This window comes from Triturus cristatus, chromosome 4_2, assembly GCF_964204655.1.
Source record: "Triturus cristatus chromosome 4_2, aTriCri1.1, whole genome shotgun sequence".
Lineage (NCBI taxonomy): Eukaryota > Metazoa > Chordata > Amphibia > Caudata > Salamandridae > Triturus > Triturus cristatus.
Genome location: NC_140586.1, coordinates 966821837 through 966966015, shown reverse-complemented (window position 1 = coordinate 966966015; position 144179 = coordinate 966821837). Strand labels below are relative to the sequence as shown.

Here is a 144179-nt window from a genome sequence, read left to right as displayed (position 1 = left end):
AGAGAAGTGCGAGGTTTCATTGGAATTACGTCATACTGTCGACATTGGATCCCTAATTATTCTTTGGTTGTGAAACCCCTCCTTTCTTTAACTGCGAAAGATATTTGTGAACCCTTGCCGTGGACGTTTGAGTGTCAGCATTCCTCCAAACAGTTGAAGCATGCACTTTGTTCTGCTCCTGTCCTTGGTACTCCTGACTATAGGAAACCCTTTGTATTGTATGTCCATGAAGTGGATGGTTGCGCGTTGAGTGTTTTGACACAGGCTTTCGGTGGTAAGTACCGACCCTGTGCTTATTTATGCCATCCTTGACAATGTGGCTAGAGCGCCGCCGAGCTGTCTGAGAGCTGCTGCTGTGGTGGCAATTTCAATCCGACAATCGGCAGGGCTCGTTCTTGACACTGACCTAACGGTCATGGTACCCCATTCTGTTGACACTCTATTGAATAGAACGCAGACGCAGCACCTTACCAGTGCACGTCTGACTGGATATGAGCTATTTTGTTTGCCCCGCATGTCACCATTAAACGATGTGTCACTCTGAATCTAGCCACATTACTACCCCTCCCTTCGACAAGTCATGATGTAGATGCACATGACTGTACGTACAGAACAGAGGAAGAAACGAAGGAAGGGTAGACCTGACTAATGTTCCCTTACCTGAACCACAAGGGGAACTATATGTCGATGGCTCCTGCCATAAGCTACCAGATGGCACTACTTCTGACGCATATGCGATCACCACATTGCGCACAGTCGTAGAGACTTCCCGCGTCCCATATCAATCTGCCCAGGCTGCTGAGTTAGTAGCCCTGTTGAGAGCTTGTGAGTTAAGTGAGGGAATGGCTGTTCATATTTACACCGACAGTCAATACATATTCGGAGTCGCTCATAATTTTGGGCGTCTCTGGGCGGAGAGGGGGTTCCTGACATTCCAGGGGTTGAAGATACAGCATGGCCTGTTGGTGCATAGATTGCTGTCAGCTTTGATGTTACCCGAAATGCTGGCAATAATAAAATGCAGTGCCCACAAGGTAGTTACAGATGACGTAGGTAGGGGCAATGCATTTGCGGACCAAACAGCTAGAGAAACTGCTAGATCGGAGAGGATTAAGATCTTTGTGGCAAGACCTGCTAGGTGGGTACCGGATAATGTGATGTATGAGAACACTGTAGATAGTGTTAAGGACATACAGAATGAGGCCACAACAGATGAAGTGGCTGTATGGCAGGAAAGGACAGGTACTCTAGATGAAGATGGGTGCTGGACTGATTTGTCTGCCAGCCGAAGATGGCTGCTGCCCAATGCATATGTGTTCCCAGTTGACACTATGGCTCATGGTCCCGCTCATATTAGTGCAAAAGGGATTTGTAAATTGTTAGACCCAGTGTGGCGAAATAATCTAATTCCTAAGGTAGCTGCTCATTTGGTGAAGAAGTGTATGATTTGCTTAAAGCATAATCCTGGGAAAGGTAATCCTGTGCCTTCTAGGAATTTTGCACCACCCTCATTTCCCTTTGAGGTTCTCCAAATGGACTTCATTGAGCTAGAGGGAGTGAATAATTTGAAGTACGTCCTAGTGGTGGTGTGTACTTTCAGCAAGTGGGTGGAGGCGTACCCTGTGAAGGAAAATACTGCTAGTGCAACAGCGAAAGCGAAAGTACTTTCCTCGATACGGATTGCCTCGGGGGATCTGGAGTGACAACGGCAGCCATTTTAATGCCCAATTTATGCAATTGGTGTGTGCAGAGTTGCATATAAACCAGAAATGTCATGTATCAAATCACCCCCAATCTGCAGGTCTTGTGGAGAAATATAATTAGCTAAAATTCAGGAGAGCACATGCCTGAAGTGGTCGGATGCGTTACCATCAGCCCTTTTGTCCACAAGAATGACCACACATACGAGGACAGGCCTATCTCCCTACGAGGTAGTTTTAGGGTGCCCTGCCAACATATGGGGTGTCACGAGGCCGAAAACATTTAGTGAGATCGAGTATCCGATGATGATAGATTACCTGTATGAGTTAACTAAAAATCTTTGTTCTATTCATCAGCAGATCCAGGAGTCTCTACAACCACTTACAGACAGTCCAGGGCACAAGCTGCAGCCCGGAGACTGGTCCCTGATCCGAAACTTTGTGAGGACAAAGGCTTTGGAGCCCCGCTGGCTTGAGCCGAAGCAAGTCCTGCTAGCCATGAGGACGGCGGTGAAGGTGGATGGGAGAAAGCGTTGGATCCACGCCCATCACGAAAGAGAATACCACTGTCACTCCCTTATGAACGATGGGTCCAAGAAGGAATCGGAGATCATGAATGTGAGCACGTACCAAGGTTCATCCCATTCTCGGATGCTTGGCTGACTTGGATGGACAAAGAAAAGGAGAATGAAGACGTGCTACTGGAAGATGTCCCTCCTGAAATAAGAACAGCTCGAGTGTCCTCTGAAACTTAACAATGAGTGTTGGAGTCCGAGAGCGATGTTGAGCCTGAAACTCTGTTGCTCTTTCTGATCAAACAGTGCCTGGGTCCATACGATATGATCTACGCCCACGACCAACGAAGAGCACCAGAGGGAAATAGAGAGTCATGGAGTTTATGGTAAGAGCACGATATCTGTAGTGCCCGCCACAAAAGAGAGACACTGGCGCACTGCTTTGAAACATTTAGACTTTCGAGTGAGCTGTGAGTGTTTGCCAGGAGGGCACTCAGACAGGTACTAAGAATGACTGGTTTATGGAAAGGCCTAGACTGTGAGGCCCCACGCTGAGGAAGTAATCTGTTACAGTGTGATGGACAATAGAAGCCTACCAAAGAGGCTTAGAACAGACTTTGGCGTAGTTGCCTATTGATTGAAGAAGTTTGCAAGTGAATCCATTGGTATTGTAGAGAGTAGGTATTAGAGATGTTTCCGTTTTGGCAAATTGTTGCGCAAGAGGAACAGCCTCTGGCGGCTCCGCCCCTAGGTCAAAATGATCCAGGATGGCCTAGTTGGACCACTAAAACCAAAGTTGTGGTTGTATTTTGTATTTTTGTTATAATGATTATATTGTTTGGTGTGATATTTTATTTAGAAAGTAAGCACCCAATGCATGTTCTGATAGGGACTACTCCTGATCCGCCTGAGCATTCGTTTGTTTCCCTAGCTCCGCATAAAGAAAGACATAGGCAGACATATTTTGGAAATGCTTTTCTTCAGATGCTCCATGAAGTACACCAAACGACTAATGCGACAAAGTGTTGGATCTGTGATTTACTCCCTTCTATGACCCATAAGAATGATCTTCTTATATCCTTGCCTCTGTCATATCTAGGGAGTTGTGAAGCGTGGCTCCAGCTCCTTACTGTAGTGTATGCCCACTCACAAGCAGATACTGCCCAACTGACTAAGGAAGATTATGAAGCAGTCTTGGAATACACAGTGATGCACCAGGGATACACTCCAGGAAAAGGAGGGAAGGCGGGTATTTTGCATCCAGATGCCTGTATGAACGTTTATGAGCAAAGTGCAAACATCTCCTGGGAAAAAGATGAGATGATGGGGTTCCAAGGGTTTAATATCACAGAGTATTTTAGATCCTTCCATGAGAGAAATATCCCAGATAGTGAGGCCATACCCATACCGGTAATTGATACACCCATTTTGTGTAGAAGTGTTTGGGAGTGTTCATGTGGGTCAGAGTCATTCTAATTATATGTTCACATTGACCACGATAAGTAGTCCTCCCTTGCTTACATCCCCAAATGTATATTGTGTCTGTGGGACACTTGCTTATGTATGGCTCCCGAGGGGGTGGACAGGACGCTGCTGTGTTTCTTTCCTTCTACCCCCAGTTTACTTAGCGCCATTCAATTATCATAAGGATCATAAGTTGCAGAAAAAGGGTGACTCATTGTCGAGAGTAAAGAGAAACATCAACACTGGAGATGTTGATCAGACAGATACTGCATTGCAGCAATTTGTTGATGCCATGGAGGGATTGTTGCCTCTATGGTGACCTTTGTATAATAGTTGGCAAATTCGCCATCTTCCTAGACTAGTGGAAGCTGTCATTAACACTACTGCTGGTATACTCACGAATATTACAGCTGAGCTTCAGGCGACCAGGCTTATTGCTGTTCAAAATCGGATGGTTCTTGACGCCATCCTAGCAGACAGGGGTATTAGCCACAACCCCACCCGAATGGCACAAATTAGCCTTTCTACCCCCACCACCTCACTCCCCGCAGGGGCAAACAGGTGTGCCCCCAATTTGCCTCTCTAAAAGCCCACTGTGTGGCAGGAATATATATTTTTTAATAAAATAAGGGAGTGGGTCTGGCCCAACTTCGAGCCCACCCTCATTCCTAAAGGCTCAACCATCTTTCGGCTCCACTGCGGACTAAATAACCCCATCTCAAAGGCAAGCGAGGGGATATTTGATTCTTTTGGGTGTCGTTTTTACATATGGCCAGGAGAGTGAGGCTAACTTCCAATTTCGTACCACTTGCAATGGTAACTGGCTGCACCTTTTGGGCTTGGATAAGCTGCCACCTGGGAAAACCTACCAGACCCGACAGTTCTGAAATCTAGACCTCCGGGGGAGTGCACGGTGGTGTGCTTCACATGGTTCCCACAACACTGTCTTACCCATAACGCCCTGCAAACCTCAAACTATGACTAAAAATACACATTTTCCTCACATTACTGTGAGGAAAACTACTGGAATCTGTGGGGAGCCACAAATGTCTGACCACCCTGAGTTCCCACATGTCCTACGATAAGAACAGTACCACACTTGTTTGGGTGGGTCAAGAGACCACGACACAAAATGCCCTAAAGCGCTACGTTGATAGATAAGCAATAGGGCTAGGTGCAGTATTTGAGGCCAAGCTGTGGTGCCATCCATAAAACCAATGAACCACAGACATTTTGGCAAACAATACAACCAGGAAATTGTAGGGTTGTGTGCCTTGCATGGATCACATGAAGTTTTCTTACCCACAATGCTCTGCAACCCTCAAACTTTGCCTGAAATAAAATTTTCCTTACATTTCAGGGATGGAAACTTTTGAATCTGCAGGAATCCACAAAAGTCCTAGCACCTAGTGTTACCACACTTGTGCTGATAAAAATGGTGCGTCTCCTGCATGGCTGTGCCTTGCGCCCGTGACAGGAACGGATCAAACCGAGGCCAATGTGAGCCCTTGTGAGGGGACTCCCATTGACCAAGTCACCTTACTGTGGATACCCCTGTGTGTCTAGTTTTCAACAATGAGCTAGTTTGCTAGGTTTCCCTAGGTACCGGCTGAGCTAGGGTCCAGGAGCCGCAGCTACCCACTTTACAAAACAAGGGTAATTTCTGAGTGAAAAAATGTGATGTATCCATGTTGTGTTTTGGGCTGTTTCCTGTCGCAGGCACTAGGCCTAGCCACACAAGTGAGGTACCATTTTAATCGGGAGCTTTGGGGGAATAGTGGGTGGAAGGAAGTTTGTGGTTCACCTCAGATTGCAGAACTTTTAATCACAAAAATGTGAGGATAATGTGTTTTCTTAGTTAAAGGTTGAGGTTTGAAAGGGATTCTGGGTAAAACAACCTGGTGAGAGCCACGCAGGTCACCCCATCCTGGTTTTGCCTATGTGTATGGTTTTTAAAAATGTGTACGTTTGCAAGGCTTCCCTAGGGGCCAGCTGAGCTAGGGCCCAAAATCCACAACTAACCACTTTGCAAAAACAGGGATTGTTTTGAGTGGAAAATTGTGATGTGTCCATGTTGCGTTTTTGGCCTGTTCCTGTTGCAGGCACTAGGCCAACCCACACAAGTGAGGTACCATTTTCATCGAAAGACATGTCGGAGAATAGAAAAGTAGAACATTTGTTATTACCAATTGGATTTCCCTACATTTGTACTTTCTAAAACTAAGCCAGTGTGTAAAAAGAAGACATTTTGAAAAATACCCTCTTATTCATATGCTAGTACAGGTACCCACAAATTCAGAGATGTACAAATAACCACGGCTTTTAAACCTCATATCTTGTGCCTATATCAGAAATATATGTCTCCTTGACACATGTTTTTCACTCTACATATAATGAATTATATGAATAGTCTATACTTGGTACACAAAGAAAAGCCATTTTACAGTGCAGCTCGGTTGTAGACTCTGAGTACCTTGGGTTATTGGAGACCCTACAAACATATATCCCCACATCCTTTTTTAATGTATTTATTCTCACATGTTTATATTTCTGTTTATATACCTGTGCTGTGTACTTTTTAGGATCCTGGTGATCGTAATAATGTTCTCGATGCTGATGATAGCCCCACAACCAGAAGGGTCTCGAGGACATAGTGGTACACTGCTTTTGTAAATCGCCATCGTGACAAAATGTTACAGCAGAAAATGTGTCACAAACAGCTATTTTGTCCTACTCATTTTCAATATTTCTTTCTTTCAACAGTCAGCATCTTTGGGAAATCCTTGAGGGATCTATACTTATGACTGCTTGCTGAATTCGGAGTTTTATCTAATTTTCAGAAATCTACAGCTTTCCTGGATCCCCCAAGGGTTTCACAATGGTTTCCACTACAAAATGTAAGTAAGTTGAGAGCACAAAAATAGGAAAAATGGGCTACCTCTTTGAAAAATGCCAAAACTGTAGTAAAATGTATTTTTTATTCACACCCTAAAATCTGGGAAGATGGTGAGCTTAGCACAGCAAACGTTTGATGATGCAATTATTGGGAAAAAAAATAGACACTTTTATCCAGAGCACTTTTTTCCCATTTAAAAAAAATAAAATAAAACTCAAATTGTGGCTATATTTTGCCTATTTTCTTGGTCCGTCCCAGGGGAAATCCACGAACCCTGGGTACCTTTACAACACCCAGGATGTTAGAACAAGCATTTGCAATGCAATAGGTCTCGCATGTGCGAGAGTTTGAGCTAGTGGCATTGTAAATGACAATGCCTTTTATTTATCTGTTTTGATAATTAACACGTAAATAAAAGGTATTGTCATTTACAATGCCAATACCTCAAACTCTTGTAAATGCGAGACCTATTGCATCTCAAACAAGCAGCTGCAATTGTCCCGGGCTGCTTGGAAAGTGAAAGCGTGCATGGCCCACTGAATGTTGCAGGAATGCATGTCGTGCCTGCAGTAGGAGAAATTCATTAAAGAAAATAGTGCTTACAGACTAAATACGATGTACCGTGTAACAACAGAAGAAAAAGGACCAGTCCTCATGGGAGGTTACAAATGGAATCAATGTGGTACTAAGGAGGGACTAACAAGCCTAGTAACGTATTGGAAGTTAGCATTTATGATGGACATTGGCACAAGCCAATGACAAATATGTGTGGTGAGTGCGTGGGGCTTCAAGTCTATACTCTAATACAGCATGCCTCGCAGCAGTGCATGCGCTTTCCAGGCTCGACCTACAAAAGAGGGCACAAATTTGTCGGGGGTACCTTATGTGGAAACAGAGGAGCCCTAAGCACGAACCACCGCAAATGCACAAAAGAGGGCTCAGCGCGTGGGGTGGGGGGAAGCCAGTCAACAAACATTTCACGTAATTTCTTTTACTCCAGTGGACCAGAAGGGGAATTTTTGAGAGGAAAACCAGTAATCCAAACAAATCTGTGGTTCTGCATTTTTATCTCAAATTAGTCGAAATGGTTCATTACGCACGACACACCCTCATCGGCGGTGCTACCTGATGTACTAAGGCAAGAACAAATGAGTACAAGGCTGCACCAGCCCTAGATCTAGGAATTAAATGAAGTATGAACCATACTACCCATGGCACGCTGTCATTGGCGGTACTACCCGATGTACTAAGGCAAGAACAAATGAGTACAAGGCTGCACCAGCCCTAGATCTAGGAATTAAATGAAGTATCAACCATACTACCCATGGCACGCTGTCATTGGCGATACTGTGAGAAGCTGGCCTGATATATGCTGTCCACTAGTTCTATTGGGCACCTTGTATCAGTCCAAACAACCCCTTATGGTGATAGGTTAAAGACAACCTTTATTGAAAGCTATCCTAGTGGTAGCTATGGAGAGCAGCCTTCAGGCTAAGTCTTGAAGGAATGTAAAGCAGCTTGTTTTAACAGTTTATAATCTCTTGAATGATCAAATGAAAGGACAACCACACCAGGTATATATTTAAAATATATGTATTTAAGATAAAACACACCCCTCTAGTCTCTTTATGAGACTGGAGTTCGAAGTACTTAATTTACAAGTGAGCAATCAACAGTAATAGCACAAATACATGTTTGGGCCCTTGGGGCGTACCGAACCATATACCAAAAAAGTGGTATAAGAACCACGACTGAACTAGACACAAGGCCTAGAGCCTGTCGAATTGCTGGGACCCCAAGGAACCACCCAAGATAGTGACACAGGGGACCCAAGGGGTCCGTGTGCAGTGTGTAAACACAACCGCGGGTTCCTGTTAGCTTCTATGGACAATGTCGTGTTTGGAAATGTAAAGATTAGGGACACTTAGAATCGAGTTAGGACCAAACACTTTTGGACTTAGGAAGTTCTAGGGCTAGTACCCACGGGAGCACCGAAGTACTCGTGTTACCTCATCCAGGGAAGCCGGGTGCATTGGTGGCTTTTGGTGTCGGGTCGCGTCGTCGATTTTAATGGAAGCTGGCGAAGAAGTGCTGCTGTCGTGAAGAAGAGAAGTGTCCGAAGAGATTCAAGTCTGGATCTAGGATGGAAGGAACCTGAAAGCAGAGGGTACAGAGTCTGGGTCACTTGCCAGTGACCGACGGCAGGATGGACCAATGCCCACAGATGTCGGGTGCTTCAGGTGAGTTGGCAGGTGTCTTGACTCTTCAGCCTCGAGGTCCAGGAGGCACTGATGATGCCCACGAGCCGGATTCGAGCTGTCCCACGAAGTCTGTCGAGTGCTGCGGTGTCGGCGACCAGATTGGACCCAACAAGCCTTGGCAACGGCAAGTCTCAGGAAATCAGAGAAAGGACTGCAGTGCAGACCAGCAAGGTCTGATGGACTCACCCAGCAAGGGTAAGTAAGAGCAAGTCTGGAGCAACCAGAAAAGCACAAGTAGAAGTGGAGTTGCCTTTGTGGGGACCTCCTAGCCAATGGGCTAGTGATTGTGAAGGAGCCTCGAGTGGTCGCACTTGGAGCTGGCCCACGGGTCACTCGTAGAGTGGAGGCCAACAATCTTTGGTGCAGGAGGTGCACAAGGCTGGGGCTACTCAAAGCCCAAAGCAAAACTTCGAGGATGACCAGGAAGGTGTTGTTGTTGCAAAAGTTCACGGTGTCCAGGGGTCACGGTTCCATGTTACCCACGGTAGCCACGGGCCTCAGCTTTGCTGTGGACTCAGGGAAGGCTCGGCAAAGTCTCTGCATCCACCTCTGGTGATGCAGTGACTTCGGCGTCCGGCGGGAGCTTCAGCAATGCAGACCGGTCAGTTGCTTCTTTGGTGCCTGCCAAGCAGGGGAGTCACTCCTTGACCCCAAGGGAGACTTCTTCCATCTTCTAGTCGTGATAGAAAGTCGAAGGTCCAGGATATATGTTTCAGAGGTTCGTCCAGGGTAATCTAAAGTCCTAGGGACTGGATTCCTATACTTATACTAAGTTTAGGGGATGGACTAACTCTAAGGCCCCACCTATGGGTGGACCTTGGGAGGGGGGTGATTACACCCCTTCTCCTTTGTCCAGTTTCGCACCAGAGCAGGGGCTGAGTGCCCCTGCAACCGGTTTGAACTGAGCTATGCACGGGGAGACCTTGTGTGCCCCAGGCAGTGTCTCAAAGCATTCACTGAATGCACCCACCCTGCCCCAATACACATCTGCCTGTCTGGGGAGGTGGTTACACCTCCCTGTGACAGGAAACCTATTTTCCAGTCCTCCCCTGATGGAGTTTCGGTCAGCAGCAGGACGCCAGACCCGTGTCTGTGGCAGTGGCATCCATTTTGTGATGCCAGGGCTTTGAAAGGATTTAACCGGGTTTAGCCAGTGTGAACATGTCTCTCCCTCTAGAAGGGTGGAATGCTACCCCCGCCGCCAGAACTGGCGGGGGGTAGTATTCCAAAGCGTTTGACACCAAACACGACATGTTTTGATGCAGCCATCCCAAAGTTAGCATTTACCGCGAGGTTATAATGCACTTAAGAGTATATGGTATGGCTGTATCATAGAACAGGCATAAGGAAGTATTTCCGAATGCTGCAGAGGGGCTCAGCTCATACTTGGGCACCCTCTCACGTAAAACCAAGCACTCTGCCTTCGGGATTGTCAAGGCCTGTCATAGGAGTGGCTTATAGATTTATATGTGTCTGTATAAGGTAGTGATATAGGTAGCCTATACCGCAGTAAGGGATGTAAGCACACCCTTACCCAGGCTGCAGTAGCAGACCTGTGGTGTCATTTTGGAGTGCTTCTCTGGGGTGGCATAACATATGCTGCAGCCCCTGGTAGGCCTCTGAGGTACTTATGCCCTAGGTACATAGTATACCATATACTAGGGGCTTATAAGGCACTCCAGAATCCAATTAGAAATGTACCTAATGTACATGGAAACCATTTTACAGAAAAACCAGATAGACTGGGGCCCTGAATAGCAGGATCCCAGTCCAACTAAGTCATAAACCAGCAAAACATCAGGAAAAAAATGGGGGCAACCATATAAGTCAGATTCCACAAGGCTGGGGCTACTCGGAGCCCAAAGCACAGCTTCGAGGAAGACCAGGAAGATGCTGTTGCTGCAAAAGTTCACGGTGTCCAGGGGTCACGGTTCCACGTCACCCACGATAGCCACGGGCCTCAGCTTTGCTGTGGACTCAGGGTAGCCTCGGGGAAGTCTGGAAATCCACCTCTGGTGATGCAAAGACTTCGGTGTCCGGCGGGAGCTTCAGCGATGCAGACCGGTCAGTTGCTTCTTTGGTACCTGCCAAGCAGGGGAGTCACTCCTTGACCCCAAGGGAGATTTCTTCAGTCTTCTAGTCAAAGTAGAACATCGAAGGTCCAGGATAAATGTTGTAGAGTTTCGTCCAGGGTAATCTAAAGTCACTAGGACTTGGTTCCCATACTTATACTAAGTTTGGGGGTTGGAGATACTCTAGGGACCCACCTATGGGAGGGTTTCGAAAGAGGGGTGGTTACACCCATTTCCTTTGTCCAGTTTTGCGCCAGAGCAGGGGCAGGTAGCCCCTGCAACCGGTTTGAACTGGACTATGCACAGGGACACCAAATGTGCTCCCAGTGCAGGACTTCAAAGCACCAGAGAGTGCTCCCGCCCAGCCCCAATACACATCTGCCTGTCTGGGGAGGTGGTTACACCTCCCTGGGACAGGAAACCTATTGTCCAGGCCTCTCCTGCCCGAGTTTCAGTCAGCAGCAGGAGGCCGGACCCGTGTCTGTGGCAGCGGCATCCATTTTGTGATGCCAGGGTTTTAGAAAGTCCTACCGGGTTAGACCAGTGTGAACGTCTCTCCCTTTAGAAGGGTGGAATGCTACTCCCACCGCCAGAACTGGCGGGGCGGGGGGGTAGTATTCCAAAGCGTTTGATACCAAACACAACATGTTTCCGTGCAGCCATCCCAAAGTTAGCATTTACCGCAAGGTTATAATGCACTTAAGCGTATATGGTCAGGCTGCATCACAAACAGCATCAGAGGAGGTACTCTGAATGCTGCAGAGGGGCTCTGCTCATGCAGGGGCACCCTCTCATATAAAAACCAAGCACTCTGCATTCAGGATAGTTAAGGCCTGCCATAGGAGTGACTTATAGGTTTTATATGTGTGTGCAATGATAGTCATATAGGTAGCCTATATCACTGTAAGGGGTGCAAGCACACCCTTACCCAGGCTGCAGTAGCAGGACTGTGGTGTCATTTTGGAGTGCTTCCCAGGGGTGGGATAATACATGCTTCAGCCCCTGGTAGGCCTCTGAGGTACCTATGCCCTAGGTACATAGTATACCATATACTAGGGGCTTATAAGGCACTCCAGAATACAATTAGAAATGTACCTAATGTACATGGAAACCATTTTAGAGAGGAAGCAGCTAGGCTGGGGTCCTGATTAGCAGGGCCACAGCCAGACTAAGGTTGAAAAACAGTGAAACACCAGCAAAAAGTGGGGGTACCCATGTGAAGCAGATCCTACTCTCCTACATGCAATAAATGTAAGACCGGGCACGGCACTTGTAGCTTATGCTTTCAGCACTAGGATGCCCTCTCTGGTGTACCTTAATTATGGTACAGCACTTACCACAATCACTGCATGGGTTACACGATGGATCTTGCTCCCCCTATCCCTGGCAGGGAGAACATTGTTGATTAAAATGATAATACTCCCAAAATTATTGTACCAATTTATAAATATCCCCTATTGCCCTGGTAAACATTTTTTCGCCGCATTAACAACAGAGATGATACGTCTAACCTGGGGAGGCAAGCAACCGACAATTAAATGGGACACACTTACTAAGACATATACACAGGGTGGCTTCGAAGTCCCAAATCTAGAGCTTTATTATTTCTGTACTCAGGCAAATTACGCGACATATTGGTTCTTCCTTCTGCCATACATGCCACCTATTGCGGTGGAACAAGCTTACATGGAACCGATCCCACTTACAGGTGCCATCAGTATGAATCCCAGTGTCAGGGAGAAAGACCCCACTATGGTGGCTTGCACTGTGAATGCATGGCAGGGCATCACCGAGAGGCTTGAGGTTCCCATGCCCTATTTTCCCTTACTGCCACTGAACTATCACCCACAGATTCAGTTATTACAAGAAATTGGCTTCAGAGAAATGATACTTAAGCTTAATATAAACCTGGGGGGACCTATATACTGATGGAAGTTTCCGCAGTAGAGAACAATTTTTGGGAGAAGTAGAACCTACACCAATGGAAGTGTTTTATTATGTAAGACTGAGACAAGGCATTATAAAGCGAACACAACATCCTTTTCTCTGGAACCCCTCACACTGACCCCACTGCATAAGCTTTTGCAGTTAGAAACACCTCGACATTTGGTCTCTGTTCTGTATCATAGCATTCTTAATGCTTCTGAGGGAGATATCTGTGTCGCTCGTAAACACTGTGAACAAGAGCTCGGAATTGAACTGACAGATGAACAATAGGAATACTGCTGTACACAAACTGGGCAGATAACTGCCAGCAGCCATCTCTGGATTATTCATTTTAAGTTTAAAAATCGTATATATTATACGCCGATTAAAATGCACAAATTTCACATTAGAAAATATAGTTGTGTGATAGATGTGGCATGGAATGAGCGGACTTTCTACACCTGGCCTGGGAGTGTAGTTCAGTTAATCCGCATTGGCAGCAGGTCTCTGAAGCATTGACACAGATGACAGCAATCGAATAAGCGCCTCCCCCATGTTGGCTCTCTTGAGATATATGGCACAGATACCTGTAGGTTGCAAGAAATTTACAGCACTTGGGCTATTATTAGCCAAAATAAAAGTAGCTTGCAGATGGGGACGAGGTAGAGCTCCCAAATTCAAAGATTGTATTCGGGTTTCTGGCAAGAACAAACATTGATATATGCAGAATTACTACCACCGTCATCTCGCCCACGAGACGTATGGGAGCCCTTAAAGTCATATTTGCTATCGCACCTGTTGGAAGTGAGCCATTAAAGTCATATTTGCTATTACACCCATTGGAAGTGAGCCATTAAAGTCATATTTGCTATCGCACCCGTGGGAAGTGAGCCATTAAAGTCATATTTGCTATCGCACCCGTTGGAAGTGAGCCATTAAAGTCATATTTGCAATCGCACCCGTTGGAAGTGAGCCATTAAAGTCATATTTGCTATCGCGCCCGTTGGAAGTGAGCCATTAAAGTCATATCTGCTATCGCGCCCGTTGGAAGTGAGGCATTAAAGTCATATTTGCTATCGCGCCTTTTGGAAGTGAGGCATTAAAGTCATATTTGCTATTGCACCCGTTGGAAGTGAGCCATTAAAGTCATATTTGCTATCGCACCCGTTGGAAGTGAGCCATTAAAGTCATATTTGCTATCGCACCCGTTGAAAGTGAGCCATTAAAGTCATATTTGCTATCGCGCCCGTTGGAAGTGAGCCATTAAAGTCATATTTGCTATCGCGCCCGTTGGAAGTGAGCCATTAAAGTCATATTTGCTATCGCGCCCGTTGGAAATGAGCCATTAAAATCATATTTGCTATCGCGCCCGTTGGAAGTGAGCCATTAAAGTCATATTTGCTATCGCTCCCGTTGGAAGTGAGGCATTAAAGTCATATTTGCTATCGCGCCTTTTGGAAGTGAGCCATTAAAGTCATATTTGCTATTGCACCCGTTGAAAGTGAGCCATTAAAGTCATATTTGATATCGCGCCCGTTGGAAGTGAGCCATTAATGTCATATTTGCTATCGCGCCCGTTGGAAGTGAGCCATTAAAGTCATATTTGCTATTGCACCCGGTGGAAATGAGCCATTAAAGTCATATTTGCAATCGCACCCGTTGGAAGTGAGCCATTAAAGTCCTATTTGCTATCGCACCCGTTGGAAGTGAGCCCTTAAAGTCATATTTGCTATCGCGCCCGTTGGAAGTGAGCCATTAAAGTCATATTTGCTATCGCGCCCGTTGGAAGTCGGTAAACACTAGTGCGGGGGAGGGGAGGAGGGAAGGACATAAAACTGATTGAATGGATGAGACAAGTGAGCGATAAGATAGTGACTAATTCAAAATGTGCGCTGTGAATTGCTTATGTCATTTGTTATGATTGTTGGGGTTTAATGGGTCTGAAGAACATAGAATAGTGTAATGATGAAGAAATGCTGATGTATAAAGCTAAACGTGGAATTTGCATATGTACATGTGATATAGCCCCACGGGTCCCGAGACCCTTACTCACCCCGCCAGGATTATCACCCCTCCAATGTTCTCCCTTCCAGGGCGCGCAATCCGAAGCAACCACAAATGCGTCCGCCCCTCTCTCTGTTGCAGGATCCAATCCGGAGAGACGACGGACCGGAAAGACTACCCCTTGACCCCGGAATTCCCCCCTCCATGCTGATGGCCAGACACAGAAAAGACGGAAGACGAGAGGCAGAAGAGGTCGGAGTATCGTGGCAGGAGATTTCGACTGGAGCTGCGGTGGAAGGAGAGGACGGGAGTGGAGAAACCGAGGAGTGGTCCGAAGACTGGTGGAATCCCCCGGAGGTGGCTGAAGAGCGGCCGTAACTCGGAGGAGAGTTACGGCGGAGCGCGTGAGTACCAGCTACCTTCTTAAAAGCACGCTAGGTGCTCTGTGTAAACAGTACGGCCCCTGTATAATTACTCCCTATATCTTAGACACACCACTTATAACGGTTAGACACCGTGTATATAGTATACAGCACCGGAAAGACTACCCCTTGACCCCGGAATTCCCCCCTCCATGCTGATGGCCAGACACAGAAAAGACGGAAGACGAGAGGCAGAAGAGGTCGGAGTATCGTGGCAGGAGATTTCGACTGGAGCTGCGGTGGAAGGAGAGGACGGGAGTGGAGAAACCGAGGAGTGGTCCGAAGACTGGTGGAATCCCCCGGAGGTGGCTGAAGAGCGGCCGTAACTCGGAGGAGAGTTACGGCGGAGCGCGTGAGTACCAGCTACCTTCTTAAAAGCACGCTAGGTGCTCTGTGTAAACAGTACGGCCCCTGTATAATTACTCCCTATATCTTAGACACACCACTTATAACGGTTAGACACCGTGTATATAGTATAGAGCACCTTGCACTGTGTAAATACTGCCCCCACACGAACTTTTTCGAGCACCCCTCTTTCTTTGCCATTCCTTGTCCTTCCCCCCCCCTTTTCCTCACGATCTTTTCTACCTTCTCACCCCTGGTTACGGTTACGGTACCTGGCCTCTAGCCCCAGTAGGACTAACGGCTCCTTCTCTTTCTCTTACTGCCCTCCAAGGAGCCTTCCCGACCTCCTACAGACATCTGCAACCAAGACCGGGAAGCCCACTGGAACCCCAACCCATACGGCAGAGGCGGAAGAATACTGCACAACCCTTTTTTGAGTCATATCTTGGTTTCCTCTCTTGTTGTAAGAACTGCCTTGTGTGCAATAAAAGGACAATATTGCCCACTATATCCGGCCTCCTTGCCTGCTTTTCCAGCCCGCCGACCGCCCACGATCACAGCTGGTGTCAGAAGTGGGATTGCCTGGAGGCATGGAGGCCGTGATGAAGAAGATGGCCGACTCCCAAGAACAATTGGGAGGATTAATGGAGCGGTTCCTGAAGACCGCCGAAGACGACCGAGGTCAGCTCCACGATGTACTGAAGGGACAGGGGGACACCCACGAGCAAGCCATGGGGAAACTGACCGACGTTCTGGGACATCAGAGACCAATGGCCTCCCTGCCTTCCGTGGTTCTCCAAAAGTACGTGCCGGGGGAGGACCCGGATTTTTTCTTTACCAATTTCGAAAAAGGCTAGCACAGGCCGCCTCGTGGCCTATCGACTGTTGGGGCCACTACCTGGGACCCTTGTTGACTGGCGACTTGCAAGCCGCGTATCAACAGGCAAACATACAGGGCAACAATCCTTATGCGGACATCAAGAAGTGTATCCTCGAACGGCTGGGCATCGATGATGAAACGTACCGTGTAAAGTTACGCCAGGCCAAGGAGGGGCCACAAGAAACCCCCAGAGCCCTTTCGTTCAGGATCAAAGACTTGACCAATCGGTGGCTGAGACCAGATGCCTCCACCAAGAAGGAAATCCTCGAGAAAATATACCTGGAACAATTTCTGATGTCTTTGCATCCAGGCACTCAAAGGTGGGTGCGACAGCATGCCCGTCTTTCACTGGAAGCCGCAGTGGTAATAGCAAGCGCCTACAGTCGTGCGCAGGAGGCGCAGCAAGGCAAGGAGGAGCACCCACATAAACCACATCCCTCCAAAGGCATCCGACCTCACCGTCCTCCTCTACCAAGAAAACCGGAGCCTATCCCTCTGTTTCCCACCCCTATATTGCAGCGACCTACCAACCCCGGGCCCCAATGCTACAGTTGTGGGGGTTTTGGTCACATCGCTCGGGTGTGCCCCCACAAGGAAGAGCCGATGGAGGTTGGCCTTGCCCGGAACTATGTATGCTCGGTTCCAGGTGCTGCACCACCCCCGTTCCGTTGTCCGGTGAACATTGACGGACAAACACTCATGGCTCTGGCAGACACCGGGTGTCGACAGAGCGTTCTCAGGCCTCAGGACTTGCATACCCCTGTTAGCCCCCCGTCTGGTATGGTCGCCATTCAATGCGTTCACGGCGACACGAAAAGATACCCAGCCACCCAAGTGCATGTCCAACACCCCAAGGATCCAGGAACCACCCTCACCGTAGGTCTTGTACCAGCTCTTCCGGAACAGGCCATATTGGGGAGCGATTATTCCGGCCTACCAGGACTTCTACAGCACACAACCGATTCCCTGACCCGATGGTGGGAAGAAGCCCCTTTCCCTCAGGGGCCATCCTCCCCTGCGATTGAACCCAAAACCCCTAAAACCAAAACACAAAAGAAGAAGGAAAAGAGAGAGCACGCCTGTGTTTTCCCAGTGATCCCGGATGAACACCCCTGGCAGACCGACAGGGAATTCAGGGCAGCACAGCAAGAAGATCCTATTCTGCAGGAAGCATGGGCAAAGGCGTTAGACCACGAGGATCCCCTTACCGTAGGTCCTTACTTCTACAAGAAACATGGGTTGTTATACCGCAAGGAAGGGACCCAGCAAAAGCCCCAACTTCTGATCCCTGGCCCCTTCCGAGATAAGGTCCTGTTCCTGGCCCACAGCCACCTCCTGGGGGGTCATTTTGGTGACGAAAAAACCAGCCAAGCGATCTTAGACAAATTCTACTGGCCCGGGGTACACCAACACATCAAGATGTATTGCAGAGAGTGCCCTGTGTGTCAAAAACATAGCAGGTATCGACCCCCTAGGGTACCCCTACTGACCCTTCCTGTTATTGACGTCCCGTTCAGCAGAGTAGGGATGGACATTATAGGGCCCCTGTTACCCTCTCGAAGCGGCTGTCGATACGCCCTAGTTATCGTGGACTAAGCCTCGCGCTTCCCTGAAGCCCTGCCTCTACGTCAACCCACTACCCAGAACATCGCCAAAGCCCTCATCTTTGTGTTCTCTAGGGTGGGGTTTCCCCGGGAGATCCTGACCGATCAGGGCACTCCTTTTGTCTCGGCTCTGATGAGACAAGTCTGCTCCCAACTTGGGATCAAACAGATCCGAACCTCGGCGTACCATCCACAAACAGATGGGTTAGTGGAGAGATATAACGCCACGCTGAAACAGACACTAAAAAAATAGCTGGGATTAGAAGCAAAAAGGTGGGAGGAAATGCTACCCCTTGCCTTGTTCGCCATTCGTTGTAAGACACAGAGCAGCACCGGTTATTCACCCTATGAACTACTGTATGGCCGACCCCCTCGTACCCTATTGGACATGGCCCAAGAAGCCTGGGAAGCAGAACCAGACCGTACTCGTCCCCTCCCTGAATATATGGACAACCTAAAGACACACTTATCTGTGATAAGGGACATTGTACGCCAAAATCTAGAGAACACACAAAATAAACAGAAAGGGCAATATGACAAGGGTACAAAAACACGGGTCTTCTCCGTGGGAGATCTGGTTCTGTTAATGATGCCGTCCTCAGATCAGAAACTCCTAGGGCAGTGGCAGGGCCCTTATGCCATCCTTCGACAGGTGACCCCTGTCACATACGAGTTAGACCTGGATCCCACACGTGGTACCACACAAATATATCATATGAATCATCTAAAGAAATGGGAAGGCCCTCGTCCCGTCCTATCCGGCTCTGTTGCTCATGCTCCCCTCTCCTTTTCCCCCTGCATAGACACAGGACTAACCACACAGCAGTGTCTTGAACTTAAGAATGTTCTATATCCATTACGCCAGGTGTTTTCGTCTTCACCCTGTCGTACCACCATCACAGAACACGCCATACAAACGGTACCTGGGAAGGTGGTCCGACAAAGACCGTATAGGGTCCCCGAAGCCCGCAGGGCAGTTATACAGAGGGAAACAGAACAAATGTTAAAGATGGGTATAATAGAACCCTCGGTGAGCGACTGGAACTCTCCGATTGTCCTCGTACCCAAACCTGACGGGTCTGTCAGGTACTGTATCGACTTCTGTGAAGTCAACAAGATTTCCTCCTTTGACACCTATCCGTTGCCTCGCGTCGACGAGATGGTCGAACGCATAGGGAAGGCCCAGTATATCTCCACATTAGACCTCTGTAAGGGGTATTGGCAGATACCCCTCAGAGAAGAGGACAGAAAGAAGACAGTGTTTTCCACCCCTGAGGGGTTGTACCAATTCCTAGTCCTCCCTTTCGGCCTTCATGGCGCACCCGCTACATTCCAACGAGCAATGAACCACATATTAAGGCCCCACACCCTGTATGCGGGCGCATATCTGGACGATATTGTCATTTATAGTGATACCTGGACACAACACCTGGAACACCTTCACAAGGTCATCACTTCCCTGGGGTCTTATGGTTTCCCAATAAACCCTGCCAAAACCACCCTAGCAGCCCAAACGGTTAAATATCTGGGATACCTCCTGGGTGAGGGCCTAATACGACCCCAGAAAAGCAAAACCGAAGCCATCCATTCCCTCCCGTTTCCCCAGACTAGAAAAGACCTTTGTGCGTTCCTGGGCCTCCTAGGCTATTACCGGAGGTTTGTACCTAACTTCTCACAAAGGGCAGCCCCGCTCACTGACCTGTTAAAAAAATCCACAAAAACCGAAACAATCCTTCAAAATCCAACGCCATCGTTGTGGCATGCTTTTTCCGATCTGAAAAACGCACTGACATCCAGGCCCGTGTTAGTGAGTCCTGATTACTCACAACTGTTCCTGCTCCAGACAGACGCTTCGGAACAGGGACTAGGGGCGGTGCTGTCCCAAAAAGACCCCTTTGGGAACGAGAAACCCATCCTCTACCTCAGCAGGAAACTATTCCCACGAGAAAAAAACCATGCCGTGATGGAAAAAGAAGCCCTGGCGATCAAATGGGCTGTGGAAAGCCTCCAATGCTACTTGGAAGGGCGGGACTTTACCATATTCACAGATCACGGCCCCCTAGAGTGGATGGCTCGGAACAAAGGACACAATGACCGGGTCCTCCGCTGGTTTCTGTCGCTCCAACCCTACCATTTCAAAACGGTACATCGGAAAGATGTGGACCAGGGTAATGCGGACTACCTCTCCTGCTACCCCGTGTCCCCACCCTGTACAAGAAGGACAGCTAGGGGAAGGGGATGTGATATAGCCCCACGGGTCCCAAGACCCTTACTCACCCCGCCAGGATTATCACCCCTCCGATGTTCTCCCTTCCAGGGCGCGCAATCCGAAGCAACCACAAAAGCGTCCGTGACAACGGGAACCCCGCCCCTCTCTCTGTTGCAGGATCCAATCCGGAGAGACGACGGACCGGAAAGACTACCCCTTGACCCCGGAAGTCCCCCCTCCATGTTGACGGCCAGACAAAGAAAAGACGGAAGACGAGAGGCAGAAGAGGTCAGAGTATCGTGGCAGGAGATTTCGACTGGAGCTGCGGTGGAAGGAGAGGACGGGAGTGGAGAAACCGAGGAGTGGTCCGAAGACTGGTGGAATTCCCCAGAGGGGGCTGAAGAGCGGCCGTAACTCGGAGGAGAGTTACGGCGGAGCGCGTGAGTACCAGCTACCTTCTTAAAAGCACGCTAGGTGCTCTGTGTAAACAGTACGGCCCCTGTGTAATTACTCCCTCTATCTTAGACACGCCACTTATAACGGTTAGACACCGTGTATATAGTATACAGCACCTTGCACTGTGTAAATACTGCCCCCACACAAACCTTTTCGAGCACCCCTCTTTCTTTGCCATTCCTTGTCCTCCCCCCCCCCTTTTCCTCACAATCTTTTCTACCTTCTCACCCCTGGTTACGGTTACGGTACCTGGCCTCTAGCCCCAGTAAGACTAACGTCTCCTTCTCTTTCTCTTACTGCCCTCCGAGGAGCCTTCCCGACCTCCTACAGACATCTCCAACCAAGACCGGGAAGTCCACTGGAACCTCAACCCATACGGCAGAGGCGGAAGAAGACTGCACAACCCTTTTTTGAGCCGTATCTTGGTTTCCTCTCTTGTTGTAAGAACTGCCTTGTGTGCAATAAAAGGACAATATTGCCCACTATATCCGGCCTCCTTGCCTGCTTTTCCAGCCCGACGACCGCCCACGATCACAGTACAATACAGTTCGGTTCAAGCATTTACTGTAAATGGAACCGATGATGCATATATGAAACATTTGTTATGGGAAATGCACTAATGTTTGTATTTTGTTTCATAAATACCAATAAAAAGATTTTTTTTTAAAAGAACTCTAGGGAAGGAACTCTCTTGGAAGGAAGATTAGCAGTATCAGAGAGAAAAAATCGTTGCAATTTATGTTAAATAGCTGGAAGAAGGAATTCTGGTTCCCATACCTGGATATATTGCCAAATCGTTGGCTCCGATGTGAAGTATTAAGATAAAGAATTGGTATTAAACCCTGGGTAATATTAGAGAATATAATAACAGAAATGATGCAACCCGATGGTAAATGTATGTGTACGTTGGGCACAAAATGTGATATTCTGCACATATTAGTGGACTGCTCAAAAGTACTAGCTAGGCTGAAACTCTTTTTACATCCTATCTTATTCAAATATGGTATTGTATGCAGTGCAAAAACAACAGTTGATGGACAGAATGCAGAACAATGTCATACATTTACACCAGTACAGAGATCTGGGCCTAAATCCATTGTTTTTTTGCTCACCATGCCATTCCAGTTTGAACCCAGCACTATGCAAATCAGTCTTGACCATGTGCCTCATGGGAACAGTTCAGCCCGAACTGCCAAGCCAGGTCCTCCATGGACTGGAAACAAAGCATCCCAGGACCTGTATCGGGGTTTCACCCCTCTTCAGCCAGGATAGCTTGATTCCAGTGGCATGGAGAGCACGGGACTCACGTCTGAGCATACCCGTCCCACTCGGGGGGACAAATGCAGAAACAACAGTTGATGGACAGAATGCAGAACAATGTCATACGTTCACCCCAGTACAGAGACCTGGGCCTAAATCAATAGTTTTTGCTCACCATGCCGTTCCAGTTTGAACCCAGCCATATGCAAATCAGTCTTGACCCTGTGCCTCATGGGAACAGTCCAGCCTGAACTGCCAAGCCAGGTCCTCCCTGGACTGAAAACAAGCATCCTAGGACCGGTTTCTGGGTTTCACCCCTCTTCAGTCAGGATAGCTTGATTCCAGTGGCATGGAGAGCACGGGGCCCACCTATGCAGTGCACAAGTTGTAGAACTTCTTGCTGACATGCTGAACCTTGATATTGTAATAGCAATTGGGAGATATATGGATGCCATAAAAAGTTTTTATATGGAGAAACGAACGAGCTGAAGAATGAAAGCCACAACAGAGTTGGGATTTTTAGCTTTATTTGATATAAGGATTTTAAGAAGGATCGCTTTTAATAGGATTTTAAAAAAATGTTTATCTATCTTATTCAATGGGTGTTGTGAGGTGGCGTGGCTATGATCTATATATTGTGTAATGAAGTGTACGAAAAGCGATTCTTCTGTTTTTCCTTTTTTATAGGAGATCTATAACTGTTGATGAAATTATTTATGATATCAGAAGGTACATAAAATGTCATGTTTTATGTTGTTTAAAGACCTATCGTCTAAATAAACTGTACTTTGACTGACTGGTGAAAACAAGGCGAGCTCCCACTTCTTGTGCTCGCTGCTCCGAATCTCTATAAATTAAAAGTGAAAGCGCTTGCAAAAGGGAAACATGTCATACTCTCACACTCTAGAAGCTTTAATTGATCATGAATATACACATTTCAAAAGTCGTTCGTAAGAAATTAAAAAATGGGCAATGAATAAACATTATTTTTTATGTTTTTGCTGCACTGTTTCCAGCGTTTCAGTACTGGGGTTTCCAATGAGGCAAACCGAGCCATGCTAAATATACCAGGCTATCTTGTTAAGAAGGAGGGAGGAGGAGGCAGCTGCAGCCCGACGGGGAGTGAAGAGCAGCTGTTTAGAATAAAAACAATCTGTGAGGGGCCAGGAGAGAGCAGAAAGACAAAGTAGTGCCCTGAAGCAAAACATATGACCCATAGTGAAAGGATCCATGTAGCAGGAGCAGTCTCCAGGGCGGAACCAAACAACCCATAGGCGGTACAAATGTATGCTACTGATCAATGAAACCAAAGCAATTTGTAAAGACAGACGAAAGAACCAATGGTTAGCGATGGACGTATTTAAAGCCCATAGACTGACTACCACATGCCTCGAAGAGACAGCCCATGCGCTGCCTAGGTGAGACCTACAAAATGGGGGTGGCCAGGGCACAGGATGACTTTGCAACAGTGGTAAAACCCAAAGAGTTGGTGTTGGATGCAGAGAAGATGTCTCTCACAGATTTGGAGGCGTCCCAGACATTAGAAAAAGGGGCATTAATTCATGTCCCAGAACAGAAAGCATCAGGGTGCTTTGTGAGCACAGTTTTTCTTGTGAAAAAGAAGGACAAAGGTTGGCGTCCTGTTCTAAATTTAAGACAGTTGAACAGATTTCTAAACTACAGACATTTCAAGATGGAAGGTATCCATCTTTTGCAGGACATCTTGCAGGCGAAGGATTGGTTGGTAAGATTAGACCTCAAAGATGCTTACTTCACGATACCCATGGACAAGGACAACCAGAAGTATCTGCGTTCCTCACGGAGCGGGTGAGTAGCGCGCTATACAAATTCCTGATTGATTGATTTCTTTATCAGGTCTTCTACCTTCCACAGTGTTTTACCAAGGTGTTTCATACTGTGGTAAGCTTCTCAGAAAGAGAAGAGTTTGCCTTATTATATATCTGGACAATATCTTTATTATGTCTTAGGATACTTTGGAACTTCTAAATCATTTGACATGGACAATAGAGCTTCTGGAGAGCCTGGGTTTCATAGTGAATAGAGAGAAATCGGTCATGGTGCCCACAAAAAACAGAGTTTTGGGGTTTCCAGGTAGATACGATTCTACAAAGAAGGAGGTGAGATCAGTTTTGTCCAAACGGTTAATCTTTCTGAGAGACCTGGCAAGAATTCTGAGTCTTTTATCGTTCTCCATTCAGATCGTTTGTCCTGGCCCACTACATTACAGGGGCCTACAGAGATTGAAAGCCTTGGTATGAAGAAAAGGTATGGGGATTCTCTTCCCCATACCATTCCCCTGGAATGGTGGTTGAGGAATTTCAAAGCGTGGAATGGCAAAGACATCTTTGGGATTGTTCCCGACTTTGTCATGGAAACAGATCCAAGCAACAAAGGCTGGGGAGCTCAACTGAACGATTTAGAGACAGGTGGAAGATGGTTAAAGGAGGAACAGTCACTTCACATAAATTGTTTAGAGATATTGGCTGGTCTGAATGCCTAAATGAGTTTAAGGAAATAATGGATAAATTCGAACAAACTGATTCAATTAGACAATTTCACAGCAGTTTCTTATATATACCGATTGAGAGGTGCGAGATCAAAAGTCCTGGCAGATTTGGTAAAACAAATTTGGTAATTTAGTTGTGAACACAAGATTGTGTTAAGAGCGAAGTATATTCCAGGCCTTCAGAATTTAAGGGCGGACTGGAATTCCAGATTTGTCTAGGACTCCAGCGATTTGACGTTAGACCCAGAGGTTTTTGTACTAATACAAGATTTGTGTGGGCTGATTAAGGTAGACTTATTTGCAAACAGGCTAACCTTCCAAATACAGATGTATTTCCGTTGGAGACTGGATCCAGAGGCAGCAGCTTTGGACGCTTTTCTACAGCACTAGGGCAAGAACAAGCGGTGCACCTTTCCCCTCTTCTCAATGATTCAGAGAGTTTTGTGGAAAGTTAGGTTGGAGTCCTGCAGCATTATCCTAGTAACTCCCTTTTGAAGGCCTCAGGTTTGGTGTCTGGGGGTGATGGAACTTGCAGTAGCCATTCTACGACTAATTCTGGTATCCTTGGTTCTTCTACAAGATACAGATGGAGAAGAACATCTTTGGTTTTAGAGGGGAAGATGAATCATCTTGTTTCAGGGATTTAATCAGATATTCAGGCCTTTTGGGAGGAGCTAGGAATTTCTGGATGAGTCGTTGGCCACATGAGCAAGAACAAGGTACAGGGGGTGTTTGGATTTTTTTTATAGTTGGTGGGTGGAGAGGGATCTGGATCCCGTGGAAGTTCCTGTACAACAGGTAGCCAATTATCTAGCGGATCTTTTCAACTCAGGACTTTTTTATAGGACAATAATTGCTATAGATCTGTGATTTCATCTGGTCATGCAATGGTTAATAATTTGGCAATTGGGAGTAATCCTGTAATAAGAAGACTGATGAAGGGTGTGAGATTAAAAAGACCCACTAGGGCTCTTTATGAGTCCCTCCGGGATGTCAATTTAATGTTACCTCTCTCTTGAATAAATATCCATGAAGTTAGCAACCTTGTTATGTTTGATTTCCTTTAGGAGAGTCTCAGACATCAAAGCAATCAAAGCACTAGAGTTGTCAAACAGATTCTATTCACCTGAAGGTGTAGATTCTGTTGTTTGGAAAAGAACAAAAACTATGTCGGATTCAGTTTTCTATCCTTATTAACATGATTGTGAAAAGTTATGTGTGGTTAGTTGTATGAGAGTGTATGAGAGCAAGGTCTCGGAGTTCAGAGCTCATGGTGTTGATCAACTGGTTTTATCCTATGTGAAGCCTTATAAACCTGTATCTACAGCCACATTGTCCGGATGGGTATGAACAGTTATGAGTGAAGCTAGAGTGGGTCTTTCAAGGTTTGAAGGCCATTCTTCCAGAGGGGCCATGGCTAGTAAGGTCTTTTGGGCAGAGAGATCCCTAACTGAAATACTTAAAACAACTGACGGGACAAATGCAAATATTTCGTAAAATTGTATTTGCGACCAGTGGAGCATGTTAGTAGCGCAGCTTTGGATGGCTTCAAACATGCATAATGGTAGCCTCCGTTCTTGTAATGAAATGACGATCCTCCAATTAACATGCAGAGAGAATCTTGATTTCATTAAAGACAACGGAGGCTAACATCATCCCACCCTCCTCACCCTTGAGGAGAGGGAGTTAGATGGTGAGTATCTACACATGGTGTTTTCAATAATATCTTTCTGGGAGTGTTTAAAGGACAGGAAGCTCTCTAAAGCACCTAGTTTTCAAAGCTCTGAAGAATTCAGTTTGGATTACATTTATTGTGAAGTTTTTTTTCCATTCTTTTAGATAACGCTTCATAAAATTCAACATAAGCCTATGATATGGTTTGTTCCATTTTTCGTCGCAGCCTGAAAGAGGAGGATGTCTTCTTGCGCTGGGTATTAATATGCTTTCATGAACATTCTAAGCCCTCTGTGATGTGCTGCTATTCTTTAAAGAGTTGCATGTTGGGGCAGCAAAAAAAAGTTATTGCATAATGTTAGCTTACGTTGTCTTTAATGAAATCAAGATTTTCTCTACATGTTAATTTGGGAATGATGATTTTTATAGGTTAACTGAATAAAGAATCGAGATTTTATTAAAGACAAGGAGGCTAGCATTATGCATGACCTTTTATTCACTCCTTCTGTGTAGCAAAACTATTAAAAGCTGCCAGAATAAAACTTAAAACATCACAAAAAGAAAATAGAGTGTTTAGTCCCATATAATCTGCATGTCCTCCATCTTCTTCCTCTTCTGTTTAATCTTCTTTCTAAACATCCTAGTAGTAACCTTCATATCGAATCAGTCCTTTTCTAATTATCTGCAGAATGAAAAAATCACAGCATGAATCCAATCCATAGGTTTGTGACAAGTGTAAACAGCCAAACCACTAAATTATTCACAATAGACTTAATCCAACAAAGATTTCTTATATCCCCACCCTGATCCCTCTAAGGCAGAGGTCTTCAATCTGTGGGGCACGGCCCCCAAGGGGGCCATGGAGTCCTGGGAAGGGGGTCGCGCATTCCCCAGCTTTACTTGTACCTGCAGTCCAAAAGATTTGCTTTCCTTTTGGAAAAAGGCAGCTGTCCTGGGACGGCTATTTTAGATTGTTATCAGCTGCTTGCCTGAATGAAATGCGAATGTGCCTATGAGTTAATCTGCAAGTGTAAAGGATGATTGGGAGCAGTTCTGGCTTTAATTGATCAAATCACTCCAAGTGATGACAAACATTTGTTTTTTGGAGTTAAAGTACAAAGCTTTTAATTTTAACTGCATGACACAGCCCTTAGTACCCCTAAAGAGGTGTTGAAGGAACAGTTATGTAAAAAACTAATTTGCATTAAATACGCTCTGGTATTACTAAAATCTACATTTTAGAAGTACCATTTTATGGAAAACTATTTGCACGTTTTGCAGCATTCTATCTTGCACTGTGTGTAATGCAAGCATAACATAATAGCTTACATATCCAGAGAGCTTTCCGTCACAGGCTGTGAACTTGTAGCACTAGAAATACACATGACTATTCTCCACTGCATCAATCAAGATTTCATTCTGGTGACACTGAGACCTCTGCAGCGCATTAACTAATAGAGATTTTATAATGTACTACAGTGCACTTCCCACTAAGTTACAGCTTTTTAAAATTTGTTTTTCATTTACGCTGCCCATTATTTTATATGTAGATACCTGATGGTGAAAGACCTAAAAAACGTACAGAATATTTTGGGGCTTACTTATGGGAGGCTGGCATCACCAGAGCATCCGTTTTTGATACTCCGGTGGCGCAAGCATCTCAACCATGATATGGAGTGGCAGTGCACGTCAATGTGTTGCCGTACTCTGCGTCAAGGAGGTGTTCTTCGGCGCTGCAAGGGGGTTCCCGCGTAACACCAAAAGATTTTGAAGGTGCTCCATATTTACAAAATCATGTAAACTTGGGGCAGCTCCAAACTGACGCCTCCCCAATAGAGGCATAACGAGGAGAAATGTTTTCATTTTTCCTAATTTTTTCCTTTCTCCATGTGTGCTGCATTCTGCAGCTCACATAGAAAGAGGAAAACACCTCTAGGGAAGTTTTTGTAAAGGAAGGTGCCCCTTCCTGTAAAAAAACAACCCTGCCTCTGTTGGTGCTAGGCAGCAATTTGTGCACCAACGCAAGGGAAAAGGACAGGAATGCACCGTATTTCATAAATAAGTCCCTTTGCTTTTAGCTACACCTTTGACCTCGCCGCCCGCTCGCTGACCTCTGGTTTGCTAAGCACTGTTTAATATTATTTCCCCACCATAAAACTTATGGTAATTGGGGGCGTTTATGGTTGTCGATACTTGTTGATGATGAGCATCACATGGTTCTAGAAATTTTTGTCAGAAGGGGGTCCTTATGCCTAAAAAGGTTTGACCAGGGGGTGTGAGCATCAAAAAGTTTGAAGACCTCTGCACTACCGGAAGGGTGGGTGGGATAATGCTAGCCTTATTGTCTTTAATAATATCTCAATTCTTTATTCAAGGAACCTATAAGAATCGTCATTTTACGTCAAGACAGGAGGCTAGCATTATGCATGCTCAAAACACATTTTGAAACATGATCAACTGCCCTAAAATAAAAAGTTCTAAATGTTTCAGTCGATGACCAATCTGCAGCTTTTCACATATTTTCCAACCGGCCTCCCTTCATACAAACCTTACTTGCCATGGCTCCTCTGGCAGAATGAGCTGTACATTTCGACATATCCACACCTTCTTCCTTCATAGCTGCTTTGATCCATTTTGCAATAGTAGCAATACATACAGCTCTAAAAGGTTTCACATAAGAAATTGACAACTGATCAGCCCTTGCACCCCTCTTATCCAACATTCTTGTCTAATACTCTTTTAAATCAATGCACCACACATAAATTAGGTGAATTATCTAATCTTGGATAGAGAATAGAACCAGACATCATCTTAGTCCGTTACAAATCTCAAAAACCATGCCGTCCGGTTGAAAAGACCTGCATGACCCTTCCAAAGCCTTGGCATCGGAGACTCTTCAGAAAGAAATAAGACAAAGTAAAGCAGTCGACTTCCAGAATAATTCTCTCACCTCCAAATGTTACTTACTTGGTAAATTTTTGAAACAACTGCCAAATAAAATCCACATCCCACAAAGTCTGATACTTTGTAAATGAGGTCTCTTTAAACAGATTCCCTTCAATACTCGGCATACAGACTCTTACCCACAGAGATTCCCTGAACTGAGGAGTATTCAGCTCCCATAGCTGACCTATAACAATTTACTGTTCTATACAACATTCTTTTTCAAGCATATCTGCTAGAGAATTTGCCACTTCTACATCATCTGCCTCCACAGGATCCAAATCCCTTTACGAGCACCAACTTAGCCATACCTTCCATGCTCCTCTATATCTTTTCCTTGTTCCTAGAGCCCATGACTATTTGAGTAAACTCGAAGCTGATTCCGAAAGCCGTGAGATTCTTCCAGAACACATGATATCCTCCAAACTAGTGGGTTGAGAAAACCTGACTCCACCAAAGGATACTCCTCTCTCTCAACACTGTTAGAATTGAAGCGTATTATTGCCATATTATTCGTATTTTACCTGATATTATGTTAGCATCTATGTAGCAATTTTATAATATATTCTTGCTGTATGTACACGCAACTAATAAGTGCAGATGTTATGTAAGTTAAGTTGACATTTGTGCCACCATTTTAGTTCTCGAAGATGCCATTTTGTATTATGTTCGAAACTGTTACTTGATCATTTACGAGAAATGGTCCTTGGTAGGTTTCGTTTCTTGAGCGCTGAATTCTGCTCATTAAGGCATACCTTTTTTGTTACATAGAGGCCTTCTCCCACCTGTCTAGTGGGGAGGATAAGCTAGATGACCTTCGGCAGTAGATAGCATGTGTCAGGCTGTGGAATCAAAACTTATGTTCTGTACCCCCATGGTATTACGACAGCTACCAGTGGTTTTCCATGGTAGGCGGGTCTTTGTGGACTCCGCAACATACATAATGTAACTCTATGCTTGCTCAAGTCAGTCCCTCATCAGCCATCATAGGCAGCTGGTCAGATTGGACTTCACTGCAGTGTATTATGTGAATTAACTGGTATGCTTGTATTCCCTTCTGCGTCATTGACTCTTCATTTAGTGGAAGTCAAAAGGAGGTTGAGAATGACCCTGGTGGTCCTAGTTGGGTCTCTTCCTTCAACACTCAACAGCAGTCCTCTGAAAGACATTGTCAAATATGGCTTTTCCACTGCTAACTCCATCACGGCTGGAAAGCAAGGTTGCGTCTTCCAAAAGGGAGTTACTAGAATCAGCTGACATCTCTGCCTCCTACCTGAACCAACACTTTGGGAATCATTTTGAACGGTGGAAAAGCGTAACGTCTAATTACTCTCCAATCCTTCAAGAATGCATCTGTAGCTACTGCTCCCGGATCTGGTCTCCAAATCACATAATTTGGTAACTGAAAAGTCAGTCAAGCAACATGTCATAAGTCCTAGAAACATCCAAAGAGGGGTCCTTCTGAGACCAGTCACACTATTGAAACTGGATCCTTCTAATGTAACCTAAACAGACTGCCTGCTGCTAGAAGTCACGCCATCGAGACTCAACCTCTCCAACGCCTCCGGTTTGAGACTTCTGCTGAGGATGGTCACGCTATCCAGACTCAACCCTTCTAATTCACCACCCTCAAATGCCAGAAACAAATACCCACAACGAAGCCCAGGTAAGCGCAGTCCCTCCATCGAGATTGGACAATGCCTCACCCTGGTGGGAATAACGCTATAGAGAGGGCATCCCTTTCTAATGCTACCTGCGCAAGGCCCCAGCCTAACCAAAATACAGAATTGAAGTGGACAGAAACAAACATCCAGGACACGTCTAAACTCACCTATCCAGAATCCCTGCAGAGAGCAGTCATGCTATTGAGACTGGAACCCTTCTAATGCCACCAGGACCAGACTCCCAAGTGAGAACTGTCACAATGTCAAGGCTGGACCCCTCTGATACCACCAGTTCCAGGGTTTCTGTAGAGAGCGGTCATGCCATCAAGACTTGAGCCCTCTGATGACACCAGTTCCAGGGTTTCTGGAGAGAGCGGCCATGCCATCAAGACTGGAGCCCTCTGATGCCACCAGTTCCAGGGTTTCATGAGAGAGCAGCCATGCCATCAAGACTGGAGCCCGATGTCACCAGTTCCAGGGATTATGTAGAGAGCGGCCATGCCATCAAAACTGGAGCCCTCTGATGCCAGGTGAGCCAGTCTCCTGCTGAGAGCACAAATTATTTTGATAGTTTATGGGGGCAATCTGATTTAACATCTCTTTCTATGTAATCACCAGCCAAATACCATCAATTCAAATACATTTTTATTGTATCACATAGCAACATACTTTTCGTATTAACATGTAAATTCTTGTCATTATTTTGTGCAGTTTATAATAGGATTAGTTCTAACAGTATCGTATTTTAGAGCAACCGGTCTCTTTTTCTGCATTTCATATGTTGAACAAGTATTTAAAAATCAAACATCAGCCATCTGCCCTGTACAATACTCCCCGAAACGTAAATGGATTTTATTTGCTTTGAGCTCTGCTTGATTATCACACAGTGTGTGGGTCAATGACATCCATTAATGATCCCTCACTCTTCTGGAGAGTAGCCTTGCCCTAGGCTTGGTTATCACTCAGGGTGTGGGTCAGTGACTTATGTTAATGATCCATCACTCGTCTGGAGAGTAGCCTTGTGCTAGGCCTGGATATCACTCAGTGTGTGGGTCAGTGACTTCCATTAATGATCCCTCACTCTTCTGGAGAGTAGCCTTGACCTAGGCCTGGTTATCACTCAGTGTGTGGGTCAGTGACTTATAATAATGATCCTTCACTCTTCTGGAGAGTAGCCTTGTGCTAGGCCTGGTTATCACTCAGTGTGTAGGTCAGTGACTTTCATTAATGATCCCTCACTCTTCTGGAGAGTAGCCTTGTCCTAGGTCTGGTTATCACTCAGTGTGTGGGTCAGTGACTTCCATTAATAAACCCTCGCTCTTCTGAAAAGAAGTCTTGTCCTAGGTCTGGTTATCACTCAGTGTGTGGGTCAGTGACTTCCATTAATGATCCCTCACTCTTCTGGAGAGTAGCCTTGTCCTAGGGCTGGTTATCACTCAGTGTGTGGGTCAGTGACATCCATTAATGATCCTTCACTCTTCTGGAGAGTATCCTTGTCCTAGGGCTGGTTATCAATCAGTGTGTGGGTCAGTGACATCCATTAATGATCCCTCACTCTTCTGGAGAGTAGCCTTGTCCTCTGCCTGGTTATCACTCAGTGTGTGGGTCAGTGACCTCCATTAATGATCCCTCGCTCTTCTGATGAGAAGTCTTGACCTTGGCCTGGTTATCACTCAGTGTGTGGGTCAGTGACTTGTATTAATGATCCCTCGCTCTTCTGGAGAGTAGCCTTGTCCTATGCTAGGTTATCACTCAGTGTGTGGGTCAGTGACCTCCATTAATGATCCCTCGCTCTTCTGATAAGAAGTCTTGTCCTAGGTCTGGTTATCACTCAGTGTGTGGGTCAGTGACTTCCATTAATGATCCCTCACTCTTCTGGAGAGTAGCCTTGTCCTAGGGCTGGTTATCACTCAGTGTGTGGGTCAGTGACATCCATTAATGATCCTTCACTCTTCTGGAGAGTATCCTTGTCCTAGGGCTGGTTATCAATCAGTGTGTGGGTCAGTGACATCCACTAATGATCCCTCACTCTTCTGGAGAGTAGCCTTGTCCTCTGCCTGGTTATCACTCAGTGTGTGGGTCAGTGACCTCCATTAATGATCCCTCACTCTTCTGGAGAGTAGCCTTGTCCTCTGCCTGGTTATCACTCAGTGTGTGGGTCAGTGACCTCCATTAATGATCCCTCGCTCTTCTGATGAGAAGTCTTGTCCTAGGTCTGGTTATCACTCAGTGTGTGGGTCAGTGACTTCCATTAATGATCCCTCACTCTTCTGGAGAGTAGCCTTGTCCTAGGGCTGGTTATCACTCAGTGTGTGGGTCAGTGACATCCATTAATGATCCTTCACTCTTCTGGAGAGTATCCTTGTCCTAGGGCTGGTTATCAATCAGTGTGTGGGTCAGTGACATCCATTAATGATCCCTCACTCTTCTGGAGAGTAGCCTTGTCCTAGGCTTGATTATCACTCAGTTTGTGGGTCTGTGACTTCCATTAATGATCCCTCGCTCTTCTGATGCGAAGTCTTGACCTAGGCCTGGTTATCACTCAGTGTGTGGGTCAGTGACTTATATTAATGATCCCTCGCTCTTCTGGAGAGTAGCCTTGTCCTATGCTAGGTTATCACTCAGTGTGTGGGTCAGTGACCTCCATTAATGATCCCTCGCTCTTCTTATGCGAAGTCTTGACCTAGGCCTGGTTATCACTCAGTGTGTGGGTCAGTGACTTATATTAATGATCCCTCTCTCTTCTGGAGAGTAGCCTTGTCCTAGGCTTGATTATCACTCAGTGTGTGGGTCAATGACTTCCATTAATGATCCCTCACTCTCATTTGCTTTGTATCAATGGTCATGCGAACCATATATCCCTAAATATAAAGTGTCCAGTTTAGAACTGGCTTGTGTTTGTGCAAAAGTAAAAGGAATTTAATCCTCCTAAAGGTTTGTGTGTTTTGTTATGTTTAAGGATGTGTGTGTGGAAGGTAAGACTTTTTGCTGTTTCTCACTGGCTGGGCAGTGGTGATGGTGGTCGATGGTAGGGAGAACTTGCAGGACTCTGCACTTGGATAAAGCTAGCAGAGAGGAATGCATTGTTTATTACTGCCTTTATCTAATGAAGACATTTCTGTTTCTTCCCTAAGATGTGTGTGTTTTATTGCTGAACTGCTTTATGTGTGACACTGACCTTTGAGAATTCTCTGTGCTTTGTGGTTCCAGCAACACACAAATAATTTTCAGATGATTCAGAAAACTGCTGTCCATTATTTTTGTGGTCTCAACTGCTCAAATGTTAACTCTGTGCTCTTGAGGCAGCGTATTCGTTTTACATCTATGCATTCCCCTCCTGAAATGGGATAGTCTTTTTTTAGCATGAACAAGCATCAGTATCATGTGTCCCTTCTCCGCTGAAACCAGATTTGTTCTTGCAGTGCTAAGGTTCCAGAAACATACAACAGGGCAGCGATTTTTGAGTTTAGCTACTAAGAACTGGAATTATTTACTGCTCAAAACTCAATATTTACTTAGTTGTCAAGCCTTCAGAAATCTATGACAACCAAAACATTTCAATAACTGTTTCTTCTATCAATAGTTTCTCCATCATGCACCAATGTAGACCTTCCACTGTTAAGGATTCAGTTGAATGATGCTCTAAATATAAAAAATGTAAAGATGTATTTACATAAAATTATCCTCATTGGTAAATCTTTTACATAGTTTTGGGTGAGCTAGCAAATCTCACAAGAATCCGGCTTGATGTTGGAAACCTTTGGTAAAGTGTCACTGTGGCTGGTCCATTTACAGATGAATGTAGTGATGGACACGGGGACCGGCTCAATGCTGGATACCTCTGGGGAAGGGCCACTGTGGCAGGTGCATTTACAGATGAATGTGATGATGGACATGAGCATAATTTCTCCTGCGTCAAGACTTGGGAGATAAATGTCATGCTGTGTGAGTCAATAAAACTACTTCCACATTCACTGGTATGGGTTTTCCTCTGTGTGTGCTTGATGAAGTCTTTGTAGGCCTGATGACTGACTCCAACTCTTCCCACATCCCCTACATTCTAATGTTTTTTCTCCTGTGGATGTTCTTTGATGGTACCTTAATGGTGTGGAAAAACTAAAACTACTTGTGCATTCACTATGATGGTATGAATTTTCCCCTGTGTGCGTTAGCTGATGTTCATGTAGTTGTGATAAATGACTAAAGCTCTTCACACACTCACCGCTCTTGAATGCGTTTTCCTTTTCTTTTCCATCAGCTAACACACTTAGCTGATGGATTTCTAGGCTTCCTGATTGACTAAAGGTGCTTCGGCATTCACTACAATGGTGTGGCTTTTCCCCTGTGTGGGTTTGCCGATGTTCATGTAGTTGTAATAAATGACTAAAGCTCTTCATAAATTCACAGCACTTGAATGCTTTTTCCTTTGTGTGTGTTAGCTGATGGATTTCTAGGCTTGCTGACTAACTAAGGGTGCTTCTGCATTCACTACAGTGGTGTGGCTTTTCCCCTGTGTGGGTTTGCTGATGTCTTTGTAGCTGTGATAACCGACTGAAGCTCTTAACACATTCGCTGCATTTGAATGGTTTTTCCCCTGTGTGCGTTCGCTGATGTGCTTGGAAGTTAGTTAACTGACTAAAGCTCTTCCCACATTTACTGCAATAGTATGGTTTTTCCCCTGTGTGTGTTCTCTGATGTCGTTTTAGGATTGATAAAAAACTAAAGTTCTTCACACATTCACTACATTTGAATTGCTTTTTCCCTGTGTGTGTTCGCTGATGTGTTTGTAGGTTTGTTAATTGACTAAAGCTCTTCCCACATTCACTGCACCTGAGTGGCTTTTTTCCTGTGTGTGTTTGCAGATGTTTTTGTTGTTGTGAAAATCGACTAAAGCTCTTTACACATTCAATGAACTTGAATACTTTTTCCTTTGTGTGTTTTAAGTGTGTTGAGTGACTAAAGCTGCTTTCACGTTCACAGCACTTGAATGTTTTTTCCCCTGTGTGTGCTCGCTGATGTGTTTGTAGGTGTGATAACAGCCAAACGCTCTTCAAACATTCACTGCACTTGAACGGCTTTTCCTCTGTGCCCATTCGCTGTCTTTGTAGATGTGATAACTGTCTAAAGCACTTTGCACATTCGCTGCACTTGAATGGTTTTTCCCCTGTGTGAGTTCGCTGATGTCTTTTTAGGTCTGATAATTGACTAAAGCTCTTCACACATTCACTGCACTTGAATGGTTTTCCCCCTGTGTGTGTTCGCTGATGATTCCTAAATGCTGCATAACGTCTAAAACTACATCCACATTCATTACAATGGTATGGTTTTACACCTGTGTGTGTTTGATGATGTTCCTGTAGTTTTGAGAATCGACTAAAGCTCTTCCCACATTTACTGCACTGCAATGATTTTTCTCCTGTGTGTGTTTGCTGATGATTATATAGGTTTGACAAGTCACTAAAGCGTTTCACACATTCACTGCACTTGAATGGCTTTTCCTCAGTGTGTCTTCGATGATGTTTCTGTAGATCTGGTAATCGACTAAAGCTCTTCACACATTCACTCCACTTGAATAGTTTTTCCCCTGTATGTGTTCGCTGATGTGCTTGTAGGCTTGATAATTGACTGAAGCTCTTCCCACATTCACTGCACTTGAATGGTTTTTCACCTGTGTGTTCGCTGATGTGTTTGTAGGTTTGATGACCGACTAAAGCTCTTCACACATTCACTGCACTTGAATGGTTTTTCTCCTGTGTGTGTTCGCTGATGTGCTTGTAGGCTTGTTAATTGACTAAAGCTCTTCTCACATTCACTGCACTTGAATGGTTTTTCCCCTGTGTGTGTTCGCTGATGATTCCTTAATGCTGTGTAATATCTAAAACTGCTTCCACATTCATTACAATGGTATGGTTTTTCACCTGTGTGTGTTCGATGATGTCCCTGTAGGTTTGAGAATCGACTAAAGCTCTTCCCACATTCACTGCACTTGAATGGTTTTTCTCCTGTGTGTGTTCGCTTATGACTATATAGGTTTGATAAGTCACTAAAGCGTTTCACACATTCACTGCATTTAAATGGCTTTTCCTCAGTGTGTATTCGATGATGTTTCTGTAGATCAGTTAATCGACTAAAGCTCTTCACACATTCACTGCACTTGAACGCTTTTTCCCCTGTGTGTGTTTGCTGATGTCTTTTGAGTTGTGATAACTGACTAAAGCTCTTCCGACATTCACTGCACTTGAATGGTTTTTCTCCTGTGTGTGTTCGCTTATGACTATATAGGTTTGATAAGTCACTAAAGCGTTTCACACATTCACTGCATTTAAATGGCTTTTCCTTAGTGTGTATTCGATGATGTTTCCGTAGATAAGGTAATCGACTAAAGCTCTTCACACATTCACTGCACTTGAATGGTTTTTCCCCTGTGTGTGTTCGCTGATGTGTTTGTAGGTCTGATAATTGACTAAAGCTCTTCCCACATTCACTGCACTTGAATGGTTTTTCTCCTGTGTGTGTTCGCTGATGTGTTTGGAGTCTTTGTAATTGACAAAAGCCCTTCCCACATTCACTGCACTTGAATGGTTTTTCTTCTGTGTATGTTCGCTTATGTGTTTGTAGGCTTGGTAATTGACAAAAGCTCTTCCCAGCTTCACAGCCCTTGAATGGTTTTTCTCCTGTGTGTGTTCGCTGATGCTTCCCTAATATTGCGTGATATCTAAAACTAAGTCCACATTTATTGCAATGGTATGGTTTTTCTCCTGTATGAGTCCGATGATGTCCCTGTAGGGTTGAGAATCTACTAAAACTCTTCCCACATTCACTGCACTTGAATGGCTTTTCCCCGCTGTGTGTTTGATGATGTTTCTTTAGATCTAGTAATCGACTAAATCTTTTCACACATTCACTGTACTTGAATGTTTTTTCTACATTGTGTGTTTGTTGATCCCGTTTTAATTGAGATAAGACATGAAAGCTCTTGCTGCATGTGTATGATTCTTCTTTCTTGGTTAGCGTCTCAGGGTTGGGGCTATATTTGTCTACATCCCAAGACTGTGGTTCCTGATGGACAAACATGGCTGATAAAGCACTTGTGCTATTCTCATGTCCTGTATGTTTGTGATATTTTGCAGGTTTCATTTCTGACTTAACAATATGTGTGCAATAGCCATCAAATACTTGCCACACTCATAAAATGTACACAATATCTTTGTAGGCGATTGTGTCTTTAGATTGAATATTGGTTTTGAACGCTTGCGGGTAAAGATTAATCTTCCTGCTGGCTAGTGCAAATTGGGATAGTCCGTTGTACTTTAGACAGCAGAACTCCTCTTTCTTTTAGCCTTCAGTTGTCTGGCTCCACTCCGTTGTCCTTTGCTCTGGTTGCTGAGGTTTGACCAGAAAGAGATTACAAGACACCCAGAGACTGGTATCACTTTAGAAAACAAAACACTGCTGAACCCCAGCATACAGATCCTACGATCAAAGCTGGTACTGACAACTGTTTATACACATGAGGTGGCTTGTTATTGTTGCCTTCATTTTCTAGAGGTTATTTCTTCATCTCGTGGCATGGAGGTGCACAGCTCAGACTTACAGCTACTGAGCTGCCTTTGACTGCTTCTTCCAGTATCTGTCAGTGTATGTTCAGGTTTCTCTGTCGCCAACTGCGCTGATGTTTTCCTCAGTACTGGAGCCCATTATTTCTGTTATTTTTGCAGATTTACAGCAACAGCTTCCTTATTCATAATCATTTCATGCATTCAAGGCTTGTTTTCTGTTGGATGTAAAGATATTAAAAATTACTAAATGTAATCATGATGGAAAGTGAATTCACAATGTTAAACTGGTTGTAAAAGAAATCTCCTCTTTAACATCTTTGAAACTTAGCAAAGAATATTTAATCATACAAAGATTTTTTTTCTTCAAAGATATGTTTATTGAGTGTTTTATTACAGCGCACAATCTGAGTTAGTACCATCACATCATCCCTCGCAGGGGAACAGAAAGCTTCAGTAGGACTATAACAGCTGCACAGGGTGCCTTGCTCAATATAAACCAGCTCCTTTTCTTATCGAGTGGCCCGAGTGGTGGAAACAGTTTCTAAACATAATGGAGCTTGAAGTGAGTCCTTTCTGGGGCAAGATGCGAGCAGGCTGTTCCACAGAAAGCTCAACTTCCTTCTGCGATGGTAGCTTCCCCAAGCCGTCCAATTGGAGTGCGTTACATGAAATGAACATACATCATGTACCAACTTATCCCAAACGTGAGATAACAGAAATAAAGGACAAAATAACCCCCCCTAATACCCTCCCCCACCCTACCTGTGGTGGCGGCAACACTCATACTATAGAGGAGTCATATGACCCCGGGACTCCAATCAAAATTGAAAGAGATGAAGGGCTCTTAGGGTGGAAGGACAAACAGCCGATGGGAGGCCTCTTGAAAGGAAGGAGACTAGGGGTCCCCATTTAAATTCAAAGTTCTTATAGTTATCCCTGAAAATGTCAGCCATAAGCTCTAGGCTCAGCAGTTTCCATAGGCGAGAGTGCCAGAGGGAAATAGACTGATCCTCCCTCCTCTTCCAGGCGTCTGCCAAAGTAATCTTAGCTGCCCCAATGCAAAGTCACATTATCATTTTATCAGCTCGAGTCTGGTGCTCTAGAGAATAGTCACGCAGCCACAAAAGGACACCCGCCATGGTAGTGGGAATGGGATAACCCAGCATGTCTTTTATGTGTGCCAGAATTTCTTCCCAGAAGGGGCGGATAGTCGGGCAATCCCACTATATGTGTTGGAAATCCCCAAGTAAACCGCACCCTCTCCAACATCTATCAGAGGTGGCAGGGAAGATCTGCCGAAGTTTGGATGGATGCAGGTAACAGTCCATCATAGTCTTCAGGTGCGCTTCCCTGAGTTCCATGGAGTGATTGAATTGCGCAATATCAGTCCACTGGTGTGTCCATTCCTCGTCAGAAATAGGACTGTCTTCTCACATGGACATATATCGGGGGCGTGGGGATAGGGTGGTTTTAAGCAGGAATCTGTATATAAACGAAATCACCCCTTTAAAAAAATGTAGTCTTGGTGAGGAAGTTCTCAAATTTTGTAAGAAGGCCGGGTGGCTGCCTCCCGTACCTGGGGAGTAAGGACCCAATGCATCAATTGAGTATAATGGTATCTTTCTGTGTTCTCTAGTTTATAGTTATCGAAAGTGAAAGGGTGGAAGTTATGGAACAGGTGCGTCAGAGCTAAGCAACCTCCCTCTCTCCAGGCGTCAAAGGGTCCCTCATGTAGGGCCAGGGGGAATGCTGGGTTGAAGTGGATCGGAGTAAATGGGGAGGGGACTGAAGTCCACCTATCGTCTCCCACGACTGAGTCCCATACTCTGAGGGTGGTGCGTGTGGGAGTACTAATGTAGGTATTCTGCAGTCTGTCCTTTCGAGGGTGCCACACAAAGTCCCAAATAGTCCTCCCCATCACGCTACGATCCATATGTAGCCAATGTTTCTCGGATGCCTGTTGGGACCATTCAACAAGACTCTCAGCTGCGCCGCTTTGTAGTATAAGAGAATGTCCAGGAGTCCAACTCCCCCATCTGTACGAGAGCGGCGCAGAAGAGAGTAAGAAAAGCGAGCACGTCCCCCTGCCAGATAATGCGTAGGCTCATGGTCTTCACTCTTCGAAAGAAATCACTCTCCAGTTCAATAGGTAAGGCCTGAAATAAATAGAGGAGCTTGGGCAAGAGGGCCATTTTCACGGCGTATATGCAGCCTAACCATGACAGGAAGAGAGGTTTCCATTTCGTGAGTTCTGTTTGAATGCGTGCAAGGGTGGGGGAAAATTGGCAGAATATAGCCCCTCAATTCTCGGCGTTAGTTGAACCCCTAGATATTGGATGGAAGAGGTAGCCCATGGTAGTGGAGTAAGAGATTGGAGCCTGAGGACTTCTGCAGGCGGGAGGGTAAGGTTGAGTATATACGATGTGCCTAAATTTATTTTAAACCCTGACACTAGTTCAAAACGCTCAAGTTCTGACTGTAAGTGCGGGAGGGATGTGGCAGGCTCAGACAGGGACATAAGGACATCGTCCGCAAACAAGGTTATTTTATGGAATTCCCCCGTGAATGGTAATCCCCGAATATCGGGGTTAGTCCTGATCGCTAGGGCTAACGGTTCTATGCTGAGAGCAAATAGTAAAGGTGAAAGGGGACACCCGTGTCATGTGCCTCTAGAATGGCGGAAGGAGGATGATTGTATCCCGTTGACCACCACCCTAGAGCTGGGGTGACAGTAGTTAGCTCTAATCATATTGAGGAATTTAGGCGAAATCCGAATGCTGTAAGTGTGTGGAAAAGGAATACCCAATTAACCCTGTTGAAGGCCTTTTCGGCGTCTAAACCTACTAAGACTGCCGGGATTTGGCGTCTGTTGGCCTTTCCTATCAAGTGTATGATTTTGCGTGTATTATTGTGTGATTGACGTCCTTTGATAAATCCCGACTAGTCTGGGTGTATGAGGTCGGGCATGAGATCATTTAGGCGTTTGGCTATAATTAAAGAATTAGCGTCAAGATTCAATAGAGCAATCGGCCTAAAAGAGGCGCAGCGCAGGGGATCTTTCCCCGGTTTGGGTATCACTGAGATCACAGCTTTGGACATGGTGCCGGAGGTCGCGCCTTCCTCCGCCATTCTGTTAAAGAGATGTGTAAGGACGGGAGTAATGTCAAGGGCAAATGTCTTATAAAAAAGGGCGGTATAGCCGTCTGGCCTGGGAGCTTTATGGGACTTCAGGCCTTTAACGGCCATGGTGACGTCATCCATGGTAATAGGAGCGGTGAGCAATTCATTCCATGCATTGGACACCTGGGGCAGGGGAAGTGATTGGAGGTACTCCTATTGGGCGTTCGAATCTAAGGTTTCCCCAGTGTATAGGCGTCCGTAAAAAGAGCCAAAGATCTCAGCTTTGTCCTCGTCTCTATGCGTAAATTCCCCCGAGGGACCCCAAACGCCGCCTATGTATTCTCTCTCTCTTTTATCTTTTAATTGTCTGGCAAGATGTTTACCAATTTTATTTCCCTTGGTGTATGATAGGTGTCGTAGTTTAAGGAGCGTGAACTCTGCCCTGTTATTGTAAATGGCCTTGAGTTTACCTTGGAGCGCTGTGATACTGCGTAGCATTTGCCTGGTGGGGTTCACTTTATGAGTGTGTTCAAGAGAAGTCAGTTTGGTTTCCAATAGATTTCTCTCGCTAGCGCGCTGCCTATTCAGTGCCGCATTGAGGGCAATACAGTCCCCCCCCGAAGAACAGCCTTCAGTGTATCCCTGATGGTAAATTCCGAGGTGTCTTCTGGCCTGTTAGTAGCGAAGAATTCAGAAATGGTTTCTCTTAATTTGGCACAGGATTCCTTGTCTCGAACAAGCGACGGCGGAAAGTACCACCTGGGGGTAGTCGGGGCGTTCCCAAACCCATTGAGACAAACAGAGAGTAAGCTATGGTCGGATATCGAAAGGGGGAAGATCTTGGGGTCCCGCAATGTGCCTTGTAGAGACTGACTAATAAAGATGTAATCTATCCGGGAGTATGTACGATGGACGTGTGAGTAGAACGTGTAGTCTCGGGTCTGCGGGAAAAGAGTGCGCCAGGTGTCTAGAAGGCCCAAGTCATGTATGCGCTGTTGTGTCTCCACGGAAAAGGAGCCCATGTCCGAACGATGTGTACGTACTGTCCAAGTCTTTCTGCCATATCAGATTAAAATCGCCCATGAGGATCAGTGGACCTTCTGCAAAGTCTGTTAACTTCCTCAAAAATGTGTGTAGGAAAACCTGACCAGCGTTGGGGTATATATTGCCACAAGAGTGCAGACCTTCCCTCTCAAGCACCCTTTGATCATAACCCAGCGACCATCTTTGTCACGCTGAACCCCCAGAGGTTGAAATTGTATGGAAGAGCGAAACATAATAGCCACCCCCCTGTGTTTCCTGTGGGCCGATGACCTATAAATTAGTGGAAAATGTTTGTGTCTGAGACGCGTGTCTTCGGCACTAGCTAAGTGCGTCTCTTGTAAAGCCACTATGTCGAGCTGGTGGTCAGTAATGTATTTCCAGACTTTGTGGCATTTTTGGGGGGAATTAAGACCTTTAACATTCCAAGTTCCGATAGTAATCAGCATTATATCACAGGGAAAAAACTACATCCCTCCACAAGCTCCGAAGGCCCCAACTTGTTACCGCTCCCAATCTGTCCCCCTGTGGTAGTGTAAGACCAGAGAACGCCGGCTGTGCTTTCCAGAAAATAGAGGTCCCCCCAAAAGCAACTGTTAAAAAGCCGCCACCACAACCCTCCCAGACTCACCCTGTGACCCCTACAAAAATGAGAACAAACATAAACAAATATACAATACGAACATTACTTTTGGTCCCCCTGTGGGGCCGAGGTGACCCCCTAGAGACCATGGGGGACAGCAGGTCCGAGGACCCCGTCCACGCCCGTCCCGGCGGAAAGTTCAATCAGAAGCATATTTGTGCGGCTCATGGAGAAAAAGAGAAGAAAAAAACCAACAAAAAAAAACAACACAGACACAAAGAAGGCCAACCTGAATGAAAGCACATGTCTAGAGAAATGCATCTAGGAGTCATCTACAATGGCAAATATAACATTTAGCAACAACGTGGATCACAGCCTATATCGAAAAGCAGTGAAATCCTCGACTGTTAAGCCCACTATGCTATAGACAAGAGGAAGCAACATCAGTCTTACTTATAAAGTCTGCAATGTTCGTGCTCAATCCTCCTCCATAGAAAGTGTCCAACGCCGCCAGAACGGGTGCAGCAGCGAGGCTCAGGAGCGGAGCATACCTGGCACTCCGGTAAATGCCAGCCCCTATTGTGTACCATCGAAGGCTTCCAGCGACGTCGACCAGTATGTCGGGCATGCAGGATGCTGTGATGCTCGGCCCACGGCGCACCCAAACAGCGATCAATGCCAACGCCTGCGCGACCCAATAGACCATGCGGAGGTTAGCGGAGCTCGTCGGGTAGATTCTCCAGTTTTGCCTTGGGAGGGGACAATCTCTTCAGAGGGAATGCCCAGGAGATCCAAACCTTCCTGTAGGTCGGTGATGTGGCGTAGTTTGTTCTGGAATTCAAAGCTGAGCCCAAATTGATAGGTCCACCTGTACCTGATCTTTTCATCTCGCAACTTAGTGGTTACGGGTCTGAGCAATTGTCTCCGTGCCAGTGTAGATGGTGCGACATCCTGATAGATGGTGCAGGAATGACCTTGAAATGCGACGGAGTGTTTCGCCCTGGCTGCCTAAAGTACTGCCTCTTTGACTTTATAGGAGTGGTATTTGGCCAGGATGTCGCGTGGCCGTTTCTTCTCTCCGAGTTGTAGAGTCCCCACTCGATGAATTCGGTCCAATTTTATTTTAAGAGTCTGTGGTGCCAGAATTTCTGAAAAAAGACCTACCGCGAAGACCTACCGCGAAGGCAACCAGGTCAGGCCCCTCTGCGCCCTCCTCCAAGTCCCTGATTCGTATGTTCTCCCTCCGTGCTCTGTTCTTGAGGTCCTCCGCCTTGAGTGGCGACTGAAGGAGCTGATCCTTAAGTAATCACTCATCGTCCCGAAGCTCAGTAGAGAGTTGCTCCTGTTCCTGGTGGTGTGCCTCAAGGTCAAGGACTCTAGTGCGTACGGAGTCCACATCTTGTTGTAAGGAGGATAAACGCTCCGTCAAGTCTGATTGCAGTTGGTTCATGGAGGATTTGATGTCTTGGCTGATGTCACTGCGAAGTTCAGATTTGAAGTCCTTGAACATGGCTAAGAGGTCCGCCTTCGTAAGGGCCACTGCTGCAGAGCTTGTGTCTCCCCGTAGCGTAGATCGTTTTTCCACGGTCAAAAAGAAATCTGAGACCTTATTTGGTGTTTTGCTCGCTGTCTTCTTAGGCAGCATATGGCTGAAACCTTCAGAGGCGTGCAGGCGTTTCCAGAATGTAGAATTCAAGGTTCCAGCCGGGAAGTGTCATGAGGTGGTGCCTGAATTGTTGATCTCCGTGCCGCAAGGGTCCGTACCCTGGAGCCTACGGAGGATTCCCCTCAGGGACTCAGCTATTCAGTTCCTCGGCACACAGGGGAGGCCACCGTTTCTACGTGAAAGCGTGGCGCTAAGGTGAGTGTCAATACCCTTAGTAGGGAAAAGAGCCCTAAAGCATTGCTCCCGCAGCCAGAAGGAGCCTGAAAGGAGGTACTGCAGCGGGTACAGCAAAATGCTGGACTGTGGTGAAGAGGGTTGCCAGTGCGTAGATCGTAGGCAATGGTTAACTGGCGCTGGTGGTTTCTACAATTAGGGGGAGATGTGCAAGCATGGCGGTATCCAGCAGTGGTGAGTAGCTGCCCCTCAAGCCTTCAGCGCGTTTGCAAATATGTGCCAGCCCCGTGATGTCTAGTGTAGTGGAGGCTCTAATTGCAGCGCTTAAGGAGCCCTCTGATGTGGAGACGACAGGCGGTGCTGAGCAGCAAGCTGTGAGCGTGAAAAAGCGCCGCCATTTAGCAGAGCGCGGCCGCCTTTTTGAAGTCAGGCACAAGCAAGATAGAGGAATTTCAGCCGGGTTAGGGAACTAATTTTGCCGCCGCTAGTGCCCCCAGGCCATCCGCTACCGTGAACAGTATTCTGCTCCTCAAATGGGGGTTGCTGCGACCTTACCGCCAATATAAAGTCGGGAAGGGTTCCCGTCGCCGCAAGATTCGCGCCGCCATTTTGATTTGCAGTGCCTTCCCCTTCCAAGCCGGCGAAACCCAACGAGGCAGTTCTCGCTGCGATCAATGTGTATAGGTGATTGTCGCCGATGCCTCACACCTTCAGGATATCTTTCACAATTGTGATGGAATAAACCATCCGCCGAAATCTAAATTAGGCCCTAGGTGTACACTGTGTCCAGTGTGGCCAGCAGCGCTTGAAGGATCTTAAGGTTTGTGGGTCTCTCAGTGCTTTGAGGTCATCGGCAGGCAAAACTTCTGTCAGCTGTGCCTTGTGCAGATTTTCTTTCCGGGCAGGAGAATCGGACGCCTACCATGCAATAACCCAGGCCAGGCACTAGACGCAAACAATGCAATAACATAGGCAAGGCACTAGGAGAAGCTGATGCAAACAATGTAAAAACATGGGCCAGGCACTAGAAGAATCTGATGCAAACAATGCAAAAACACAGGCCAGGCACTAGGAAAAGCTGATGCACACAATGCAATAAAACAGGCGAGGCACTAGACGCAAACAATGCAATAAGACAGGCAAGGCACTAGGAGAAGCTGATGCAACAATGCAATAACACGGGTCAGGCACCAGAAAAATCTGATGCAAACAGTGCAATAACACAGGCCAGACACTAAATGCAAACAATGCAATAACACAGGCCAGGGACTAGGGAAATCGGATGCAAACAATGCAATAACACAGGCCAGGCACTAGGAGAATTTGACGCAAACAATGCAATAACACAGGCCTGGCACTAGACGCAAACAATGCAATAACACAGGCCAGGCACAAGGAGAATGTGACGCAAACAATACAATAACAAAGGCCAGGCACAAGGATAATCTGACACAAACAATGCTATAACACGGGCCAGGTACTCAGAAAATTTGACGCAAACAATGCAATAACACAGTGTCGTAAATAAAGTATTACGCACTCAGAATTTCTATATATATCAATATAATCATGCATAAAGCAAGAGGCTGAGTCTGTGGCATCAGGTTCAAAAGGGCTTTATTCCAATAACTCGAGTTATAGGGATAATAGTTCCATCACCACAAGGGATCAGGAAGGGTCTTCTAATCAGAATTCTCAAAATATTCTCAAACTTTATTCACAGAGTACAGTATATATACATTTCAATAATATACGTAAGCAGGAGTGCTTCAGGCGGAGCAAGAGAGAATGAGATACGAGCATGTGGGTGTGTAAGTAGGCGTGAAGGTGGGCGTCCACTTGATGATAATAGGTGAATGTCATAGGTGGGTGGATACCTGGAGGGGGTTGCGTGATCTGCTGGAATTGTACTGGAACTTTGCCTTACTTGTGCTCAACTCGAGCATGACGTGTAACTGACGTGGGGAAGGGTTGCTGTGCAACCGAGGAGTCTGGAAGTGAGGCCTTCAGTGTCAGGACGACCAGCACATCTTGTATTATCTGATTTCTAAAGTCTGGAGCAGGGACTGATTTGTGACATAGGTTGCCCATCACCAAGAGCCAATGTGGCATCTATTTCTCCATTCACTGCGTAGGCCCTACATGGGGGCTATGGGCTTTTCACTGACGTGAGCTTTGCAATCACACGAAAAGAGACAGAAAGGCTAGGCTCTCTCCTTTGCAGACGGGTCGTGTTTATTCCTCCTTCTCCAGGCAGGAATGTGGTTCAGTAGGAGTAAGCAGATAATCGTGCTCAATACTGTCTCGACACCTCGGACAGGGCCCCTTTGGCTGAGGCCCAAGTGTGCAAGGCCAAGGATACGCAGCTGCAGCTTTCAGAGCGTCTGAGGCCTGAAACCTCTTTTCGGCTCTGGCTGAGCCACAAACATGGGCTTCATGAAAATGCAGGAAAACATGATGCAAAACGTGTAGGCCTCAGTGCAGATTTGTCGTTTCTTTCATGGGAGACTGGATGATGGCAGGCCACGTTTATAGCATAAGCATCATGTTAGACAGGCCATGGAGGGGAAATGCATGGGTTACATGCATGTATACATAAAGCGTTTGAGGGGCACATAGGGGACATATAGGTCTCACAATTTTTATTTCCTCATTCCCTCCTAGTCCCCTAGTGGACCCTTCATGTCACATCTATTCTCATGAGACAGTCGATCTGTTCTTGCAGCATTATTTTTCCATTTTCAATGCTCTGTAAATGGGGATGTGGAACACATGCAGTAGCACACAGACCGCAAACGGCCGGGCCACACTGCAGACATAGACAACAACTGAATATCATTAGTAGTATTAATCCACAGACGGTCAACACTTTCCATCCCCATGCCGATATTACTCCCCAGAGCCAACTGGACCAAGTCCACGTGCCTGGGTCTTGATGTATGTTTTGGGCAATCTTGTGGAGCCTTGTTATTGCTTTGTATACAGACGGTGCGTTATTAGGAATAAAAACGCAACAGCTAGAGCCGATGACCCTACAAGCCCCGCCCCTATCCGCCAGGATGACGTCAAGAACAAGACGATTCTGAAGAACGACCAGTCTCATAGCAGACTGTTCCTGGGTCAAGTTCCCCAGGGCTGATGCAGTCTCATTAGCAACCGTTTCTAGAATCCTTGTTAGCCTGCGGATAAGTTTACTATTCTGGACGGGACCTATGAAGAAAAAGAATCCTTTGTTGAAATCTGTATATTGCTCCCAAGCTGTCTCAGTCTGGTCAATGCCGGAGGCATCGAGCCCTCGTCTGTGTCTGATAAGTGCTAGTCGGAGATCTTGATGATAGTTCGATGGGGCCAAGAAAACGGGTGGTAAAAGAAATGATATGTAGCACGTCCCACCCCAGTCTAAGGGCAGCTGTACATACGCTGTCTGGCCACAAATAAAGTAGGTGTGTCGTGATGCTCTGAAATAGGACTTTCCTTTGTCTTTAAACACTATTATAGTATTACACTCACTGTGCCCCAAATGTACTGAGCCTTCTTTTCTGACACACAAGTTCCCTTTTACTGGCAGGACTGTAATTGAAGATGGACCTAAATTGTGTATGGGCTTGACATTCAACACTATAAAGTCGAGGGTCGCATTTCCTTGCAGATACTCTTCATTTTCTAGATCTGTACCTTGTCTTTGGGGAAGACCTTCTTCATCTGGAAAACATGCTTCATTCATGACTTTATTCAAGTTACCCCATACCCAGTCGCCCCTACACTCCTTGTCTTGACATTCTTCGGCATTACCGTTGATGGATGTCATTAAGGCAAACCATGCTCCGCAAGAACCATTATGGGAGAACGGAAAAGGGAAAAGAGGCAACACTCCCTTCACCTTCTGATACGGGGGAAGTCGGCCACAGACCCAGCAGTCTGTAGCATTGCTAGTCTGATGTGAATGGTGCAGCATCTGAATAAAGGTATTGTTGCGTAAGGCAAGTCGATATGATAGCTCATGGGATGGCAGATCACTAAATGTGTGCATTATGGTATCATTAGTGGAGGAGTGTAAGAGTGAAGCAATAGGAGGAAAAATAGCATGTAGTATTAAGCTGATACATATTATCGTGATACACAGAAGAGATAGAAAAATCAAAGTCACTATACATCTACCACACAATATTTTACAGTATTTGCTTTTCATCTTGCTCTTTTTATCATTATTATTGTTCGAGATCTTATGCAAGCCAGAATACATGTTCAACCGCTTCACCACCTAGTGGACTTAATTGATCAAACGGGTTCTGACTTTTTAGATCTAAGTTTAGCTTTGTACTCCTGCTGGGGAGTCTCCTTTAGTAAAGGGGGCTCAAAGTCTGAAAAGTTTGTGTCCTTTTTAAAAGAATCGTTATTCCCGAGGTAGCGTTTACAATGATGAAGATGAACCCATCCTTTCCGTCCTTCGACTTTAACGGCTGTCCTCGTGGTCAATAATACTAACTTCGGCGCCTTCCACCTTGGCTCAAGAGGGCTCGATCTATCAAAGTTCCTTATTAGTACATAATCCCCAGGAGCGATGGAGTGTTCCTTGACCTGGGTGTTGTCAGGGAAGGCGGCAGCAACCTGAGAACGACAAGAGAGTAGTGCAGACATCAAGGAAGCCAGGTAATCTGTCAGCATGTTACTATCAACATCAGTAATCTTTTTAGGCATTGGAGTGCCCCACATATTCGGTGGTCTACCAAAGACCACTTCATAGGGAGATAAGCCTGTTCTAGAATGGGCTACCATTCGCATGTAAAAGAGGGCAACCGGCAGGGCTACCATCCAATCTACACCTTTGTCTGCACAAATCTTTGCTAGTTTTATCTTTAAGGTCTGATTGTGTCTTTCTACAAGGCCTGCTGCCTCAGGATGTCGTACGCAATGGAACTTCCAGGTATACCCTAACAGAAGGGACACCTGTTTCATGAGTTCAGAGGAGAAAGGCTGACCGTTGTCGGAATATACGACACGCGGTAATCCATAACGTGGGAAAAACTCTCGCACCAATTGTCTGGCGGTAGTTACAGCAGTATAATCAGGGACTGGATAAGCTTCTGTCCACCGTGTCAGTGAACATACTACTACCAGGACATATTTGTAACCTCTACATCTGTCCATTTGGATATAATCCATTTGGAGGACTTCAAAAGGATGGTCAGGTGGATGGAATCCACCTTGTTCCATCGGAATGCCTTTACCTGGATTGAATTGGCAACAGATCATACATGTTCTGACCTTTTGTTTCGCTGCTGCACGCAGGTGCTTGTTGAACCATATATTCTGTAAGCTGTCTAGCATTGCTTTCTCTCCTAAGTGTGCAGGACTATGTGCGGTATTTATGATCACTTGTACCATCGAATCAGGAAGAAACCATGTTGTTTTGCCCTTAGTCATCCAACCCTGATCAGTCAGTACCCCTCCTTGTTCCGACCATTTCTTTAATTCGTCTAGAGTAGCATGTGTCTGTATGTCTTGTACATCCTTGGAAGGATCCCTGACTGTCATGGCTTTGGTCATTGATGGTATCTGTGTGTTTGTCATGTCTAGTGGGGTCTGAGCTGTCTGTTTAGCAGTTCGGTCTGCCAGATCATTGCCTTGAGAAATGGTATCTGTGGCTTTAGTATGTGCTTTGCATTTCAGGATAGCTTTGGCTGTTGGTAAATGTATCGCTTCCAGAAGGGCTTGAATAAGGGGGCCATGCTGTATCTTGGCCCCGTGAGAGGTCAAGAAACCTCTTTCTCTCCACAGTACTCCGAAGTCATGAACTACCCCATATGCGTATTGTGAATTGGTGTAAATGTTTACTCTCAAGTGCTTAGCTCTTATGCACGCTTGTGCCAGGGCGATGAGCTCTGCTGCTTGTGCTGACAGTATGTCTATTCTTTTAGTCTCTATGATTTCAGTAGCAGTGGTCACTGCATACGCTGCCACTAATTCTCCCGCCCCCGTCCTCATGCATGAGCCGTCAACATATAGTGTTAGGTCAAGGTCTGGGAGTGCAACATCTGTCAAGTCTTGTCTTGGTTTAGTCACGGTATGTATTACTTCAACACAGTCATGTGGGGAAACGCTTTCTGTACTGGAGGGCAAAAGAGTAGCAGGATTCAGTATGTTGCATCGTCTGATCTCTATGTGTGGTTGAAATAACGTCAGCTCATAACCTGTCAGTCTCGCTACAGTTAGGTGTTGGGTTTGTGTTCGGTTCAAGAGAACCTCCACTGCGTGCGGTACTTGTACTGTCAGGGGGTGGCCCAGCACTATCGAGTCACTTTGTCTTATGGCTAAGGCCGTTGCTGCAACAGATTTTAGGCACGCAGGCAAAGCCTGTGCTACTGGGTACAATGTACTAGAAAAATAAGCACAGGGCTTGTGTTTTCCTGCATGATCTTGTGTTAGGACAGAGAGTGCTGTTCCATCTCGCTCTGTCACGAAAAGCATAAAAGATTTGTTGTAATCAGGGATTGCTAAAACTGGTGCTTGACATAAAGCTCTTTTTAATTCTTTAAATGCCACAGTGTGTTCTTGTGTCCAAGGGAGGACATTAGTAGAAGCTGCCTCTTGTGTCGTCAACTGTATGAGGGGCTTGGCTATGTAAGCATACTGGGGGATCCACTGCCTGCAATATGAAGTGAGGCCAATGAATGCACGTACCTCCTTTTGTGTCTTGGGCTGTGAAAGGCCAGAAATCAATTGAATACGTTCTGGTGTCAGTCGCCTGCCCTCCTTGGATAGCAAGTGTCCAAGGTACGCCACTTGCTGTTCACAGAATTGTAGCTTCGAAGGGGACACTTTGTGCCCCTTGTCAGCCAGGAAGTGTAAAACCGTGAGTGATGCATCTTCACAGTCATGTTCCGATCTTGCAGTGATGAGAATGTCATCTACGTACTGTATCAGCGCTGTAGTGGTAGGCATATGAATACTGTCTAGTTGTCGTTTGAGTGCCTGACTGTAGATGCTAGGACTTTCCGTGAAGCCCTGTGGTGCTCTTGTGAATCTAAAGCTGCGGCCTTTTAAACTGAAACCGAAAAGATATTGGCTGTCTGGATGTATTGGGATACTGAAAAATGCGTTCTTCAGATCGATAACTGTAAAGAACGTAGCCTTCGCATCAATGGCAGTCAATAATGAAGAAATGTCCGGGACCACAGGGTACTGTGGCACCACACATTTGTTTAATTCTCGCAGGTCCACAACTAATCTATAGACAGGTGATGTATTGGGATCAGTTCTTTTAAGAATAGGAAGAACAGGTGAGTTGCATATGTTTGAATCTGTCTCTATCACCACCCCTTGTGCAATGAGTTCATCGATTATTTTCAGTAACCCTACTTCAGCCTCAGGCGGGATTTTGTATTGTCTAATCCGTGGCAACACTACTCCTTCTTTGAGCGTGACCTGGTGTGGTGTAATGTTCATGAAACCTACGTCAGTCGGGCCTTGTGCCCATAGGTGCTGTGGTACATTTCGGAGCCTGATGTCAATATCTTTCATTACAAAATGTCCCTTGAAATCACGTAAATACAGTCGCACTCCTTCTGGCGAGCAACAGATAATTGCTCCCAGTTCCTTCAATGTTTTTATACCAAGTACGTTTTCTGGACATGATTTGGTAAGCAGTAAGTCTGTTGTATGTATTAGTGGACCAACTCCTAAAGAGACTGGTTCTGAAACCTCATTAATAATAGGCTTTCCTGAAAAGCCCAGGCATATATTCTTTGAGCCGAGAGGGGTGCCCCTGGAACCTCGGAATGACTGATGGTAGTTCTACTCGCCCCAGTGTCAATCAAAAACGTTTTATTTTGTCCTAGTAAACGTGCATGTACATAGGGACCCGCTTGGTCCACAGGAATTGGAATAAGGGGCAAGTCGAATTCCCTCTCTGGGCTGCTTCATGAATATGCTTGGTATTCTGGATAGTTAGTTTGAGCGTGCTCATACATTTGTGTTGTGGCATGGGCTGGTGCAGGTGCATGGACAGGCGGTGGCGGCGGTGGAAACGTATCTGATGTCTGATGTGTGTTATTTTCCTTGGGAGGATAAGGACGTGGCTTTGTTTTACCTATAGCTATATTGTGTTTCAGGACTGCACATTCATTTACGAAGTGGCCTGGCTTTTTGCAATAATTACACGTTCCACTAGTTTGTTTCGTGCTATTCTTGTTCGTGTTTGTGTTTGCCGGTGTCGATTGGGCCACCAGCATCTTCATCTTTGTGTCTTTCATGCGTCTCTTTTCCAGGTCGTGTTCTTCTCTAATTCTGTTCTGGTGATATTGTAACATCTGTAACATTTGGGAAGGGCTGTTTGCTTGCCAAGTACTCTCAACCTTCAGTACCCTATAGTTTACCTCTGGTAGGGAATTTTCTACTAGTTTGCTCACGAAAAGATGGGGATATGAATCGCTACCGGGCTTAAGGCCACTATTGATAGTAAAACATTTCTCAAACCTAGAGTAAAAATCGCTAGTGTCCTCGTCTGGTTTCTGTTTACAGGCTGAAATAGCATCCCAGTCTTCTTTCTTGGTAATTAATAATCTAGGCAAAACTTGTATAAGGAGTTCAGGTAAGTCTTTAGCTCGGGGACCCAGACCAACCCCCGGGCCTCTTGCTTCTTCCTCTGTTTCCAACAGATCCCAGCTGATCTTTTTCTCTCCCACCTCCCAGTCCTTCCCTTTAAGCTTCTCGTAAATACCAGCAGGCAATAGTACTTTTAATAAGTTTAGAATGTCAGCATATGTATATTCTCCTAAGCGGAGAATGTCTTTTAGTTCTCGGTGAAAACCCCCCGGGTCTTTATCATGGGAGGGCAACATTTTTTTCATTTCCAGTATCTCTAATTTTGACAGAGGGGTGTAGACAGACACCCGTTGCAGCGCATTATTTGCATCCTTTACAGGATGAACCTCTCGTAGGGGGTTCAGCTTGTCGTATAACTGTCCCTTACCCTGTGGTGGAGCGGGAAGCAGGGACCTAGTCACGTATACTATATATTTGTGTCGCTGATCCAGGATGACATTAATCAATTCAGTACCCATGTTCATCCACCTGTCTAGTATTATGTCGTCCAGCAACTTATACAATAGACCAGGACCAGAATATTGACTCTCATACAACGTGATCAAATGTTGGACCATGTAAACACCAGCTATGCGCTGTTCATTTGGTGGTAGGCTCAAGAACGTCTGTGCTACGATATCATTATTATATATATCATATTGGGATACCCACAGGGTGGCTGACCGTGCTAGTTCATTTTCGGTCGGGGTGAGGGGCTGATCGTTACCTAACCATTTATTCACCGCTTTTTCGGTGATTTGGAACAAACTTTCAAGGGAATATCTTTCTTTTATAGCCGTTCCCTGTTTACGGTGATTGAGGCCCTTGGGCCTTTCGAATCGCCGGGCATGGCCCACATATTGTATTCTGTCTTGGTCCCCCGCTTCATCATCAGATGATAACTCAGCCTTTTCGTTCGGTCCTCCTTCGTGTGACGCTATTATTGCCTTTCGGATTTTGGTCAACATGTTGTCTGTCTGTCCTGATTTATCATGCTGACCGGCATCTATGCGATCACTCCAACCAATATAACAACGGTCTACGTCCCCGTCACCTTCGTCTTTTTCCCTGATCAGACAGTTAATTAGGAAGCGAAGGATATAGTTCTTAATAATTACTTTTCTATTTTGTATAGCTTCTGCTATGCTCTCAGAACCTTCCCCTGTTCTTATGAATGTGTACATTTTCTTTAGATGTTTATCCATATCTGGTAATTTTTCCAAATCTGCGACTGCTCGTCTAAGCCGTAGTGAAAAAACGAGCATTCTGCCCTTTCCTGGATCTGGATCATATATACATTCGGAGATGTCTACTTTTACTGTCGGCCCCCCTCCTGATGTTGTCCCCGATCCTCCCTCCCCGCTGTCCTCGAGCTCCTGGAGCTGGGCTTGCGTTGGGGGTGCAGGGAAAGATCCGTCCACGTATGCTGGTGGGGATTCCTCTAGGTAGGTGTTAATAAACGTTTCGGATGCTGTTTGTTTTATTTTTCGGGGTACTTGCGGTGGCACTCTAATGGGTCTTTCTACTGGGGCCACTCTTGCTAGTTCCTCTGAAAGGACGGGATAAATACCAGCAACGACAGTATTTCTTTTTCTTTCAGTCTGCTCTCTTTTTACCCGTTCCCCTTCCTCCTGTAATTTCTTTTCTTTGGCTTTTTCAGACTCCTGTCTACTTCTCTCTACTTTGTGGAACTCTTTCTCTGTTCTTCTAAGTGACTCCTTGCGCCAAAACTCTATGGCATTCTTCTGAGCAGGTCTAGATTTTCTCTTCCATATCTCTTCCTCTACTTTCATAATGCATTCCGCATCCCACGTTCCCGTGATAGGCCATCTATACTTTGTCTCTAAATCCTTCGTGTAATCCACCCATAGTTCTAAAAACAACACGGCATCTAAACCATGCTTACAGTACATGAAATGTCCAGGTGTGTCTCTAGGCGGAATGTTAACTGGTTCCTCTAGTACACCTTTTCTGGTACATATCTTACGCAGTTTCGAAAATAACTGCATGTTGGAATGTAACCGAAAACAAAAATCACAATGACCCAAAAAACAAAAACCACAATGAAACAAACTTACATAAAAACCTGACACATTCAAACCTAACTGAACCTGACTAAGACAATAACATTCATACAGTTAAATCGGTGCTCTTGAATCCTAGAAAACATACCGGTCTCACAAGTGAGACACGTCTTTACTGTGTTCAGTAAATGAACCTGTCTTTAATGCAACCCCCATGAAAAACTCACCGGGAAGCAGAACTTGAACTTGAACTTGAAGGCCTCGGACACTTGACGCTGCGCAGGGAATGGCGTATCTTAGGTGGATCTCTAGAAACCTCGGACACAGCTCTCTCGAAGGGTGGGCTCTGGGTCGGGACGATCCGCAATCCTCACCGCCTCGTATGGATGCCTGGTCGCAGTCCGTCTCCTTCGTTGGCCTGAGGGAGTTGGCGGGAAAAACCCGCGACGTGTACACTTGAAGTCCGTCACGGCTGTAGAAGGGGGCAAAACCGGACCTTCATCTCCGGCGCGTGGGGAAGGGGATTCGTCCCTATTCGGGCGCCAGTGCAGGACTTCAAAGCACTCTAGGAGTGCACCCACCCAGCTTAAAAAACACTAAATCCTGTCTGGAAGGTGGTGACACCTCCCTGTGACAGGATACCCTTTGTTGGGCTTCCTCCACTGCGAGTTTCGGTCAGCAGCAGGAGGGCAGCCCGGTGTCTATGCTGGTGGCATCCATTTTGTGATGCCAGCGCTCTTTCAGATTTCTGTCGTTTTACATGTCGTCCCCTCTAGAAGGGTGGGATCATGCTCCCACATCATGGACTGATGTGGGGGCATGATTCCAAGTTGTTTGACACCAAACACGACATGTTTTGATGCAGTCATTCCAAAGTTAGCATTTTAATGCACTTAAGAGTATATGGTTTAACCACATCCACAAACAGCCATAGAGAATAGACTCTGGTAGCTGCAGAGGGGCCCTGCTCATGCAGAGACACCCCCTCACATTGTAAACCAAGCACCCAGCCCTCAGGATTCAAAGGGCCTGCCATAGGGGTGGCTGATAGATTTAAATGTGTGTGTATGGTGAGATATAGAACCCTATACCTCAGTGAAGAGTGCTAACACTACCTCACACAGGCAGCAGTAGCAGGCCTGTGGTGTCAGATTGAGTCTGCTTCCCATGGGTGGCATAATACATGCTTCAGCCCCTGGTAGGCCTGTGAAGTGCCTATGCCCTGGGTACCTAAGGTACCATATACTAGGGGCTCATAAGGTACCACAGTACCCAATATGCAAACCAAGTCGTTTAGAGAGAACAGAGAGACTGGGGCCCTGATTAGCAGGCACCCAGCCAGACTATAGCCAGAAACCAGTGTATACATCAGAAAAAAATTGGGGGCAACATAAGTGCAGATCCTGCTCTCCTACACAACACCCTCCCCCCCCCCCCCCCAAACACAGGGACAGTAAACTAACCTTAACCAGTTGAATCTTCATGTTCTAAGTGGAAATACCTTGAGAGTCCATCTGCATTGGCATGTTGGGTCCCAGGTCTATGTTCCACTGTATAGTCCATCCCCTGTAGGGAAATGGACCAGCTGAGCAGTTTAGGATTTTCACCTTTCATCTGTTTGAGCCATAGGAGGGGCTTGTGGTCAGTCTGAACTATGAAGTGAGTGCCAAACAAGTATGGCCTCTGATTCTTCAGGGCCCACACCACTGCAAAGTCCTCCCTCTCTATAGCTTTCCAACGTTTCTCTCTAGGGGTCAGCCTTCTGCTTATGAAAGCTACTGGCTGGTCTTGACCTTCATCATTAAGTTGAGACAGTACAGCTCCCACACCCAGCTCTGAAGCATCTGTTTGAACAATGAACTTCTTTTTGTAATCTAGACTCTGCAAGATGGGGGCAGTGCACATTGTCTGCTTGAGGTCATCAAATGCCTTTTGACAGCTAGCTGTCCACTCAACCTTTTTTGGCATTTTCTTAAAGGTCAGATCATTTAAGGGGGTCACTATGAATCCATATCCCTTAACAAACCTCCTATAGTACCCAGTCAGGCCTAAAAGGGCTCTAACCTGTGTCTGGGTTATTGGAACTACCCATTCCATTATGGTTTGAATTTTGCTCTGCAATGGTTGAACCTGGCCTCCACCTACGAGGTGACCCAGGTACACAACCTGACACTGCCCTATCTGGCACTTGTGATGGCTGCACGGAAACATGTTGTGTTTGGTGTCAAACTCTTTGGAATACTACCCCCCCACCAGTTCTGGCGGCGGGGGTAGCATTCCACCCTTCCAGAGGGAGAGACATGTTCACACTGGTCTAACCCGGTAGGACTTTCTTGAGCCCTGGCATCACAAAATGGATGCCTCTGCCACAGACACGGGTCTGCCCTCCTGCTGCTGACCGAAACTCCGGCAGGGGAGGCCTGGACAATAGGTTTCTTGTCGAAGGGAGGTGTAACTACCTCCCCAGACAGGCAGATGTGTATTGGGGCTGGGCGGGAGCACTCTCTGGTGCTTTGAGGTCCTGCACTGGGGGCACACTTGGTGTCCCTGTGCATTGTCCAGTTCAAACCGGTTGCAGGGGCTACCTGCCCCTGCTCTGGCACGAAACTGGACAAAGGAAATGGGTGTAACCACCCTCTTTCCAAACCCTTCCATAGGTAGGCCTCTAGAGTATGTCCAACCCCCAAACTTAGTATAAGTATGGGAACTCAGTCCTTGCGACTTTAGATTACCCTGGACGAAACTCTGCAACATAAATCCTGGTCCTTTGACGTTCTACTTTGACTAGAAGACTGAAGAAATCTCCCTTGGGGTCAAGGAGTGACTCCCCTTCTTGGCAGGCACCAAAGAAGCAACTGACCGGTCTGCATCGCTGAAGCTCCCACCGGACGCCGAAGTCTTTGCATCACCAGAGGTGGATTTCCGGACTTCCCCGAGGCTACCTTGAGTCCACAGCAAAGCTGGGGCACGTGGCTATCGTGGGTGACGTGGAACCGTGACCCCTGGACACCGTGAACTTTTGCAGCAACACTATCTTCTGGGACTTCCTCGAAGTTGTGCTTTGGGCTCTGAGTAGCCCCAGCCTTGAGCACCTCCTGCACAGAAGATTTCTGGCCTCCACTCCACGAGTGACCCGTGGGCCAGTTTCACGTGTGACCGCTCAAGGCTACTTTGCGATCACTAGCCCCTTGGCTAGTAGGTCCCCACGAAGGCAACTCCTCTTCTATTTGGGCTTTCCTGGTTGCTCCAGACGTGCCCTGGCTTACCCTCGCTGGGTAAGTCCCTCAGACCTTGCTTTTCTGCACCGCAGTCCTTTCTCTGATTTCCAGTGACTTGCCGTTGCCAAGGTTTGTTGGGTCCAATCTGGTCGCTGACACCGCAGCACTCGACAGACTTCGTGGGACAGCTCAAATCCGGCTCGTGAACTTTGTCAACACCTCCTAGACCTCGTGGCTGAAGAGTCAAGACACCCATCAACTCACCTGAAGCACCCGACATCTGTTAGCATTGGTCCATCCTGTCCTCGGTCACTGGCCAGTGACTCAGACTCTGTCCCCTCTGCTTTCAGGTTCCTTCCACCCTAGATCCAGGCTTGGATCTCTTCAGACACTTCTCCTCTTGACGGCAGCAGCAGTTCTTCGCCAGCTTCCATTGTAATCGACAACGCAACCCGACACCAAAAGATACCTATGCACCCGGCTTCCCGGGGTGAGGTAACTCGAGTACTCCGGTGCTCCCGTGGGTGCTAGCCCTAGAACTTCTTAACTCCAAAAGGGTTTGGTCCTGACTGGATTCTAAGTGCCCCATATCTTTAAATTTCCAACCGCGACATTGCCAATAGAAGCTAACGGTAAATAGCAGTTGCGTTTACACACTGCACACAGTCCCCGTGGGTCCCCTGTGTCACTACCTTGGGTGGTTCCTTGGGGTCCCAGCTATTCTACAGGCTCTAGGCCGTGTTTCTAGTTCAGTCGTGGATCTTATACCACTTTTTTGGTATATTGTTTGGTACGCCCCTAGGGCCCAAACGTGTATTTGTGCTATTACTGTTGATCGCTAACTTGTAAATTAAGTACTTAGAACTCCAGCTTTCAATAGAGGTTGTTTTTAACCTATCACCATAAGGGGTTGTTTGGACTGATACAAGGTGCCCACTAGAACTAGTGGACAGCATATATCAGGCCACCTTCTCACAATTGGTATGAGCGATGAGTGATGATTGGTATGAGCGATGAGTGATGATTGGTATGAGCACTGAGTGATGATTGGTATGAGCACTGAGTGATGATTGGTATGAGTGATGAGTGAGGATTGGTATGAGCGATGAGTGAGGATTGGTATGAGCGATGAGTGAGAATTGGTATGAGCACTGAGTGATGATTGGTATGAGCACTGAGTGATGATTGGTATGAGCGATGAGAGATGATAGGTACGAGCACTGAGTGATGATTGGTGTGAGCGCTGAGTGATGATTGGTGTGAGTGATGAGTGATGATTGTTATGAGGGATGAGTGATGATTGGTATGAGCGATGAGTGATGATTGGTATGAGCGCTGAGTGATGATTGGTATGAGCGAGTGAGGATTGCTATGAGCGCTGAGTGATGATTGCTATGAGAGCTGAGTGATGATTGGTATGAGTGCTGAGTGATGATTGGTATGAGTGATGATTGGCATGAGTGATGAGTGATGATTGCTATGAGCGCTGAGGGATGATTGGTATGAACACTGAGTGATAATTGGTATGAACGATGAGTGATGATTCGTCTGAGAGATGAGTGATGATTGGTATGAGCGCTGAGTGATGATTGGTATGAGCACTGACTGATGATTGCTATGAGCACTGACTGATGATTGCTATGAGCGATAAATGATGATTACTATGAGCGCTGAGTGATGATTGCTATGAGCTCTGAGTGATGATTGTGATGAGTGATGATTGCTATGAGCACTGAGTAATTGGTATGAGTGATGATTGGTATGAGTGATGAGTGATGATTGGGATGAGCGAAGAGTGATGATTGGTCTGAGTGATGAGTGATGATTGGTATGAATGAGGAGTGATGATTGGTATGAGCACTGAGTGATGATTGCTATGAGTGATGAGTGATGATTGGTATGAATGAGGAGTGATGATTGGGATGAGCGAAGAGTGATGATTGCTATGAATGAGTGATGATTGGTATGAGCACTGAGTGATGATTGCTATGAGTGATAAGTGATGATTGGTATGAGTGATGAGTGAGGATTGGTCTGACCGCTGAGTGATGATTGATATGAGCACTAAGTGATGATTGGTATGAGCACTGAGTGGTGATTGCTATGAGTGATGAGTGATTGGTATGAGTGGTGAGTGATAATTGGCATGAGCGATGTGTGAGGGTTGCTATGAGTGCTGAGTGATGATTGGTATGAGCGCTGAGTGATGATTGCTATGAGCGCTGAGTGATGATTGCTATGAGCGCTGAGTGATGATTGGTATGAGCACTGAGTGATGATTGGTATGAGCACTGAGTGATGAGTGATGATTGGTATGAGCACTGAGTGATGAGTGATGATTGGTATGAGCGATGAGTGATGATTGGTATGAGCACTGAGTAATAATTGGTATGAGCACTGAGTGATGATTGGTATGAGCACTGAGTGATGATTGCTATGAGTGATTGGCATAAGTGCTGAGTGAGAATTGGTATGAGCGATGAGTGATGACTGGTCTGAGCACTGAGTGATGATTGGTATGAGCACTGAGTGATGAGTGATGATTGGTATGATCGATGAGTGATGATTGGTATGAGTGATGAGTGATGATTGGTATGAGTGCTGAGTGATGATTGCTATGAGCGCTGAGTGATGATTGCTATGAGTGATGAGTGATGATTGCTATGAGCGCTGAGTGATGATTGTATGAGCACTGAGTGATGATTGGTATGAGCACTGAGTGATGAGTGATGATTGGTATGAGCGATGAGTGAGGACTGCTATGAGTGCTGAGTGATGATTGGTATGAGCACTGAGTAATGACTGGTCTGAGCACTGAGTGATGATTGGTATGAGCACTGAGTGATGATTGCTATGAGTGATGAGCGATTGGTATGAGTGGTGAGTGATAATTGGCATGAGCGATGAGTGAGGAATGCTATGAGCACTGAGTGATGATTGCTATGAGTGATGAGTGATGATTGGTATGAGTGATGAGTGAGGATTGGTATAAATGATGAATGATGATTGGTATTAGCGATGAGTGAGGAATGCTATGAGCACTGAGTGATGATTGCTATGAGTGATGAGTGATGATTGGTATGAGTGATGAGTGAGGATTGGTATGAGCGATGAGTGATGATTGGTATGAGCACTGAGTGATGATTGGTATGAGCACTGAGTGATGATTGGTATGAGCACTGAGTGATGATTGCTATGAGTGATGAGTGATGATTGGTATGAGTGATGAGTGAGGATTGGTATAAATGATGAATGATGATTGGTATTAGCGATGAGTGAGGAATGCTATGAGCACTGAGTGATGATTGCTATGAGTGATGAGTGATGATTGGTATTAGTGCTGAGTGATAATTGGTCTGAGCGATGAGTGATGATTGGTCTGAGCGATGAGTGATGATTGGTCTGAGCGATGAGTGATGATTGGTATGAGCGATGAGTGAGGATTGCTATGAGCACTGAGTGATGATTGGCATGAGCACTGAGTGATGATTGCTATGAGTGATTGGTATTAGTGCTGAGTGATAATTGGTATGAGCGATGAGTGATGACTGGTCTGAGGGATGAGTGATGATTGGTATGAGCGATGAGTGAGGATTGCTATGAGCACTGAGTGATGATTGGTATGAGCACTGAGTGATGATTGGTATGAGCACTGAGTGATGATTGCTATGAGTGATTGGTATTAGTGCTGAGTGATAATTGGTATGAGCGATGAGTGATGATTGGTCTGAGCGATGAGTGATGATTGGTATGAGCGATGAGTGAGGATTGCTATGAGCACTGACTGATGATTGGTATGAGCACTGAGTGATGATTGCTATGAGTGATTGGTATTAGTGCTGAGTGATAATTGGTATGAGCGATGAGTGATGATTGGTCTGAGCAATGAGTGATGATTGGTATGAGCACTGAGTGATGATTGGTTTGAGCTCTGAGTGATGATTGGTATGAGCACTGTGTGATGAATGCTGAGTGATGATTGGTATGAGCACTGAGTGATGATTGGTCTGAGCGATCAGTCATGATTGGTATGAGCACTAAGTGATGATTGGTATGAGCACTGAGTGATTGGTATGAGTGCTGAGTGATAATTGGTATGAGCGATGAGTGATGATTGGTATGAGCGATGAGTGATGATTGGTATGAGCGATGAGTGATGATTGGTCTGAACAATGAGTGATGATAGGTACAAGCACTGAGTGATGATTGGTATGAGTAATGAGTGATGATTGGTATGAGTGATGAGTGATGATTGGTCGGAGCTATTATTGATGATTGGTATGAGCGATGAGTGAGGATTGCTATGAGCGCTGACTGATGATTGCTATGAGCACTGAGTGATGATTGCTATGAGTGATGAATGATGATTGCTATGAGTGCTGAGTGAGGATTGCTATGAGCACTGAGTGATGATTGCTATGAGCGATGAATGATGATTGCTATGAGCGCTGAGTGATGATTGCTATGAGCACTGAGTGATGATTGCTATGAGCACTGAGTGAGGATTGCTATGAGCTCTGAGTGATGATTGTGATGAGTGATGATTGCTATGAGCACTGAGTAATGATAGGTATGAGTGATGAGTGATGATTGATATGAGTGATGACTGATGATTGGTATGAGTGCTGAGTGAGGATTGGTATGAGCGATGAGTGAGGATTGGTTTGAGCGCTGAGTGATGATTGGTGTGAGCGAGGAGTGATGATTGGTATGAGGGATGAGTGATGATTGGTATGATTGATGAGTGATCATTGGTATGAGCTCTGAGTGATGATTGGTATGAGCGATGAATGATGATTGCTATGAGTGCTGAGTGATGATTGCTATGAGCACTGAGTGAGGATTGCTATGAGCTCTGAGTGATGATTGTGATGAGTGATGATTACTATGAGCATTGAGTAATGATTGGTATGAGTGATGATTGGTATGAATGAGGAGTGATGATTGGTATGAGCGCTGAGTGATGATTGCTATGAGTGATGAGTGTTGATTGGTATGAGCACTGAGTAATGATTGGTATGAGTGATGAGTGATGATTGGTATGAATGAGGAGTGAGGATTGCTATGAGCGCTGAGTGATGATTGGTATGAGGGATGAGTGATGATTGCTATGAGCACTGAGTAATGATTGGTATGAGTGATGAGTGATGATTGGTATGAGTAATGAGTGATGATTGGTATGAGCGCTGAGTGATGATTGCTATGAACACTGAGTGAGGATTGCTATGAGCACTGATTGAGGATTGCTATGAGCTCTGAGTGATGATTGTGATGAGTGATGATTGCTATGAGCACTGAGTAATGATTGGTATGAGTGATGAGTGATGATTGGTGTGAGTAATGAGTGATGATTGGTATGAGTGATGAGTGAGGATTGGTATGAGCGATGAGTGATGATTGGTATGAGCACTGAGTGATGATTGCTATGAGTGATGAGTGATTGGTATTAGTGCTGAGTGATAATTGGTATGAGTGATGAGTGATGATTGGTCTGAGCGATGAGTGATGATTGGTATGAGGACTGAGTGATGATTGGTTTGAGCTCTGAGTGATGATTGGTATGAGCACTGCGTGATGAATGCTATGAGTGGTGATTGGTATGAGCACTGAGTGATGATTGGTCTGAGCGATGAGTGATAATTGGTATGAGCACTGAGTGATGGTTGGTATGAGCACTGAGTGATGATTGGTATGAGTGCTGAGTGATATTTGGTATGAGCGATGAGTGATGATTGGTCTGAGCGATGAGTGATTATTGGTATGAACGGTGAGTGATGATAGGTACAAGCACTGAGTGATGATTGGTATGAGTGATGAGTGATGATTGGTATGAGCGAAGAGTGATGATTGGTCTGAGCTATTAGTGATGCTTGCTATGAGCGATGAGTGAGGTTTGCTATGAGCGCTGAGTGATGATTGTTATGAGCGATGAATGATGATTGCTATGAGTGCTGAGTGATGATTGCTATGAGCACTGAGTGATGATTGATATGAGCACTGAGTGATGATTGCTATGAGTGATTGGTATTAGTGCTGAGTGATAATTGGTATGAGCGATGAGTGATGATTGGTCTGAGCGATGAGTGATGATTGGTATGAGCGATGAGTGAGTATTGCTATGAGCACTAAGTGATGATTGGCATGAGCACTGAGTGATGATTGCTATGAGTGATTGGTATTAGTGCTGAGTGATAATTGGTATGAGCGATGAGTGATGACTGGTCTGAGGGATGAGTGATGATTGGTATGAGCGATGAGTGAGGATTGCTATGAGCACTGAGTGATGATTGGTATGAGCACTGAGTGATGATTGGTATGAGCACTGAGTGATGATTGCTATGAGTGACTGGTATTAGTGCTGAGTGATAATTGGTATGAGCGATGAGTGATGATTGGTCTGAGCGATGAGTGATGATTGGTATGAGCGATGAGTGAGGATTGCTATGAGCACTGAGTGATGATTGGTATGAGCACTGAGTGATGATTGCTATGAGTGATTGGTATTAGTGCTGAGTGATAATTGGTATGAGCGATGAGTGATGATTGGTCTGAGCAATGAGTGATGATTGGTCTGAGCAATGAGTGATGATTGGTATGAGCACTGAGTGATGATTGGTTTGAGCTCTGAGTGATGATTGGTATGAGCACTGTGTGATGAATGCTGAGTGATGATTGGTATGAGCACTGAGTGATGATTGGTCTGAGCGATCAGTCATGATTGGTATGAGCACTAAGTGATGATTGGTATGAGCACTGAGTGATTGGTATGAGTGCTGAGTGATAATTGGTATGAGCGATGAGTGATGATTGGTATGAGCGATGAGTGATGATTGGTATGAGCGATGAGTGATGATTGGTCTGAACGATGAGTGATGATAGGTACAAGCACTGAGTGATGATTGGTATGAGTAATGAGTGATGATTGGTATGAGTGATGAGTGATGATTGGTCTGAGCTATTATTGATGATTGGTATGAGCGATGAGTGAGGATTGCTATGAGCGCTGACTGATGATTGCTATGAGCACTGAGTGATGATTGCTATGAGTGATGAATGATGATTGCTATGAGTGCTGAGTGATGATTGCTATGAGCACTGAGTGATGATTGCTATGAGCGATGAATGATGATTGCTATGAGCGCTGAGTGATGATTGCTATGAGCACTGAGTGATGATTGCTATGAGCACTGAGTGAGGATTGCTATGAGCTCTGAGTGATGATTGTGATGAGTGATGATTGCTATGAGCACTGAGTAATGATAGGTATGAGTTATGAGTGATGATTGATATGAGTGATGACTGATGATTGGTATGAGTGCTGAGTGAGGACTGGTATGAGCGATGAGTGAGGATTGGTATGAGCGATGAGTGAGGATTGGTTTGAGCGCTGAGTGATGATTGGTGTGAGCGAGGAGTGATGATTGGTATGAGGGATGAGTGATGATTGGTATGATCGATGAGTGATGATTGGTATGAGCTCTGAGTGATGATTGGTATGAGCGATGAATGATGATTGCTATGAGTGCTGAGTGATGATTGCTATGAGCACTGAGTGAGGATTGCTATGAGCTCTGAGTGATGATTGTGATGAGTGATGATTACTATGAGCATTGAGTAATGATTGGTATGAGTGATGAGTGATGATTGGTATGAATGAGGAGTGATGATTGGTATGAGCGCTGAGTGATGATTGCTATGAGTGATGAGTGTTGATTGGTATGAGCACTGAGTAATGATTGGTATGAGTGATGAGTGATGATTGGTATGAATGAGGAGTGAGGATTGCTATGAGCGCTGAGTGATGATTGGTATGAGGGATGAGTGATGATTGCTATGAGCACTGAGTAATGATTGGTATGAGTGATGAGTGATGATTGGTATGAGTAATGAGTGATGATTGGTATGAGCGCTGAGTGATGATTGCTATGAACACTGAGTGAGGATTGCTATGAGCACTGAGTGAGGATTGCTATGAGCTCTGAGTGATGATTGTGATGAGTGATGATTGCTATGAGCACTGAGTAATGATTGGTATGAGTGATGAGTGATGATTGGTATGAGTATGAGAAGTATGGGCCTGCGCCACCACTCGGTCCATGACCGCCCAACCAGCCGCTGCCACGGCCCCCGACAAGCCGACGGGCCCCGAACTATCCACCACCACACAGGACTCAATATCAGTTGCGTGACTTGGTTCTTTATCAGCAGTAATACGTTCAATATTTACAGTGGGATCGAGGGATCCTATAAGAGTCTCAATGTCTGTTAGGGGGATAGGGTAGCGGGACAGTCTTAGTACCAACCAGGTACGGGAGGCTCTGCGCCAGACCTTGGGTGCTGGTCTCAGAGCGGCTCGGACGTGGGGAGCCGCAACGGCGTCTGCAGGGCTCAGGAGGCAGTTCCGCTTAGGTCGAGCCGCGACGCAGTCAGCAGGGCTCCGGTGGTAGGTCCGCTTCGGTCGAGCCGCGACGAGGTCAGCTGGGCTCTGATGGTAATGTTCAGCAAGGTCGGGCCGCGACAGCGTCAGCAGGGCCCCAAAGGTTCGTGAAGGTCTTTAAGCACGGTGGAGCCGCGACGTCGTCAGCAGGGCTCAAGTGGTGGGTTCAGGGTGAGTCTTCTTCCGTAGGGTCAGCCGCGATCCGATCAGCAGGGCTCTTGACTCCAGGATACAACTGCTGTCCCGTTGTCGGGTCGCCCCAGATATAGGACGGGAGCCCTTTGATGTCCGGACCTTGCGCCCGGAGGGGGCGGAGAGGCCGGGTAGGGCGCGGCCAGACGCCCAGCAGGAGAGGCGCCAGGCCCCAGAGAGCTGTGGGGCGGTCGCAACTAGGTGTGGAAGGACGGTTGGGGGTCCCATCGATACTGCCCTCCGCCGGGAGTGGGAAGGGCTCACGTGGTATCCCCCGGGCCAGGGGTTGGCGCCTCGATGTCGGGCCTCGCTGGGACCGAGACCGGGTAGAGCAGGGTCACGGAGGTGGTCACGTGGAGTGACGTGTAATCCAAGATGGAGGGGCCCCGAGGTGCATGGGACCTCGTGCGGCTGAGCGAGGGGGAACAGGACCACGCCACGAGGCCGGCTCCAACACGCGTCCCCCCCAGGTGAAGGCAGGGAGAGTCACCCATCTCCTTGGGGGTTCTCCTCGCCGAGGCGGATAAATCGGGACAGGCCGTCCGCATTGGCGTGGTCATTGCCGGGCCGGTGTTCCACGGTGAAGTCCATCCCTTGCAGCGAGATGGACCATCGCAACAGCTTGGGGTTCTCGCCCCGCATTTGCATGAGCCACCGCAGGGGTCGGTGGTCAGTGTGGACCCTGAAGTGGGTGCCGAAAAGGTAGGGCCGGAGCTTTTTGAGAGCCCATACCACAGCGAAGGCCTCCCGCTCGATGGTGCTCCACCTCTGTTCTCGTGGCAGCAGTCGGCGGCTGATAAAGGCCACAGGTCGGTCGAGGCCCTCGGCGTCCATCTGGGAGAGGACCGCCCCGACCCCGTACTCTGATGCGTCGGTCTGCACCACAAATTCTTTGCTGTAGTCCGGGGCCTGGAGCACCGGGGCAGCACACATGGCCGCCTTGAGGGCTTCAAAAGCGGTCTGACAGCGGGGCGTCCAGTGCACCACCTTGGGCTGTTTCTTGGAAGTGAGCTCCGTAAGGGGGCGCACGATGCTGCCATAATCTTTAATAAATCGCCGGTAGTAGCCTGTGAGGCCTAAGAAGGCCCGGACAGCGGTCTGGGTTGCGGGGGGCTCCCACGCCTGGATGGCATCGACCTTCAACTGGAGGGGCGCCACCTGACCACTCCCCACCTGGCGGCCCAGATAGGTCACAGATCCTTGACCGATATGGCACTTGCTGGCCTTAATTGTGAGCCCGGCCCTTTGAAGAGCGGCCAGGACTTCGCCGAGGTGTCCCAGGTGCGCGGCCCAATGGTCGCTGAAGACTGCAATGTCGTCGAGGTAGGCCGCGCTGAAGGTTTCTAGCCCGGCCAGGACCTTGTTTACCAGCCTCTGAAAGGTCACTGGGGCGTTCTTCATCCCGAAGGGCATCACCCAAAAGTGGTAGTGCCCACCGGGGGTGGAAAAGGCGGATCGTTCCTGGGCGCCGGGAGTGAGCTTGATCTGCCAGTACCCAGCGGTGAGATCAAAGGTGCTTATGTAGCGGGCGGCCCCTAAGCGATCGATCAGCTCGTCTGCCCGGGGCAGGGGGGGGGGCACCGGTCTTGGTGACTGCGTTCAGGTCCCGGTAGTCTACACAAAATCGGAGTTCCGGAGAAGTACCGGGGGCGGCGGCCTTAGGCACCAAGACCACCGGGCTGGCCCACGGGCTGTCTGAGGGCTCAATGACTCCGAGGGCGAGCATCTTGGCGACCTCGGTCTGTATGCAGGCCCGGACTCGGTCAGGTACTCGGTAGGCGCGATGTCGCACTGGGGGGCTGTCCCCGGTATCCACGCCGTGTACGTACCAGGGGGTCACCCCGGGCGTGAGAGAGAAGAGGGCAGCGAAGGGTTGCAGCAGCCTCCGGCAGTCATGGCGCTGTTCTGGGGTCAGCGTGTCGGAGAGGTGGACTCCCTCCAAGGAACCGTCTTGGCCCGAGGACCCCAGGAGGTCTGGCAGGGGCTCGGAGTCGCTTTCGCCCCCATCATCAGTAGCCAGCAGCAGGCTTAGTTCAGTTCGGGCAAAGTGGGGCTTGAGCCGGTTGGCGTGCAGGACCCGGAGGGGGTTCCTCGGGGACTCCATGTCGACTAGGTAGGTGACGGGGCTCTTCCTCTCAACCACCTTGAAGGGCCCGGCCCACTTGTCCTGCAGGGCGCAGGGGTCCACGGGTGACATGACCCAGACTTGCTGGCCTGGCTCGAACTCGACGGTCGAGGCATTTGCGTCATACCAGCGCTTCATGTCTTCTTGGCTGGCTTCGAGGTTGGCTTCTGCCAGGGCCCGGAACTTCCGAGTCTGGTTCCGTAGGGTCAGGAGGTACCGGTAGATGTCGGGGGGGGCATCTTGGACGTTTGCCTCCCAGCCCTCCTTGACCAGGCTGAGGGGCCCTCGGACGGGGTGCCCATACAATAGTTCGAAGGGGCTGAAGCCCAGGGATTTCTGTGGTACCTCTCGATAGGCGAACAGGAGGCAGGGCAGCAGGACATCCCACCTCCTTCGCAGGGGCTCTTCCAGACCTTTGATCATCCCTTTTAGTGTCCTGTTGAACCGCTCGACCAGTCCGTTCTCCTGGGGGTGGTAAGGGGTAGTGAATCTGTAGGTGACCCCGCATTGTTGCCAGAGGGATTTCATGTATTTTGAAATAAAGTTCGTACCCCTGTCGCTCACCACCTCTCGGGGGAACCCCACCCTGGAGAAGATGCCCATCAGGGCCCGGCCCACCACTGGAGCTGTTACAGTGCGGAGTGGGATGGCCTCAGGGTATCGGGTGGCGTGGTCGACCAGTACCAGGATGAAGCGGTGTCCTAGGGCGGTTCGGGGGTCGAGGGGCCCCACGATGTCGATCCCCACTCGTTCGAACGGGGTGTGGACGGCTGGAAATGGTTGGAGGGGGGCTTTAACTCGACCCCCAGTTTTTCCGCTAGCCTGGCAGGTCTGGCAGGACCGGCAGTGGTGGTCCACGTCCCTCCGCATTCGGGGCCAATAGAAATGGGTCACTAGGCGGCTGTAAGTCTTGTCCCGCCCGAGGTGTCCGGCGAGGGGCACGTCATGCGCCAGGTTCAGGAGGAACTCCCGGAACCGGAGGGGAACCACCAACACCCGGCCGGCTCCCAGCTCGGCGACTTTCTGCTCGCTGTATAGTAAGTCATTGTCCCAATAGACCCAGTGGGTTCCCGTGGGGTCCCCCGAGGCCTGGGCGGCCGCTTGCTGTCGGGCCCCCTCGAGGGACGGGCAGGCCTTCTGTTCTTGCTGGAATTGTTCGCGGGTGGGGCCCCCATCGTGGCACTGAGCCAACTCGGGGATCTCGCTGAGGGAGGCGGCCTCGTCGGGAGACAGTTCGGATGGCCCGGCCTCATCGTCGGGTTCCTCCGTGCCGGAGGAGGGTGATAGTTCTGGGCCCGTAGGCCGGTCGGTGGCCGCGGCAGCGGCGGGTTGGGCGGTCATGGACCGGGTGGTGGCGCAGGCCCACTCAGGCAGCCCTAGCATCCCCAGATGCTCTCGGCGCTCCACCTGGGCCCAGGGGGAGCTCTCTAGGTCATTCCCCAGGAGGCAGTCCACGGGGGCGTCGTCGTGGACAGTCACTTTTAGGGTGCCGGACACTCCTCCCCACTCGAAGGGGATCCTGGCCATCCGGCACATGCTTTCGGTGTTGTCCGCTGTCCGGACAGGACATAGGACATGTGGCAGGATTTGCTCGGGGGTCACTAGGTGGCAGCGGACAGCGGTCACGCTAGCCCCAGTGTCCCGGAGGGCTTCGGCCCGTCGTCCGTTGATGGTGACCCACTGCAGGTACTTCTGGGTGTTGCTTGGGATGGCCGCTCGGGGCACCATTTCGCGGGAGCCCAGGCAGACGAGCGACATGGCCGCCGGTTCCCACTCGGGGGACCCGTCCTCGCGGCTTTCCTCCTCTTCTTCTCCTTCCCCCAGGAAGGAGAAGACGCCCAGCAGGAGAGGCGCCAGGCCCCAGAGAGCTGTGGGGCGGTCGCACCTAGGTGTGGAAGGACGGTTGGGGGTCCCATCGATACTGCCCTCCGCCGGGAGTGGGAAGGGCTCACGTGGTATCCCCCGGGCCAGGGGTTGGCGCCTCGATGTCGGGCCTCGCTGGGACCGAGACCGGGTAGAGCAGGGTCACGCAGGTGGTCACGTGGAGTGACGTGTAATCCAAGATGGAGGGGCCCCGAGGTGCATGGGACCTCTTGCGGCTGAGCGAGGTGGAACAGGACCACGCCACAAGGCCGGCTCCAACAACGCTCATTCCCAGGGTGCCACTACCCCACCCAAAAATACTGCATAAATGCAGTCCATGGTTTCTAGTAAGCTTTCTGCCCCTGAGGAGCAGGTTGGGGATGAATGCCTCTATCCACCCCCTGGAGGGGCCCTTCCCCTCCCAAAAATGATTGGATAATTGCAGTCCTTGGAGTTTAGTGGACTTTCTCCTCCATAAGGTGGGGGGCAGATTGGGCGTGAATACCGCTATAGGGTGGGGGCAGAAAGTCTATTGGCCCTTGGGGTGGGGGATTGCAGTTCATGCCCAGGGGGCTGCTTCCCATCGCCAAGAAAATACTGCATCCATCCAGTCTTTAGTGTCTTGTGGAGCTTTCTGTCCCCCCCCGGGGACAGATTGGGGGGTAAATATCCCTATCCACCCCATGGGGGGGTCAAAAGACTACTGGTCTTCAGGGAGGGGAGGAGCATGGGCTCATGCCTGGGGGGGCACTCCACCACGCAAAAATACTGCGTAAATGCAGTCCCTGGTGTCTAGTGGGCTTTCTGTACTCCTGGCGAGTGGGGGGGGGGGAGGGGAAGATTGGGAGTGTGTGCTGAAGCGTCTTCCCAGTCGGGACACCTGCAATGAATACACCACACCCAGAGCTCAGTAATACACATCATTATTCATCTGCGTGTCACTGCGAACTCAACACTCCAAAGCAGCCCCCACCACAGCACACCCACCCACTTCGCCACAGCTCCATGGAGTTCACCAGGAGCCAAAAGGACCCGCCATCACCGATTCGCAAGACACCACATGTGCTAAAAGGAAGAGCAGGTTATCATATGAACCTTGAGCCAGAGCCTTTTGACTAACCCTGCAAACAGTGTCTGCGTTCACCCATCAGACGATTCATTTTCTTGGAGCTATAAACTCAAGTCAAGTTGGGTCACAACTTGACTACATACCTTACTAGGACCTTATTTATATGTTATTCCTATTCTATTTGCCCCACCCGTACATAAATACTTAAAAGTAACAGCTCTAACAAGATATGAAGTATGCAGTGTAAAATTACTCTGTTATGTTATGTTATGTTATAGGGTATTTGTTGAGCACGCGGCTACTCCAGGGAGTGTCCCGGCGCTATCTTGACCCCTGGACAGAGCATATGAAAGACCTAGCAGCCAAAAAACGGCTAGTCTAATGTTGGAAGAGCCAGGTTTTTAAGCTTCGCCTAAAACTGAGGAGGTCACGTTCTTGTCTAAGGGAGAGTGGGAGACTGTTCCATAATTTCGCAGCTGCTACCTGAAAGGAGCGTCCTCCTTTGCTAGAACGACAAAACTTTGGCACAATTGTCAGATGCTGTGTTGATGACCGCAGGGTTCTGGACAGTTTATAGGGCTGGATTGTTGTTTCCTGATGTAAGGAGCCCCGATGTTATGTAGGGCTGTCATACTGAAGTTGGCCATATGGTTTCACATCACTGGGGCACCACTTTTTTATTCCTACACTTTGCTTTTACGTATAATTATCAGGTCTGTTGGTCCAGCTCAATTAGTACCAAAACTGAAACTCCCGGAATGCACTGAGAGGTTAGATCAAAACTCCAAAAAGTTTGCTCCCACTGACCTGAAGTCATCTATTTACCCTGGTCATAACTTATGTTGAGCTCCAAACCTTTTACTTTCTGAAATAAGCCTTGAACACTCCAATATACAAATCAAATATTTCTGCAAGAATCGGCCATATTGGGGTAAGAGTGCAGATTCGCCAAATGGAGGATCTTCTAATGATCTCCCACAAGAGCCAGTGCATACCAAGTTGCTTGAAGTTTGGGTTCTGTACAGGGTCCGCTCTAACTGCAGATGCCTAAAGAAGGTTGCTCCTCCACCTTGAAGAGCCTGACAACAGCCAGTGGACTAGTGATACCAAGACTACCAATAATTTACTGGGCCACTCCCGACATACGCAGTCAGCGGCCATGCCCTTCCAGAACAAGGTCTGCCTGTCCCTGTAAACACATAGGACCAAACTAGCCCTGGTCGATCTCTAGGAGCAGTCCCTCAGGGCCAGGGGTCGATCTGTAGTCACAATTTTGTCATACTTGCCTGAAGTGTTCACCCACGAGTCTTCTACAGGTGCTTCAGGAGATAGTGTAGAATAGGGTGGGCCTTACAGAGAGCGTTTGGTGTTCACCCACTAGTCTCCTATAGGTGCTACCAGAGAAGGTGTAGAGTAAGCTGGGTTTCTCAGTGTGGTGTTTACCCATCAGTTTTGTAGAGGTGCTGCTGGAGGAGGTGTAGAGTAGGCTGGGTTTGTGAAAGAGTGTGAGAGAGCATCTTGTGTTCACCCACCATTCTCCTATTGTCATGTAGTTAGACAACAAAAACTAAGGGATTGGTGACTAGACTGATTCCTGCAAAAAGACACCCCCAAAGGATATGTCGGACTATTGCCGAGCTAGCTCACAGTACCACTATAAGCCGCCTAACCTTACCAAGGAGCAAATAGTTTCTGTCAACCATTGAACATGACATCCCCTGACCCTTCAGGGATCGTTGAAACAGTACAATACTTTTCGCTCAGTCACTTGTGTTCACGTGTTCTCACAGACAGAGACACTGAATAATTGTTCGGGATGTTTCCAATAAGCATTTATTGAACCAGTGTCATTCTAGTATAAAACATGTTTGCTGCAACAATCATTAGACAGTAACAAATGTAAAAGATTAAAAGCACCAACAGAGTAAATAGAAGGTAGAATTCGACCATGGTTCTAAGACAGTGAATGTATGCAGGCATATAAACATGACAGTAATCTAGCATACTCCTACGATGCGGACCCTACCTAAGTATACCTAGCATGTATGTAGGGGTATAGCTAAGAATCCCCTAGGGAAGAGCCAACCCCATTACCTGATGGGAGAGAATAAAGGACCTCATCTTGGTAACGAGTTGGACACCCCGCAAGGGATGTCAGATCGCTGCGTGTTGAAGCTTCAGCGTGCAGCGACCTCAGTGTCTTGTGTCAGCGTGGAAGGGTCTCCTAGTGAAGGTGCGGTTCTTTTGTACCATAAAGAAAGCCTCAGGGTTCCTACCACAATCAATATGTTGTGAGTACGATTATATAAATGAGCCTAAATCAATAATTACAATTATGCAAAGTAGCTCTGTCCCCTTAGGATAAAGATACCCATGACTTTTGTACAGAGTATGTTAACCCTGTTATGTGAGTCATGTGCAGGGGATTTTACTAAGAATCCTCATGCATCATTAATAAGGCTCATTTCAAGGAAACCAATCGACATTTATTCAGCACATAATTGAGTAAAAGGTCAGTGGTAGAACCGTTATGCAGAGCAAGGTAGGACAAATGTAGGTTAAATATCGCTTTGCTACTTAAGCCTACGTTGGGGAACATAACACTATAAGTGCTGCTGGAGAATATTTAGAGTAGGCTGAGCTAGAGAGAGAGTATCAGGTGTTCACCCATCAGTCTCCTATAGGTGCTGCCGGCGAAGGTGTACAGTAGGCTGGGTTTGTGAGCGTCAGGTTTTCACCCACCAGTCTCCTATACGTGCCACCGGGAAGGTGTACTGTAGGCTGGGTTTGACATAGAGAGTGCCTGGTGTTCACCCACCAGTCTCCTATAGGTGGTGCCTGAGAAGGTATAGAATAGACCGGGTTTGTGAGTGTCTGGTGTTCACCCACCAGTCTCCTATAGGTGCTACCGCACGAGGTGTAAAATAGGCTGGGTTTGTGAGAGAGTGTCTGGTGTTCACCCACCAGTCTCCTATAGGTGCTGACGGAGAAGGTGTAGAGTAGGCTGGGTTTGTGAGAGAGTGTCAGGTGTTCACCCACCAGGCTCCTATAGGTGCTTCCGGAGAAGGTGTAGCGTAGGCTGGGTTTGTGAGAGTGTCTGGTATTCATCCACCAGTCTATAAGTCTTGCTGGAGAAGGTGTAGAGTAGGCTGGGTTTGTGAGTATCAGGTGTTCTCCCACCAGCCTCCAATAGGTACCCCCAGAGAAGGAGTAGAGTAGGCTGGGTTTGTGAGAGAGTATTGGTGTTCATCCACCAGTATCCTAGAGTTGCTGCTGCAGAATGTATAGAGTAGGCCAGGTTTGTGAGTGTCCGATGTTTACCCACCAGTCTCCTATAGGTGTAGCGGGGATTCTGCACCTACACATAACTATGTGCAGGAAAACAGGACCTCTGTGTATAGAGGTGTACCAACCTACCACCTTAGTACCGAAAATCCCAAAACCGACTAGCTATAGTGTTTCATTTGTTCTCCTCCAAAATCACGAAGCTACAAATGATTAGACAACCCAGAACACAACACTCCCTCAGGAATCGCGGTAGTAAGACACACCCTTTCGCTCGCTCACTCGTACTTGTCCACAATAAGAATTGGTAGAGTCACTATAATAGTTCAAAATTTTTATTTTAACTCTTGTGCTTTCTAATGCAGTATACGAGCCACTAACAGCAGCAAAATGCTTAAACTAAGAACAATTAGCATTGTTACAATTCCATAGACTATGAAGGAGGATGTCATCAAATACAGACAGTGGAAAAAGGACTATAAGGCCTAACCACCCTACCCTTGACTGGAATAAGTTTTATTATATAGAAGAAGATTTCTGGGCTTTGTCAGCAGACCCCATACCTTAAAGCCTAGATGGAAGGTTTACATCACAGGAACAGGATAGCTCTTCTCCATGGAAAGGGCTCTCTCCAAGTGGGTGTTGAAACAACATGCATCCCCGTAATATCAAAGCACGAGTCTCCAGCAGTGCAGCTGTGTTTAGCATGTTTTGTCTAGGTGCTAGGGATTGACCAGAGCAGAAAAATAAGGGGCCTTGTTTATCGACCTTGCACATCGTGTTCAGACTAAACTTCAGGAACTTAGCAGAGAACGCGAAAAGCAGACAGTTCTCACGTGAAAGGCATAAACAGTCTTGCAAAAATAAAGAGCGTGAAGCGACGTACGCAAAAGCAGTATCAAGGCAGCAAAGCTCATGCTAACTTAGTAATGTAGACAGTGACCCTAACGGTCAACCTCCCCTTGGTAGGGTCATAGTATATAGAAAAAGGACCAAAACAGAGTTCAACAGCCAAGCATAGCTCAAAGGCATTTGAAAAAAACAAATTGGAAAAATTGAAGAGCAAAGAGTGCCATCTCCAGGAAAATGTTATTATGAAGGAGGTAGTAAATCCATCAAAGCACGTGAACTTAGGAATGCAATTCCCTCTAAAAGATCATCCCTAACTTTAGTAGAAAAAAGGGATGCCATCCAATCAAGTAAGTCGAAGGAACAAACGTGCTCCTCGTAATCTGATGCTTCCAAAAGCATAACCGGGCAACTCGCGTGATATTCGATGAAACTCCGATGCAAGAGGTTCTGCACAGCCGCACAGATATCCCATTTAGCCAAAACTCCAAGTGGTGCTGCACGCGCCATACAGCCATACCCAGAGCAAGCCTGGTCGTGGGCCTCTAAGTGACCCATTAACTGGTTAAAATCCGGGACTGGACATGATGTATTGGAGAGGCATAAATCCATAGCCCAATAGTAGGGGCACCGTCGACAGTAGAATACAGGTTGCACGCAAGTTAAGTAATCAAAGCGAAAAGTTAATCTATAACTCACGCCAAGAATTAGTAAAGACAAGCATCCAAAAACCTGTTGTATTCAATCACTGTACAGATGCAATTGGCCTGGTCTGTGCATTACCACAAGATGAGCAGCCATTGCGCAAAAGGTACAGAAGAAGCAGGATTCCACCAGCTAACGCTAGTAATAAAAGGAATCCTCTGAAGACGCTGGAAAAAATAGAATGAATAAAGGCCAGTATTACTCCAAATATCGCTGAAAAAAAGTCACAAGGCCGGATCCCACAAGTTTAAAAAAATGTGCAAGGCTTTTAGTTTCAGTCACATTAAATATTTGATGTATAAGCTCCCCAAAGTGAAGTGGGAGGTTAGTGTTCAGAAGTGACTGAATCTCGCTAGATGTTCTAGCCACCTGTAACTCGAAGGTGTCTCGAGCTGAAGTGAGAGCCACTTCTTGTTGGAACATTAGCGCTTTGAGCCTGCTTAATTTGTTGAAATCTGTTTTTAAAAAAGCACATTGCTACAACAAGTAACACGTTGGGAAACTTTGACTAAATAAGGGATTCCTGCCTGTAAACCACAGCAGTCATGGTTGTTCAAAATAAGATAACTGCCGTTAGTAAGCAAGGTAAAAACAGGAATTATTGCTGGGACTGGAGTTCCTTTTAAAAAACAAGCAAGATTAGGCGCGGACACATTAAAAGCGTTGTGACATTTAACGTGTTTATAAACTAGGGAATCTCATACTGTGCAATCGCAGTCCTCCCCTGTTAGGAAAACTTCCTTATCCTCCCTTTGACACCTGTAAGTGAAAGGTAGGTACCATAATTAATGGAAAAATTCACTACCCAGGGGCTCAAAGTGGCCAATCAGAAAATGCTGCATACATGATTTAAATTGAAACAGCGAGAATGGGAGAGAGATAACCCCATGAATTAACCAAACAGCCGAATCCGTCTCCGCCACAGAGAATGGCAAGGTTTCCAATTGTTCAATGTGTTACAGCGTGTATGTAGCATCTTTCATGGACATAAATCTTTGTTTATCAGTCAAATTAAAAGGTAAAAATAAAGCAGAAGCATTCAAATAATCCCAAGGGACTTTTTCCATTTTGAGAGTCTGTAACATCCATGCAAACTGCATAACTGATCGTAATATATTTTGACCATGATATAACACCGATACATCACTTTGAACAATATCAATAACAGAAGAAACACAATTATCCAATGTATAAATGCATGAAGAAAGTGTATTGATGCTATTGTCGACCACTGCAAGGACTTTTTCTTAATTTGCTTGATAAATTTGGTGCAGACGAAGCGCTGTCTCAATCTGCGAAAGTTTCCACACTTCATTGTAAGCTGCATAGACAAACCGCTTAGATTTAGGAACCCTAGGCCCTAAAATAAAATTACCCAAATTGATGTTGAGGTTCTGAAATTTGTCGTTTCATTGGCGATTAGTTCGTGTGGTTGAGACAACCATCGATGTTACTGCAGGTGCTTTAAGTAACATCACTGCAGAACTCCGAGCGGACCGTCTTATGACGTTACAAAACAGAATTGCGCTAGATGTGATCCTAGCAGACCGAGGAGGAGTCTGTAAATTAATTGGATCGAGCTGCTGTATATCCATTCCTGATGACGCCCGACTGTATATCAGGCCATCTCAAAATTACATACCATCTCCACTTCGATCCATCAGGACGAAGGAGATTGGTCACTCATGGGATGGTTATGGGGATTATTATCTACCTGGGGATGGAAGATACTAACATTCCTTGGAGCAATTCTGGCCATCATATTCTCTTGTTGCTTGTGCATACACTGTGGTCCTGCTATCTGTGGTCTGTTCGCTACCTTATGTGTATCAAAGCCTGTAACCCAACAAACAGAGAATATTAAGATGATGGTCCAGCAACAGTTAAACGACCTTATGGCAATTGATATCGACTCCGACTCAGACTAACATGAGCCCAGTCATTGTGTTATTGCCTGAGTAATGGCAAAAGGAGGGTCTGAGGTTCTGAAATTTGTCGTTTCTCGATCGTACCCAGACTCCATCTTGTATTCTCCGCCCTCTTAGGTTGCCCTCACTCAGGCAGCTGGTAAACGAGATGTTTTTTGCCATTTCTGCCCTTGCGTGTCAGGTAGTTTTTTCGTCCCGTGTTTATTAACTAGTGTCAGGGTCTGGCCGAATACACTAATTCATGTCTGAGCTGGATAATCCCCGCCCAAACTGTCTGTTAGCTCACACCATTCTTTCCTCTCGCTTATCTTATCTACTGCCCTTCGCTACACATCTCATGCATTCTCTGGATTCACGACTGTCCTCCTAGAGCATACAACCATGTTTTCTTTCCTTGTAAACTGTACCATGTGGATTCCCTTTGCAATTTGCTTAAAGGGGCCAGCAACAAACATCACCTGGAACTCGAGTCAGTTTTTAGCTTAAACCATTGTTGGTAACATTTGTCGATGTCTCAAATTCTATATGTGTTTGGGATATCCATTGTATCCATTGTATTTCATTGTATAAAAGCCTGTGCGCCACGGAGTTAAGAGGCAGTCTCTTGTGAATCCATCCCTGTGTGACTTCACGGACAACTGTGCTAGCTGCAGCTAATAAAACTCGATCTTTTACGCCAGACGGAGTGTCCAGTGTCTCTGTACTCTGCGCCGCTTGGCCCTTAAAGATCAGGTTCCTCAAATGGCGACCCCGAAGGAACGGCTTCAGTGGTAGCGGTGCAGCCAGAAGGTCGTGAGGGGCCCCGCAAGAAAATTCCTGAGGAGGCGCCCCACGTGATTGACCCCTGTATGTCGGAAGTGGACCGAAGGATTTTACGGCGTGGCTTCTCCTTTCAGACGGCTGCTGCGACTGCTGCCCTGACTGCCGTCCTGCCTTGGCCCCGGTTTTTGTGACGATTTGGTAGAGTGAGACGATAGACGGACCTCCGGTTGGCGTAAGAAGATACTTAGTTAAGTATTTGATTGGTGGGTCGCTCCCACAAATTTTGTTTTTTTTTGTTTTTGGGTCTTTAAGTTTCCTTTTTTATTTTCAATTGTTGCAATAATTGAAGCCAAGGGGTGAGTACGTTTGTGCTGTTTTGTTAAGAATTGACACACCCCCCCTTTTTGAAGTTTGTAGAATAGTCCAGAGAAATAACGATGCCTGGTCTAAGTAAGTTTTGTCGATTTTGTTGCTTAAGTTGTACTAGGGACTCCCAGCTCGAGGACTCTTGTCTGATTCCTCCGGTTGGAACTCCCACTTATGAGATCTGTTCAAAACATGGTATTGGTCCCATTACTTTTAACGAAACATGGGTCCGATATACCAGAAGAGATGGTGTCTTGCAGTGGCCACAAAATGGCAGTTTTGAGCCCAATATATTAGACAATTTAGAAACCACTTTGTTTAGAAGAAAAGCCCGGCCGGCAATGTTTGACTCGTTCCGCCTTTGGCGAAAGGAAGCCAAACAGAAAGAAATGAAACAAGCAAGAAGAGATCAAAAAGATGAAAATGTGTCGATTTTACAGGCTGCCCAGCAGTTAAGAAATAACGAAGTAAACTCTGCTAGGGAGGTATCAGAAAGACAACATCGCATGGCAGTAGATAGATGCTATCCGGTGTTGCCTACTTCCCCTTCAGAGAAGAGTAAAGCTATAGAGGAAGACCCTTTAATGTCTTGTTTGTTGCATTCTACTCCACCCTATGTGCAAACTCCTAATGCACCTCCTACGGCTCAGCCAGCAGCTTCTCAGCGACCTGCTCAGCCAAATAATACTTCTCTTCTTCCTCAGCCTTTGTTTTTTCCTCCTCCTGTTATTCCATCTCCTTTAAATTCCTCTCTATCCCCTGTTCTGGTGAGAGATTCTCCAGGTACACTGGAGAGACTCACAAATGCTGTCACAAGTCTCTTTTCTCCCTTAATTGGAGCCCTGAATCTGTCTCCGTCTTTTTCTAGACGACAATCTCGTTGTCAGCTTCCTCTTACGGAAGAAAAAGCAGTATTAGGTTCCCTCGCCCGTAACTGGATTGAGAAAGGTCCATTATATAGTGCACGGGATATTATGAGCACCTTCTGTCAATGGTCAGAGCCCATTCAAAGATATGTTTTTGACGTAATGTGCGACACTCTCATTAAGGGTTGGGACGATATGGAATTAGACACGGCTCCTATGGAACTGATGAAGCTCCAAGCCGATTTTGATAAAGGTTTTATAGTAGGAGCAGACGTTGAGAAAGCGGTGATTATGCTGATTGAATTTAGGACTTCATTTCTCTCTCTAAAACTTCCCGAAACTGATCTTATTGACAAAACTAAACATTATCCAATGCGTGAAGTTCCCCCAGTATGGAGAGAGGCGGTAGGTGGTGCTCATCCGGTGGCTGCTCATTTCCAGCGTATATGGGTACATGAACCTTGGAAAAGAGCCGAAGTTTTAGCCCTTAAACAAACACTTTCAGACCCACGTAAAAATCCTGCTGGCTATTATAAGGAGCTATCCCAGACAGTTGAGGCTTGCGTTATGAACTTAGCTGATATTGATATGTTATTTGGGAATGTTGTTCCACAAGCAATATGGGCGAAAATTCGTAGGGAAGATCATGCTGCCGAACTAGGTGGTGTTTGGGCAGCTATTAGAGCTGCTGACACAGCACAAGTTGGCGGCGCAAAGCCTGACGATCTGATTACAGCACTTCCTGGTAGAATCATTGATTTAATGAAGACTCTTATGCCTGCAGTACGAGTAAATTGGGATAAGTTAACCGCCTGTAAGCAAAAGAAAGACGAGAGCGTCTCCGATTTCTTCACTCGTTTTGAGGAGACCTTTCTGGATCATAGTGGTCAGGATATGAGCACGGAAGGTGGACAACGCTTATTTGTGGACAAGTTCGTATTTAACTTGCTTCCCGAATTATCGAATAAATTAAAAAGTTCCGAGAGTGCATGGGCTGTTTCTTCTACTGCTAAAATATTGGCTACAGCACAATATTATGAAAACAGAGACAAGGAAGAGAAAGATAAGCAGGAGAAGAAAAATAAAGATTTAAAAACAAAGGTTCTTTTACAGCAGGCTTATCCTCCACGTCCTGCTCAGCACCAGTCTTCTCAGCCCCCACAGTTTCAGAAAGTGTTTCAGAAGCCCGAGCATTATGTACCCCGATCTATGCTAGGTCCAAACCAATGTGCTTACTGTAAGGAAGAGGGACATTTTAAGAGTAATTGTCCAGTTTTGCTCCAACGTAATAATGGAGTGTTTGTCCCACGAGGCCGTGGTAATTTCCAGTCAGTCTCCAGGGGTAAAGGTAGAGGTACATCCCTCCAAGAGAAGCGTTCCTTTCCCTCTCCTAACGCTGTGAATTCTTTTGACCAACACAGAGTCCAGTCTACACAATATTATAGTGACGACTATTATGTTGAAGGTGGCGACGAAAGTTTCCAAAATGAATAGGACAGCCATAGACAAAGTAAGGGAGTAGTATCAATTCCAGTAGATCAGAATGGTCCTTATGTCACTGTCAATGCAATGGGTATTTCAGAACCATTTCTTTTGGATACTGGTGCAATGAGAAGTTCTATTATTCATTCTAAACTCCCTGGGGCACCTTTGTCTGGCTTAATAAACACGTCTGTAGGATTTTCCAACGCCCCAGTTCGTAACCCAGTCTCTTGCCCTTTACCTGTTTCGATTGGTCCATATGACCTGGAAGCATCACTTATCCTTACAACTGGTTGTGGTGAGAATCTATTGGGTTTGGATCTGTTGAAAAAGTTACATGCCACGTTACACTGCTCCCCTTCTGGTGTGTATCTTACGCTAGGTAAGAAACTAACATCGTCCATGCATTTGTCTAGAGATAAGTTTCCACCTGAATTACTATCTCTTCCTGAAAGTCTTTGGGCTACGGGTCCGAATGATGTGGGTCGTCTTGCGATTCCACCATATGTTGTCACTCTCAAGCCTAATGTTAAACTGCCACATTTAGCTCAGTATAAGATTTCCAATGAGGGTGAAAAAGCATTATTGGCTATTCTTCAAGATTTGGTCCAGAAGGGTGTGGTGGAAGAAACGAGAGGAAATGTGTGTAACAGCCCTATTCTTCCGATTCTTAAGCGAACTGATCCTTCTCAACCACCCGTCTATAGATTTGTGATCGATCTTAGAGAGGTGAACAAATTTGTTTCACCACAGTTCCCTGTTGTCCCAGACATTACAGCCTTACTGACGATGATACCAGCTTCAGCAGCTTGGTTCACCGTGATTGACTTAAAGAACGCTTTCTTCAGCATTCCTATTGCTAAAGAGAGCAGAGATATTTTTGGATTTTGTTTAGGAGACCGAAGCTTCCGATTCAAAAGAGCACCACAAGGCTATTGTGAAAGTCCATCCATTTATAGTCAAGCTCTTAAGTCACAGCTTGATACATTCCCTTTGCCTCCAGGAGCCACTCTTATTCAGTATGTGGATTATTTGTTGATCACGACTGATTCAAAGGATGTGTGTAAAGATGTGACTGTGGCATTGTTGCGGCATTTGTCTGATCTCAATCATAAGGTATCACCTTCTAAATTACAGTACGTGTGCCAAGAAGTTACATACTTAGGTCATCTCTTATCAAAGGAGGGAAGGCGACTGACCCCCGAACGTATTGAAGCAATTACGCCCATGTCTGTACCATCGACCCAGAGAGAAGTACGTGCTTTCTTGGGCATTACTTCCTACTGCAGACAATGGATACCTAATTTTTCTTTATTGGCCAAACGTTTATTAACACTTACACAGAAAGACACGCCCCATCCACTCCCATGGACTGATGAATGTCAGAAGAGTTTTTCTGACTTACGATCAGCCTTGTGTTCTGCTCCTGTGTTAGGTACCCCTGATTACAGTAAATGTTTCACGCTCTATGTCCATGAGAGAGAAGGTTGTGCATTGTCAGTTTTGACACAACAATTTGGAGACAAACAGAGGCCATGTGCCTACTTTTCTGCTACGTTAGACCCGGTAGCTAAGGCGTTACCTAGCGGTCTCAGAGCTACGGCGGCGACAGCAATCTCTATTCGTCAATCAGCTGGAGTAGTATTGGACCACACTCTCACTGTCATGGTACCACATGCTGTGGACACTTTATTGAATAGAACTAAAACACAACATCTCACGAGTGCCCGGTTGTCTGGTTACGAGTTGACTCACTTAGCAAGCCACATACGTATAAAGCGATGTAACACCTTGAATCCAGCTACCTTGTTACCACTCCCAGATGAAAGAGATCCTCAGGATCATCATGATTGCTTTCTTCGCACAGAAGAAGAAACAAAAGGAAGAATAGATTTAAAGGATACTGCGCTCGAGGATCCGGATGGAACCTTGTGGGTTGGCGGTTCCTGTTTCAAATTACCCAATGGCGAGACTACCTCAGCTTATGCAGTCACCACATTATATACCGTAGTGGAGACAGCATGCATCAGATACAATTCAGCCCAGGCTGCAGAATTGATAGCCTTGACTAGAGCATGTGTGCTGTCGAAAGGGAAAAGAGTGAATGTTTACACAGACAGCCAATATGCCTTTGGCGTGGCACACAGTTTTGGTCGTTTATGGAAGGAAAGAGGATTCTTTACTTCCCATGGAACGAACATTCAGCATGGCCAGTTGGTCACTGATCTTCTTGACTCTCTCACATTACCTACCCAAATTGCCATCATCAAGTGTAGTGCACATAAAAGAGTCACAGATGACATTAGTCGCGGGAATGCTTTCGCAGACGAGGTAGCAAAAAACACAGCTAGGGACATCACAAGTCACATGTATGTTGCAGGCCCTGCAAATCAGATCCCAGAAAGAGGAATGTGTGAGGACACAATTCAGGATGTAAGAATGATTCAGGAAGAGGCTACAGAGAAAGAATTGAGTAAGTGGAAAGAAAGTACGGGAATGTTGGATTCGAATGGATGTTGGACAGAATTGTCAGAGCATAAACGATGGATGTTGCAAGATGCATATGTATTATCTGTAGTGACTATGGCTCATGGACCAGCTCACATTAGTGCTAAAGGCATATGCTAACTCCTGGCTCCAGTTTGGCAAAATGAAGGAATTCCGAAATGTGCAGACGATGTGGTAAAACATTGCATTATATGCTTAATGCATAACCCAGGGAAGGGTACTCCAACTCCTGCAGGCCATTTCTCTCCTCCTACGTACCCCTTTGAAGTATTACAGATTGATTATATACACATGGATCGATGCAACAATCTCAAGTATGTTCTGGTGGTAGTATGTGCATTCTCTAGATGGATAGAGGCTTACCCCTTAAAAGATAACACAGCTGTATCAACTGCTAAAGTATTACTGAAAGAGTTTTTTCCTAGATTCGGTTTGCCGCGAATTGTCTGGAGTGACAATGGAAGTGAATTTGTAGGCAAAATCATGCAGAAAGTATGTACGGGTCTTCGTATTAGACAAAAATTCCATGCGGCAAACCACCCACAGTTAGCGGGTTTGGTAGAGTGCTACAATGGCACTCTCAAACTCAAATTGGCAAAGATTCAGGCCAGCACAGGTCTTGCCTGGCCTGACGCTTTACCATTGGCCTTACTATCCACCAGAACTACTGTACACTCTCGTATGGGACTTAGTCCATATGAAGTGATATTCGGACGCCCAGCCAACATTTGGGCAGTTCCTCGTCCTAGGAAGTACTCAGACATACCGTACCCTATGCTTATTGATTACCTTCATGACTTGACTGCTAAATTAAGTGTTCTTCGTCAACAGGTTCAAAGTGCTCTGCCAGAGGCCTCAACAGACCCAGGTCACTCTATCAAACCGGGAGACTGGGTCTGCACCAAGAACTTTCAACGAAAGAAAAATCTTGATCCTCGCTGGTCATCTCCTCATCAAGTTCTACTGGCTACGCGGACAGCAGTAAGGATAGAAGGCAAGAAAAACTGGGTCCATGCCGTGCATTGCAAAAGGGTACCCTTGCCCTTGCCTTTTGACCAGTGGGTCCGCGGGGGCATAGGTGAGTCTGAAGGAGACAAGACTCCCCGGTTCGTACCATTTAGTAACGCACGGCTGGAAGACACCCAGACTGAGGAAGAAAGTGATGACATTCTTCAAAGAACCATTCCATTACATCTGCAAGTGAACACTACTAGTCCGGAAATAATCTTTCAGGACCAAACGATTCCAACAAAGAAACGATACAACCTGAGGACCAGGCCTGAAGCAAAGACTTGAACATTTGTTACTTTTGCCACCAATGAACTATTTTTCTTTTTTTAGATAGTATTTGTGCCATCTGTCCCCGTCGCAGGGTCTCGGTAGGAGTCTTGGACTGAACCTGGTTTATGGTCAAGATCCGCTAGGTGCAGGATTATCAAATAGCCAAGTGATTGAGGAAGATTGCCGCGAGCGACACATTTTTCTAGCCAGGATGGATGGTACATCACGTCAGGTAGATAGGAGACTGAATATGAAAACCAAATATTGTAAATCATTACGTAATCGTTTTGGCGTAACCTTGTGTGTGTTACTGATTCTATGTGTTTTATTAGCATGTATAGGTTGGATTGTCCATGTGTTGCAACTAAAAACTGTTCCTTTATCTACTTCTGTACCTTCTCGTCCCACTAAATTTCAACACAAGATAAGTGCCCTTTCCTCACATGAACAAATAAGAAGGATGGAGTATCAAAATAATTCGTTTATCCAGCTGTTACACCAACACCAGTTAGTTGTCAACATATCTGACTGTTGGGTGTGTGGACTCATGCCTCACACTGCCCATAAAGGGATGCCCTATCTAATATTGCCTTTCTCATATGAAGGTTCAGCATGGGCTTACCTGACCATGTTTTCGGCTGCCTACCACAACAGACTTCAATATCCGATAGGTACATTTGAGAATGGAATGGATTTTAGCCACGGTACTTTGATAAAGGGTATAGTGGCCATGGCTAAAATCCTAGGGAAGAGTAAAATTCCTTTGGATGAAAAGAAAGCCTACGAAGGTTGGAATGTAACTCATTACATTTCCAGTCTTAATAACAAGACCAAACAAGAGAAGTCTTCCCCAGCATGGACTGTACCCCACCAAGGCAACTTTTGCCTCCGAATCAATAGCAAGGAGAATGACACTCAACAAAACTGTTCCCAGATATATGTATTCACGTCTCAAAATAACCCTCCATTGATCCCATCACAAGGAACCTATTTTGTCTGCTATGACAAAGCATATACATGGCTTCCCTCTGACTTTTCGGGAACATGTTACATAGCATTCTTGCTTCCCCCAACGTATACTGCACCCTCAGACCATCACAGACACAGATATGGTAGAGGCGTATTTGATGCCAAAGACACAGCTGGCCAGGAGGGAGGAGATTTCTTCAAAGGATTCATTCCCTTCTGGGGACCAATGATTAACAGCAGAAACATTAGGCGATTAGTTCGCGTGGTTGAGACAACCATCGATGTTACTGCAGGTGCTTTAAGTAACATCACTGCAGAACTCCGAGCGGACCGTCTTATGACGTTACAAAACAGAATTGCGCTAGATGTGATCCTAGCAGACCGAGGAGGAGTCTGTAAATTAATTGGATCGAGCTGCTGTATATCCATTCCTGATGACGCCCGACTGTATATCAGGCCATCTCAAAATTACATACCATCTCCACTTCGATCCATCAGGACGAAGGAGATTGGTCCCTCATGGGATGGTTATGGGGATTATTATCTACTAGGGGATGGAAGATACTAACATTCCTTGGAGCAATTCTGGCCATCATATTTTCTTGTTGCTTGTGTATACACTGTGGTCCTGCTATCTGTGGTCTGTTCGCTACTGTATGTGTATCAAAGCCTGTAACCCAACAAACAGAGAATATTAAGATGATGGTCCAGCAACAGTTAAACGACCTTATGGCAATTGATATCGACTCCGACTCAGACTAACATGAGCCCAGTCATTGTGTTATTGCCTGAGTAATGGCAAAAGAAGGGTCTGAGGTTCTGAAATTTGTCGTTTCTCGATCGTACCCAGACTCCACCTTGTGTTCTCCGCCCTCTTAGGTTGCCCTCACTCAGGCAGCTGGTAAACGAGATGTTTTTTGTCATTTCTGCCCTTGCGTGTCAGGTAGTTTTTTCGTCCCGTGTTTATTAACTAGTGTCAGGGTCTGGCCGAATACACCAATTCATGTCTGAGCTGGATAATCCCCGCCCACACCATTGTTAGCTCACACCATTCTTTCCTCTCGCTTATCTTATCTACTGCCCTTCGCTACACATCTCATGCATTCTCTGGATTCACGACTGTCCTCCTAGAGCCTACAACCATGTTTTCTTTCCTTGTAAACTGTACCATGTGGATTCCCTTTGCAATTTGCTTAAAGGGGCCAGCAACAAACATCACCTGGAACTCGAGTCAGTTTTTAGCTTAAACCATTGTTGGTAACATTTGTCGATGTCTCAAATTCTATATGTGTTTGGGTTATCCATTGTATTTCATTGTATAAAAGCCTGTGCGCCACGGAGTTAAGAGGCAGTCTCTTGTGAATCCATCCCTGTGTGACTTCACGGACAACTGTGCTAGCTGCAGCTAATAAAACTCGATCTTTTACGCCAGACGGAGTGTCCAGTGTCTCTGTATTGCAAGGCAGGAGAACTGGAGGATTTCAGGCATACTCTGCGCCGCTTGGCCCTTAAAGGTCAGGTTCCTCAATGTCGCTCGACAAAAGTGACAAGTGTTGTTTTTCTGACGACAAAGTGGAGTGTTCCAACCAATGTTGGCACAATTTACCCACCGAATATGTGGTAACCGAATGTCAGTGTGGATAACGAGGATCTGGTCTATCCTGTGCGAAACCAGGTGTTGCATTATAAAGACGCAGTTGACATGCATTCCAATTCATTTGCCACACCAACCACCCGGATGAATCAATTTCAGAGCAATGAAAGTGTCATTTAGAAACAAAGCTTGCAGTGCAGCGATAGTGTAATTTGTTTGAGCACGCCAATTGTCATATCCTGCCAACGACGGAATGGATGGGATATTCACATTTTTTACAGTTGCAAAGACAAAACAAGTGGTCTGGTGTACTCTGTCATTTAAAAATAAAATCTGAGTCAGGATAAGGCAGGCACGATGCAGAGCTTCAGTACCCTGTACCTGCTACGGCTTAGTACCCCAAATTGACTTTAAATCAATGGTATCTTTCCAGTGATCATAACTCTGTGTCGCCAATTTAGTTCTAAAAGAATTCGAATAGATCAATTTGGTGTGGGTCAAAATAAATTTGGAGTGAGATGACAAGTGCAATTTAAAGAAATAGGATTCCGGAATAGACATGTTATAGTCTGTGAAATAGGGGAACTTACCTCTAAGGGTTTTAGAACTCCCCTGTACGGGAGTAGGACAATGTTCCCATTGAGAGTAATTAAAAACAGGTCTTAACATGTTAGTTTTATGCAAGAAATGATGCCCATAGTGTTGATAACAGAATAAATCAGCATAATTGGCAGACTTTAAATATAAATCCTCAGCATCAAAAGCAGCGTAATACTTTAAATCAGAAAACAATGAATGTACTGCTTGCACATCCCATTCATCAGAATGTATGACCCGTGTTACCACATCATATAATGAGACGTGAAACACATATGGTATCTTGAGCACCTCCGTCGGGCTGTGATTTTCGAAAGCTACTTTATCTGAAACTATGCCACCTGCAACCGGGAAAGCTGAAATGTTCACAAGTCTGATCACGTTTCATGATATGGGACGATGTGTGAGGGGCTAGAATTCTATCAACTAAGTTCACAGCAGAGCGTTCTGGCAAAAAATGACCATTGATGAGTAAAAAGAATACTGTCAAAAATCCAATTACATGAAGAGGAAAATCAGGATAAGCACCAACCAGATGTAGGTCCATGGGGGAACCAGGTAAGTCTTTCTGAACCAAGAGACAAAAACACTTCATTTTGTTGGTGGAAACGCCAAACTGGAAGACTAGGAGGATGAGTCATAAGAGAAGCTGGCATGGTCCCCAAAATAACCGCTTGCACTCATCAGTATTAGAGGTGGGTGGGATGTATCAGCGTTATGTTGTCAAAGATTGCTCTGCACTTCCCTTTGGGATTCATCTGGGGGGTATGTATACTCGACATCTGCGGTGGAAGAGGATGGAGGCAGAACAGGCGAAAGGTCAATAGTAGTTTCCATCTCACCCTCACCGGTACGGGCATGAGTCGTAGAGGTTGAGGTTGCCGGAGTCAAAGAGATAGCGTTGCACGAAACTGCAGGTGTTACACTATTCAGAATCGGCCAGACGGTGTAACTTGACATTGTCCACTGAGATGTATCTGTTATCTTTGCGACCAGGTAAATGTGGTAAAATGACTGTACGAGTACCCTTCAATCCAAGTACTGGAACTGGTGCACGATAAGAGGGACCAAATAATTTTTTGTTCTCTTGCTTTTCTCGTACCAGATTCTCAATCTTAGGAAGCCAGCCGGCAACTGGAATTAGCAGTGCTGCATCACTGGAAGAGGCTAAATGTTTAGCAGCATCGCTGTCACAGGTCTTTTGTAGATACTGTAACACAGTAGAATGAGTATCTATGTCAAAGGTTGCGGCCGCCACCACAACGTCTGGACCATCAAGGTCTGGTACAAATATTTTAATGCCAAAGAGCATTTGGGATGGGGTCCGCCCACCCAGAGATCTTCTAGGGAGATTATTGAGTGCACGTTGAACACCATACAAATGGTCAAAGCTGTCAAAGATTGCTTTAAGTCACGGTTCATTCGCTCCACTATAGAATTACCCTCAGGCCTGTATGAAGACAAAAACTGCACCAGCACCCACATCAACATCATCGTGTCCTTGTACGCCTAAGAGGCGAACACTGGACCTTGGTCTGAATGGAAGGTGCCACAGTCAACCATCCCGACAAAGACACGCAAACCTCTGATGACATTTTAAGCATCAGAACTGCATTGTGGCAAGACCCAAAGGAATCTAGAGCATGAATCAATTACAATAAATATATATGTATACGCTGTATCAGAAGAGAATGGAACGCAGTGATCAAGATATACACAGCCAGATGGTAGATTAGAAATACATAGCTGTGTTTGAGGTTGGCGTGTGACCGTAGACGATTTCATTTGTTGGCAAATGTCACAAGAAAGCAAATAATTACGGGTTTGTTTAAATAAACCACGCCACCAGTCTCATTGCTGTAAAATCGAGACTGTCCATTACACTCGGGCATGTGCAGAAGCCATGGCACTCGGGCATGTGCAGAAGCCATGGCCTCCAGCACGGCTTTGATCAAAGCAAGTCTGCGGTCCATGTTGGGAATCAGCCGATCCCCAACAGATGGAATCTGAGCATAAGGAACTTGTTCGGGAGATATATGATAAGAGTATTTCGAAGAGAAACCCTGAGGATAAGCAGTTCCCTCCCTCGTAGCAGCTACTGCTGCCAGAATATCATTATCTAATTTAGTCATGGATCTTGTAACTGCTGCTACAGAACACGTGGCTACTGCAGATTTGGCTGCTTCGTCAGCCAAAGAATTACCACGAGCATGTGCTCCCACACGCTGATGGCCTAGAGTATGTATAACTTGCGTGAGGGGCAGACCTTGTTTAAGGTCTGCCACTCTAACCCAAAGCGTCTTATGCTTAATTACTTTGCCTTTAAAGTCTCGACAGTCATTCTGAAGAATAAGTTGTCATTAAAAGATTGAACACAATAATGAGAATCGCATACAATGAGAGTTGGCAAACCCAAGGGCCAGAACAAGAGCATGCAGCTCCGCCAATGGTGCCGTACAGCCCCCAAGTGCCTGCGTATGCACCATGGAAGAATTAAACTCTCCATTGACAATCGATCCGCCACAATAGCGCAAGCCGCTTAATAAGCGTCTTTGGAGCCGGTGGCCGGTGGAGCCGAGACATCGGTATAAATGATACATTTGTACTCATCTCAAGGAAGCAATGACAGCAGTGGAGGATGAACGTGTTCATACTGTAAAAACTCCTGTGTCTGAAGTGCAGGGTCAAAGATAAACGTGACCTCAGATGATGTCAAAGAAGTGGCCCATTGTATCCAACGGGGATGTAGTGCCTTAGAGTTGGGTACACTTGCCTTAGTCACTGCCTCCAAGCAGGGAAAGATGTGACCATAAGAATGCATTTACCTTGCGCCAGTGAGCGTTCTTTTAGAATTGCCATTTGGACCTCTGCCCAAATAATTCAACATTCAAAAAGCGCGTTTCAGCCGCTGTGTACAAATGTGATTTGTATGCAATAGGTACTGTGTCTCCATCACTGAACGTCAAGTAAGTGAAACCCACCTTCCTTGGCACTATATGTACCACCAAGTTTGTGGTGTTTTCACGCGTCAACAAGTAATTAGTTGCAAGCATATCAGATTGCAAAGATTGTAGGATAGTGGTATGTTCCTGAAGCCAGCTGGCAGAAGAATATGTTGGTTGTATCAACGCATAAAGCGGTTTGATACGCTGGGCATAATCAGGAATGTATGTCCTCCCAAACTTCAAAAATCCTTCTGAACCCTATTTTTACCACCTTTAACAACATCCGAGTTGGGGAGCCCACACCAGTCTCCTGGATGGACCAAGCACTCATCAAGTTCAGCATCCTGGTCCAATGCACACACACCACCACCAGACCAGCCCGCAAAAACAGGCACGGCATCACTGACAAGGACCGAAACACTGCTCTCAACACCCACCGACCTGATCACAGCAGCAGCCTCCCCAAAGCCATCCGGGATTTCAACAATCGGATCACCTCCTATGCCGACTCGCTTGTTTCCTCCAAAACTGCAAGACACAATCTAAACTCCAAGCCAGATGGTACACAGGGGAACTCAGACTGATGAAACATCACTGCAAACAACTAGAGCGCAAATGCTGAAAGAGCTACGTCAATACAGAGAGGAGAAAGTTCAAATTAGGTTTGAGACGCTACCATCAAATGATCCAGGCCATGAAACGTGCCACTCTAGCAGACCATATTGATGGCAGCACCAACAGAGGCAAATAAATCTTCACCATTGTGAAGGATTTCACCTTACTAGCGGCCGCCTTCAACTCGATCATCCTCTCGCAGGACCGCTCTCAATTCTTCAGCAACAAAATCACTGCCATTTACAGCAACTTCAACCTGCTACCACACCGGACAAGCCTAGTCAGACACCTCCCGATCTTATCCAAAGAACCAATGCTAACCAAGTGGCCCATCATCACCCCTGAAGAAACCGCCACCACCATGAACTCCATCCGCTCAGGGGCCCCACTGAACCCCTAGTCCCAGCACACCTACTACAGAGCACTGCAACCCATCAGCACCATGCTCACACCCATTCTGGATGCCTCCACCTCTTCTGCAATCTTCCAAGATGCTTGGAAACTGTCAGAACACCGGTGGTGTGCGCTCCAGGGCCTGCGCCCGAGGGATCCCTTGCCTACCTCAGGGTTACTCGAGCAAAGGACAACTACCTTGTGGAAAAGCCCACCTGTGTGCAAAGACCACCAAATGGTGATCCTGTTGCAAATTCCACTGTGTCGTGTAACGCTTTGACCCCTGCTTGAAATGGGGTCTACATGTACTGCAATATGCGATCAATAGTGCCTGCTGTAATTCAATGTGAGATCAAACTTTGCCCGTTATTACCGCATTGAACCCCTGCCTGCATTGGGGTTTACATTTACTGCAATATTAAAATAACATTGCCAGCTGTGATTCAAAGTGAGAACTGATATTGTCTGTGGTTGCTGCGTTAGATCACTGCCTGTATTGGGGTTGCATGCAATGCAATATGACATCAGTATTTATTGCCCGCTGGGATTCAATATGGCAACTAATATTGTCCGTCATTTAGTTCCGGAAAACGAGTGCGTGTCCGCACTACCCCAAACCAATCCCAGAAGTACTGAGTGGGGCTAGTGTATAAACCGGCCATAACCAGAACCACTCTTTCACTATTCCAGAAAGCATCATTCCAGGGCTCCTGAGCTAAACTGGATCTCTCCATTTTGTTGACGGAGTTTGTTGGCCTACTTTTCTTCAGCTGTACGCTTTGGTGGTGAGTTTGCTTGAGCTACGTGATTCATGAATAGTATTGTTCAGTCCATATAACTGTCTCTCTCAGCCAGGTGACTTAACCTGGGGCATTGAACTATTGAAGAAGAGAGAGAGAGAAATCTTGAATGGAAATTTTTTTTGGCATGCATGTCTGCTGCAGTGTCTAGAATGGGTCGTAGCTAAGGTGTTAAAAAGTTAGCGTTGAACAAGTGACTTCACCTGATCCCCTTCATCTTACAGCCTATTATTAAAAGATCCTGCATAGAAACTGAAACCTTCAAAAAAGCAGAATAGAGAGAGAGGGTTCAAAGCTAACCATATAGAGTAAAACCCTAATCCTGCAAAAGTGGGGGACATTTTATGGGGAACTCAAAACTCAGGTTCCATCTGAATATTATGTGTGTTCTCTTTTTCAAAACACTCTCCCCACAGTTCCTATCCCCTAAACCTCTTTCCCTCGCCTGGTCACTCGAATACTCTGCGCTACTACAGCATTCAGAGCTGGTGGTGCCTGGGGGTGGATCTATCGATCGTCATAAAGACCCTGAGGAATAACCGGCCTGACAGAAACACACAACTGTCCTCTCACTGCTAATGAGACCTTCTGCAGACCCCCCAATGCTTGCCAACTACAGGCCAATCTCTCTGCTACCATTCCCTGCTAAGGTCTTAGAGAAAAGGATCAACAGGCACCTCATCGAATACCTCAATGACCACCAGCTCCTCAATATCACTCAGTTTGGTTTCAGACCCAGCCACAGCTTGGAAAGTGCCCTTTTTGCTGTCACGGATGACATCTGCGCAACTGAACAGAAGAGACACAGAGACCTCATCCTCCTGGTCTTCTCTGCAAAGTTTGAGACAGTCTCCCACCCCATCCTCATCCAAAGCCTACACAAGATCAGAATCCAAGGAGACGAACGATGGATCTGCTTCTTTGTGACTTGAAGAACCAAGTCAGTCAGACTGGCACCCTACACCTTGGATGCCCGCAACTTCACCTGCGGAGTTCCGCAAGGATTTTCCCTGAGCCCGACCCTCTTCAATGAATCCATGATTCCTCTTGCCAGAATCATCCGCTCTCACAACATCAACGTTCTCTCATACACTGATGACACACAACTGTCTCTCATGGTCGAGACGCCCACAAGTTCAATTCCTGCATGACTGAAACTGCCCACTGGATGAAGATCAACCGTCTAAAACTGAACACTGACAAGACTTAAATCGTGATCTTTGGGAAGAGCATTTCAGCTTGGGAGTCCTCCTGGTGGCCACCAGAGACAGGATTGACATACATCCCCAGAACCCATGCCAAGAATCTTGGGATCGTCTTTGGCATCAAACTCAACATGACCACCCAAGTCAACGCAGTCACTGCCTCATTCTTTGATTCCCTGAGGATGCTGAGGAAGATTTTCAAATGGCGCCCAATCAGCTCCCTGAAAACAGTCTGCACGCCCTGGCAAAATCAGGATGGACTATGGGAACACCATATATTCCGAGGTCATCAAACCACTCACCAGAAGGCACCACACATACAGGAGCTCCACTGACTCACCACACATACAGGAGCTCTACTGACTCACCAGACCAAAAGGAGCTCCACTGACTCACCACACCAGCAGGAGCTCCACTGACTCACCACACCTAAAGGAGCTCCACGGACCCACCAGACCTAAAAGAGCTCCACTGACTAGCCACACCTGTAGGAGCTCCGCTGACTCACCACACCTAAAGGAGCTCCGCTGACTCACCACACCTGAAGCAGCTCCGCTGACTCACCACACCTGAAGGAGCTCCGCTGACTCACCACAACGGAAGGAGCTTCACAGACTCACCACACCTGTAGCAGCTCCACTGACTCACCACACCTAAAAGAGCTCCACTGACTCACCACACCTGAAGGAGCTCCACTGACTCACCACACATACAGGGGCTCCACTGACTCACCACACCTAAAGGAGCTCCACAGACTCACCAGACCTAAAGGAGCTCAACTGACTAGCCACACCTGAAGGAGCTCCACTGACTCAACCCACCTGAAGGAGCTCCGCTGACTCACCACAACGGAAGGAGCTTCACAGACTCACCACACCTGAAGCAGCTCCACTGACTCACCACACCTAAAGGAGCTCCACCGACTCACCACACCTGAAGGAGCTCCACTGACTCACCGCACATACAGGAGCTCCACTGACTCACCACACCTAAAGGAGCTCCACAGACTCACCAGACCTAAAGGAGCTCCACTGACTAGCCACACCTGAAGGAGCTCTGCTGACTCACCAGACCTAAAGGAGCTCCACTGACTCACCACACCTGAAGGAGCTCCACTGACTCACCACACATACAGGAGCTCCACAGACTCACCACACACAAGCACAATTCAAACTCCTCACCCACACTTTCAAGGCACTACATAACACTGGCCCAGCATACCTCAACAATAACAACTGCTTTCACAAACCTTCCAGACATCTTAGTCCATCCGGACTCCACTTGCAGACATCCCATGCATACGACAGACCAGATCCAGCAGTCGAGGCTTTTCCTACATCGCTCCTAAAGCATGGAACGACCCGCCACTGCACATAAGAGCCTCCTCCTCATTTCTTGAAATCCGCAAGAAGTTGAATACTCCTCTTTTTGCAGTTTTAAAACCTATTCGAACATATATAAAATAGTTTTAGATTTACGTCAGACATCCCACATAAGCTGTACAAAGGGCCCACAGCACAGACCTCATGATGAATATGGTGTTGAAAAATATATATTTTCGACATTTCCAATGGATTTTGCAGTCAAAATATAGTGCCAGAAAGTGAGTATCTAACGACCTCTTTCTAATTTGACGGATTTCAATTCTCTGCTAAATGACTGCCAGTGGCTATAAGACTGGTCCTGGTATATTTGCAGCACCAATTATGGAGCTCTTACAGGAAGATCCAGAGACACCATCTTACATTGACAACATTTAAATAACAGATGATGACGCGGAACAACACCTGACCAGGACAGACCGGACAGTGACAATACTGGCCACAGCAGATGATGGCACAGAACGACACCCGACTCGGGTGGATTGGATAGTGACAATACTGGCCAGAACAGATGATGATGCAAAACAACACCTGACAAGGGCGGAGCGGATAGTGACAATACTGGCGAGAACAGATGATGACACAAAACAACACCTGACAAGGGCAGAGCGGATAGTGACAATACCGGCCACAACAGATGATGGCGCAGAACGACACCTGACCAGGACAGACTGGACAATGACAATAATGGGCACACCAGATGATGACACAAAACAACACCTGACTAGGGCGGAGTGTATAGTGACAATACTGGCCACAACACCCGACTAGGGTGCATAGTGACACTACAGACCACAGATATGAATTATCCAGAAAGGGTAGGGTTTGGCATCAGACTTCCTACAGACATGTGCCACTTATAGTCTACAAATATGTTAAGAAATGTATAAGCCATGATGGTTTTAGTTTTAACTTCAGAAAGACCTACTTGCCACACAAAACTTGGAAAGTAAAGACCTTGTACAACCTAATTTCTCTCATATTTTGTGAAAAACATTAGTCCTAAAAAAAACACACAGCTAGTTAGAATGGACTACAAGCAGACATGTCAGAGACTAAATATTTATAGAATAGGGATAACAAAAAAAACTAGATGTGAGAATTGTGGCTAGCATTATTGGGTTACACTAGCTTACAACGAAGGACAAATCCTACCGCTTACAAATCACATGTCTGTTCCACAGCTGAAGCACGCGTCGCTGTCACAGAGAAAATTATCACTGAGGTCCAGATGGCCATTTTGCAATCAAGATCACACTCTGATGGTTTCATTACCTGGAGTGAATGCCAGACACATTCTTAACAAGCAAGTTAGATCGGACATAATTAAAGCAGCTCATAACAAATAAAACACTCTACTGTTCCAAGACCAGCGCAGACTTGCTTTACTGTTTAGAGTCACCCGTTCAGTGTAATTTACTTCAAATATATCTGGCCAATCGCTCCAGTAAACCGACACAAGTAAATAATAGTTGCCTTTGATCCGTGATCCAGATTCCTGTGGGTTTTGCCACAAAGGAAAGCTGATGGTCGAGGGGTGTCTAAGGTGCAGTTCATATCTTTCATTCAGACAATGATCCTGCATTCAGTATAAAGGCGTTCAGAGAAGCTATTTTTATTTATTTATTTATGTATTTATTTAGGAGTTTTATTTAGCCCTGGCCAGACCCGAAGGTATCGGAGCACTTTACAACATTTGTCAAATGACAGTCGAGTATACAAAGAGTGGTAACAGTAAACATAGTGCCTAAAGATGGGTCATTGATCAGCCTATGTCACTTAGCATTCGAATGCAAAGTAGTAGTAGTAGTCTTAGTAGTAAGGGGGGGTAGGGTGCGGGTCAAGAGGAAGAAGATGTAAGAAGTTGTTCTTATCATAGTGAGTGGATCCTCAGTTGGGTGCGGTTCCATTTTGTGGGTCCGTTTGTGAGAGTTCGACTGAGGAAGAGTTCTTTGAGCTGGCTTTTGAATTTTTTGAAGGAAGGGTTGGTCCTGATGTGTACTGGTTTAGCATTCCAAATTTTGGGTGCATTTCCAGAGAAAGAACGAGATAAGGTCGGGGGGATGAGTAGTAGAGTGTTGGTGCTCCTGAGATTTCTTGTCTGCTCCGCTTTGTTGAGTTTGCGGCTAGATAGGTGGGTTTACCAGTGTGCCGAGCTTTGTGGGTGAGACGGGCAGTTCTGAAGTTAGCGCGCATTTCTATTGGGAGCCAATTTAGCTCTTTGAGAGCGGGGGAGATGTGTTTGAATTTCTTTACTCCGGTCACCATTCTGGCTGCTGCATTTAGGGTTGATCTGAGAGGAGCAAGGTGTGATTTTGCCATGCCTGTGAGGGTGGCGCTCCCGTAGTCTAATCTGGATAGCACAAGGGATTGCGTGACTTGCTTAAGGTCTTTTGGAGGGATAAAGGGTTTGATTATGTTGAGTAGTTGTAAGGTGAAGAAAGCACATTTTGCGGTGTTCTTGATGTGTTTGACCATGTCAAGTTTAGGGTCCAGAGTGATTCCCAGTGATTTCACGGAGTCTGCCGGGATGAGAGCGCAGTTAAGAGCATCAATAGACTTTATCCATTCCGTGATTCGGGGGGTCTGCTCCTTGTTGGCTATGAAGAGGATTTTCGTTTTGTCTTTGTTGATTTTCAGATGGTTTTGGGACAGCCATTTTTGGACTTCTATTAGGGTGCCATTGAGTCTTTGCATGTCCGCTATGGTTGAGGTTTCTAGGTAGATCTGGGTGTCATCCGCATAAAGGTGGAAGGGTATGTTGGCTTTTTTGAGGATGGTGGTGAGTGGCTCCATGTAAATGTTGAACCGTGCGGGTGAGAGAACTGATCCTTGGGGAACGCCCCTGTTTATGGGGTGTAGGTCAGATGTGATGTTTCAGATTTTTATTCTTTGAGAGCGGTTTTGCAGGAAGGAGGTGAACCATTGTAGGACCACCCCTTCTGCTCCTACCCTTTCTCAGAGTACGTTGATGAGTAATTTATGGTCAACCGTGTCGAAGGCCGCCGAAAGGTCCAGGAGTATGAGTAGGCAACAGCGGTCCTTGTCAAGTGATTTGTGGACGTCATCAATGACATTCAGGATGGCTGTCTATGTCCTGCATCCTTTTCTAAAGCCCGATTGGTGAGGGTCGAGGAGGTCGTTGTAGTCAATGTGATGGGTGAGTTGAAGGAGAACACATTTTTCTAGTAGTTTGGCTAGGAATGGGAGATTGGAGACAGGCCTGAAGTTGTTGAGATCGTTTGGGTCAGCGCCTGCTTTTTTCAGTAATGGTGTTACTTGACCGATTTTGAGGCAGTCAGGCATGATTCCTATTTTCAGGGAGCTGTTTATAATCTTCGACCAGAGTGGGGCTAGGGAGCGTTTGAGTTTTTTAGCCAGTTGGGCAGGGAGGGGTCTTCAACATGTGGTGAGGGCTTGGATCCGGTAGTCAATTCAATAATTTCAGCTTCAGTGATGGGTTTCGAAGGTTTCCCAGTTGTTTGTGGATTGAATGAGTGGGCTCCTGTCTTCTCTATCGAGGGGCAGACCATCATTGGGGGGTTGGATGCGATCCTCTATTGAGAGCTCAATCTTTGATATTTTTTCATCAAAGAAATTGGCAAATTTGTCACATAGGTCTTTGGAGGCCGGAATTGCAGAAGGTGGTGGTATGGATGTTTGCTGTCTAATGATATTGAAGAGTTCTTTGGCTGATTTTTTGCATTAATTAGTGCACCGCAGAAGAAGGTGGATTTTTCATTTTTGAGGTGCTTTTTATATTTCCTACGTTTCTTTTTGAGTTGATCAAGGTGGGTTGTCGAAGGGTTGTTGTGCCAAAGTCTTTCTGCAGCTCTTAGTTCTCTTCTTTCCGAGTTTAGGTCAGTGTTGAACCACGATCTCAATGGAATGTTCCTGATTTTCTTTTGTTTCAAGGGAGCTATTCGGTCCAGCATGGCGGTCATAGTACATTGTAATGTGAGGTAAGTTCTGTTCTGGACCTGTCGCAGGCGATGGAGGGGAGGAGTGTACTTAGCCTGTCTTCTAGTTCTGCGAGGGGGATCTGGCTCAGGTTTCTTGTCCAGTGAAAGTGATCATTCGAGGGCGGCGGTGGATGGGTCTTTTGATTGATATGAAAAAGAGTGAGATGGTGGTCTGACCAGTCGGCAGGGAGGGTACAGTCGATGGTGATTGCATCTTTGTGAGCTATGGTGGCATCCAGGATTGAGCCATTGTTGTGGGTTTGTTCGGTGCAGTGTTGGGTCAAATTGTTATTGTGAAGGAGCTCATTCAAAGTTTGTATCAGAGGGTTGTTTGCCTCGTTCCAGTGAAGGTTTAGGTCTCCTAGTATGAGGTTGTTCGCGTCTGCGAGTAAGCAGTGGGTTATCAGGGCGGCAAGATGTTCTCCAAATGCGGGGGTGTTGCCTGGTGGATGGTAGAGGAGGTGGCAGTGAAGCGTTTTGTTGTCTGTCGTCTTAATGGTGGCAGTTAGGTATTCCAATGTATTATATTTGAAGGAGTCCGTTTCTGTTATAGAGATGTTACTTTTATGTATGATTGTGGTCCCCCCACCTCGCTGGTTCTTTCTGTCTTTATTGATGATTGAGAATCCCGGGGGTACAAGCATATCGAAGATGGGGGATGACAATTCGTTCAACCAGGTTTCTGTGATGAACGTGATGTCTATGTCGTGGGTTAGGATGGTTTCTGCCAGTTCTGGTGCGTGTTTGTTCGGAGAGCTATGTTTGCTCTGGGAGTATGTCTGCTCTGAGAGTATGTCTTCTCTGGGAGTACATCTGCTCTGGGAGTACGTATGCTCTGGGAGTACGTATGCTCTGGGAGTACGTATGCTCTGGGAGTACGTATGCTCTGGGAGTACGTATGCTCTGGGAGTACGTCTGCTCTGGCAGTATGTCTGCTCTGGGAGTATGTCCGTTCTGGGAGTATGTCTGTTCTGGGAGTACGTCTGTTCTGGGAGTATGTCTGCTCTCAGAGAATGTTTGCTCTGAGAGTATGTCTGCTCTAGGAGTATGTCTGCTCTGGGAGTACGTCTGCTCTGGGAGTACATCTGCTCTGGGAGTACATCTGCTCTGGGAGTACACCTGCTCTGGGAGTATGTCTGCTCTGGGAGTATGTCTGCTCTGCGAGTATGTCTGCTCTGGGAATACGTCTGCTCTGGGAATACGTCTGCTCTGGGAGTATGTCTGCTCTGGGAGTATGTCTGCTCTGGGAGTACGTCTGCTCTGGGAGTACGTCTGCTCTGGGAGTACGTCTGCTCTGGGAATATGTCTGCTCTGGGAATACTTCTATAGAGAATTTGTGAAAAAATGTGAGAGAGGAAAGAAAGCACTTCTCGGCAGTAACACCAAGGGGGGCTTGCTGATTGGTACTCACTAGCTCACCCACTTATCATCATCGGTTGCTTTCTTCCCTGAAAGGAAAAGTGTGTACCTCATCATAGAGTTCTCAGAAGTGAGAAAAGAAAAAAGGAACAGTGAAAAGGCATATATACATGCACTATCAGTGCTTATGTCACTAAAGTGCCCTCTGGTCCCCGTGAGAAAAGTAATGCAGTTCTCAATGTTTAAAATGAGGTGCGACTCACTGACTAGAAGTCGTTTTATTCGGTGCTGTGAGCGTCCTCAGTTCAAAAAATTGGTTTATATTGAACCATTTTCAAAAGCAGAATGCCGACATGTTTCATTGCCACCAATTTATGCAACTTCATCAGGGCTGCCGGGGTAACCAGTATTCACCTCACTTGAGACTCACACCGGACCTGTGGTTGTATGACATTAAAAAAGAAAGAACGTGCCAAGAGCAAATACGACCTTATATCCAAAAAAGCAGGGAAATTGACAACTCATCTTGTCCAACATTTCCAAGAAAAGAAACACAACTCCAGGGATCTGAAGTGGACAGTGCTTGAGAGGGTGGTGGGCGAAACACACAACATTAACAGTATTCTGGCCAGGAAAGAGGCTAAGTGGATTTCTTCTGAGAAAGCAGACCGTGAAGGTCTGAATGATTCCATTGAATGGAAGGAAGTTGGCAGACAATAAAGGTTCTGCCATGTGATGGGTGGATCCTGGGTTGATGAAGAGCTTTTTCATACCCCGGGATTACTGGCCGGTGTCTATGTCCATCAGGGTTGATGTCTGTGGGTCTTGAGAGTAATTACATTCATCTGATTGCCCCTGACGACGATGTGACCATGTCTTGGCTATACAGCGTTATGTACATATGTTATTTACCTATATGGAGGGCCCCATGTACATCTGGCCAATCCTATTTTTTCACCCACAATTACAAAAAGGACAAACCCCTTTTCTCTTTCCCCTTATTTTGACTTGGCTCCCCCAAATGTAAGATTATATAAAGCTCTGCTTTTTTGAAAAGGACGTGAGCTTTGTAAAAATAGTTTGAATTGCTAAAGATAAAAAGTATTCATGTTTTGTATGTAACATATTTTGGCCAGCCTGTTTACTCTCAATTACTGAAAAGAATTCAAGAATTTTAAATTGAGTGGTTTAAAAAAAATGTAAATATCCCATAATTCATCAGGTGTCCTGCAGGGAAGTCTGTATTTTGTACCATTCTAAGATGGCCGCCTTGTAAACATGGGGTCTGCCTGGATGCACTGAGGAAACCGACGTGTTAGCGTCCGGTTCCCAGTGATCCCTGGCAGAGGGCGGGGTTTAAATATCAGACGCCCGCGTCCTTTGAAGATCTTCGGACGGAGCACGAAGACGCTCGCAGTATTCGGTAGTGGTAAGGGGTTGCGTGCCGATTTGAGGTGCGAGTGCAAGGGAGAGGACGGCTATGCCTCCTTCGTTCAAATTTCCCTTGAGGCTCGATAACTATCCACTGAGATGCTCCATTTATTGTTGATAGTTATGGGCATTGTAAGATGCTGATTTGAGATGTAAGTGCAAGGGTGAGGACGGATATGTCGCCTGTGTGCTAAATTCCCTTGGTGCAGGATTACTAACAACTGAGTCTGAGGAAATTTAAATTCGGCCCCATATTTTTCATTGACACCATTACGCTGTTGCCCTCACTCAGGCACCAACAACCTTCGTAGTGTTTCTTTACAAACTTCATACTGTAACATATTACACAACCTTTTCTATCTCCCTGAGCGAAGTACATTCTTAGACCGGCTCGAAGCAACTAATCCCCCAGATAACCATCTATTGACCCTTGGTGACCGTTCTCGGCCTCTCCAATTGTTTTACGAATTCACCATCTGCAACACGCAAACACGTCCTGTCGTAAATTAATTTAACCAAGGAATGCCCATGCCACCTGACCTATAGGGTCGGGTAGAGAACACGACCTTAGGGAAGGAATTTCTATTACCCATTATCCTGTATCTTGTACAAAGAATGTTTTCTTGTGGATGATTTATATTTTTATTGCACATTGAGGGGGGTGTTGCTGTAGGGGATTCAAGCGCTACAAAAGACTGTGAGCCACGGATTGAAGTGGCAGTCTCCTGAGAACCTACAAAGAATGTACTTCTAGGACAACTGTACCTAGCTGCAGCTAATAAATGGAAGTTCCTATGCCCAACAGAGTGTTCCGTGTCTCTGTAATTTGGAAGGCGAACTCAGAAGATTTCAGGCGTACCCTGCGCCGCTGGGCTTAAAAAGCCTGGTTCTTCAATTGGTGCCCTCTCTGAGGCCGCTTCAGAGGTCGTGGGTCCAGCCCGAGGATCGTGAGGAGCCCCGCAAGGAAATTCCGGAGGACGCGCACCACGTGATCGACCCCTGCATGTCGTAAGTGGACCGAAGGTTTTTACCGTGTGGCTTCTCCCTTCCAACGGCTGCAAAGACCTGCTGCCCTGACTGCAGCTACGCTTTGGCTCCCTTGGTACTTGGTATTGCGAGACATCAGACGGACCTCTGTTGGCGTAAGAAAACATCTGGTTAAGTTAAGTATAGTGGCCACTCCTTTGTCTTTGTTTTGTCTTTGTTCGACTTTTGCAAAAGCCGAAACCGAGGGGTGAGTGCAGTTTGTGTACGATAAAGTGACTAATTAACCCCTTGAAGTTTGTACAGAAACTATTGTGGTAGCGATGCCTGGTTTCAGTAAATTTGGAAGATGGTTTTGTTGAAATCGCGATAGGGCTTCCCGACTGGAGGACTCTTGTCCAATTCCTCCGGCCGGAACTCCCACTTATGAAGTATATTCTAAACATGGTATTGGCCCCATAGCTTTTAATGAGGCGTGGGTTCGCTATACCAGGAAAGATGGTGTTTTAAGATGGCCGCAGAACGGCAGTTTTGAGCTCAATATCTTAGATAATTTGGAGAACACTTTGTTTAAACGAAAAGCCTGGCCGGCTATGTTTGACTCTTTTCGCTTATGGCGAAAGGAGGCCAAACAGAAAGAAATAAAACAAGCTAAAAGAGATAGAAGGGATATGTCTATTTTACAAGCTGCGCAACAGTTTAAAAATAATGAAACCGATCATGCGATTGAGGTTTCAGACAGGCAGCATCGTATGGCGGTAGATAAATGTTATCCAGTGTTGCCAACTTCCCCTACGGAGAAAAATGTGGACCCTGAGAAGGATCCTTTGATGTCCCATCTGTTGAGATTACCCCCGCCCTATGCGCAGTGGGCTAATGTACCTTTTGGATTACCGCCTGCCCCCGGAGCGAATGCACCCTTATTATTGGCACCTGCCCCACCTGCTCTACCGGTTGTTCCGCCTGTCGCTCCGCAATCGGTTATTGCACCCTCATCACAGCCTTCTTCGGTATTACCGAGCTCTCCCTTACCTTCGTCTCCCTTTGTACCGGTTACTCCCCCTTCCGCCCCGCCTAATATTCTGTCTCCTGTTCTAATGACGAATTCTCCCTCCGCTCGGAGGCGAATGATTGATACTGTTTCTTGCCTTCTGTCCCCTCTCTTTGGGACATTTCAAATGACCCCTGTTCCTCCTCGTAGACAAACTCGTAGTCAGCTCCCAGGTTCGGAGGAACGGGAAGTGCTAGATCTTCAAGCCCGAAGGTGGATCGCGAATGACGCCGAGTATAGTGTGCAAGATATTATGGTCACCTTTCAGCAGTGGGAGGCACCACCACAGAGACATGTTTTTAATACTATGTGTGATATTTTAGGTCATGAGTGGGAGGATATGGGATTGGGACGAGCCCCTCAGGGCTTGCTCGATGTTCAGGCTGAGTTTGATAAAGGGCTGATTGTGGGTGCAGAGGTTGAGAACGCGGTAGGAATGCTTGTCACTTTTAGAATGATGCTCTCCTGCCGGTCTTTTCCAAAACGCGATTCTTCCGTCAGGCGAAAGTTAAAACACTATCCCATGAGAGAGGTTCCCCCAGCGTGGAGAGAGGAGGTTGCAGCTCAAGGTGCCAATCCTGCTATACCTGCTCATTTTCAACGTGTGTGGGTACATGTTCCTTGGAAACGATCTGAGGTATTGGCCCTTAAGCAGTCCTTACCGGACCCCCGTAAAAATCCTGCTGGATACTACAAAGAATTGTCTCAAACTGTCGATGCATGCGTTATGAATTTGGCCGATATAGACATGCTAATAGGTAATGTGGTCCCACAACCATTATGGGCTAGGATCCGGAAGGAGGACCATCCCGGGGAATTGGGGGGGGATTGGGCTGCCATACAAGCCGCGGACAGACTCCAAATGGGTGGTGCCAAACCTGAGGCTCTAATTACAGATCTCCCAGCTAGGATCATTGCCTTACTGAAAACTATGATGCCCCCTCTGCGAGTTAATTGGGATAAGTTAGCAGCTTGTAAGCAGAAAGCGGATGAAAACGCCTCTGATTTCTTCACTCGTTTCGAGGAGACATTCATCGATCATAGTGGTCAGGATATGAGCACGGAAGGAGGCCAACGATTGTTTGTAGACAAATTTGTGTCGAATTTGGTTCCGGAAATATCTAATAAATTAAAGAATTCCGAAAGTGCGTGGGCGGTCTCCTCTTCGGCCCAGATATTGACTACTGCTCAGTATTATGAAAATAGGGACAAAGAGGAAAGAGAGAAACTTGATAAAAAGACTAAAGAGCTGAAAACAAAAGTTCTTTTGCAACAAGCTTATCCTCCTCGCCCTGCGCAACGTGAATTTCAGCCACCCCAACAGTTTTAGAGACAGTTGCAGAGCTCTGGGCCTTTCATTCCCCGACCCCACTGGGCCAAAATCAATGCGCTTACTGTAAAGAAGAAGGCCATTTAAAGTATAATTGCCCGGTTTTGTTACAGTGCACGAGCGGTATTCCCGCGTCACGAGGCCAGGGTGGTTATCAGTCAGCACCAAGAGGTAGAGGAAGAGGTACGCCGCCTAATAACCAACGTTCCATGCCCCCTGGAAACTCCACAAATTATTTTGATCAGCAGAATGTTCAGTCTACCAACTATTACAATAGTGATTATTATACTGAGGATGAGAGTCAGAATTCCCAACCTAGCTAGGACAGCCATGGGCAAAGTAAGGGAGTAGTATCAGTTCCAGTGGACCAAAGCGGGCCTTATGTTGATGTGGAAGCACTAGGTGTTACAGAGCCATTCCTGTTAGACACTGGTGCAACGAAGAGCTCTATGATTCTCTCTAAACTCCCTGGGGCACCTTTGTCTGGCTGTACAAATGTTTCTGTAGGTTTTTCTGGCGCCCCAGTTCAAAACCCAGTTTCATGCCCTTTGCCCATTTCAATAGGTCCTTACAAATTGGAGGCCCCGCTCCTTTTAACAACTGGTTGTGGTGAAAATTTGTTGGGCTTGGATTTATTGAAGAGATTGTATGCGACATTACACTGTTCCCCTTCTGGTGTACGTCTTACCTTAGGTAAGAAATTGACCTCACCGATGTACTTGTCTAAAGATAAGCTTCCCCCTGAATTACAATTTCTTCCAGCCACCCTCTGGGCCACCGGCCCCAATGATGTGGGCCTCCTGCGGATTCCTCCCTACATTGTAACACTCAAGCCCAATGTTAAATTTCCTCGCATTACACAGTATAAAATTCCCAGTGATGGCGAAAAAGCTCTTTTGACTATAGTTCATGATTTGGTACAAAATGGTGTGGTTGAAGAGACTAGGAGAAATGTATGCAATAGCCCTGTTCTGCCTGTTTTTAAACGAACCGACCCCTCCCAGCCACCTGCCTATCGTTTTGTGATTGATCTTAGAGAGGTCAACAAAATTGTGGTACCTCAATTCCCTGTTGTCCCGGATATTAATGCCCTGCTGACAATGATACCAGCCTCAGCTTCCTGGTTTTCTGTCATTGACCTCAAAAATGCTTTCTTCAGCATTCCCATTGCTGAGGAAAGTAGAGATATTTTTGGCTTCTCCTTAGCAGGCCGAAGCTTCCGGTTCAAGCGAGCTCCTCAAGGCTATTGTGAGAGCCCCTCCATTTATAGTCAAGCATTGAAATCACAGCTCGATACTTTGTGTTTACCACAAGGGGCCACTCTCATTCAATACGTGGATGACCTGTTGGTTGCAGCAGATTCTGAAGACACTTGTAAAAAGGCTTCCATTTCACTGTTAAGCCACTTATCCGATCACAACCACAAGGTTTCACCCACCATCAAAATTGCAATATTGCTGCCAAGAGGTTACTTACCTAGCTCATCTCTTGCCAAAGGAGGGACGGCGATTGACCCCAGAATGTGTCCAAGCAATTGCCCAAATGCCTATTCCATGTACGCAAAAAGAGGTGCGTGCCTTTTTAGGTATTACCTCTTATTGTAGACAATGGATCCCCAATTTTTCCCTTCTGGCAAAACCCTTGTTGGCGCTTACTCTTAAAGATACACCGCACCCTCTCCCATGGACTGCGGAATGTCAGAAAAGTTTCACTGATTTACGTACTGCCTTGTGCTCTGCCCCTGTGTTAGGTACTCCTGATTACAGTAAGCCTTTCACACTCTATGTTCATGAGAAAGAAGGTTGCGCATTATCAGTTTTAACGCAACGATTTGGGTACAAGCAACGTCCCTGTGCACATTTTTCGGCCACGTTAGATCCAGTGGCCAAGGCATTACCTAGCTGTTTGAGGGCTACAACAGCAGCGGCAGTTTCCATTCGCCAGTCGGCTGGATTGGTATTAGATAATACCCTTATAGTCATGGTGCCGCATGCAGTAGACACCCTCCTAAATAGAACAAAGACTCAACACCTCACGAGTGCCCGCCTTTCGGGGTACGAATTGACGCTCTTCGCTAGCCACATACACATTAAGCGATGTAATACCTTGAACCCGGCAACATTGCTGCCAATTCCAGTAGAAAATGACACTTAGGAGCAGCACGACTGTTTCCTCTGCACGGAGGAAGAGACAAGAGGCAGAGTTGATTTAAAGGACACTCCACTCCCGGACCCGGATGGGACCCTATGGGTAGACGGTTCTTGCTTTAAGCTTCCCAATGGTGAAACGACCTCAGCCTATGCAGTCACTACCTTATACACTGTTGTAGAAACAGCGCGTATTGTACATAACTCAGCCCAGGCAGCTGAATTGATAGCACTGACTAGAGCTTGTGTGTTGGCTGAAGGAAAAAGGGTGAATGTGTATACTGATAGTCAGTATGCGTTTGGAGTGGCCCATAGTTTTGGCCGTCGGTGGAAGGAAAGAGGGTATCTCACATCCCATTGCACTAAGATACAGCATGGCCAATTGGTAAATGACCTCCTTGAATCACTCACCTTGCCCACTCAGATAGCGATTGTGAAGTGTAGTGCACATAAGAAGGTCACTGATGATGTAGGTCAAGGAAATGCTTTCGCAGACCAGATAGCGAAGGAGACAGCTAGAGACACTACAAGCGGCATGTATGTGGCAGGCTCTGCTAGATGGGTTGCACAAGGAGGGATGTGTGAGAATACTGTGGACAGTGTGAAAATGATCCAGGCAGAGGCCACAGAGAAAGAATTGAGTACGTGGAAAGAAAGTATAGGAAGATTGGATGTGACAGGGTGCTGGACAGACTTGTCAGAACATCAACGCTGGTTGCTACCAGATGCTTATGTACTCCCAGTAATAACCATGGCACATGGTCCAGCCCATATTAGCGCTAAAGGTATATGCAAGCTTCTGGATCCGGTATGGAAGAATGCGAGGATCCCTAAATGTGCAGATAATCTGGTGAAGCATTGTATTGTATGCTTGATGCATAACCCGGGGAAGGGAACACCAACACCAGCAGGCCACTTTGCTCCCCCAACTTACCCTTTTGAGGTTTTACAGTTAGATTACATCCACATGGAACGATGCAACAATCTGAAGTACGTTCTTGTTGTGGTATGTGCCTTCTCCCGATGGGTAGAGGCCTATCCCCTGAAAGATAATACTGCTATATCCACGGCAAAAGTCCTTTTGAAGGAGTTTCTGCCGAGATTTGGGTTACCCAGAATTATTTGGAGTGACAACGGAAGTGAATTTGTGGGTCAGATCATGCAGAAAGTATGTACAGGCCTTGGCATTACGCAAAAGTTTCACGTACCAAACCATCCTCAGTCAGCAGGCTTGGTGGAATGCTATAATGGCACCCTTAAGCTTAAACTGGCGACAATACAAGCCAGCACGGGTCTTGCCTGGCCTGATGCCTTGCCCTTGGCTCTCTTATCAACCAGAACCACCACCCATTCCCGTTTGGGGCTTAGTCCTTATGTGGTTGTCTTTGGACGCCCTGCAAATGTTTGGGGAATACCAAGGTTGAAGAAATACTCAGAGATAGAGCATCCATTGTTGATTGACTATTTACATGATCTAACAACTAAGTTACGTGTCCTTCACCAACAGGTACAAGATACTTTGCCTCAGGCTTCGACGGATACTGGTCACACCATACGGCCCGGAGATTGGGTCTGTACCAAAAACTTCCAGAGGTCGAAGAACTTGGAACCTCGCTGGAGAGAACCTCGTCAGGTACTACTGACGACGCGTACTGCAGTAAAGTTGGTAGGCAAAAAAGAACTGGGTACATGGGGTACATTGCAAGAAAGTGCCCCTACCATTGCCTTATGATCAGTGGGTTCATGAACGAATTGGCGATTATGAAACTAAAAGAATACCAAGGTTTGGACTATTCAGCGATGCACACCTAGACTTTGCCAGAGCAGGAAAAGATGACGACAAGGTCCTCCAGACAGCTATATCACCGGCAGTGAAATTGGACACTACTGAACAACATCTCCTTTTCCCAGAACAAACTGCACCTGGTTCCCGGAGGTACGATTTGAGGCCCAGACTGAACAAAAATACCTCAATAGTGCCTCATTGACTTTGTCTTTTTTCCCGATTCCACATGATTGCAGGGCCGTGATCGTAAGTCTCAGAATTGTGACCCAAGTTGTGGCTCTAGGCCTGTGGGACTTGTAGGAAACTATAAAGAACTACAAACAATCACAGCTGAGTGAAGCAACCTCCCGTCACGGGCAATATTTAGAGCTGGAAATGACTGTTAACAAGGGAATGGACAAAATACAAACAAGGAGCACAAAACATTGTACATTATTGCATAATCGTTTTGTAGTGGCTTTAATAATATTGATTTTGATGTGTATTATATTGTCTTGCATAGGATGGGGCCTACATGTAATGTTTACACAGCCTACCCCCAAAGTTACCGTTGAAATGCATACACATGTCGCTCTACCCCCTCATGTTGAGTCGAGAAGGAGTGAATTCCGTAACAACACATTTGTTTCTATGCTACACCAACATCAATTGGCTACTAATGTGACGAACTGTTGGGTTTGTGGTCTTCTGCCAAGTTCGGTGAATACTGGAATGCCATACATTACCCTTCCTTTTTCATTTAATGGCTCTTGTAGTGCATGGTGGGAATTGAGCGCCAGTTGGGTATTTTCTGGAGATGGTGATACTCGAGAAGTAAGGAGCTTGGGAGTACATCTATATCATTTATTTTGGCAGGAAAGAAAAAGGATATATGGGACAGATAGTGAGAAGTCAGAATATGCTGATCGCCAAACCAAAGTTACGGATTTGTATTTTCTGCCCTCTAATAGAACCTCTCGAAAAGGACAAACTTTTCTAGTGGTACCTGGACAAGCACCATTCTGTATTAGGAAAGGAGGGTTAGAATACACAGGTACAAGCAATTGCCAACATATTGTGACCTTGAATGGGACAGATTGGCCTCGCATGGTTCCCTCACGTAATACATACTTCGTGTGTGGAAATAAGGCTTACACTTCTCTACCTGGTAATTGGAGAGGCACTTGTTATATCGCTTGGTTGTTGCCCCCTACATATATAGCAGATGCCAAGCATCATTTACAGAAAAGCAGGGTGATGTCTGACCAGGATACGTGAGGACAAGGAGTCGGGATGTCTTGAAAGGACTCCTTCCATTCTGGGGCCCAATAGCCAACAGTAGAGACATAAGGCAACTAATTCGAGTTGTAGAAGCCACTGTCAATGAAACAGCTGGAGCTTTGAGTAACCGCACTGCAGAACTTGTTGCTGACCGCCTTTTCACGCTTCAGAACAGAATGGTATTAGATATCATCCTTGCTGACCGTGGGGGCGTATGCAGATTGATCGGATCTAGCTGTTGCATTTTTATTCAAGACAACGCCCCTACAGTATACCAAGCCATTTCTAAGCTACATAAGATCGCTGAGTCCGTTCATCAGGATGAAGGGAATTGGTCTCTGATGGGATGGTTTTGGGGACTACTGTCTACATGGGGATGAAAGATTCTTACCTTTGTCGGAGCGACTTTGGCTATTCTCTTCTCATGTTGCCTTTGCCTACAATGTGGTCCCGTTATATGCGGGCTCTGCGCCACCCTGCGTGTTCCAAATCCGGTATCACAGAAAGCAGCGAACACGAAAATAATGCTGCAACAACAGCTTGTAGATTTCATGGCTATTGAAGTCGATTCAGATTAACGACAGCCTCTGGTCTCTTTGCCTGAGTAATGGCAAAAGGAGGGTCTGAGTAAATTTAAATTCGGCCCCATATTTTTCATTGACACCATTACGCTGTTGCCCTCACTCAGGCACCAACAACCTTCGTAGCGTTTCTTTACAAACTTCATACTGTAACATATTACACGACCTTTTCTATCTCCCTGAGCGAAGTACATTCTTAGACCGGCTCGAAGCAACTAATCCCCCAGATAACCATCTATTGACCCTTGGTGACCGTTCTCGGCCTCTCCAATTGTTTTACGAATTCACCATCAGCAACACGCAAACACGTCCTGTCGTAAATTAATTTAACCAAGGAATGCCCATGCCACCTGACCTATAGGGTCGGGTAGAGAACACGACCTTAGGGAAGGAATTTCTATTACCCATTATCCTGTATCTTGTACAAATAATGTTTTCTTGTGGATGATTTGTATTTTTATTGCACATTGAGGGGGGTGTTGCTGTAGGGGATTCAAGTGCTACAAAAGACTGTGAGCCACGGATTGAAGTGGCAGTCTCCTGAGAACCTACAAAGAATGTACTTCTAGGACAACTGTACCTAGCTGCAGCTAATAAATTGAAGTTCCTATGCCCAGCAGAGTGTTCCGTGTCTCTGTAATTTGGAAGGCGAACTCAGAAGATTTCAGGCGTACCCTGCGCCGCTGGGCTTAAAAAGCCCGGTTCTTCAAGACGCTCCATTTATGGTTAGGAGTTCTGCCCGTTATAATATGCCCATGTTGGGGGAGAGTATCTTTGCCGTGGGGGTGCTCTAATATTTTAACATTTTATAAGAATATAGACACTGACGGGTGCGGTCACCAGTGGGACATGTGACCGTCTGGCGCGTGGTCCCCGCAGAGTGGGTTGCAGGTACGAGGGATGATATCAACCACTCGGTAACTATGCATATTTCAGAGCAGTTTTGAGATAACCCATGAGTGCATTTGGATATAAGGTCGTATTTACTCTTGGCACGTTCTTTCTTTTTTAATGTCATACAACCACAGGTCCGGTGTCAGTCTCAAGTGAGGTGAATACTGGTTACCCCAGCAGCCCTGATGAAGTTGCATAAAGTGGCAGCAACAAAACATGCTGGCTTTCTGCTTTTGAAAATGGTTCAATAGAAACCAATTTTTCTTAACTAAGGACGCTCACAGCACCGAATAAAACTACTTCTAGCCAGTGAGTCGCACCTCATTTTAAACATTGAGAACTGCATTTCTTTTCTCACGGGCACCAGAGGGCACTTTAGTGACACAAGCACTGATAGTGCATGTATATATGCCTTTTCACTGTTCCTTTTTTCTTTTCTCACTTCTGAGAGCTCTATGATGAGACACACACTTTTCCTTTCAGGGAAGAAAGCAACCAATGATGATAAGTGAGTGAGCTAGTGAGTACCAATCAGCAAGCCCCCCTTGGTGTTGCTACCGTGAGGTGCTTTCTTTCCTCTCTCACATTTTTTCACGAATTCTCTATAGAAATATTGTCCTTTCCTGCGGTGCAGTGACGTTTTGCTTTAAAATTGAACAAGCAGATACTCGGGAAAGTAGCAGCAGGCCTTACCTGGAAGGAAGTTTTGAAGTTTAGAAACGCCTCAAGTGTCTTGAATATAAGTTTTCTTGTTCATAATCAGTCAGGTCTACTTGTGTTGGTTGACTGTTCAGTGGGGGGCGACCTGACTGTTTACCCCCTGGTGCTTCTTTTGTGTTTATGCTCTGGGAGTACGTCTGCTCTGGGAGTACGTCTGCTCTGGGAGTACGTCTGCTCTGGGAGTATGTCTGCTCTGGGAGTATGTCTGCTCTGGGAGTGTGTCTGCTCTGGGAGTGTGTCTGCTCTGGGAGTGTGTCTGTTCTGGGCGCACGTCTGCTCTGGGAGTACGCCTGCTCTGGGAGTATGTCTGCTCTGGGAGTATGTCTGCTCTGGGAGTACGTCTGCTCTGGGAGTACATCTTCTCTGGGAGTACGTCTGCTCTGGGAGTATGTCTGTTCTAGGAGTATATCTGCTCTGGGAGTACGTCTGTTCTGGGAATATGTCTGCTCTCAGAGAATGTCTGCTCTCAGAGAATGTCTGCTCTAGGAGTACGTCTGCTCTGGGAGTACGTCTGCTCTGGGAGTACGTCTGCTCTGGGAGTACGTCTGTTCCCGGAGTATGTCTGCTCTGGGAGTATGTCTGCTCTGGGAGTACGTCTGCTCTGGGAGTACGTCTGCTCTGGGAGTATGTCTGCTCTGGGAGTATGTCTGCTCTGAGAGTATGTCTGCATTACTCACACCCATTTCGCGTTGAGCAATGGGTTAACAGAGCGTGCCGGCAGTATTATGTACAAGACTGAGATTGCTACAGGATCAGGATGGCGTTCAGAGACCATAAAATAATTTGTCTAGAGGAGTACTAAATGTTCACCCTCCATGGGAGATGTTCTTCTGAGAATCTATGTATGAGCCCAATCTTGACAGTTCTGGAAAGATGGCAGAAGAAAAACAATTTGACTTGGACCAACGTTCAGATGTGTTGCAGAGCGTCAAAGAAGTCAGAGACAAGCTGTAGGAAAGTAGGATCTGCTTCTATGGTTACCCCCACTTTTGGCCTGGTGTTAAGCTGTTATTGACTTGTCTGACTGGATCCTGCTAATCAGGACCCCAGTCTATCTGCTTTCTACCTTAAATTGTTATGTTCAATACCTAGGTACATCCCAGGTTGGATACTGGGGTATTTAGTATATGGTACCCATGTACCCAGGGCATAGGTACCCTAGAGGTCTGCCATGGGCTGAAGCATGTCTTATGCCACCCATGAGAGACCATTCAAAATGGAACTACAGGCCTGCCATTGCAGCCTGTGTAAGCTGGTGCTACCACCACTTACTAAAGATATAGGTTTCCTATATCTAGGGTCACTGCACTTTAAACCTACAAGTCACCCCTCTAGCAGGCCTTTGCAATCCTGAAGGCAGGGTGCTTGGTTCTAAGTAAGAGGGCGCCCTTGCATCAGCAGGACACCCCTACAGCCCACGGAGTCCATTCTCCCAGGTTGTCAGTGAAGCAGCCATATACTATATAGAGAGGCACCGGGTAATTACACGATGACCATCTCGAAACTAGCTGCAACGAATCCTATCATGTTTGTTATCAAACAGGTTGGAATCATACCCCACACCATAAACAGTGTTGGAGGTATGATTCCAGGCACTGGAAGAGGCCTCTGTTAGGCTCTCAGTGTCCCCAGTACCAGCCTTCTTGACCCGCACAGCACAAAATGGGTGCTGCTGACCAGAGACACGATTTTGCCCTCCTGCTGTTGAGCCAAGCTCCAGCAGGGTAAGGCAGAACAATAGGCATCCTGTCACAGGGAGGTTTGACCACCTCCCAGACAGGATTCAGTGTATTGGGATGGGGTGGGTGCGTTTGCCAGCACCACTCAGTCTGCATGAGGGGCACATTTGGTGTCCCTGTGCATAGTCCAGTTCAAACCAGTCCTGGGAGCCGTTGGCTCCTGCTCTGGTGCAAAACTGGACAAAGGACATGGGAGTAACCTCCTCCCTGGGAGGGTCCCCTAAATAGTACCAACCCTTTCCTTGGGGTACTTGAGGGCTTACCTGGGTGTAGGTCCCTAGGTTCGTTGCGGGACAAGATTCATATCAGACACCACTTCTTCTTCTACCGTATGGGCACTCTGGACTTCGCTGGACTTCGTTTGGGCTCGACTTCATCTTCCTTCAAGTCTGCTGCATCGTCTGTGCCTGTGGACCGTACAGGAACCTTTCAAGGCCTGTGGGCATCAAAGACAGCTGAAGGTATTTCCCTTGGAGTTAAGGAGTCACTCCTCTGCATTCACAGGCACCATAACTAAGTCGACCAGTCTGCTGATCCTGTGCTCCTCCAGACTCCGTAGGGTCTGCAACACAGGTGGTGGTTTTCCACAGCTCCTGAGGCCTGACCTGCCCTCTCACCAGCAGAGGCCAGTATCCCTCGTGGGGGTTGTAATAACTGAAGCGCTTTGCACCTCGTCAGCTTGTAGTTGCAAAGGCTTGTTGTATTCCTGCCAAGAAGATCTTTAGGCTCCAAGTAGCCCAAACCTCGAGCACCATCTGTGACCAGAATCTTCAGCCACATCGCATCGTGTGCATCGTGGCCTGTATCTTTTGGTGAGCTACTTGAGGTCCTCTCGCGACTCCAGTGCCTACGGCATGTGGGGCCATTTTAGGGTCACCTTTGTTTCTTTTGGGCTCCCCTGATTGCTTGGGGCCTGTCTGACTCCCCTGCTTGTGGTGAGTTCCCTGGACCTTGCTGGTCCCTACGTTGCTTCTTCTTCACTTCCTAAGTTGGTATCATTTGCCAAGGCTTGTTGGTGCTGCCGCCGGACACCGACCCCCTCAGCACTCAACATCCTTCATGGGACAGCTCTTGCACGGCTCCTGGTCTTCCTCAGAGTCTCCTGGTCCCCACAGCTACAGAGTCAAGGTCATCGTCACACATCCTGCAACACCCGACATCAGAGGGCATCCATCTTCCAAGTCTTCTGGTCACTCCTGAGTCACAGAGACTCTGTCCCCTCTGCTTGCAGGTACCTGTAATCTAGAATCTACCTTCGGATTTCTCTGTAAACGTTCTCCTTCTTCAGCAGCGGCACTTTCCTGTATTCCCCCATTTGGTTTGATGGCGGTTTCCGACACCACTTCACACGGATGCTCCCTGCTTCCCTGGTGTAGGTAACGATGGGTACTATGGTATACACGGGTGGGGTGGCTCTCCAACCGTCTGTCTTCCAAGGGGTTTCTTCAGATTCCACTGGGAAGGGTCCTTAATCTTTAAAAATGCAACCACAACTTACACGTAGAGTTGTACGGAGCACGTGGTCCTTTCCCACACTGCACACGCTTTCCGTGGGGTTCCTAGTCACTCACTTTGGGTGGTTCCTTAGGTCCCCAGCACTTCTACGTCCTCTCGACATTGTCTTGACCTGAGTTGTGGTTCTTTTTTCCACTTTATTAGTATATAGTTTGGTCCCCCTCTGGGGCCCACTTTGTATTCTGTGCTATTTACTGTGTTTCTTTGCAAAGTATTGTGTGCATTGTGCATATCTCTAGGTTGGAGATATTTGTATGTGTTAGAGAGTATTATGTAATAAATACATATTTTTATAAATACCTTGTGTGGTTGTTTTTCACTTAATCGTGACTATAAAATTGCATTCTGATTTTTTTTAAAAAAGCTGCTTTACACTCCTTCTGGACTAAGCCTGAAGGCTGCTCTCCACAGCTACCACTTATAGAGCTTTCTAAGCTTGTCTAAGACCTCTTAAATCACCATAAGGGTTTTCTGGACTGGTGCATGGTACCCACTTACATTAGTGGACAGCATATACCAGGCCAGCTTCTCACACAAGCTATCTAATTTGAAGCATTCCGACCCACCACCAGCGATGAAAAAGCTCTCAAAGCTACTGAGAAGTGGTTCCCAAAGTAGGAGAGCTAGTGCAGGAAAAGAATCTAAAGGGACGACAGAGTCGTTGATTGCCCGAGATGAGGCAGAAATGAATGCAAGTCTACCACAGACAACGAGGGGATAAGAGACAAGCAAGGTTTGATAGACCTTGGTTTAGTACCATGACCAGAAGCCTACATGAATGCACGCTCGGACAAACACATCATACTTCATGTTTTGTCATTAAATTAGACGAGGTCGTCTTTGTGGCAGAACTTCCTTGAATATCCAAGATCCTGACATAAGAGTCCTGCAGGCACAGCTTGTTATGTGCTTACGGAAGTGCTCCGGAAGGTAAATCGTCAGCTCACTCGTCTGACTCCAACAATGACTAAACAGCTGAAGACACAAAGAGGAACCGCTGGATTGTTGATACAAGGCACAGGCACCAATGTACGGACTTGTGTGGTACACGACAAGCAATAGGGATACAATCTTGTGACAGACTAGAGTTCTCTCAAGATGACCAACCTGTCTTAAGACTCTTGGCGTGATTCATTCTTAGCGGACGGGATATCAGTCTCCGTTGTGAGAGAGTAACCTGTCCGCCAAGATCTCAATCAGGCTTCTTAGTGAGAGGCATTTACATCAAAAGCAATAAGAGGCAAGAGCGTACGCTTGGATGCGACTTTACAAGACGCAGTTTGGCAGATTTTGTTTCTATGAGTAAATCCTGCTGACACCGTATCCTTCTCTAGAGTGGCGCAGTGTCCCTTCAGTGACTTTGGATCCCGAGCAGCCAGTGTATATGATGGACAGCTATGGAATATTTCCAGTATTGTACCATTTGAGGTACTGAGCCATTTGGTGAGAGTTGAAATACTGAGACTTTTGGAAATGATCAAGAAACCAGTCTGTGCGCAACACAGTTAAACTCTGGATACATCAGTGACGTGAAACAGGAAACTGAGCCTGTGGGTCTGGGGTCTTGAAGATCTCTGAACCACAATAATGCTTTGCCAAGTACGGCGCAAGAAGCGTGAAGAGACAAGAGGCTACAGCACATTGGGGTACGCCGGTCCTGTGACCCGCTGGAATCAGAGATCATCTTTGTGAAAATAAACATGGAATGGATCCAACTGGAGTCCAATGAACAGAGGCTGGAAGAAGCGATGGTCACAACACCTGAAAAAACTCTCCTGGACACTCCCCCTGGGTACTCTCAGAAGGAGCCGTCGGGTACAGGAGGTGAAAGAAGTGCCGACCAGAGCCGCTGAGCACACCCAGCAGGACACTCCACCTGGGTACTCTCAGCAGGAGCCGTCAGGTACAGGAGCTGGAAGAAGCGATGGCTAGAATACCTGAAAACACTCTCACGACAATCACTCTGGGTACTCTCAGCGGGAGTTGTCTGGTACAGGAGGTGAAAGAAGTGCTGACCAGAGCAGCTGAAAACACTCTCCTGGACACTCCACCTGGGTACTCTCAGCAGGAGCCGCCAGGTACAGGAGCTGGAGGAAGTGGCGACCAAAGCCGATGAGCACACCCAGCAGGACACTCCACCTGGGTACTCTCAGCAGGAGCCGTCAGAGGCAGGAGCTGGAAGAAGTGCTGACCAGAGCAGCTGAAAACACTCTCCTGGACACTCCACCTGGGTACTCTCAGCAGCAGCCATCAGGTACAGGAGCTGGAAGAAGCGATGGCTAGAATACCTGAAAACACTCTCATGGACAATCATTCTGGGTACTCTCAGCGGGAGTTGTCTGGTACAGGAGGTGGAAGAAGTGCTGACCACAGCAGCTGAACACACCCAGCAGGACACTCCCCATAAGTACTCACAGCAGGAGCCGTCAGGTACAGGAGGTGGAAGAAGTGCTGACCAGAGCAGCTGAAAACACCCAGCAGGACACTCCACCTGGGTACTCTCAGCAGGAGCCGTCAGGTACAGGAGGTGGAAGAAGTGCTGACCACAGCAGCTGAACACACCCAGCAGGACACTCCCCCTAGGAACTCACAGCAGGAGCCGTCAGGTACAGGAGGTGGAAGAAGTGCTGACCAGAGCAGCTGAAAACGCTCTCCTGGACACTCCCCCTGGGTACTCTCAGCGGGAGTTGTCAGGTACAGGAGGTGGAAGAAGTGCTGACCACAGCAGCTGAGCACACCCAGCAGGACACTCCACCTGGGTACTCTCACGCAGGAGCCATGAGGTACAGGAGCTGGAAGAAGCGATGGCTAGAATACCTGAAAACACTCTCACGACAATCACTCTGGGTACTGTCAGCGGGAGCTGTGTGGTACAGGAGTTAGAAGAAGTTACATTCAGAAAAGATTAACAAGCTCTCCAGGACACTCCACCTGGGTACTCTCAGAGAGGAGCTGTCAGGTACAGGACCTGAAAGAAGTGCTGATCAGAACAGCTGAAAACATCCTGCAGAAAACTCCCCCTCGGTACCCTCAGGCTTGAGCTGTCAGGTAGAAGAGCTTGGAGGCATTTTCCTGGGATCAGTCAGTGGTTACTGACCAATATCGCTGCGGGGCTTGGTGTGTACCATGCCACCAAAGCTACTGCGTCCTGACTGAATAACCAATTTCCTTTGAGTAAATGACTCTCTACGGACAGTGAAGTAGTAAAGACACAATAAGGCCAATGTCCAACCAACGCTACAACTTGAAAAAAAACTAGCACTTTCATTACCAGGTACAAAACAGAGCAGTTACAAATATACAGAAGGTGATATAGAAGGTGCTGTCACTCTTTTGGGCAGAGATACAAAGCCAAAAACGCTTATCGCATTTGAGTGCAGAGTTTTAACTTGAAATAAGGTTGAGCCCTTTGTCCAATCGTCATTTCAGGGATCGCACCTGTGGTTTCTCAGAAGTCTTTAGGACTTAGTAGCTCTTACTACAATGTTTATAAATAAAACTAGTCAAGGGGAAAGTGGTGCCAAATAGAAACTGGACAACTCATTGGGTTTGTCCCCTGCTACTGTGTTTCCAGTTCAAACACCTCTTAGCCAAAAGATCACATTCAAGCATTTAAAGGACCCACCCAAGTGACTTAAGTAAGTTTTATGTCACCAAGCGTCTCAGGGTCCAGTCAGAATTGAACTGATGGCTCCACTGATGCCCGACAGCTGCACATAAAATGAAACCGCTCAGGTGTAAATGTATTATCACTGTGTAATTCTTAGCCAGGCATGCGTAAAATTGCAGAATCATAAATGCAGCACACACATTGTTTGCCTTCTCAGTTTCTGAATGACCACCAGCTTGTGAGTATATGAGCATTCACAAACTCCAATCTGACCTTTCCCGCGGTGGAAACGGTTAATTCTACTCAAGAAAAGGCTGAAGAAATTCTCCCTGGCTGGGAAACCTGGCGGCGGCTTAGAAGGGGCATTTCACGGGAAAATGGAGAAATGGCAACGGGCACAACATTTCCCCTACACACTTTTACACTTTGGCTCCTCTGTATCCAGTTTATCAAGGCCCGCTGTTTAGTGTCCGGTAAAAACATAGGGGCAGATTTACAAGCCCCTTGCGCCTCATTTACGCCGCCGTTGCGTCACTTTTGTGACGCAGCGGCGGCGCAAATCCTGCGCCATGGTGCGGGGTATTTACAACGTGACGCATCTGGGAGATGCATCACGTTGTAAAGCCCTGCGCCACATGTAGGCGTTCCTGCGCAGCGGGTGGGTGTTCCCGCGCAGGAACGCCTCCGAAAAGTGGCTGAGTGAAATCTACAAGATTTCACTCAGTCACTTTTAGGCCCATGCTGCGTCAAAACCCTGCGCCTGCTTGAAGCAGGCGTAAGGATTGACGCAGCATTAACAAGAAAGGGCCCCCAGAGCATTGCTGGAGCTGCGTCGCGCTTGCGACGCAACTCCAGCAATGCGCCACTTTTACGGCACAGATGCGTCACGCATCTGTGCCGATTTTGCCCCATGATGCGCTGCTTTGTAAATGCGGCGCATCCATGGTGGCGGAGCTGTGGCGCACAATAACTGGCGCATCCCTGCTGATATGCAGGGATGCGCCAGTTATTATAAATATGTCCCATAGGGGCAGATTTACAAGCCCCTTGCGCCTCTTTGCGCCGCCATTGCGTCACTTTTTTTGACTCAACGGCGGCGCAAACAATGCGTCCTATTTACAACGTGACGCATCTAGGGAGATGTGTCACGTTGTAAAGGCCTGCGTCACATTATACCTGCGTCAGGTATAATGTATGCAGGGGGGCGTTCCTACGCAGGAAAGCCTCGTAAAAGTGACGCAGTGAAATCTAAAAGATTTCACTGCGTCCCTTTTAGGATGCCACTGCGTCAAAACCTTACGCCTGCTTGAAGCAGGCGTAAGGAGTGACGCAGTGTAGTAGGAATAGGCCACAAAATGCATTGCTGGAGTTGCGTCGTGCTTGCGACACCACTCCAGCAATGCATGACTTTTGCCCCAAACAAATGCGTCAGAATTTCTGACGCATCTGTCAATTCTTCCCCCATGGTGCGCCGTATTGTAAATACGGCGCATCCATGGTGGCGCAAGCATTTTTTCGGGTGGCGCAAGGAAAGTGACGCATCTCAAGAGATGCGTCACTTTGTTGTAAATCTGCCCCATAGTGCTTAAGGCAGTACTGACTCTGCGGCCTGTACGCAGTGAACATGACTTGCCTTTTGTGGCCGTGTCATGTAAGCTGCGGTGCACTGTGCACAGATTACTAATAGTGCACTAAAAGTCAGTGCAGTAGGCACACATTCCTCATATTGCAGTAAAACACAATGCAGTAAGCACGGACTCCTTGTAGAGCAGTAAAAAAGCAATGCAGTGCGCACATATCTCTCACAGCGCAGTAAGATGCAGTGCAGCGTCCACAGATTTTTCATAGTGCAGTAAGATTCAATGCTGTGTGTACAGACTCCTCATAGTGCAGTAAGATTCAGTGCAGTGCACACAGATTTCTCATTGTTCAGTGAGCTGCCGTGTAAAATGCAGTCATTTCTTATAGGGAAGTAAAAATAGCAGTGCAGTGTGCACAGACTCCTCATAGTGCAGTAAGATACAGAGTGCACTGATTCCTCATAGTGCAGTAAGATGCAGTGCAGCATCTATAGGTTTCTCATAGTGCAGTAAGATGCAGTGCAAAGTGCACAGATTTCTCATAGAGCAGTAGGATGCAGTACGGCATGCACAGATTTGTCATAGTGCAATAGAATGCAGTTCAGCGTGCACAGATTTCTCGTAGTGCAGTAGGATACAGTACGGCATGCACAGATTCCTCACAGTGCAGTAGGAAGCACTGCTGTGGCACAGTTCCTCATAGTGCAGTAAGATGCAGTGCAGTGACACAGATTCCCGACAGTGCAGTAAGATACAGTGCGCACAGATTCCTCACTGTGCAGTAAGATGCAGTGCACACATATTCCTCACTGTGCAGTAAAATGCAATACAATTTCTTCATAATGCAGTCAGATGCAGTGCAGTGCACAGATAGAGTCTTCACAGTGCAGTAAGATGCAGTGCAGTGTGCACAAATTCCTCACAGTGTAGTCAGATGCAGTGCAGTGTGTACAGACTCCTCACAGTACAGTAAGATGCAGTGCACTGCTTTCTCAAAGTGCAGTAAGATGCAGTGCAGTGTGCACTGATTCCTCATAGTGCAGTAAGATGCAGTGCAGTGTGCACAGATCCCTCATAGTGCAGTAAGATGCAGTGTACAGATCCCTCACAGTGCAGTAGGATGCAGTGCACAGATCCCTCACAGTGCAGTAAGATGCAGTGCAGTGTGCACAGATTCCTCACAGTGCAGTAAAATGCAGTTCGCAGATTCCTCACAGCGCAGTAAAATGCAGTGCAGTGCACAGATCCCTTCTTAAACACACATGATGCCCACAAACACCCCCAGGGCGGAAGGAAAGCCCCCCAGAGGCCCCCGGATAGAAGAGCCCAGCCCGGCTCCTGGCAGAGATTCCCTCCAGGATTATTCAGTCTATTTCTACAAACACAGCAGAAGGTGCTGACAATCTCCTACCTGAGCAGAAACCTGCACAGATCCCTCACAGTGCAGTAAGATGCAGTGCACAGATCCTTTCTTCAACACACATGATGCCCTCAAACACCCCCAGAGCCGGAAGGAAAGCCCCCCAGAGGCCCCGGATTGAAGAACCCAGCTCAGCGCCCAGAGGCCCCCGGATAGAAGAGCCCAGCTCAGCCCCAGAGGCCCCCGGATAGAAGAGCCCAGCTCAGCCCCCAGAGGCCCCCGGATAGAAGAGCCCAGCTCAGCCCCCAGAGGCCCCCGGATAGAAGAGCCCAGCTCAGCCCCCCCAGGGCCCCGGATAGAAGAGCCCAGCTCAGCCCCCAGAGGCCCCCGGATAGAAGAGCCCAGCTCAGCCCCCAGAGGCCCCCGGATAGAAGAGCCCAGCTCAGCCCCCAGAGGCCCCCGGATAGAAGAGCCCAGCTCAGCCCCCAGAGGCCCCGGATAGAAGAGCCCAGCTCAGCCCCCAGAGGCCCCCGGATAGAAGAGCCCAGCTCAGCCCCCAGAGGCCCCGGATAGAAGAGCCCAGCTCAGCCCCCCCAGGGCCCCGGATAGAAGAGCCCAGCTCAGCCCCCAGAGGCCCCGGATAGAAGAGCCCAGCTCAGCCCCCAGATCCCACCGGATAGAAGAGCCCAGCTCAGCCCCCAGAGGCCCCGGATAGAAGAGCCCAGCTCAGCCCCCAGATCCCACCAGATAGAAGAGCCCAGCTCAGCCCGGCTCCTGCAGAGATTCCCTCCAGGATTATTCAGTCTATTACTACAAACACAGCAGAAGGTGCTGACAATCTCCTACCTGAGCAGAAACCTGCACAGATCCCTCACAGTGCAGAAAGATGCAGTGCACAGATCCCTCACAGTACAGTAAAATGGAATGCAGTGCACAGATCCCCACTTTAACTCTAATGATGCCCACAAACACCCCCAGGGTGGAAGAAAAGCCCCCCAGGCCCCCGGATAGAAGAGCCCAGCTCAGCCCGGCTCCTGCAGAGATTCCCTCCAGGATTATTCAGTCTATTTCTACAAACACAGCAGAAGGTGCTGAGAATCTCCTACCTGAGCAGAAACCTGTGCAGACATGTCCAGGCTCCCTCCTCCTCCTGGGGCTGGGGGGGTGGGGGGGGGGGGCGCAGGGGGGCGGCAGATCTGGGGTCTGAGGGGGGGGCAGATCTGGGGTCTGAGGGGGGGCAGGGGCAGATCTGGGGTCTGAGGGGGGCAGGGGCAGATCTGGGGTCCGTGGGTGGTCTGTGAGGGTCTGATAATGAAGATAACTGCACAGACACACAGGGGTCCTCCCTCCTCTGCAGAGGCCCGAAGTGATGTCACCACCGCTGCTGGTGCTGTCTCTGCCGCCGCTGACCCGGAAGAGGAAGCCCTTCTCCCTTTCATCCAATGTGCAGCTCAGTGGGTTTCATCAGCAGGCGAGGAGCGCCCTCTGGTGGCCGCTGATGGAACCGCCGACTCCTGGTTCCAGCAGTGAATACCTTTCACAAACAAGCATTGGTGCCTGTAAAGACCTGGGTCTTTAAATGTCACAGACATGTATGTTTTTAAGACACACACAATCCATGACAGGCCTCACCCCTGGGGTCTACCAGAATCGAACAATCCTGCCTCCTGTGTTCTTAAGGAGCCATAGATTAAGCAACTAAATGTTAGGTTTGCAACCTTTCCCACAGTAAAATATCAGCATTTTTTTCCCATTTTTTAAACTCTTAGTAATGGGGGAGGGGCTGTGGCCCCAGGTCACCAGTGAAGGGGGAGGGGCTGTGGCCCCCAGGTCACCAGTGATGGGGTCCCCAGTGATAGGGGAGGGGCTGCGGCCCCCGGGTCCCCAGTGATGGGGTCCCCAGTGATGTGGGAGGGGCTGCGGGCTCTGGGTCACCAGTGATTTGGATGGGCTGTGGCCCCCGGGTCACCAGTGATGGGGTCCCCAGTGATGCGGGAGGGGCTGCAGGTCCCCAGTGATGGGGAAGGGTCTGCGGCCCCCGGGTCCCCAGTGATGGGGTCGCCAGTGATGGGGTAGGGGCTGTGGCCCCGGGTCCCCAGTGATGGGGGAGGAGCTGTGGCCCCGGGTCCCCAGTGATGAGGGAGGGCCTGCAGCCCCTGGGTCTCCAGTGATGGGGGAGGAGCTGCGGCCCCCAGGTCCCCAGTGATGGGGAATGGGCTGCAGGTCCCCAGTGATGGGGGTAGGCTGCAGGTCCCCAGTGATGAGGGAGGGGCTGCGGGTCCCCAGTGATGGGGGAGGGGCTGTGGCCCCGGGTGCCCAGTGATGGGGGAGGAGCTGCGGCCCCATCGTCTCCAGTGATGGGGGAAGGGCTGTGGCCCCTGGGTCCCCAGTGAGGGAGAGGGGCTGTGGCTCCCGGGTCCCCAGTGATGGGAGCGGGGCTGTGGCCCTCAGGTCACCAGTGATGGGGAGGAGCTGTGGCCCCCAGATCACCAGTGATTGGGTCCCCAGTGATAGGGGAGGGGCTGCAGCCCCCGGGTCCCCAGTGATGGGGTCCCCAGTGATGTGGGAGGGGCAGCGGGTCCCCAGTGATGAGGGAGGGGCTGTGGGTCACCAGTGATGGGGGAGGGGCTGCGGCCCCCGGGTCCCCAGTGATGGGGTCCCCGGTGATATGGTAGGAGCTGTGGCCCCGGGTCCCCAGTGATGGGGGAGGAGCTGTTTTCCTGGGTCCCCAGTGATGGGGTAGGGGCTGCGGCCCCCGGGTCCCCAGTGATAGGGGAGGGGCTGCGGGTTCCCAGTGATGGGGGGCTGTGGGTCCCCCGTGATAGGGGTGGGGCTGCGGGTCCCAAGTGATGGGGAGGGGCTGCGGGTCCCCAGTGATGGGGAGGGGCTGTGGCCCCGGGTGCCCAGTGATGGGGGGAGGGGCTGAGGCCCCCAGGTCCCCAGTGATGGGATAGGGGCTGCGGCCCCAGGTTAGCAGTGATGGGGCAGGGGCTGTGGCCCTCGGGTCCCCAGTGATGGGGAGGGGCTGTGGCCCCGGGTGCCCAGTGATGGGGGGAGGGGCTGAGGCCCCCAGGTTCCCAGTGATGGGATAGGGGCTGCGGCCCTCAGGTCACCAGCGATGGGGAGGGGCTGTGGCCATCGGGTCACCAGTCATAGGGTCACCAGTCATGGGGGTGGGGCTGCAGGTCACCAGTGATGGGGGAGGGGCTGCGGGCCCTGGGTCACCAGTGATGGGGAGGGGCTGTGGCCCCCGGGTCACCAGTGATGGGGGAGGGGCTGCGGCCCCGGGTTACCAGTGATGGCGTCACCAGTGATGGGGGAGGGGCTGCGGTCCATGGGACACCAGTGATGGGGGTAGGGTGAACAACCGTCTGTAATTTTCACGTTGTCCGTGAAGGAAGTTTTCACAGACGGTATATGTCCGTAACGTTAGCCTTGGGGCCAAAGGACAAATGTTCAGCAGTTGAGATGGCTCAGCTCACGCAGAAGGGGGGTCTCCCGTACAGTGATTCAGAGGGAGGGACAGCCAGGCTGCTTCAAAGAAATGTAAATCTGGGTACTTGTTAATCTGGGGATCTAAAGGTTGCTTGAATGAGAAATAAATAGGTGTTAATTGACCTAAGCTGCCTGAGGTGAAAGAGTTCGTCTTTTTACATGGTATTTGTAGGAGAATAGGATCTGCTTCACATGGGTACCCCCACTTTTTGCTGGTGTTTCACTGTTTTTCGACCTTAGTCTGGCTGTGGCCCTGCTAATCAGGACCCCAAGCTAGCTGCTTCCACTATAAAATGGTTTCCATGTACATTAGGTACATATCTAATTGGATTCTGGAGTGCCTTATAAGTCCCTAGTACATGGTACCTAGGGCATAGGTACCTCGGAGGCCTACCAGGGGCTGAAGCATGTATTATGCCACCCCTGGGAAGCATTCCAAAATGGCACCACAGTTCTGCTACTGCAGCCTGGGTAAGGTGGTGCTTGCACCCCTTACAGTGGTATAGGCTACCTATATCACTACCATTGCACACACATATAAAACCTATAAGTCACTCCTATGGCAGGCCTTGACAATCCTGAAGGCAGAGTGCTTGGTTTTTATGTGAGAGGGTGCCCCTGCATGAGCACAGCCCCTCTGCAGCGTTCGGAGTACCTCCTCTGATGCTGTTTGTGGTGCCGCCTGACCATATACTCTTAAGTGCATTATAACCTCGCGGTAAATGCTAACTTTGGGATGGCGGCACAGAAACATGTTGTGTTTGGTGTCAAACGCTTTGGAATACTACCCCCCCCCCCCCCTCGCCAGTTCTGGCAGCGGGGGTAGCATTCCACCCTTCTAGAGGGAGAGACATGTTCACACTGGTCTAACCAGGAAGGACTTTCTTGAGCCCTGGCATCACAAAATGGATGCCTCTGCCACAGACACGGGTCTGGCCTCCTGCTGCTGACCGAAACTCTGGCAGGGGAGGTATGGACAATAGGTTTCCTGTCCCAGGGAGGTGTAACCACCTCCCCAGACAGGCAGATTCTTTGAAGTCCTGCAACGGGGGCACACTTGGTGTCCCTATGCATAGTCCAGTTCAAACCGGTTGCAGGGGCTACCTGCCCCTGCTCTGGTGCGAAACTGGACAAAGGAAATGGGTGTAACCACCCCTCTTTCCAAACCCTTCCATAGGTGGGTCCCTAGAGTATGTCCAACGCCCAAACTTAGTATAAGTAAGGGAACCCTGTCCTTGCGATTTTAGATTACCCTGGACGAAACTCTTCAATATATATCCTGGACCTTCGACTTTCTACTTTGACTAGAAGACTGAAGAAATCTCCCTTGGGGTCAAGGAGTGACTCCCCTGCTTGGCAGACACCAAAGAAGCAACTATCCAGTCTGCAATTCCGAAGCTCACGTTGGACGCCGAAGTCTTTGCCAGATTTCCTGACTTCTCCAAGGCTACCCTGAGTCCACAGCAAAGCTGAGGCCCGTGGCTATCGTGGGTGATGAGGAACTGTGACCCCTGGGCACCGCGTACTATTGCTGGTACATCGACTTCCTGTTTATTCTTGAATTTCTGCTTCGGGCTCCGAGTAGCCCCGGCCTTGAGCACAGACTGCACTGAAGATCTCTGACCTCCACTCCACAAGTGACTCGTGGGCCAGTTTCAAGTGCGACCGCTCGAGGCTCCTTCGCGATTGCTAGCCCGTTGGATAGTAGGTCCCCACGAAGGCAACTCCTCTTCTGCTTGGGCTTTCCTGGTTGCTCCAGACGTGGCCCAACTTACCCTCGCTGGGTGAGTCCCTCAGACCTTGCTGATCTTTACCGACGTCCTTCTTCTCTTTCCACGAGACTTGCCGTTGCCAAGGCTTGTTGTGTCCAATCTGGTCGCAGACACCGCAGCACTCGACAGACTTCGTGGTACAGCTCGAATCCAGCTCCTGGTTGTCATCGGCTCCTCCTGGACCTCATGAATGAAGAGTCAAGACACCCGTCAACTCACCTGAAGCACCCGACATCTGTGGGCATTGGTCCATGTTGCCCTCGGTCACTGGCAAGTGAGCCAGACTCTGTCTTCTCTGCTTTCAGGTTCCTTCCATCCTAGATCCAGGCTTGGATCTCTTCAGACACTTCTCCTCTTCACGGCAGCAGCAGTTCTTTGCAGGCTTCCATTGGAATCAACGACGCGACCCGACACCAAAAGACACCTATGCCCCGGCTTCCCTGGGTGCGGTAATTCGAGTACTCCGGTGCTCATGGGTGCTAGCCATAGAACTTCCTAAGTCCAAAAGGGTTTGGTCCTGACTCATTTCTAAATGTCCATAATCTTTAATTTTCCAACCGCGACATTGCCCAAAGAAGCTAACGGGAACCCGCTGGTGTGTTTACACACTGCATACAGTACCCATCATCATCATCATGGAAACTTTATCTCGATCATGTATATCTTAAAAGTACATATCACCTCAGTACGTCTGCCGACACATAAAACAAGCTACACGTGAGGGGGCATGACACTTTAGGTTATACCGCCCCACCTGTGATCCTAATCTTCTTGGTATAACTAGACTGCTCTCCTACCTTTACCCTGCTTTCGTCCACTGTTCTTGCTGACGCTCTGATTTACTAGTGTATATCTTGCTGGCATCTTTTTGGGCTGGATTTTTTTTCATACTGTGGACATTTCAATATCTCAAGGTTAGCATTGATCAGGCATTTCCCTTGTCATGCTTTCATGTCAAACACCTTCTGCACATCTATGTGGACATGCTACAATGATGACCGTTTCTATGCTAATGTCATCCTTCTAAATGTTTACTCCTGTTATGACAACACTTTATATGGATCTGCGCACATTGTTTCTCTGCACTCCTGCTATTGTGAAATCTATTGTGAAGTGCGCTGTAATAGTTTCATCATGTGCTCCCCCTTACCCTTCCATATTCCTTTTACAGATCCCTCAAGCCAGTTTGAGTGGAGTCTGCACAACTGAAAAAAAGAAAATAAACTGCCAGGCTAGACATTTTACGAAGAGAATGGGCGTGTTCCATTTTTCCCAGAGTCTGCTTTCATTTTCTCATGCATAATGTATGGATTTAAGCCAAAGCATACTTTCAGTGCTCTGGAAATAGGAACACACGGGGCAGGAGAGATGTGGTACTATCCTTGTGCTCATTTCTGCTGTATATGTTAACAACGCAGTACAAAAGGGGGTGGAGATGGACGGAGCATCAGAACCAATCAAACACTCACACCCAGTCAACAGATCAGGGTTTGATCCATCACCGTTCTTTAGCCCACTCTGCCACCCCAGTTCAGACATAGCCATATGCAAATCAGTCTGACCCTGTGCCTCATGGGAACAGTCCAGCCCGAACTGCCAAGCCATGCCTTCCCTGGACCGGAAACAAGCTTCCTAGGACTGGTGTCTGGCATTTCAGCTGTCTTCAGCCAGGCTTGCTTGAATCCAGTGGCAAAGTGAGCAAGGGACTCACGTCTGAGCATACCCTTCCAACTTATGGCGAACAAAGCAGTACAAAAGGGGGTGGTGATGGACGGAGCATCAGAACCAATCAAACACTCACACCCAGTCAACAGATCTGGGTTTGATCCATCACCGTTCTTTAGCCCACTCTGCCACCTCAGTTCAGACATAGCCATATGCAAATCAGTCTGACCCTGTGCCTCATGGGAACAGTCCAGCCCGAACTGCCAAGCCATGCCTTCCCTGGACTGGAAACAAGCTTCCTAGGACCGGTTTCTGGCATTTCAGCCGTCTTCAGCCAGGCTTGCTTGAATCCAGTGGCAAAGTGAGCAAGGGACTCACGTCTGAGCATACCCTGCCAACTTATGGCGAACAAAGCAGTACAAAAGGGGGTGGTGATGGACGGAGCATCAGAACCAATCAAACACTCACACCCAGTCAACAGATCTGGGTTTGATCCATCACCTTTCTTTAGCCCACTCTGCCACCCCAGTTCAGACATAGCCATATGCAAATCAGTCTGACCCTGTGCCTCATGGGAACAGTCCAACCCGAACTGCCAAGCCATGCCTTCCCTGGACCGGAAACAAGCTTCCTAGGACCGGTTTCTGGCATTTCAGCCGTCTTCAGCCAGGCTTGCTTGAATCCAGTGGCAAAGTGAGCAAGGGACTCACGTCTGAGCATACCCTGCCAACTTATGGCGAACAAAGCAGTACAAAAGGGGGTGGTGATGGACGGAGCATCAGAACCAATCAAACACTCACACCCAGTCAACAGATCTGGGTTTGATCCATCACCTTTCTTTAGCCCACTCTGCCACCCCAGTTCAGACATAGCCATATGCAAATCAGTCTGACCCTGTGCCTCATGGGAACAGTCCAACCCGAACTGCCAAGCCATGCCTTCCCTGGACCGGAAACAAGCTTCCTAGGACCGGTTTCTGGCATTTCAGCCGTCTTCAGCCAGGCTTGCTTGAATCCAGTGGCAAAGTGAGCAAGGGACTCACGTCTGAGCATACCCTGCCAACTTATGGCGAACAAAGCAGTACAAAAGGGGGTGGTGATGGACGGAGCATCAGAACCAATCAAACACTCACACCCAGTCAACAGATCTGGGTTTGATCCATCACCGTTCTTTAGCCCACTCTGCCACCCCAGTTCAGACATAGCCATATGCAAATCAGTCTGACCCTGGGCCTCATGGGAACAGTCCAGCCCGAACTGCCAAGCCATGCCTTCCCTGGACCGGAAACAAGCTTCCTAGGACCGGTTTCTGGCATTTCAGCCGTCTTCAGCCAGGCTTGCTTGAATCCAGTGGCAAAGTGAGCAAGGGACTCACGTCTGAGCATACCCTGCCAACTTATGGCGAACAAAGCAGTACAAAAGGGGGTGGTGATGGACGGAGCATCAGAACCAATCAAACACTCACACCCAGTCAACAGATCTGGGTTTGATCCATCACCGTTCTTTAGCCCACTCTGCCACCTCAGTTCAGACATAGCCATATGCAAATCAGTCTGACCCTGTGCCTCATGGGAACAGTCCAGCCCGAACTGCCAAGCCATGCCTTCCCTGGACCGGAAACAAGCTTCCTAGGACCTAGGATCTCTTGACTGGGGGAGAATGTTTGCATTGTCAGCATTCCGTCCATCATTTGTTTGTTGTAACGCTTTTCGCCCTAAGTGGGATGGGTATGCCCAGACGTGGGTCCCGTGCTCACTACGCCACTGGAGTCAAGCTATCCTGGCTGATGACGGCTGATAGCCAGAAACCGGTCCTAGGATGCTTGATTCCGGTCCAGGGAAGACATGGCTTGGCAGTTTGGGCTGGACTGTTCCCATGAGGCACAGGGTCAAGACTGATTTGCATATGGCCATGTCTGAACTGGGGTGGCGTAGTGGGCAAAAGAACGATGGATTTAACGCTGATCTCTTGACTAGGGGAGAATGTTTGCATTGTCAGCATTCCGTCCATCATTTGTTTGTTGTAACGCTTTTCGCCCTAAGTGGGATAGGTATGCCCAGACGTGGGTCCCGTGCTCACTACGCCACTGGATTCAAGCTATCCTGGCTGATGACGGCTGATAGCCAGAAACCGGTCCTAGGATGCTTGATTCCGGTCCAGGGAAGACATGGCTTGGCAGTTCGGGCTGGACTGGTCCCATGAGGCACAGGGTCAAGACTGATTTGCATATGGCCATGTCTGAACTGGGGTGGCGTAGTGGGCAAAAGAACGATGGATTTAACCCAGATCTCTTGACTGGGGGAGAATGTTTGCATTGTCAGCATTCCGTCCATCATTTGTTTGTTGTAACGCTTTTCGCCCTAAGTGGGATGGGTATGCCCAGACGTGGGTCCCGTGCTCACTACGCCACTGGAGTCAAGCTATCCTGGCTGATGACGGCTGATAGCCAGAAACCGGTCCTAGGATGCTTGATTCCGGTCCAGGGAAGACATGGCTTGGCAGTTCGGGCTGGACTGTTCCCATGAGGCACAGGGTCAAGACTGATTTGCATATGGCCATGTCTGAACTGGGGTGGCGTAGTGGGCAAAAGAACGATGGATTTAACCTAGATCTCTTGACTGGGGGAGAATGTTTGCATTGTCAGCATTCCATCCATCATTTGTTTGTTGTAACGCTTTTCGCCCTAAGTGGGATGGGTATGCCCAGACGTGGGTCCCGTGCTCACTACGCCACTGGAGTCAAGCTATCCTGGCTGATGACGGCTGATAGCCAGAAACCGGTCCTAGGATGCTTGATTCCGGTCCAGGGAAGACATGGCTTGGCAGTTCGGGCTGGACTGTTCCCATGAGGCACAGGGTCAAGACTGATTTGCAGATGGCCATGTCTGAACTGGGGTGGCATAGTGGGCAAAAGAACTATGGATTTAACCCAGATCTCTCGACTGGGGGAGAATATTTGCATTGTCAGCATTCCGTCCATCATTTGTTTGTTGTAACGCTTTTCGCCCTAAGTGGGATGGGTATGCCCAGACGTGGGTCCCGTGCTCACTACGCCACTGGAGTCAAGCTATCCTGGCTGATGACGGCTGATAGCCAGAAACCGGTCCTAGGATGCTTGATTCCGGTCCAGGGAAGACATGGCTTGGCAGTTCGGGCTGGACTGTTCCCATGAGGCACAGGGTCAAGACTGATTTGCATATGGCCATGTCTGAACTGGGGTGGCGTAGTGGGCAAAAGAACGATGGATTTAACCCAGATCTCTTGACTGGGGGTGAATGTTTGCATTGTCAGCATTCCGTCCATCATTTGTTTGTTGTAACGCTTTTCGCCCTAAGTGGGATGGGTATGCCCAGACGTGGGTCCCGTGCTCACTACGCCACTGGAGTCAAGCTATCCTGGCTGATGACGGCTGATAGCCAGAAACCGGTCCTAGGATGCTTGCTTCCGGTCCAGGGAAGACATGGCTTGGCAGTTCGGGCTGGACTGTTCCCATGAGGCACAGGGTCAAGACTGATTTGCATATGGCCATGTCTGAACTGGGGTGGCGTAGTGGGCAAAAGAACGATGGATTTAACCCAGATCTCTTGACTGGGGGAGAATGTTTGCATTGTCAGCATTCCGTCCATCATTTGTTTGTTGTAACGCTTTTCGCCCTAAGTGGGATGGGTATGCCCAGACGTGGGTCCCGTGCTCACTACGCCACTGGAGTCAAGCTATCCTGGCTGATGACGGCTGATAGCCGGAAACCGGTCCTAGGATGCTGGATTCCGGTCCAGGGAAGACATGGCTTGGCAGTTCGGGCTGGACTGTTCCCATGAGGCACAGGGTCAAGACTGATTTGCATATGGCCATGTCTGAACTGGGGTGGCGTAGTGGGCAAAAGAACGATGGATTTAATCCAGATCTCTTGACTGGGGGAGAATGTTTGCATTGTCAGCATTCCGCCCATCATTTGTTTGTTGTAACGCTTTTCGCCCTAAGTGGGATGGGTATGCCCAGATGTGGGTCCTGTGCTCACTACGCCACTGGAGTCAAGCTATCCTGGCTGATGACGGCTGATAGCCAGAAACCGGTCCTAGGATGCTTGATTCAGGTCCAGGGAAGACATGGCTTGGCAGTTCGGGCTGGACTGTTCCCATGAGGCACAGGGTCAAGACTGATTTGCATATGGCCATGTCTGAACTGGGGTGGCATAGTGGGCAAAAGAACGATGGATTTAACCCAGATCTCTTGACTGGGGGAGAATGTTTGCATTGTCAGCATTCCGTCCATCATTTGTTTGTTGTAACGCTTTTCGCCCTAAGTGGGATGGGTATGCCCAGACGTGGGTCCCGTGCTCACTACGCCACTGGAGTCAAGCTATCCTGGCTGATGACGGCTGATAGCCAGAAAACGGTCCTAGGATGCTTGATTCCGGTCCAGGGAAGACATGGCTTGGCAGTTCGGGCTGGACTGTTCCCATGAGGCACAGGGTCAAGACTGATTTTCATATGGCCATGTCTGAACTGGGGTGGCGTAGTGGGCAAAAGAACGATGGATTTAACCCAGATCTCTTGACTGGGGGAGAATGTTTGCATTGTCAGCATTCCGCCCATCATTTGTTTGTTGTAACGCTTTTCGCCCTAAGTGGGATGGGTATGCCCAGACGTGGGTCCCGTGCTCACTACGCCACTGGAGTCAACCTATCCTGGCTGATGACGGCTGATAGCCAGAAACCGGTCCTAGGATGCTTGATTCCGGTCCAGGGAAGACATGGCTTGGCAGTTCGGGCTGGACTGTTCCCATGAGGCACAGGGTCAAGACTGATTTGCATATGGCCATGTCTGAACTGGGGTGGCGTAGTGGGCAAAAGAACGATGGATTTAACCCAGATCTCTTGACTGGGGGAGAATGTTTGCATTGTCAGCATTCCGTCCATCATTTGTTTGTTGTAATGCTTTTCGCCCTAAGTGGGATGGGTATGCCCAGACGTGGGTCCCGTGCTCACTGTGGTAAATATTCTAATTACCTGGACTGAATTTAATACGGAATCTTAAATAAAATAGCTCAGGAAAATAAGAGGCAGAATCCGTGGTATAAGAGGTTTCTGAATGGGCTTTATTCCAAAATGGCCGACTCGAGTCGCGGCCTTCAGGTTCCGTCACCACGGGGGTTCAGGAAGTGAAGTACAACACTTTATTGATAGACACGCATTTTTATAGTAAGTACATTACAATGAAGCAAATGCAGAAGGCGTAACAATTGATAAGGAAAATGACAATGTATGTGCGTAACCGAAAATGGGCGTAATAAGGAATAAAAAGAAACATGATTGGTTATGATATCATATATAGGTGGATCTATGAGATAATACTTGGCAGGGATGCGCGCGCAGCAGCATGACGTGTGATTGACGTGCAACTAGGGGGTGAAGGGGACTTGACATTTAGCTCTACATGTGGAGACAAAAAGTCTGGGGGGTCAAGTCAACCTAATCCCAAATCATATCTAACATCCTATGTTTAAAGAACTATGTTATCCACAAGGAAGGACTCTCGGACAGAATCTATTCTATACTGACTGTGTGTGCGTGCACAAGCGTCTAAGTGTCTATATGAGCTGCAAGGGGCAGAAAACTTTCCATGGTAACAGGGCTATGAATTACTTGCATGAGGACAGAGAGGCCGGGCCCTTTGCTCGGTAGCTTGAAGGAAATGTTTACCTAAACTACTAGACAGGAATGCATCGGCTGAGGAGCAAAGTAGATAATTCGAAGGTGAAATACAGCTTCTTGGCAGGCAGGCAAAACTGGCCGAGGCAGGCACCGTTAGCCGCACAGGAAGTAGGACAAAGTTCATGGATACAGATGCGAGCTCAAGCTGAAGCTGTCAGAGGCAGAGAGCAGGGAAAGGTTTGAGGACAGAATCGGGCCTACTCGCCTGAACTGTAAAAATGGAGTAACTTAGCCATATGAAGTCGGTGGCCTTTCATACTTAGGAATCGAATATCCAGCCCATTCATGGCGGATCTGACAGAGGACATGTTGACGGTGGACGCACATGTGTTTGCGTCTTCGAAACTGGAACTGGAGGGAACATACATGTGTTTGTAACATGCACATAGAACCGTTGGGGTCCAAGATAGGGGACATAACTGATCAGGAGAATCCACATTTCCACATTCCCTCCTTGTCCCCTACTTGCCCGTCAAGAAACATCAATCTTCATTAATCCATCGATTTGCTCATTGAGCATCATTTCTTCTTCTTTCTTCTTCCGGGATCTTGAGCGAAAACCTTGATGCGGAATACACGATGTGGCACACAGACCACAAATCGCTGGTCCACATTGCAAGCATAAACAGCAACTGAATAGTATAAGAAGGCCAATACCTAGGAAGGATAGAACTCTCCATCCCCAGGCTGATATCACACTCCAAAACCAACCGGACCAAGTCCAGGTGCCTGGATTCTGGTGTATCTGGCTCACAATCTTATGAAGGCGAGTTATAGCTTTATATACAGATGGCGAATTTTCTGGTATGAATACGCAGCAGCTTGATCCGATGACCCTACAAGCTCCGCCTCTATCGGCCAGGATGACGTCAAGGACAAGACGATTTTGAAGAACAACAATCCTCATCGCAGATTGCTCCTCTGTCAGATTGCCTAGGGCGGCAATAGTTTCATTCACTACAGCTTCAAGAGTCTTGGTTAATCTACGTATTAGCTTACTATTTGAAATCGTACCTATATAGGGAAAGATACCTTTATTGAAATCTACATACTTGTCCCATGCCGTCTCAGTATAGTCGACAACTGGGAGATCTCTTCGCTCTCTATGGTGTACTAAATGAACATTTCGGTAATAATCAGGAGGGGCTAGGAAAACAGGTGGCAAAAGGAAGGCAATGTAGCAGGTACCATCCCAATCTAGAGGTAGACGCATATATGCAGTCTGACCACATATGAAGTAGGAGTGGCGTGAAGCTCTAAATGAGGATTTGCCTTGATCATTGAATTCTACTATAGTGGTGCATTTACTATGGCCCATATGTATGGAACCAATTTTCTTTACACACAATTCACCTTTAGCTGGAAATACTGACATTGTGGGCAAAACTAGTTCAACTTCGGATTCAACATTCAGAATCATAAGGTTAGGTGTAAAATTACCTAATCCATATACTTCATTTTCTAGATCAGTTCCTGTTCTTTTGGGGCGACCCTCCTTGTCAGGGTAGCAGACCTTGAGTAAAACTAGGTTCAGATTTCCCCATACCCAATGGTCTTGGTAAACTGCTGTGTCTGAATCTATGGAATTGATTAAACTAAACCATGCTCCACAGGAGCCATTATGTGTAAACGGATGTGGAAAGAAAGGCAAAACTCCTTTATTATTCTGATAGGGAGGGAGTCGGCCACACACCCAACAATTAGTAGCATTACTAGTCTGATGGGAATGATGCAACATACTAATGAAAGTGTTATTGCGCAGCGCGAGTCTATAGGACAATTCATGCGGAGGTAGGTCACTAAAAGAATGTTCATCAGTTATATTGAAAACACGTTTAGAAATAGGGTAATATATATGCAACAATATACTTGCAGTAATTATTATAAAACTCAAGAAAAACAAAATTAATAAAGTCACAATACAGTGGCTACGCAGTGATTTACAGTACGCGTGTCGTTTCAACATTTCTCGTGATGTCTCATGATTCAGGCCTAAGGGATACATGTCGAGGACAGATTCAACCGCTTCACCTTGGAGAGGACTTAAACAATCAAATCGTCCGACAGCTTAGGTCTCAGTTTTAATTTGTAAAGTTCCGTACTGGTAGCTTCAGTCAAAGGTAGTTTTGAGTCAATGGGTGAAGACACACGGGGTGGGCTATTTACATCTGAAGGAAGTCCATGAAATTTCTTGATATGACTTGAATGAACCCATCCCTTTCTTCCCTCGATCTTCACGGCTGTCCTTGTGGTGAGCAGGACCAATTTGGGTGTTTTCCACCTGGGCTCCAGCTGAGTCTTTCGGTCAAAGTTCCTCACAAGTACGAAATCCCCCGGAACTACATCATGGGGTTTCACCTCAGTGTTGTCAGGAAAGGCTGCAGCTACCTGTGAACGACAAGATTGTAGTGCAGACATCAAGGAAGCCAGGTAATCTGTCAGCATATTACAGTCAACATCAGTTATTTTACGAGGTATAGGCGTCCCCCACATATTCGGTGGTCTGCCAAAGATCACCTCATAAGGGGATAGCCCTGTTCGGGAGTGTGCTACCATTCTCATGTAAAAGAGTGCGACTGGTAAGGCTACTATCCAATCGACACCTTTCTCCCTACATATTTTGGACAATCTGATTTTCAAAGTTTGATTATGTCGTTCCACGAGACCTGCTGCCTCGGGGTGTCGGACACAATGAAACTTCCACTGATATCCTAGCAGAAGTGAAACATGTTTCATTAGTTCGGAGGAGAACGGCTGGCCGTTATCTGAGTATACAACACGTGGTAAACCGTACCGTGGGAAGAACTCTCGAACTAGCTGCTTGGCAGTGGTCGGAGCAGTGTAATCTGATACTGGGTATGCTTCAGTCCAACGGGAAAGAGCACAGACAACTACGAGAACATATTTGAATCCTCGACATCGTTCCATTTGGATATAATCCATCTGGAGGACTTCAAAAGGGTGATCAGGAGGCTGAAATCCACCCTGCTCTACGGGAATGCTTTTACCTGGGTTAAACTGACAACATATCATACAGGTACGGACTTTTTGCTTAGCTGCTGCTCGTAAATGTTTGTTGAACCAAATGTGTTGGATGCTGTCTAGCATAGCTTTTTCTCCTAGATGCGCCGGACTGTGAATCGTAGTTATAATGGCTTGGACCATAGAATCAGGAAGAAACCATACAGATTTCTCCTTCGTCATCCATCCATGATCTGTGTGGATCCCTCCTAGTTCAGTCCATTTCTTTATTTCCTCTGCGGTAGCATGTGTCTGTATGTCAATTATGTCAAGTGCGGGATCCTTAATCGTCATACAATGTGTTGGTGTCGGAACTATTGGCTTTGTCATGTCGGATGTGCGAGTCTGAGCAGTCTGTTTAGCTGTTCTGTCAGCTAAATCATTGCCTTGAGAAATGATATCAGTAACCTTCGTATGTGCTTTACATTTCATAATCGATATTGCAGTGGGCAGATGAATTGCGTCTAACAAAGCATGAATGAGGGACCCGTGTTGTATGTGGGTGCCATGAGAAGTTAAATAACCCCTCTCTCGCCAAAGCACCCCGAAGTCATGTACGACTCCGAATGCATAACGTGAATCAGTGTATATGTTAACTTTCTTACTTGTGGCTTGAATACAGGCTTGTGTCAGAGCAATAAGCTCTGCTGCTTGGGCTGACAAAGTATCTATACAGTTTGTTTCAATAACTTCAGTGTCTGTTGTGACTGCATACGCGGCCACTAAATCTCCTGTATTTGTCCTCATACACGATCCATCTACATACAACGTCAGGTCTGGATCTAACAATGGAACGTCTGTCAAGTCTTGTCTGGGTTTCGTCTTTATTTCAATAACTTCGACACAATCATGAGCTAGTGGGTCTGTTCCAATTACAGGTAAAAGTGTAGCAGGATTCAATGTATTACAACGTCTGATTTCTATGTGTGGCTGAAACAATGTTAGTTCATATCCTGTAAGCCTAGCTACGGTCAAGTGTTGTGTTTGCGTTCGGTTCACAAGAACCTCTACTGCGTGTGGTATTTGTACTGTCAACGGATGTCCTAACACTATGGCATCGCTTTGTCTGATTGCTAAAGCTGTTGCTGCCACTGATTTCAGGCATGCAGGCAGAGCCTGAGCTACGGGATCTAATGTACTAGAGAAATAAGCACATGGTTTGCGTGATCCTGCTTGTTCCTGAGTGAGTACTGATAAAGCAGTACCTTCACGTTCTGTAACAAAGAGTGTAAAATGTTTATAGTAACATGGTGTTGCTAAAACAGGTGCTTGACATAGAGCTTTCTTTAAGCTTTCAAAAGCTAGTGTGTGTTCCTGAGTCCAAGGGAGGACAGTCGATGTGGCTGCCTCCTGCGTTGTCAACTGAATGAGTGGTTTTGCTAGAAATGCATACTGGGGAATCCACTGCCTACAGTATGAAGTGAGGCCTATAAAAGCCCGCACCTCCTTTTGTGTCTTGGGTATTGGCATGTTAGCAATTAACTGGATGCGATCGGGTGTAAGCTGCCTTCCCTCCTTGGACAGCGAGTGACCAAGATAAACAACTCGCTGGACACAGAATTGCAGCTTAGAAGGGGACACCTTGTGCCCCTTTTCGGCTAGGAATTGTAAAACTGTCAGGGATGCCTTTTCACATTCAGGCTCGTTTCGGGCGGTGATCAGCAGATCATCGACATATTGAAGCAGTGCAGTGTTAACCGGCATGTGTATACTGTCAAGTTCTCGTTTCAGTGCTTGGCTATAGATGCTGGGACTTTCTGTAAATCCTTGAGGAGCGCGGGTGAATTTAAAGCTTCGTCCATTTAAACTAAATCCGAACAGATATTGGCTTTCCGGATCTATGGGGACGCTGAAAAAAGCATTCTTGAGATCAATTACTGTAAAGAATGTGGCTCGAGAATCAATAGCTGTCAGTAATGATGAGATATCGGGGACCACAGGAAATTGTGGCACAATGCATTTGTTTAATTCGCGCAGATCAATAACCAATCGATATACTGGCGGGGCCATTGGATCAGTTCGTTTAAGAATCGGAATTATCGGTGAATTACATACATTGGAGTCGGTTTCCACAACCACTCCTTGGGCAATAAGCTCGTCAATGATTTTCAGTAAAGCCACTACAGCATCTTGCGGTAACTTGTATTGTCGCATTCGTGGTAGTACTACTCCTGCCTTTAGTGTGACTCGATATGGTGTAATGTTCATGCAACCAACATCAGTAGGGCCTTGTGCCCATAGATGTGCGGGTAAAGTCTGTAGTCGGGGATCCATGTCTCTGGACACATAATGACCTTTAAAATCACGTAAAAACAATCTTACTCCTTCCGGAGAACAACATATAATAGCCCCTAGAGCTTTCAATGTCTTTATACCTAACAAGTTTTCTGGGCATGATTTGGTAAGCAATAAATCTGTAGTTCGTGTCAAGGGACCAATCGTAAGTGGAAGTGGCTGTGATACTTCATTAACAATAGGCTTTCCTGAAAAACCAAGGGAAACATTTTGAGAGCCTGAGAGGGGTGCCCCTGGAACTTCACTACGTTTTATTGTTGTTCGACTTGCCCCTGTATCAAGTAAAAATTTTCTGTCTTGACCTAATAATTCACTATGCACATAAGGTCCTTCTTGATCCACTGGGATCTCAATAAGGGGTAAGTCAACTTCCCTCTCTAGGCTGGTTCATGCGTAACGTTGATACTCAGGATATTCATACTGTGCGGTCTGATACATTTGTCGTGTTGTCGTTTGTGTAGCAGCAACAGGCAGCGCTGGTGCAGCTGGCACAAACTGTATGGGCTGTTGTGAGGCTGGCATAGACTGTTGCTGAGCTGGCATGGACTGTGCATGCTGTGAAGCTCCTTGTTCATTCTGATCCTGTCTGAATGGTCGTGGTCTTTCTTTAGCAATACCTACAGCTATATTACGCTTCAGAACTGGACAATCGTGTACATAATGGCCTAGTTGTTTACAGTAATTGCATGTTCCTTTTACAGGAACTGCTGAATCTCCGGAATGTGTCACACCCTTTTTGTGACCATCCGCTGGTACTGTCTGGGACACTAGCATTTTCATTTTAGTATCCTTCATACGTCTTTGTTCGTGTTCTTGTTCATCTCTAATTCTATTGTGATGATACTGTAACATTTGTAGCATTTGCGACGGAGTGTTACTTTGCCAGGTACTTTCGAATTTCAATATTCTATTCTTCACTGGAGGCAAGGAATTTTCCACTAGTTTTGTCACGAATAAATGTGGATACGACTCACTATTTGCTTTTATACCACTATTTATACCAAAACATTTCTCAAATCGGGCATAGAAATCACTTGTGTCTTCATCATGCTTTTGTTTACAGGCTGAGATTGCACCCCAATCTTCCTTTTTCGTAGTTAATAAACGTGGCAGTACCTGTACTAATAAACCTGGTAATGCTTTAACTTTATCCCCGAGCCCTGAACCTGCAGTTCGGGCCTTTTCTTCTGCTTCTAATGCTGTCCAGTCTATCTTTTGGTCTCCCACTTCCCACTCTTTTTCCTTAAGTTTTTCATAAATGCCTGCAGGCATTAGCACCTTTAATATCGTCATAATGTCAGGATAGGTATACTCTCCCATGAGTAACATGTCTTTAATTTCTCGGTGGAAACCCGCTGGGTCTTTGTCATGACTGGGTACCACTTTCTTCATTTCTAACAATTCGATTTTTGATATGGGTGTATATACAAATACACGGTGAAAATTATTGTCTTCGCCTTTTATTGGGTGCACTTCTCGTAAGGGATTCTGTCTATCCATGTAGTACGGCGTTCTTTCCTTGTTGGGCAGTGAGAAAGGATCTGGGCTTACAAAAAGAATGTACTGCTTACGTGACACTAGTATTTCTTTAATTAACTTGTTACCAGAACCTCTCCATCTATTCGTGAGTAGTTCGGTTAATATATCAGGTAAGGGACCAGGATCAGCATGTTGGTTCTTATATAATATATAAGTTGCTGAATCATATAGATTCCAGCTAAACGTTGTTCATCTGGACTGAGGTTAAAAAACGTGTGTGCTACTGTGTCATCACCATATGTTCCGGGACTATCAATCCAATGAACAGCTGACCTAGCTAATTCTTGTTCATCCATAGAATCGAGGAGGTGGTAACCCCTTCGTTCTCGGAGTATTTTATCAGCGGCTTGAAACGAATGTTCAG

At 47.1% G+C, this 144179-nt stretch overlaps 1 pseudogene across 1 annotated transcript; it reads right to left on the bottom strand.

Moving 5' to 3' along the window:
* Positions 1–31456: 31456 nt before the first annotated feature.
* LOC146839164 (uncharacterized) lies at positions 31457–125612 on the bottom strand (annotated as a pseudogene). The gene is made up of 2 exons (XR_014960795.1): positions 125424–125612; positions 31457–38596 (listed from the first exon to the last, which is right to left on the bottom strand). The product of XR_014960795.1 is annotated as an uncharacterized LOC146839164 (transcript).
* Positions 125613–144179: the final 18567 nt, after the last annotated feature.